The sequence below is a fragment of the Platichthys flesus genome, chromosome 23 (assembly GCF_949316205.1).
Source record: "Platichthys flesus chromosome 23, fPlaFle2.1, whole genome shotgun sequence".
Lineage (NCBI taxonomy): Eukaryota > Metazoa > Chordata > Actinopteri > Pleuronectiformes > Pleuronectidae > Platichthys > Platichthys flesus.
In genome coordinates this window covers 6,036,501-6,153,061 of record NC_084967.1, presented here as the reverse complement: position 1 = coordinate 6,153,061, position 116,561 = coordinate 6,036,501, and the positions used below count along the sequence as shown (strand labels likewise).

At 43.7% G+C, this 116,561-nt stretch overlaps 10 protein-coding genes and 1 non-coding gene across 19 annotated transcripts; 5 read left to right on the top strand and 6 right to left on the bottom strand.

The window, feature by feature from the left end:
* Positions 1-5,329: 5,329 nt before the first annotated feature.
* bcat1 (branched chain amino-acid transaminase 1, cytosolic) lies at positions 5,330-14,635 on the bottom strand. Its single transcript, XM_062383015.1, has 11 exons — positions 14,499-14,635; positions 13,640-13,692; positions 11,530-11,730; positions 11,103-11,213; positions 10,875-10,994; positions 10,607-10,767; positions 10,201-10,343; positions 9,811-9,896; positions 9,583-9,723; positions 9,071-9,145; positions 5,330-6,185 (listed from the first exon to the last, which is right to left on the bottom strand). Exons 2-11 carry the CDS (start codon positions 13,667-13,669, stop codon positions 6,147-6,149), a joined length of 1,107 nt encoding a protein of 368 aa, XP_062238999.1. The 5' UTR covers positions 13,670-13,692; positions 14,499-14,635; the 3' UTR covers positions 5,330-6,146.
* lrmp (lymphoid-restricted membrane protein) lies at positions 13,440-45,241 on the top strand. Of its 7 annotated transcripts, none has more exons than XM_062383008.1 (39): positions 13,440-13,535; positions 16,687-17,438; positions 18,220-18,324; positions 18,996-19,176; positions 19,674-19,732; positions 19,830-19,905; positions 20,005-20,163; positions 20,242-20,359; positions 21,750-21,800; positions 21,907-21,984; positions 22,200-22,256; positions 22,347-22,406; positions 22,801-22,865; positions 23,088-23,181; positions 23,841-23,987; positions 24,377-24,478; positions 25,081-25,232; positions 27,090-27,201; positions 27,982-28,261; positions 30,141-30,193; positions 32,310-32,406; positions 32,609-32,771; positions 34,284-34,362; positions 36,417-36,463; positions 36,628-36,716; positions 36,854-37,026; positions 37,879-37,963; positions 38,097-38,142; positions 38,254-38,281; positions 38,459-38,599; positions 39,022-39,156; positions 39,278-39,425; positions 39,606-39,649; positions 39,741-39,809; positions 40,131-40,189; positions 40,945-41,043; positions 42,481-42,618; positions 43,847-44,001; positions 44,159-45,241. In XM_062383008.1, the coding sequence occupies exons 2-39, from the start codon at positions 16,742-16,744 to the stop codon at positions 44,299-44,301; spliced, it is 4,584 nt and encodes a 1,527-aa protein (XP_062238992.1). In that variant the 5' UTR covers positions 13,440-13,535; positions 16,687-16,741; the 3' UTR covers positions 44,302-45,241. The 7 variants fall into 7 exon arrangements, with proteins under 7 accessions (XP_062238992.1, XP_062238994.1, XP_062238996.1 ...); XM_062383010.1 differs by lacking the exon at positions 13,440-13,535 and adding an exon at positions 15,253-15,356 and having other exon boundaries at positions 34,287-34,362; XM_062383012.1 differs by lacking the exons at positions 13,440-13,535; positions 42,481-42,618 and adding exons at positions 15,253-15,356; positions 43,283-43,309.
* Positions 45,242-45,463: 222 nt separating this feature from the next.
* Positions 45,464-50,820, bottom strand: dnai7 (dynein axonemal intermediate chain 7). The gene is made up of 15 exons (XM_062382403.1): positions 50,282-50,820; positions 49,900-49,988; positions 49,579-49,683; positions 49,284-49,421; positions 48,600-48,734; positions 48,357-48,460; positions 48,092-48,250; positions 47,846-48,005; positions 47,672-47,762; positions 47,397-47,566; positions 47,155-47,314; positions 46,859-47,073; positions 46,623-46,778; positions 46,210-46,323; positions 45,464-45,785 (listed from the first exon to the last, which is right to left on the bottom strand). Exons 1-15 carry the CDS (start codon positions 50,382-50,384, stop codon positions 45,510-45,512), a joined length of 2,175 nt encoding a protein of 724 aa, XP_062238387.1. The 5' UTR covers positions 50,385-50,820; the 3' UTR covers positions 45,464-45,509.
* Positions 50,821-50,914: 94 nt separating this feature from the next.
* Positions 50,915-52,669, top strand: lyrm5a (LYR motif containing 5a). Its single transcript, XM_062382408.1, has 3 exons — positions 50,915-51,015; positions 51,185-51,260; positions 51,885-52,669. The coding sequence occupies exons 2-3, from the start codon at positions 51,216-51,218 to the stop codon at positions 52,095-52,097; spliced, it is 258 nt and encodes an 85-aa protein (XP_062238392.1). The 5' UTR covers positions 50,915-51,015; positions 51,185-51,215; the 3' UTR covers positions 52,098-52,669.
* Positions 52,670-53,110: 441 nt separating this feature from the next.
* On the bottom strand, positions 53,111-59,276 carry LOC133948575 (sodium-coupled monocarboxylate transporter 1-like). 3 transcript variants are annotated; one of them, XM_062382404.1, is made up of 18 exons: positions 59,205-59,274; positions 58,881-59,118; positions 58,493-58,612; positions 58,168-58,233; positions 57,991-58,042; positions 57,806-57,873; positions 57,445-57,483; positions 57,106-57,221; positions 56,781-56,921; positions 56,404-56,533; positions 55,922-56,010; positions 55,702-55,811; positions 55,499-55,566; positions 55,296-55,382; positions 54,734-54,951; positions 53,756-53,856; positions 53,582-53,670; positions 53,111-53,494 (listed from the first exon to the last, which is right to left on the bottom strand). In XM_062382404.1, exons 2-18 carry the CDS (start codon positions 59,112-59,114, stop codon positions 53,375-53,377), a joined length of 1,848 nt encoding a protein of 615 aa, XP_062238388.1. In that variant the 5' UTR covers positions 59,115-59,118; positions 59,205-59,274; the 3' UTR covers positions 53,111-53,374. The 3 variants fall into 3 exon arrangements, with proteins under 3 accessions (XP_062238388.1, XP_062238390.1, XP_062238389.1); XM_062382406.1 differs by lacking the exon at positions 55,296-55,382 and having other exon boundaries at positions 58,881-59,276; XM_062382405.1 differs by lacking the exon at positions 55,922-56,010 and having other exon boundaries at positions 55,702-55,822; positions 58,881-59,275.
* Positions 59,277-59,858: 582 nt separating this feature from the next.
* Positions 59,859-67,695, bottom strand: slc5a8 (solute carrier family 5 member 8). The gene is made up of 17 exons (XM_062382407.1): positions 67,315-67,695; positions 66,550-66,669; positions 66,126-66,191; positions 65,957-66,008; positions 65,492-65,559; positions 65,280-65,318; positions 64,935-65,050; positions 63,779-63,919; positions 63,447-63,576; positions 62,631-62,719; positions 62,327-62,436; positions 62,183-62,250; positions 61,965-62,051; positions 61,581-61,795; positions 61,180-61,283; positions 60,158-60,246; positions 59,859-60,067 (listed from the first exon to the last, which is right to left on the bottom strand). The coding sequence occupies exons 1-17, from the start codon at positions 67,546-67,548 to the stop codon at positions 59,948-59,950; spliced, it is 1,848 nt and encodes a 615-aa protein (XP_062238391.1). The 5' UTR covers positions 67,549-67,695; the 3' UTR covers positions 59,859-59,947.
* Positions 67,696-69,201: 1,506 nt separating this feature from the next.
* utp20 (UTP20 small subunit processome component) lies at positions 69,202-90,743 on the top strand. Its single transcript, XM_062382335.1, has 61 exons — positions 69,202-69,374; positions 70,089-70,169; positions 70,273-70,339; positions 70,451-70,583; positions 70,674-70,862; positions 70,982-71,063; positions 71,211-71,348; positions 71,557-71,712; positions 71,829-71,981; positions 72,083-72,217; positions 72,585-72,662; positions 72,762-72,940; positions 73,064-73,219; positions 73,631-73,719; positions 73,830-73,935; positions 74,024-74,174; positions 74,361-74,423; positions 74,511-74,678; positions 74,852-74,928; positions 75,134-75,213; positions 75,359-75,638; positions 75,764-75,940; positions 76,423-76,513; positions 76,861-76,946; positions 77,591-77,716; positions 78,345-78,511; positions 78,740-78,948; positions 79,433-79,576; positions 79,859-79,938; positions 80,043-80,296; positions 80,389-80,533; positions 80,625-80,712; positions 80,999-81,142; positions 81,507-81,560; positions 81,684-81,836; positions 81,993-82,148; positions 82,268-82,408; positions 82,491-82,628; positions 82,816-82,955; positions 83,116-83,198; positions 83,335-83,660; positions 83,743-83,882; positions 84,115-84,271; positions 84,375-84,473; positions 84,610-84,777; positions 84,884-85,050; positions 85,146-85,293; positions 85,643-85,759; positions 85,855-86,025; positions 86,166-86,297; positions 86,412-86,522; positions 86,651-86,800; positions 87,078-87,260; positions 87,415-87,546; positions 87,642-87,774; positions 87,884-88,068; positions 88,160-88,231; positions 88,325-88,675; positions 89,179-89,305; positions 89,397-89,542; positions 89,687-90,743. Exons 1-61 carry the CDS (start codon positions 69,318-69,320, stop codon positions 89,840-89,842), a joined length of 8,565 nt encoding a protein of 2,854 aa, XP_062238319.1. The 5' UTR covers positions 69,202-69,317; the 3' UTR covers positions 89,843-90,743.
* On the bottom strand, positions 90,309-94,309 carry arl1 (ADP-ribosylation factor-like 1). The gene is made up of 6 exons (XM_062382338.1): positions 94,194-94,309; positions 93,497-93,634; positions 92,463-92,544; positions 92,036-92,147; positions 91,620-91,798; positions 90,309-91,389 (listed from the first exon to the last, which is right to left on the bottom strand). The coding sequence occupies exons 1-6, from the start codon at positions 94,195-94,197 to the stop codon at positions 91,359-91,361; spliced, it is 546 nt and encodes a 181-aa protein (XP_062238322.1). The 5' UTR covers positions 94,198-94,309; the 3' UTR covers positions 90,309-91,358.
* A 139-nt stretch (positions 94,310-94,448) lies between these two features.
* On the top strand, positions 94,449-104,367 carry LOC133948528 (DENN domain-containing protein 11-like). The gene is made up of 9 exons (XM_062382337.1): positions 94,449-95,287; positions 97,419-97,518; positions 97,712-97,870; positions 100,016-100,172; positions 100,292-100,430; positions 100,781-100,912; positions 101,037-101,187; positions 101,362-101,430; positions 101,927-104,367. Exons 1-9 carry the CDS (start codon positions 94,906-94,908, stop codon positions 102,120-102,122), a joined length of 1,485 nt encoding a protein of 494 aa, XP_062238321.1. The 5' UTR covers positions 94,449-94,905; the 3' UTR covers positions 102,123-104,367.
* LOC133948527 (FYVE, RhoGEF and PH domain-containing protein 4-like) lies at positions 104,283-113,451 on the bottom strand. Its single transcript, XM_062382336.1, has 16 exons — positions 113,211-113,451; positions 109,936-110,055; positions 109,215-109,794; positions 108,618-109,089; positions 108,348-108,493; positions 108,097-108,253; positions 107,879-108,017; positions 107,689-107,747; positions 107,333-107,476; positions 106,967-107,139; positions 106,854-106,884; positions 106,664-106,747; positions 106,458-106,583; positions 106,254-106,376; positions 105,600-105,737; positions 104,283-104,775 (listed from the first exon to the last, which is right to left on the bottom strand). The coding sequence occupies exons 1-16, from the start codon at positions 113,335-113,337 to the stop codon at positions 104,476-104,478; spliced, it is 2,919 nt and encodes a 972-aa protein (XP_062238320.1). The 5' UTR covers positions 113,338-113,451; the 3' UTR covers positions 104,283-104,475.
* Positions 113,452-114,699: 1,248 nt separating this feature from the next.
* Positions 114,700-114,771, top strand: trnaq-cug (transfer RNA glutamine (anticodon CUG)). Its single transcript has one exon. It is a non-coding gene; the product is annotated as a tRNA-Gln (tRNA).
* Positions 114,772-116,561: the final 1,790 nt, after the last annotated feature.

Here is a 116,561-nt window from a genome sequence, read left to right as displayed (position 1 = left end):
ATCTCAAATCAGTGCCTGAACGCTTCCCTCCTGCCAGCACACACAACTCTACCCCTTTTCTTGACCTCTTAACCTTTCAAATAATTTAGCACTTCTTGCTTCCAGAGGTTGGATGGGTTGAAAGTTTATATAGTAAATGATTAACGTGAAATTTTCCTTTAATTATGTAATAATAAAGCCTCTTATTAAAGAAGGTAACAATCCTCTTTTCAACGGGGAGATGGTTGGTTGGTTTACAGCAGGGGAATAATTTGGATTCTATGTTTGTGTTCAATACAAGCGATACATGTTAAAGTCTCAAACCAAGGTCTTAAATGGAATTTCTAAATAACTAATTTGACTCAGCTTCCAGCGGCTGACCAGCAGTGAAAGGAGCCACAATAACATCGGATGCAGTTAATTGAGAACGAAGAAGAGAAAAACCAGAGCGGCAAAATGGCTGATTTCTCAAAATGAGACTTCAAATGCCGTGTGACAGCGGAGCATCTCCATTACAACACGGATGAGAAATAAAACAGCTTTTACCACAAAGCAAATCAGGCTTTGGTGCTGAAGCAGTGTGAGTGACACTGATCTCTCTGTGGCTCTTGTGTGTTTGTGTGTGTGTGTGTGTGTGTGTATGTGTGTGTGTGTGTGTGTGTGTGTGTGTGCCTGCTTTCCAACCATCCATCTATCCATCCATCCATTTACTCTAAGCTCTTAAGCGGTGCTGCTGTTAAAAAGTCCCCCTAAAACTCTGAGCCAAGAGCGATAACATGAGCGGCGGGAGGATAACGTTGATGTTAATGTCAGACGCACACAACTGACACCCAGTGTTGCTCCCGTGTTAACAAAACCCATCACGGTCTGTCTGTCCGTCTGAAGGCGCGCACTAATCTGCTCTTAATCACAGGCTCTTATTTACCCCCCCAAAAAAAATTACAGTTCATATTAATGCAGCGGAGGAGGGGGGGGGTGAGGCAGAGGGGGATGATGGCGATCGCGGTGATGGTGATGATGATTTTGTGATTAAATGATGCCATCGTCGTGTTGGTGGATTAGGACGGGCATGGAAATAGATTAGTTATGCAGTGGTTTTTCATCATGATTGGCAGGCCTCCAAAAGCTCACTCCACACACACACACACAGACACAGACACACACACTCCCTGCCCCCCCCCCCCCCCCCCCCCCCCCCCCCCCCCCCCCCCCCCCCCCCCTCTGTCTCTCTTTATCTGTCTTTTTGTCCCACTCTGAAACAGGCCTGTCTTGAGGCCTGTTGTTTGTAGGCTGCTTGCTCCACCTGCTGGTGAAAACAGACGTGGCATCGTTTTATTTATTTATTTTAATCCCTGCCCTTCACACCTTCACTCACTTTATTTTTACATGTGCAATGCTACTTCTTTGTCATGTGCAATAGATATCACTAGAAAGAGACTGTTCTGAAACTGTTTGGGAGGCCGAGTCAGACACTTTGGTTTTATTCGAGTTTAGGTACATATAGTGTGAGGAGGAGACTTTTTAAGGCCACTTTTAAGATTCAACGATCTGAGTTGACTAACACACATACTGACGACAGACGCACATGTGTCCATACTGTGGTTACATAGCCTAGTCATCGGCCTCTTCAGTACTTCAGTATTTATTCTTTTACACAATAGATGGACATGTATTTTCATCTAAATAGAATAGAGAGTGTTCGATGACTGCCTTGTCCAGTCCGTTTTTCGAAGAGTCCATAGGCAAGAAACTGAATCCCAAGTTGCTGTGAGAATGTGAGTGTGACTTGTTCTGCTAAGCAAGGCTTCTTAAAATGGGATCCAGGGACCTCCAAGGGTCCTCAAGGGGTGCCAAGGGTTCCCTGGCAAAAAAAGGGAATCCTTCATTTTCACTATCAATTTTCTTTTATGGATATTAATATTAATATTAATATTTGGTCCTGAATTTCTTACACGTCCTGATATATAACCAAAGACCAATTCTGTACGTAAAGGAATCCTGGCTTGAAGTGCAAAGGTTTAAAAAAAATGACGATAAAAGTGCCATATATACAGTACATGCAGACATTTACCAGTGAGTCCATTCAGTTGGACCACAGTCATACTCCGAGGATGATAATGACGTGTGAACTCACATTGTGTTTATTTGGTCCCAGATATGTAAAGTGTTAAGGAAACATATTTTCTGAGTGTGGAGCAAACGTGTGAAGTTGTGGAAGGAAGGAGAGACTGACCACTCGTCTGGCCTTCAGCATCACTGATCAGCAGCATCCTCTTTCTGTTTCCTCATTACCATTCGGGGAGAAAAGCAGCACTGAGACACACACACACATAGCACACGTAACACTCACAGAACACACACACACACACACACACACAGTTTGACTCTAATTGGGTGACCTAAAGCCACAGATATCATCTGCTATGGTGTGAGACCACAATCTCACCCAGAGCGACCGGCGGCCTCTGCAGTCACACCGCCTCCGAAAGAAGACTTGGAGGAGCGAAGGAGGAAGGGGAAAGGGAGGAAGGGTAAAGAAAAGACAAATAGAAGACAAACTGGCCCGAGAAGGGGGGAAGGAGGAGAAGAGGAAGAGCACAACAACAACAACAGCAACGGCACAAAAACACAGCAACGGCGCTGAGTTCATTAATTAGAATTTCAAATTGGACAAACTCAAGATGACAGCGTTGCACTTGTCAAATCAGATCATGCCCCGGCAGGATGAGAGAGAAAGAGAGAGGAAGAGAGAGAGAGGAAGAGAGAGAGAGAGAGAGAGAGAGAGAGAGAGAGAGAGAGAGAGAGAGAGAGAGGCACACAGCTCAGAGCCAAATACCACTCTTAGTCACTGAATGGGTGCCATCTCTCTCCCTCTCCCTCCATCTCTCCCCCCTCTCTCTCCACTTCCCCTGATTATGCCCACCGCCTCCCCTCTGTACCCGCGTGAATGTCACGGCCGCCTTAACAAGAAGTGACAATTAAAACATCATCGGCGTCTCGAGGCTGAGTGGGGAGGGGGAGAGCGGCCTGCCGGGGTCCCCGGTCCCTGTGACGGAGAGATGGAGGGAGGGAATATGATTGAGGGGCTGCAGGGAGATAGAGTCTGAGCTGTTTCAGTGGAGAGAGAGAATACACTTTGGCTGCACACCAGAACTCTTAATAGAGCCAATAAAGGTCAATGATCTGAACTGTGAAGATGGATGGATGGATGTATAAGAGGATGCATATGTCGGCTATAAGGGATGGAACAATTAATAAGAGCATTAACACCATGGACACTTTAAATCGTTGGGTAATGTAATCACCATGCACCAGAACGAAAACCGTTGATGTAAAATTAGAGCACGTTCACGAACAAGACAACAATAGTTTCCACGAACCAAACATAATTGTGTAATGGTTTTTCTTGACACTGTTCCAGTGGTTTCTGTACATTAATATTCATGTCCCTCTCATGTATGTAAACAGAGGGTGAACAATACTAGAGCTCCAATGTAACGTCTTGAAAAACTAGTCTGGCAGCAGATCAGGGTCTAAATTCTAAGTGTGTTAAATCAGGGTGTTGTTGGTGTTTTCACCGGTTCACACCATCCCAGTGACCCCCCCGACACCTCCACACAAGTTAGACACCATTACCTCCAATGATCATCCGTTCTCTGAGTGGACGAGCGGCTGTCCAAGTGACACTGGGAAATATCTGTGCAGCCATAATGATTTGCTATTTATTCATTGATCCCTGTGGGTGAATGATGCCGTAAAGTGTGGTGGCTCTAACAACCAAAAAACATAAATGAACGGAAACACAAATACAACTCACAAAACACGACAACAAATAAGACAACACAACATTACCTAAAAGGCAGGTACCTTCAATTACCAAGGCTCGTCGCCGATTGGAGGGACAAAATGTTGGTCTTTTCAAGAAGAAGGATATGACAAACCATGTTTTCTTATTTTTAGTTGTGTTTTCTTATATGCAGATTGATTGTTGTGTATTTGCATTTCAAAACAACTGTAGAAAAAAGCTTTACAGATGATTATTGTTGAACTGAGCCTTTTAGTGAAAAGAAAAGTAAGAAGCAGTGTAAAAGACATTGAGATGCATGCTGCGGTAATTTCATCAGTGGCCTAGATCGAGCAGGCTGCATGGATTTTGGCATTTTGAAGTATGTGGTGTGTGTGTGTGTGTGTGTGTGTTTGTGTGTGTGTCTGTGACTGTGCACCAGCTGTGCCAGTGCAACGCAAGGATGGAGCTGCGGCCAAAATGAGCTGTCTCCACAAAGAGCCAGAAATTATCCAACCCGCCACTAGGTACCCCCTTGCACAGACAGACACACACACACACACACACACACACACACACACACACACACACACGCACACGTACACACACACACACACACACACAAACACTGTCGCAGTTAATGAGGCATGAATTTGGAAGTGAACAAAACTTACCTCCTGAGTTTTCATTTTTAAACTGGTGCAGTGTATCCGGAATTAAGTTGTGTGTTTGTGCGTGTGTGTGTAGGTGCGGGTGTGTGTGAGTGTGCGGGTGTGTGTCTGCACGCAGATGTGTGTGCAGAGCCAAATAGCCGAGTGCTCTGTGGTTTGATGCCTCCAGGTTGTCTGCGTGTGGCCTTTCCCGCAGCATCATTAAGGTTTGTGGCAGCGTCTCTGCAAAGCCTGGCTCTGACTCCTGAGACGATCTCACACTCTCTCATCCTTCGTCCACAGGTCCACCGTCCTCCCACTCATCACATCACATCTCAGAACTGAGTGGACAGCATCAGGCTATTGTCTGACAAGAACAACGGCCCGGGAGGCACATCATGATATGCTGTAAGAACATTTGGGAAAGTCCGCCAAGATGTTCAAAATGAGAAGTTGCATTTCGTCGATTTGTTTCAAGCACATCTGGTTTAGAAATGGGCTTTAAGATGATTGGGCTAAACTCGGTCAATGTAGATAGATGCACTGGACTATAGATGACATCATCCAAATTAATATTAAACTGTATTTGATTCTATCAGAGAACAGTTTCACTCCAGGACTCAAGATGTTAATCACAACATAATCTCTCAGTATCATAAAGACCACTACTTTGGCCTTTTATTAATTAATAGTGAACTGTTTTGGAATATACACTTTTTTCGCCTGCTTGCTGAGAGTTAAATGAGTAGATTTGCTTCACTCTCACATCTGTGTTATACATAAAGATGAAGCTGGTAAATAGCTTAGCATGAAGACTGGAAACCGGTGGAAAGGAAACACACACTTGGATGCATCCAAAGGTACAGAAAGAAATCCATGTTTGGACAATTTATACAAACGAAAATACAAAGTAAAGTCTAAATGACAGGTTGCTGTTTTATGGGGGTTATGAGCCGGACTCGTTCTCGCTGGCCGTGACATTCCTGGAAGTCTTGTCATCGAACAAAAATTCGATGACAAGAAAAATGTCAGTTTCTTTACACATTTATTTACAGATTAAACAAAATGTAACTGTATAAATCACCATCACGAAAAACGTTATAAGAAAGGACCATGAATGGATACAAATAAAGAAAACTGCCGAGTGATATGAAGCAAAATGACTAAGGTGCAGCACAAAGTAACCAAATATAAATGTACCTCCTAACACTCTTTAAAAAAATGTAAGGATCCGTTAGAAACTTTGAGAAACTTGAGAACACTTTATTGAAGTCCGCTCTATAGTTGTTTTGTAACTCTGACACAAGTCAAATGAAATCCTCTGTAACTCCTAATATCTCTGCATGTTCTGATATCTTTCTCTTTCATGTTGTTTCAAAGCTAAGTTCCTGGATGTTGGTTGGGAAATGAGGCGAAAAGCAGCAGAACAAGTCTCTGTAAGTTGTTGTGCACTGTTGCATGAGAAACGTCCCTGCTTTTGTTGATTATTGTTGTGACAGTTGTGTTGTTTTTGTGGTTAATTTAAGTTTAAAGGAGATAAAGTTGTGTGACAAACTGCTGGGACATTTGGGCTACAACTGGGGCTCCTCAGCATGTTGCAGCGATACCACAAATGTTGCACCAACATTGTTTGCTTGTTACTGTCTTTCTTTGGTTGTTTTGTAACCATATGTGTTTCTGTACACATGTTGGTCCTTGTGCACCGGTGTGTGTGCCAGGCTCCTTTGTCCGTGCTACACCAGGAGAGTCCAGTCACTGGCTGTCCGGCCATACTGTAAGAGAGCAAAGGTCAAGAAAAAGTTATTTAACGGAGAGAAAATCTCCTGTCACGAAGCGCCAAACTTCTCTCGCCTGCTGCAACTTAATTGCGAGCAGAAAAAAAACACCAATCACAAAATGAAATCAAATATCCGTGAGCAAATGTGCGAACCCGGCCTCCGACGGAACACGATTCAGGGGAGAAGAGGGGCCATAATAAAAATCAAAACAAAATGCTCCCCAATCCACGACAGCTGCGGAGACAAATCCAATTATTTGTGTCTCATGTCGCAAATTTGTTCTAATGGTCGAAGTGAGAAAGTAAATAAACGCCTGCGAAGGGGAAACAAAAGAACGTGATTTCTAATTAACTTGAAAGAGGAACAGCAGGGCGACTTAGTAAACCCATCTTTCATCTGCCGCCTCAGACCACTCGTTTGTTTGTTGCACAATGTTGTCTTCAAGAGGGGCGGGGGGGGTACGAGCGTGAGCGGGGGGGATAACACTGCGCCGCTTCCCTCCAAATGAAATGTCAACAGATTTAACGGCGGCGCGGAAGGAGCGCGGCGCTTTCCAGCGTTTTGTCGATTTTATTGTTCATTAAGCTTCGCCCCCCCCCCCCACCCCTCCGCCCCACAAATCGTCCTCCTCCTCCTCTCCCACTTGTTCGAGGCTTCGTTCGCAAGCATCTTGGCTTTGAAGATCACAAAAGGCTGAGGCAATAATTGGGTTTGTGCAATTACGGCGAGCTTAATGAGAGAATCCCGGAGTTTGTCTTGCCCCTATCTGCAACTCTCCACGCTCCGCCATTACGCCGGCGACTGGCTCTCCTCCACCCTGTCTCTCTCTCTGCGAAGCCCTGTCGACGAAAGGAGGATGTTATCGGGGTTAAAGCTGTGGTCAACGCTTTCGTAACGCTTTTGCGCACCATGCATGCACACATGGCCTGGATGATGGACAGAGCAGATAGGTTAATAGTCTGCGGCACCTGAACGAGAGAAAACCACATGAACTAATCAAAGTGCTCGAAAGAACTATAAGATATACAGGTTGGTGGATTGCACACACACAAACACACCGACACACACACACCGACAGACACACACACACACACACACACACACACACACACATACATACCAACACACCCCAATCCAAGAGAGAGGAAATGAAGATCAGAAAAGATGCTTAAACCCACAGTCTACAATTCAACTAACTTCACGTAGTGGACCTAGTGGCCTATGCAGACCCAGTGAACGTTTCTGATTCTACTCAGTAGGTCCTTTACTTCTCATCCAGTCCACAATATTTGAAGGAACAGATGGAAAAACCAAAGCACAGTCACATCGGGCGACAGGGGAGGTACACCTTGGACAGGTCAGTCAACGATTCAGTCTCACATTCACACCTACAAGTCAATGTAGTCTCCAGCTAACCGAACCCCCACTCTGCATGTTGACGGACTGTGGGAGGAAGCTGGTCCACCCAGAGGAAAGCCACTGAGACGCAATGAGAACACAGGAAGGCTGCAGCTGAATCGGGATTCGAACCAAGAAGGATCAACAGAGCGAAACCACCGCAACACAGTGCCACCCTGTTTTAAATGAGTTCTTCATTGAAGCTGAACAAGTCCTTTTACTTTTGAGAAGGCTGCAGGATAACACAGTTGGAGCTTTAGGGTTTTCTTTAAGGCCTTCAAGGTTTTTCCCTGAGCTTTAAAGAAGACATGCTCAGTAATGCTAATCCAGTCTTTCAAGGGCCGTTCTTGCTTGCAAAGTTTGTCCCTTTTGTATGACAGGACAAGACTAGAGGGTCAAAACCAAACCAAAACCCAACAGGCCTTCAGTTCACTGTGTCCAAACCCAACCCAAACCTCAGACAAATGCACTGTAATAAATCAAGAAGCTAGAACCCGAACCAAAATATAATTTCAAAATTTCGGTCCGAACCCGGCCCAACTCTTCGGGACCTGCTAGGTCCCAACAGCTAATTGGCTCGAGTATCAAGGACTGGCAGGCTTTCTGTCAAACATGCCCTACTCATCCTGATGTTCATGAATTGATCTCAAGAGAAAACCAAACCTTCGACAAGGCACTTCAACTTTGCAAGAACCATCTCAGCCTGATCGCACGAGGGCCTCGCAGGGGAGAAAATACGCCTCACACCCCGGCTCATACCCCTCCCTGATGAACGTCTCATTACGCAGCACAATAACAGAAAGTCAGCCAGACACAAAACACTCATTAACACCAATCAAGCCTTCCGCAAATGACATTATGTGTGTGTTGCAACCTGCAGTGCTGCGGAGACTGCAGAGGTGCTGGCTTGTAGGCCACATTAGCAAATCATCACTCGTTGCCTAATGAGATATCTCACTTATTACACACCTGCAGGCAAAACAATACACGTACAATGAATAAGGACCAGTGGGGTTTGTTAATAAAACAACAACTTCTAATTGTGTTACATAATAAACACTTTGCACTATGCAGACTCAAACAGATGATAATATTTGTTTCCTTTAGGTTTTACAGTTCATCATCCAAATGTTCGATTCAGTGAGTCGGTAGGAACATTCCTGGTTATTTATTTCTGTTCAGAGAAAAACACTTCAGGTATTTTTTCCGATTGGCCTCTGACTGCTCTCACTTGCACTCACACCAAGAATGCTGTTCTCCTACAGTCACATCACTGAGGGTTTGTTTAAAGTCATCTGTTAGGATGTGGAAACAGAGTCCTGAGGGTGACAAGGGCAGTAAAGACCACAGATGTTCAAGCAGCTGTTACTGAGCAGAGGGAAACATCTGCGGATTGGGGTGTGTTGGTATGTGTGTTTGTGTGTGTGTGTGTGTGTGTCGGTGTGTGTGTGTGTTGGTGTGTGTGTGTGCAATCCACCAACCTGTATATCTTGTAGTTCTTTCGTTAAGCGTGTAGTCAACAGTGAGCTTTTCTCCTGATTGGGAATGTGCAGGTTCTGAAACACACAAAAGCACAAAGTCAGTTTCCTCTGAGAGTCTCACTGTAATAAAAGAGAACATAGAGAATATTATGTTATTATTAATGTCCAGGTTCGTTTTTTTTACGTAGTCTTTGTCAAATATCTGAGACCACAAAGGTGCATTGTGATCAACGAAGACTGGTTTAAAAATGCAAAGTCAGAGAGGGCAATTCAGGTCCTCATCACTTTAATGCTTTTCCAAAATAAAATGAAGGGTTGAACAGATAATCATTGTAAAATTAGCAATTTAAGAACTCAGGAACTCAAAGCAGTTTTTGCTATTGTTCTACTGCAGGTAACTTCCAGTTTGACTGCTTCTAGTATATTATATAAATGATTATGCTTTAAGATGAAATCATTGGGTTTGGGTGAGCGGAGAGATGCTGCACACACACAGAATTCCGTTGTCTTACCTCTCCCTGGTAAAGAATGTGTCCTACAGGGCAGATCATGCAGGCAGTGCCGGAGCCAAACAGTTCTTTGACCCGCTGCTGCTTCAGGGCAGAGCAGAACTGGGCCATGGTCAGGTAGCGCTCCGTCACCTTGAACTCATCCTGGGAGGAAGGGTCAGAGATGGAAAGGAGATGCCATCACTTCATTATTCCACCAAAAGTGAGATGTGTATTGCGTCCCTTTCTCACCCATTTCCTGCTTATGTCCAGGATGCTCTGCCGGGTTACGCCTGGGAGGATGAGGCCATCAAGAGGCGGAGTTGAAAGCTCCTCCTCTAAAAAAAACCCACAATATATGTAGTATAAATACATCCATAAAATAGTAACAAATGAATGAATGAATAAATGAATGAGTAGTTAAATGGAAGACAGATCTTTTCAAGGCAAAATGAGATGTATCATGTAGTTGTAATGAGGCTGTTCTGCCAGCAGAGGTCACTTTTGTAAAACATGTACTTTATTCTACACCGATATGCTTCTCTGGAAGAGTTTTTATATTTAACAGTTAATAATGCCCACGATGTACGTCCACATCTTCCACCTCCAATGACTGGGGATATGGTTTTGCTGGTGACTGACCCCCGTCCTCGTTGATCCAGAGCAGAAAGATGTTCATGGTTCCCGCCTCAGTGATCTTGTGGTCCTCTCCGTACAGCCACAGCACCTGCTCACACCCATAATGCACTGCTTCGTACTGGGCAAACAGGCTGCCCCCGTAGTTCCTGCAGACATCGACAGCAACAGTTGCATTAGTTACCGTAGTGTCTATGGCGCTGCACACAACTGTAACACTGCAGTTAGATTCGATCTGTTTAAGAATATGTGTTGCTTTTTTCAGGGCAGGTCTGTCAACAGCTTGACTGCTATTGCTAAAACGATTTCCTGCATAAAACTTCAAAACATGACTCAGTTCATATCAGAAAAAGCTCAAATAAGCGTGATATTTTTAACAACAAACTATATTGACTACATGCCGACGACCCACCCTCCCATCTTGCAGTCTCCAGTTCCTCCAATCCAGGCCCTTGTGTACTTTGGGTCAGCCCACAAGGAGACGGTCTTTCCCCCATTGGCGAAGTAGGGGCGACCAGGAGACAAGATCACATACAGCAGGGCACGGGTCGGACTCTTTATTCCAAGAGTCGGCTATCATGGACGCAATAAAATGCATTTTAAATTAGATCCACTGCAGTTAAAAAGAAATCAACCTTCTGCCTCTGCACATGCTGGCACCACATCCGGTTCCTCCTCACCTCAGTGCTGATAAACGTTGGTCTAATGTACAGACTGGCCTGGCTGGAGTGAGGGACCCAGTCCTGCTCGATCTCTACCAGTCGCCTGATGCACTCCAGCAACTCTGACTGGTCAAAAGCCTGAGAGAAGAGGGACAAATATTTCAGGAATTTGTTCTTCACTGCCACCTATCCTTCCATCTCTCCATCTCTCCATCCATTCCATCTCATCCATTCCCCTCATCTTACGGGCAGACAGGCTCTTTTGGCGGAGTGGGCCATGCGTTGCATGTTGAGCATCGGCCTGAAGATGCGCAGCCGGTTGTCATCGCCACGGTACGCCTTCAACCCCTCAAACAGCTGGAGAGGAGACGAGAGGAGAGTCAGATCTTAGTTTAACACAGTAACGTTGAACGGCTCCTGTAGTCCATGTAATGTGTCACTTCCTGACAATGTGGTTGTGCTCAAGGCCAGAGCCGGGATAGTGGACATGTTATTTCTAAAGATTTCTAAAATCCTCTCGAAACAGTGACACAGGAAATAGCCTGCAAAGTACCAACTGTTTGAATTATCTGTAGACTACAGCTCCTCCAAATCGAATGAATGATGAATCATACTTTGCCCATGTTTACATTGATGTAAATAGATTTCAGGCACAAGTATAAAGACGGTGCACCTGGATGCCGTAGTGCAGTGACGAACAGGCCGGGTGGAGCGACAGGTTCTCGAAGGGCTTGATGAGCGGAGGCTGCCAGCCCTCAGTCACACTCCACTCTATGGTCAGCATGTGGTCAGTGAAGCAGGTTCCAAAGGTCGACGCATCGGCTGTGGTCTCTCGGTTGGAGCTGGATAACAGCTGGAACACCAGGTCAGCTGCCTGGTTAAAAGAAAACATCACAACAATCTATAATCAATGATCTGTTTCATTTAGTTGTGATAGTTGAGGTTGGGGTAGGGGGCTGGGGAGGGCTTGTGTCCTTACTAAGAAAAAACTGGAAACCACACGAACAGATTTTAACGGAACTTAAATATGTAAAATACATAATGTAGAATATATACCCCTGTCAATGTCTCTGTGGTCAGAGAAACACATTTTCAAATTTATCTCTGCAAAAGAACAATCAACATATTGATCCACCTAAACCCAAGTAACGCGTTGATTAAAAATGCATTTTCTGAGGAATTAACGCGGTATCAAAAACATGACCTTAACTTATTTATTTAAGAATAACATCATTACATCACTATGAGGTCAGGAAATAACAGTGAAAGTGATGGATTAACATTTGCAAACAGTAACATTAGAGAAACAATTGACTTATTCTTATTCAGATTAACCTATCATTTGTCATAATACGGTATAAATGACATCACTATGAAAGTTGGGGTACATACAGTACATGCATCATCTTTCACTATTTCTGTTTCTTCCTGTTCAAATATCTGCACGCCATTAGGAAGTGCCTAAACCTGCTCTGAGACCGTCTGTCTCAACAGCCCCAATCAGAGGTCAAAGGTCATGGCTCGATGCCGAGTAGTGTAGCGTCTGATTGGCACCGTGGTCTCTGACTCTGCCGTGTCTCCATACAGTCGCCGTAGTGCCACGGTCAGAGCAGGCCCAGAGCGAAGAGAGAGCCGTATCAAGAGCAGAGAGAGTCTTAACTGCTGCTCCGTAACACCTCTGCTCATGTGATCCTTCTCCTGAAGAGACGCCTCTCGCCATTCAGTGAGCGATCCAGTTGGCTGGGATTAGACTGGCCCCTTATCCCCTATACCTTCCGGTGCAGAGGGTTGCTTGCACCATAATCCCAGATTACAGTACTAGGAAGTGGCGAGCAACCACAGCACAGCCGTGTGTGAAAGTGCTCAGAGAACAGCATATTTCTTCCATCATGTTTCCATGTGGCTTTCTTATGATAATCTCTTCAAAAAGTAAATTATATGAAGATTTATAATTGCATTTCTCCAAATGAGGCGAGAACATCTGCTCCGACACCATCTGCAAACAACCAACTGTCGTTTTGATTTCACAACTGGCACATTAACACAGCAGGCGTAGATGAACAGTGGCCCTCTGTGCTCAGAGTGAGCGATAATCCGTCTTCAGTGTTTCACCTGCTTCCCTCAGTTCACACACGGTCCAGCCAGTGTCGGGATTAAGTGGCTATAAATATGGAGTTGGCTGAAAACCCAGCATCCAAATGACATGCGTCTCCAAACCCAAGCCAACACTCGTCCTGATGAGTGTGTGTGATTGTCTGCACTTGTCTGTCCTAATCTCTACCTCAGCCTGCTGTCTACTGCTCAAACGTGCAGGGTCAGAAAACAAGCAAAGCTCCAGCTACTTATCCTGAGCTGGGAAAGTGGATTCTGCTGAGCAGGCTGCACCGGGAGGAAGAGGAGGACGAGTGCCTGAGTGGACGTCGTGTCCTTCACCCCCCCTAAAAAAATGGCGACAGCATGGGATGTTACTGTGTCTGAGGGGTGTTGAGCCTCAGAAAAGGCTCGCTCGGATTGACTCTGACTTTTTTGTTGTTTTTTCTATGTTCGTTGTTCAGGATAAGAACACAGCTGAATAAAGAATTATCTCTGGACTATCTCCTCTGTGGATCAGCAGGGCGGGGTTTCAAGTGTCAGGGAAGTCAAGGAATCATCAAGATGCTGCAGCTGGGGGAGACGAGGGTAGGTGCTCTTAACTCAACAAAATGTACACATTGCTATTTACAACCGGAGACTACCATGCATACCATGCATACAAACCTATTAAAGGAAACTTGTCGTCTTACCTGAAAGCTTGGAATGCTTTTGCCAGCCATGTTGTGGGCGAGCAGCTGCTTCACTGAAAACAAGTTTCAACATTACAGTGATGATGATGATATTCCTGCGTTTTAAGCCACTGGGCTGGCAGTGCAATGTAAGACCTGCTGACCAGAGGGAGCAGTGAAACCACTCACAGTCATTAAGGTACCTGATGTCACAAAATGTTTTGTCACAAATACTACACACCTATTCCAATTGTAAACAAATAGTTACAAACATATTCCTGTTAAATCAAAAAGTACAGACAAACTTTTTTGTGCTGCAAAAAAAAACATACATTTAAATGCGTGATCCTTTTTATCGAAAAACATATTCCGTGATCCTTTTTATCGAAAAACATATTCCTGTCCAGAACTTTAGAACAACGTATTGACGTTAAAAGATGATATAGACAAACTTATTCCTGTTTTGAACACATATAGAAAAACTTATTCATGTTAGAAAAAATAGAAAAATGTATTTCTGTTGTAAAAATATATAGACAAACCTGTATCTGTTAGGAAAAAAACAAATAAAGGCAAACTTATTCATGTTGGATTACAAAAAATCTATAACTATTTGATTGTGTATTCTCTATGCGTATTCTGAGTATATGTATTTATCTCAAACAAGACATCTCATAATATCATTCACAGCTCAGATTTTGGCCACATCATATCAACAATCACGTTGTACTATGAAAGCCATACACGTCTTTACATACAGGCTATATGATGACACCACAAAATGAATGAGTCCACACAACAGATTTCGGTACGTGTACAAAAACATCAGCACAATATCACCTGACTGATTTAGCGTAGGTAATTCATATTGTGTACTTACACTCACTGCCAGATTACAGCACAGCCTGAGTGCGTCACCAATATTTATCCCCGGCCTGCACGTCAACAGCAGAGTCCAGTGTGGTAGAGTCAGAGCCTGTGGTCACATCCAGAGCAGGCAGAGCAGAGATGTCTCACCCTCAGGGGAGTCGAGGTGAAAATGAAACAGTCGCGCAACTTCAAATTGTCCCTGCTCAGCGGCTTACAGGTTGAACCAGTCGCATTGTGCTGCTGTGACACCAAACATCCTGATTAGTGGTAGGCCTGCATACGTGGCACAGCTATTCCTGTCTCAGAGAGAATTTGTAGGACTTTCATGTTTTATTTCTCTATTTATTTTCCTACACATCATCATTTATTTTAGGCATTATATGGAGTATATAACTCTCACTGATGGGGAGTGGGCTTGATCTAGATTGCTTTATTCTATTCAAGTTTTGAATATTTACAACACAACATAATATGAAGACTTTACTGTATTAATCTCTATTTATTTCCCTATACATCATTATTTATTTTATGGATTAACACTTCTATATAACTCTCTCTGGTGGGGAGTGGCCTTGCTCTTGTTTATTTATTGGACTGAATATTTACAGCACCATCACTGTGCGTGGCAGTGTTTGGTGCAGTACTCACTTCCAGCCGCAGGGAGGCAGTGCAGGCTCGTTTTGTAGCCTCGTGAACCCCCCTCTGAGGTTTTAACTCTTTCTTTTCTGTCTCGTGCGCTTGAGATCCGAATTTATCTGCGTGTGCGCGTGGGTCCAAACATTTGGTCGCGGACATTTGTTCGTACAAGACACAACTACACATACATGCTGTTTGCAGACAGAGGAGGTTTGAGACAGTGACACAGGAGGTGAGTTTTTAAAGCCTGGTGGTCATTGTGATTTTGTTTGTATGGACTCACATTGACGTGAAACGTGATCATGCAGAGTGGTACCAATTTTGTTAAAATGTAAAACATTCATTTTAATGTTGGCTGTTCTTTTTAAGAAATTGTATATTATTCTGTAGATTTATTGCGGTGTATATTGTGAATGAATCAGCTCTTTTGCACACCTGAGCCTAAGCAGGTAATGTTTTCAATTTAAATATGCTTTTAAAAATCTTTATTCATCACAAAATGTATTTATATCCCCCAAAAACTAGATCTTGATAACTATCGCGATAATTGTCACATTGTTATTTATTTTAAGTTAAAATGCTTATTTTCCCTCTGGAGTGAAGGATGTGGTTTTAAACTCTTCTTTATGACTCACTAAACAGCATAGCTTGTGTTCTCCCTACACAATGCATAAGCAATATATCGATATGCATTGAACTTTGGTTGTGTTTCTAACAATGGAAATCATATTGAAATAGTTGATCTTTTTTATTTCCCAGCTCTACTGAGAGGCCAAGTTTGAAAACCAGAAACCCTGGTTTCTATCTACAGTCACTTATATAGACTCAATTTCTATGGATTTCTATGCACTCGTAATTTTGGTCACAGCAGTTTGTGTGGACAGAGTATTAGAAGTGTGATGCCTCTTCTACCCTGTTTTCTTACTCCTCCATCCTTTCTTTCCTTCTGCTTGCGTTACAGACCTTCTCAAAAGAACTTCAATATTAAACTCTCGTTCAGGGCTGGAGACCCTTGTTTACTTTTCAAGGGGCAACAGAAAACAACTGCTCACAGGAGTAGGCCATCGCAAACAGATGCAAACTCAAGAGCATCTCATCTTATCTCCAGTTCACAACTTCATGTTGTAGGTTGTCAAGCACGTTCCCGAATTTATTACTTAGCCAATGTACTCATTAATTCATTGTTTAATGGGTGCCTGACACAGTTTAGCAAAATATTAAATATTCAGGCGAACAACACAAAGATGTCCTGCAGAGGAGAAAGATGCTCAGTGTCAACCCTTTCCAGTTATAAAATATCAAAACGGCAATTTGCTTTAATATATGCAGTGATCCCACACCTACAAATGTCTTGTTGGGCAATATTTTATTTATATTATTATATAATTGTTGTTTCATTGCAGACCAGAGAGAGAAATAATGCTGCTTTGGTCACATGAGAAAGTTATGACAACTGAAATTTCATGTGTTTCGATACTAATTTAGAGAGATATATTTTGTATTCTTTTATTTCTCTGCTTTTTTGTCTCCATTATACTCACTTTTGTCCTGTTTCTCTACAGACTTCAGTCTCTCCTCCCGTCAGGAAGCCAGCCTTGCAGCCCTGCCCTCAGCAGCATGGACTATTACACGCCGCAGCCAAGTCGACGACACAACCCAGTGGACAGCATCTGCCGCAAGCTGCAGACCATTCAGTGGCGTGGTGACCGAGAGCCCAATACACCCTTCCAGATTCCCAAGCTCTCCTCGAGCAGCTACGACAGCCCCCAGTCTGGCCTCAGGCACAACCTGGAAGCCATCCTGAAGAAGAGCGCCCTCTACAGAGACGAGGGGGAGAGGGGGAAGGAGAAGGTAAAGGAGAAAGTAAAGGAGCAGGGGAGTGGGATGCCGATCTCTGCATCTTCCCAGAATAGCAGCATGGGTCCCGCTGTCCCTCTGTCAACACCTTCCACCCCTGCAGTCAACCCACCAGCACCGGCTAACATCACGTACACTATCACCAGCACTCTGGGAGAGAGGCGAGGAGCCGATGGGAGCAGTTTAAGACAAGTTAAGACGTGGGAGAAGCATTGTTCAACGCCCACAGGCCAACCCAAGGAATCCCCTTACTTCACTTTCACACGAGGACCTCGGCCCGTGCAGCCGGAGAGCGAGAGGCCGAGCAGCAGCAGCAGCCCGCCTCTGTCTCGCACCTTCAGGCCGAGTCTCGACACCCTCTCCTACAACCTCAACTTCTGCTCTGCGGAGACGACGGACTCCCCAGAGCTGTCCTACCCGGCTCTGGTGGTGAAACGACTGTCCATGGGAGATGGAGGTAGGGAGGAGCAGCGCGCAAAACACAAAATTGATTAAATGACTAACAAAAGGTCCATTCACTCTCTTCTCCTGGTGTTTTAGTCACGTCCCATTGTCTTTTCCTGTTAATAGCTTCTTTTTTTTTTGCCGAGCAGACGGGAGAGGAATGAACTGCGGGGAATAAACTTGTAACTGGACCTGGGATTTAAATTTTATTTCATGAGATAAATTGATTACTTGGTGTATTTTAGTTTGCTGGGTAGCAAGACATACTTCACAGCTGATTCCCATACTTAGAGAACCACTTTGTTCTTGTTCTTGGGGTAAGTTTCATTTCTTTTTTCAAGGTAACACTTATTTAATGACCACAAGTTTGATCCTCTCTTGCTTAATAATCGGACAGAACTCTGAGAGGAAGGAATATGGAGAGTGCACCCAGGACTGGATTACTAACCAGGCAAAGCAAACATTTAGGCCTTTAAACCAAATCTAACTGCAAAGAGAGTGAGAGCAACAGGGGTTAATATAAATATCTCAGACGTTGCCTTTCCTTTATTTACATTCATTATAAATTGAATAGTTCTTTTTGTTTTTACATTTTACAATAATTTAAAAAGAAGTTGTCGATTGTAGCTTTAAACTGCGTCTGTCTGCTGCCTAAGGTGTGACGCCGCTGCTGAGCCCGACGTTGTATCATGTGCTCGATTTGTTTCACAACTCAGTGCTATGTGTGTGTGTGTGTGTGTTTGTCTCTCTTTCTCTCTGTGTGTGTGGCATATTCATGTTTGGGGATATCTCAGTGGCCTCTGAGAACTACAGGAAGGAGAATATGGCAGAAATCAGCCTCATCTGCGAGGAGAATCTGCTTGATACCATCTTCCATGCTTGTGACACGCAGCGTCGAGGTACACACACACACACACACACACTCTCACTCATATTCACACTCTCACACACACACACACACATGCGTTAAAGCTCGGGACCCACGGACTCCTCCGGCAGCCAGACGATGATCTATAACATGTCATTGGATGTTCTCTGACCGTTTGTCTGTGTCGAGGTCGCAGATAATTCCCTCAGCTTCCAGCAGACTCCCAGGAGAAGCATAGTATCAATATTGTCCTTGTCTTCTCCTCGTGCCTGACGCCTTTGGCACAAGACTGTTCAAGTTTTCTCATCTGCTGAACAGGAATTTAAAGTCTGTGTAATGCTTCTCCGGAGTGAACCAGCTTGTGCAGCAGAGGTAGAGAGGATTTTTCTATTCACCATTACTAAAGAAGACGTCAATAACTATTTCCCCTTCACCTCTGGATCTGTTTACACCCCAGGTTGTGGTCCCTTCTGCTTTTTACTATTCAGGTGGTAGGTGTAGGTTTTTCTCTTTGAGTCTGTTGATGTAAAAACAATTTCAGACATGGTCTCTTTTCGACAGATTTGACTGGAATTAGATTTGAATAAACATCTGTTTAATTCAGCTTGGTAGTAGGTCAAATTCTGACACTGAACAGTTTTGGACATCATTGTATGTAAACGTCTTTCCTGAAACGTCTTTCACGATGTGCTCATGGTGAAGGTAAAGTGTTCGTGTCCCACATTGTGGACTACCTGCGGCACACCACCAGCCGAAGCTCACAAGACAGCGGCCTGGAGGAGCTCTGCAACATGCTGGATCCGGAACAGAAAGACGTCTCCATTGACCTGGACACCTACCATGCGGTCATGAAGGAGTGGATCGACGACTGCAGGAACAACGGGTAAACGACACACGTGCAAAAAAATACATTACGGGCTCAGTACAAGTTCCTGTTTGTAGAAATGAGAATTGTCTCGGTTTGTGAGGTTAAGTTGTTGAAATGTTTGTAAATTTGGTTTCATAAAATATTTAGAAAGGCGCTGAATCCAGGTTCAGCAGTTGCACGTTGGAGAAAATGGAAATCTAAATATCTTAAATCTATAGTGGCTGTGTTGTTGGATGAAAAGTCTGTCACTTCTGTTTTTTCCCTTCTCAAATACCTGTTAAATATGGAGGTTTTGAACATAGAATTTGAGAGGTGGCCCAGGAGACACACGTTGGCATCTATTGGGATGATTATTACAGGAAATGGCCTCACAGAAAAGTTGCATTGACTGAAACTGTCTTTTGAACAGACAAACCAGTCGGTTCTTCTTTTGTTCAAAGAAAGAGAAAGTCCGAGTGTAACCCTTAATCATGAAAGTACCTGATATTGCACATTTTGATGGTTTGACTCAGGGAAGAACCGATAAACAACCTCACTCAAGACTCGGTCAAAGTCATCGACAGCCTGTCTGGTGAGTGTGCACGTGAAACACTCGTGTCTGCTTTACATTTCCCTCCATACACACACGTACTTATGCTTGTGTGTTGCTGTGTCTGTCTGTGTTGTAGCCAAGAGGTCAGTGCTGCTCAATATGACCTCAGGAAGCTTGGAGGCCTTCGGAGGGGATGCATCCAGAGTAGACTTGTAAGTGATGTCTTATCAGGCTTAGATATACAGCTAGGTTGCATAGCTCTTGCACTGTGTATAAGAGCGTGTGTGTTTGTGTGTTTTTTCTCCTCTCAGTGAAACGTCAGACCTGGTGTATTGCGTCGCTGACCTCCAGATGTGCAACCAAAAGCTCCAGGAGGAGGTGAGGAAGCTGAAGCTGGTGGCGGAGAGCATGGAGGAAACCAACCAGAAGCTGGCGGAGGAGAACGAGCAGCTACGCAACCAGGCCAGGGTGTAAGACGCACTCGAACGCCCGCACGCACACGTTTACTGAAGCGCACAACGTGTTTGTTGACTCCCGTCCTCCCACAGTAGCCAGCTGCTCGCCCAGAAGGAGAAACTGTTGAATGAGGAGGTGGAGGAGATGAAGGCGACTCTGAGCTGTACAGAGGAGGGCAGAGCTCGCGCCTCCGCACACAGCAAACATGTGGTCAGTCAAACTCAGGCAGCACTGGGAGGTTGTCGGTTTAGCTTCAGTTCAGACTCATGGGTACTGAATGAATATGTAGAAATGCGATCATCACACTTTTTATATCCCCGGAGATTAAATAACAAAGACCTTTTGTTCGAATGTTTCTAAAGACAGTGTCGTCGCAGTTTTTGGAGTCAGTAAATCGACACAAAAATGTGTATATATAGAATTCCTCAGCAGAGCATGAAACGTGGGGACATTTCTAGCTACTAACATGTGGCTTTCGCGTCTTGAAACTTGACCGAAATACTGAATGCAACCTCATCTGCCACCTGAAGCGTTTTAGGTTTTACATTACTGTAGCTGCACCACAGATGTGCTGTGTAAGTGCAGAAGCGTTTAAAAATGCTTCACGCATCGTCAAAACATAAATCAATTTTAAAGCTCGGGTGGGTAATCCTGGAAAAGCAAACGAAACCCAATCATCCCTCCCCCTCCTATCAGGGCTCTTGACAAAGGGCAAGAGACATCGGCTTTTTTTTACCCGACAACTTTATTGATGCCTATCGCATTTCAACAAATACGATATAAAGTGTTTCAGAAAAAAGTTACCTACCCTACCTTTATTGATGTGACCCAAATATCTCACCGTGTTCACTACATTTAGGAGCTAAAGTGTTATATGAGAAAACATTTAACTTGTTTGGCAACTTCAGAAAAACGGTGCAAACTTTCTTCGCAAATGCTAAGTCCATGTCCTAGAGTAGATTTTGTAATGTCATGGGAATTTCTCAATAGTCAAGCACAAGTCATTACAATGTCTTTCTGGAAGTTTATTCTACATCTGCAGATGGGCATCAATGTACAAGACCATGGGATAGATTTCATACAATGAGCAATGACATACAAGAAAAACAGCACTTTATACATCTCGAAGCCCCTCGTAGAGAGGAAACAAATGTCATCCATCAACCTCTTTGACGGAAGTAATAGGTGACCAATATCCTGTCACCTACTCTTTCCCAGACCCTTGGAATGTAACATCTGTTTTTCAAGATCCCTTTCCCAATCTTTACAACCACAAATCTCCCGTGCTGCTAAGTCTTTGTTAGGTGACCCTGTCAGTGAGGAAGTCATATAACATCAGTTTGAGTGCAACCCTGACTTCTCAGGGAAACATTTATCTTTCTAAACATCAAAGTAGTTCCTCATATCAATCATTGCCATAATAGTACAATTTCTATCACAGTATTTAAATGAAAATGACGTACAACGTATTCTATTCTACAAATTTCACAATGTCTTCTGGTCGTGTTGTAGGTATTTTTTAATTTTACAAAGTCTGTGTACAAAGGACTGAGCTTGTGTTTCCACAGATGCTATTGATTGATTGATTATATTTTTTTAGGAGAGAGAAAACCAGAGTCTGATTGTCAAGATTGCTTCTCTTCAGGAGGAGGTACTTCACTGTCTTTTGGTGACTTTAGACAATATCAATGACTTGACTTCTGCCATTCAGAGACGGCTTACAGAAAGGTTGTGATTGGCTGTCCTGCTCCTCTCAGAACTTCAAGGTCACCATGGAGACAGACGAGCTCCAGAGGAGGATAGCCGAGCTGTGTAACATCAACGCTGACCTTCAGGTACTTTTTTCTCCTGTCCCTGCTAAAAATAATGAATAAATCTCTGCTCTGCCTCTTCAGACTCCCCTCGCCCTTTGTCCTTCTCCCATTCATTCTCCTTCCTCACAAAACGACCTTCGCATAGGAAATCTTTCTTGTGCGCATCACAAATCCTGCATCCGCTGTTGCTGTGTTTCCTTTATGTTGTCATGTGCCCTCCCCCACCCTGTTGTCAGGTGCAAATCCACTCTTTTGATACCGTCGTTGGCGAGAAGGAGGCTCTGATACATGAGGTCAGTGCTTCATTGGTTCACAGATACAACCTGTTGAGTGTGTTCTCTCTTCCTCCAACTGGTCCTGTTTCCTCTGCCTCCTTATCACAGAGAAGCAAACAGATAGAAGAGCTGAGGGCCGCAGTGGAGGAATACTCCTCCATCACACAGGTCAGTGAGTTTCACTCTACGTTAAAGGATTATTTCAACTTCTATGCAGCAAAAACCTATTTCCTCAGAGATGCTCTTTTACTCTTTTACCACTCATTCTTCATCTGAAATCAGACTGTGACTCTCAGACTCTCTGTGCTCCCCACTGGAAACTCCTTGTGTTGTTACAGAAGAGCATATCAGACGTTTTAATCAATCAATCAATCAATCAATCTTAAGGAGGAGAGTGTTGTTTCCACGATTCTATTTAAATTCAATAAAAAAACCTAATGGTTAGAATGTTCATTCTTTTTATAGGGCTGGATGTGTTGTTGACCTCTAAATATCTAAAGAGATAGACTGTCATTGTTGCGTCCTCTGTTTGTTTGTTTGTTTGTTTGTTTGTTGATTCCAGCTGCTGAGGGCCAACAAGAACAAGCTGGAGAGCCAGGTTCAGATGATGCATCCCGACCTCGCTGGGTATGTGAACCAGGAGTGACGAGGGAGTGGAACTGACCATTGGGAAACTACTAATGACTACTTCACACTACTTGATTTTTTAACTCTGACTCGTCAACACATTCTGTAACTCTGACAAAAACAAAGAAAAGAACTTGCCTTCATTCATTTTTTGTTTCCTTTACCACCTTTTCAAATGAATTACTTTCTTTTGGTAACCTCTTGTCCTCCCGTCTCTCCCAGGGCCAGCCTGTCCCTGTCCGTGGCCTACAGGTTGAACCAGAGCAGCTCAGGATCCCTACAGACGGAACTGGCTCTGGCTCAGTCGCCACTGGAGGTCAGCACTCCCCTGCTCCGGCTGTCTTCCTTCATTTGATCAACTTTACTTTTGGGCATTCACCCTCTCCTCCTTGCCCTTATTCTCATTCCTCTCACTTGTTGGTTCCATCTTCTTCATTTTAGTCTTGCATCCTGACATTTATCCTCACTTCTCTGCACACAGTTTTCAGACTTTGGTCCTTTGTTTTTATGTTATTAACAGAGAATTCATGACTGTGGCAACTTAAAAATGAACCACAAAACACTAATGAAAAAATATTCTAACGTGACTGGTATGCTGGGTCATCATGTTTATATAATTTAACATTTTAATTTTCAAGTTAATGTTTTCCCTTTGTGGCAGCTGCTGCGCACAAACATCATATATTCACTGAACAGTAACTTCACAGTAGTGGCAGCGTTAGGTAATATCAGTTTATAGAGTCCCTGACCCCAGCGGCTGTTCTGAGGAGTTTTCTGCCCACAAGCAAGTGATTCATCTCTGAGGAGTTGTTTCCACAAACTGTTGAGCCTCCCACACATTCTGCACACAATGCAAAACACTGTCTGTGCATTAGATGCTACATGGACGCATGTCCAGCTTCTTTGCAATTAGCACACTGAGGAGAAGATTGCTTTAAGGGCTCATTCACATTAATGAATTGCCATCTCCCTCAGGCTCCTCATGGCGCTGACTATTTGTCCACGACTATGACCGTGGCGTCTTCTCTGGATGAGACGCTGGACAGAGAGGTGTTTCTGATGCTGCAGGGGCCCAGTCCCGAACAAATGGCGCTCGAGTTCAAGACACTACTGGACAAACTGGTAAGCAAGTGCGATTTATCAGTCTTGACTGAACCTCAGACCCTAGTTGGTTGAAGAGCAGACATGAGCATGAATACCATGGTCTCGTTGTTTTCTTGCATGCATGTGTTACGTTTTAGTGGGAATCAGTTGCTGCATTTGTTAAAATTCCACTGTCACAAAGACTAACATTTAAAAAGTTGGCTTAGTTTGATTTATTCTCATTATTCGTATTCTTTACTGCAGTGGGTTTACTTGATAAACACTGATTGATCTTTGTCTCATATTAGAAACTTGAGATGTAAAGTCTGGATAGTTAGTATAATGTTGTCTTGCCTGTCTGATTCGGTTATGACCTGCACTTCTCCATTTATCTCTCTTTCCCAATCTGCTTTTTCTTTGACCTTCAGAAAAGGGATTTCAGGGAAGAATTGGACTCGGTCTTATCTACGGTTAGAGGCTTGTTGGACGACCACACGCAGCCAAAGGGCAACACGGAGACTGGTCTGCAGGTCTGACAAACACACACACACACACATTTAAGATGAATGTCAGAAATCCTGTTTTATTCATACAGGCTGATATAAGGCTGAAAAACTCATATTTCTCATGAGTCACCAAAAGATATATTGTGGTCTCTCTCTTCCTCCACCTGTTGCCCTCTTTCTCCATCCATCTCCGCTCTTCCTCTCCTTCACGCCCACCACCTCTCCACTCTCGAGATCTCTTACTTATATAACTCTCCAACAGGCCCCATCCGATCAGCGCTGTTTAGTCATTGTGTTGCACCATGAACACAACCCACTCCCCTCCTCCCTCGCTCTGTATCTCTCTGTCTCTCGCTCACTCTTTGCCCCCCCCCCCTTTCCTCCTGCTTTGTTGCCACTCTGCATTCATTAGCCACGTACGTCCATACAGCAGTAAACATACCAAATGAGACAGAAATCATTAGCAGAGGGGAGCTGGCAGGCTTTCGCTTGGTTTTTCAGCGAGGAAAGATTTTGTCAAATCCGTGTCAGAACTTTTCGGAGTCCAACTGTTTGAGCGGTGAGTCATCGCGCTGCGTTCCTCCATCCGAGCGAGCGGCTGACCCCTTGGCCTCCTCTTCCCACAGACGGTGCAGGCCGAGCTGGATGCGAGGAGGGCGGACTGGGCCCTCAGCCTGGACCAGCTGGCCCAGTACACAGACTCCCTGGAGAAGGAGCTGATCAAAATGGCCAGTAACATGAGGAGGTCCCGCACTGAGCTCCTCCACCTCTCAGTCAGGTGAGGAGATTTGTATCTGCCTGTGTATCTGTGGTTGTGTAAAGTATGTGGGCAGTCAGAGTTGAGGGTTGTTGTAACGACAGCAGAGGAAGATGGAGGAGAATAGAAATGCTCTGACTCTAGGACCGGGGAATAAAAGGGGCACTGACTTTAAGGTAAGACAATATTTTTCGAGGCAGAGTTGCTCTTGGAAACAGCGATCTCATTGGCTGAATTAATCCCCAGTGGGCAGTGCCAAGGCTTCTCTGGCTAAGTAAGGTAATGCTGAAACAAGTGAGCCAGAGGTAGATTTAAATCCAGCAATGTAATTACCCAGTGAAAAAATGCAGTCTTGGTTTAATGAGCTATGAAGGTAAGCTAACTAGCCAAGCTGACCTTCCAAGTCCATACAAGCCTATAGCTGCCGTCATAACCTTGTTAGTGTCTGCAGAGCTTTTTAAGGTTCTAAATGCTACATGTTGCTGAATTAATTGAGAACTCACTGGGCAGGGTTAATGGGGATTTTATGCAAGTGTTATACTATAAAAAATATAATAATTAAAATCAATTTATGCAATTATTTCTGCCTCGTAGTTGTAGTATATTGATGAAATTATCAATCTATATTAGTTACCGCACATATGGGTTTGTTTTACTATATTTATTCAAGAATATGCTCTTTTGATTTAATGCTTCCGAATTTTTCTTCTACTCTAAGACTGCAGAACTGCAGAACAAAAAGTAATCATAACAAGGGCAGGACAATTTTATTCCTCAGTGCTCCTTGGTTGGGAAGTTTGGACAGATTTGTTGCACAAAAAGGTCAGAGCGCAGATTAGAAATCCGAGCGCAGACGTTTCACATGCACACAGAAGCAGCATGAGCGCTAGGAGAAGAGCTTGTGCTCACAGTCTGAGCACAAGCTGAGCAAGAGTAAGCAAAAGTGGGGGCTATTTGAGTGCAAGCTTAGGGTTTTGAGTGTTAGCGTCTGATCGTAAAATCAAAAAGTCCTGCTCTCAAACTGAAAGACCACCTCTTGAAGTAAATCAGTTAAAAAAAAACATACACACACTTAATGTCAGGCCTCAGGATATCCCTCTGAGTGAAGTGTGTGTGTGTGTGTGCATCCCTGCTCTCTGCTGCTCTGTCTCAGTTGGCTGCTCAGTTGTACTGAGTGGGGGAATGAGCCGTCAATCATCCTGACCTCAATGACCTTTTTAAAGGGACCATTTCAGGAGGCCATTTCTGGACTCCAGTCTGTGTGTGTGTGGATAGTTCTCCCTGTCCTGTGTGTGTGTGTGTTTTTACGTGTGTGCATGGAGACGGACATCCCCTTCAGATATATAATGGAGCTTATGTGGTGCGGTATCAGACCAGAGTGGGAGACCTGGTCAGGCTTTCCAGCAGGGATTTACTGGTGCTCAGTTGCCAGGGTGAACTCATATTGTTTTGGTGGGGAAAAAAGTGAAGAGGGCTCATTGTAAGTGTGTTTCTACCTCGGGCTCATGAGTCTGGGATAATACAGACTGTTCAGAGTAAGACTGGACTGCAGGACAGGGAACGGATTAGAACGTCGTCAGGTCACATTGGTGTAGTCTGAGATTGGACGTGCAGGTAGTGAGTGGATCTGAGAAACTGAAGTAGGAAGGAATCAATACTGGGCCAGTCGGAGAACTGGCGCTGGTCACCCTGGGCAACAGAATGGGACACTGCATGGGCCTGCGGATTGGGTACAGTATGTCCACTGTGCTATCTTGCAGGATCTGTGTGCATGCCATTTTTTAAGTTTGCGGACAGTTAAGACTGGTTGTCCGTGACCCTAACTAAATAATCCTCCAGCAGTTTTTATTGACCATGATATGTGTCATTGTCACGCAGGGTGCAGGAGCAGGAGAACCAGAAGCGGCAGCTGTGTGAGGAGCTGGATCAGCTGAAGACGCCTCAGGACAGCAGAGAGGCCTCATGCCAGACGCCTGTACCAGAGGAAGAGGTCAGAGAAAAATGAAGGAACCATTTTCTGACACACACAACTCAAATTCTATCTTAAAGTCTCAATCTGTAGTCCGTTTATATTGATAGTGGGATACTATGTGCACATGTGCACCTTCTAGGAGGTCAACTTGTTTGCTATCAGCAATCTTTCCTTGGATTTTACTTTAAAAACATATTAGGTTTTGGATATATCTTTTTTTTTTTATTCATATGAATGATTTGTATGTTTATAATTCAGTTACCAAAATAGAATAATTTGACGGTTTGCTTGGAAAGCAGTGCCAAAGGTCATTCTGTATTCACACACACACACACACAGACAGAATCATATGCGAACTCACGCCTACCAGTTGCACAAATGCACTTGAACATTTCCATTACATTGGTATTGTTTTTGCAGCAAAGCATAATGAGCTTAGTGCGGAGGTGGATAAATCTGCATTCTGTAACCAGGCTGTCCTTTACAAATATCGGAGTTCTGATTTTAAAGTGATTTATTCATTTAATTTCTGATACAGGAAAAAGCTACTGCAGTAAAATTATCTTGGTTTTATTCGTGCACACAAAAGCCTTTCACTGCCTCTGGAATCATTTTTAGAACTGCAAATTCCCTTTTGATTTTGTATATTTTCATGACAGCTTTGTTAATTAGTGTTTATTAATCTGATGTTTTTGCAAGGCCAGCTCAGGTAAAATTTCTAACTTTAACCATGGATTTTACAAGATTTATTCCTTCGCCAGTCTTTTTCCATCTCACTTTCCATCTGTCTCTCTTAAGCCTGGAGATGGAGACCTGGACTGGGACGAGGAGTTCGCCCTTCAAGACTTTTTAAAGAACGAGCTGGCGGAGAAGAACTGCCGGACACAGGATGGGCAAGCAGATGGCAGGCCTGAGGATACAGGGGATAGAGTGACGGACAGGGGTGAAGAGGAGGAAGGGGACGAGAGGTGGATGGTGGTGGACACAGTGGTGGAGGGAGAGGTCAGGGACTCGTCGACTCCTCTGTCCTTCCTCTCTGGGGAGACCCGGCCAGGGCACAGCATGAAGGAGAGCCAAGGTGAGTGCGAAAGCCAAAATGGATGTTAGAGCCACCAGACAACCCACAACTCTGGTGTTAAATAAGTTGGTGGCACAAATGACAAAAAAAATACTCTGCGCTTCTAACTGAATTGAGTCAGTGTGTTGCAGTAGCTTGGGGGCACATGCATGAACTTCATTCTAACATGCAACAGATGCCGAGAGAGCGACAGTGTAGAGAGTGAAAGAGAAATTATCTCGTGTGCGAGACAGACACAGCTGCAGCTGACACTGTGAGGTCTGGCCGTCTGCGTGGATGGTAAAAACTTTACGGATGATAGAGCAAGTGACCGAGAGGTAGAGGAAGAGAGAGCATGAGGCGATTATAGGGAATCTATGAAGTGAGATATTATGGAAGGTGTCGGTGTTTGGTTTGTTATGAAACAGTCTTCATAATTAATATGGTTTCACTCAGTTTACTGGAATTCTTCAGTGGAGCTGAGCTAATAACCATTTAACAGATTTAATGCTCCGAATGATGACATATTTGATATTGGAAACTCTTCCTTTTTTATTAAGGAAACTTAAATATGCATAATTTACCAGAATAGCTTTTAGCTGATTGGAACATCCTAAGCAGGAAGCCTGGGCTAATATAGTTTAATAATTTCCTGGCTCTGTCGTGAGAGCGGTTGCTCACCAGGCTCAGAGCTCTGGATCAAACTCAACAGGATTAACTGTAAAAATAAGCCTCGAACCAACCTCATGCAACAGGATGTGAGCTAATACCGCGTCCTGCGTCTTTCAGCCAGGACATTATCACATAATTAATGCATTTGAATATAAAAACTCAAGAAAAATACCTTTACTGATCACAGAAACTACAGTTTTATACATTAACACAACTTCTTTGTGCACTGAGCATCTCAAACAAGATTTATTGCTTTATATAATTTTTTTTAACTTCACTTTAACATTTCAAATAGGATGTTGTCAACATTTTCTTTGATTTCTCAGAGAATGCTTCTTGAATATTGATGAAACACATCAGGCATGTGCAGGGGACTGTGTGCAACTCGCTCCAGATCCATGTAAAGAGTGAATTCATAAGGGGACTATTGGGTTTTACGAGTCTTCTCTTCCTTACTCCTCTTACTGAATGTCTTTGCTTTCCAATCGAAATGTATCATTTTAATGTTAAACCAACTCGTCAAACATGTCATTATTTCACTTGTCCAGCATCAAGCTGTAGTTGTTATAATTTCTTACAAACTTCTTCACAAGAGTGAGAGTGGATTACCCCCCCCTGCCCCCCCCCCCCCCCCCCCCCCCCGTAATCCACAGCAGTCACAGGGCACTCAGCCACCCTTGAAGCACCAGAACAGTACACACACACACTCGCTCTCTGTGAGGACACACACACACACTCTGAGGCCCTCGGAAGGAGACCCCTGCCTTCTATGGTTCGTGTGGCCCCGGGCGTCTAGAGGTTGTGTGTGAGAGCAAGCGTGAGTGTGCGCAGGTCTCCACACAATACGTGAAATCCTCTCTTCCTCGAGGTCCTTCTATGGCCAGGTGTAAGAGCGGCCTGAGTCCATGAAGTGAGCTCAGTAATCCCCCATTCCTCTGTCTGCATGAGTGGCTGGCAGGCAGAGAGACAGATCGACGAGAGGATGTGGTCACTAATGCCACCTTAGCCATGCATGATATTTCAGCCCCTCCCTCCCAACGATGCCTTGCATTATATACAGCCTGGCCTTTTATGGTATAAAGGTGGGGTTGCCTTTTGGCTCTATATTAACCTTTATAGATTAATTTGACAAGAAACAGGTTTTATGATCAGATTTTTTTCCCCCTGGGCCTTATCTCTCCTCCGTTCATTTCATTCCTGATCCTTATCTTGTTCTTCATCTTCGCAGACACTGCAGCCTGCGCCGAGTCAGAGCCGGAGGTGAACTCTCAATCTTTGCAGGTAAATTCAAGTGTAACGTGATCCCCTATGTAAAGTGTAAGACAGGGGCGCGTCTAGGATTTTTCCAAATCAGGGCTCCAGAAAGGGGAGGCCAACATACACAACTCCGGATTTAAAGAAGGTGCCCATTTAAGTCATTCCTCGTTTACTATAAGCTCATTAGCTTTGAGCGAAGTTGTTCCTTGTATGAGCACATTGTGTTCTCCAAAAGCTTAGAAAATTAAGATTTCCTAACAAATTGTCCTATTTGTTGTTGGTAAGTGATTAAAGTAAAAAGAATAGATGGATAGATATGGTACAAACACACATTGGGATATTGCATGTAATTGAGTGAAATTACACATATCGACATGATTATTGCACATTTTTGGAGGAAATTGCACATAATGATCATAGATAAATATAACTGAAATGACATGTTTATTGTTTGTCATATTGCAGAAGTTGACTGTAAACTATAGAGAAGCCAGGATTTTGACAGAAAGTTACAGAATGACACTTTTTGACACCACGAAGGATGAGTTTAGTCTGAGCTGCACAGAGGAAATGAGACTCCCACTGAACCACAGCTCTGTGGAGGTTACAGATGAAACAAGTGACAATCTGCTCTTTAAAATTCTCTCTGAAAACTGGCTAATGTGGCTTATAGACGGAAATAAGTCCGCCCCCTCTGAACCTGAACAACCACTGCCGATGTTCTGTCATGTTAGACGCTGAGTCATGAGCCGCTCACAGACCGAGAGTCTACGCGGCGAGTAATGGTCCGATGCTCATCTTACCTTCCTTGTTTTCGTGAAGTTTAGAAAAATGTTTGGCAGGCAGATCTTTGTCAATTCAAGAAAATGACGTAACACATACTGTGTAGTTGTGGTAAGGAAGCAGGAAGTCGAGGGGGAATTAAAACGACACGTTTCACGTTAGTATAAATGTTTGAGACTTTCAGTGGAAGTGTGTTTAACCCATGTGGAATAATTTCATCTGATCTATCCATGCATCCAAACACATACAACTGACAGACCACAGTTGAAAATGAGCTGGAAACGTTCCTGATATTGTGTAACATCACACTTGTTTCACTCTTGTGTTGATGCTGTGACCCTTTTGCCAACTCTTCCTGGTAGTGCAGTCGAGGACTCTCTTGCATATTTGATGTCAGAGTGTGGGAATCACATGATCAACAGGGAGGGCTTTAAAAAAAAAATGTTCCGCCACTCTACCATCTCAACTGTCATCTGCAAATGTATTCTCATTCAACGCTCAAATTAGTGTGGAGCAATGACAGCCTGGAAGGTAGGAGAACTCTAATACCATCTCCAGCTATCTACTGTATCTGATATTTTTTCTTTTCTTAAAATAACTTAAATGCACAATGTTCGACATTACAGGCATGATGTGCTCGTTGCCTCTCTGTCACTCTCCTCCCTCAGCTGTTGCTCTCTGCCTTTTTCTCCTTTTGTCATTTGCCTACCAAATAGCTCTTCACAGATTATTATTCACAGGCTGCTCACAGGCAGCCGAATGCGTTCTAGTGCAGAGGACATCTGCTTCCTTATTTACTATTCTAATGGTTATAAACCTCAAAGATCCCACTGAGGTCAAATTGGAAAAGGACTTGGTGGGAAAATAGTGTGCTACTGCATTTCCCCAAAATTGTTTTCAAATGAATTCTGCTGCAAATACTAATTCAGTATAAGCACTGAACTGCACATACTACAGCTGTAGTCTTGTCCTGTCAATTTCCGATCCTGGATGTTTTAGAATCTGCTCACCTGTATTGAGTTCTGGGCTTTATCTCTTGCCTAACAGTTTTTTTAAGATACATTTAAACATTTCTACAGTCACTGAAAGTTTGGTTTTACATTCCTATGAAGATACCAGTAACTGCAGGGGTCTTTGCAACAATCCCTCACACACAGGCGCATGCTTCGTGCTGCCTGTCAGCTGTTTAAAATTTGACTTCTTTTGCGATCCTTCTCAAAGGTTTGTTTATAATGACTGGTTGTCGGCCTACTGTTTGGTGCATGGCTGATAATGTGTGTTGCTTATTTGACCTGTTGACCCCTTCCCTTGTTTGAACATTCCCTTGTTTGAACACACTTTATTTCTGTGTTTTCAGGAAGAGGCAGCAGTGCTATTAGGCGCCCACTCACAAGCTGTCAGCATCAGACACCCGGAGGCGGATGCTCTCCCTGCTCCGTCCCACACGGAGAACAGTAAGTCCTCCGCCTCCCTCTATCTCTCTAACACGCTCTCTTCGTAGATTGATCACTCACTTTCTATCTTTCCATTTGTTCTCCCACTACTGTCAGCAAATCTAAGGCTTCACATTTTGCATCAAAAATGCGGAGTGAGTCGTGTGCTGAGTAGGAGGCGAGAAAAATTCCCTCAGGAAAATCTTTTACTGTCTCTCACCAGATGCAGACGTCTCTGAATCTGCCGAGTGTCCCTCCGAAAACGTGAGCAGCTCCCCTGAACAGGATCAAACTGTCACACCTGGTCAGACCCCTCCCAGAGCAGCGGAGATGGTTTCCCCCTACAACACGTCGCCTGGACCAGAGACCGTAACCGCTAATGAGAGGTAAACAACAGAACAGATATTGTATTTGATGGACTGGGCATATTATCAGTACTTTGCAAACTTTCATTTTGAGAAAACCTCTTGCGCAGTCCTTTTATTTCACACCAGACATTTTGAAACGTCACAGTAGAATAAGCACAGGTGAAAGTTCAGATGTCCCACTAGGACATGATAGTGACGGTGACCCACCGTGCACAACACCAGGAATTTAGCCATCATTAATTGTATTATTTATACCTGTGCCTGGTCCACTATAGCGGAGGAACCTCTGCAGGAAATCTGTGTTTTTCCAACTCCGGGACCAGGGTCTAAATTCATCTTTTTACCCCCCAAAAAGTACTATTTGATGAAAGTATAGGATCCTGAACTTGCCTGATTGGTCGAGACCTCCAGCATTTCATTTTAGCTTTAGGTCAATCCCCACCTAGCATTTAGGGTGTTTAGGGTGTCTCAATTTCAAATAAGAGTAGCACGATTCAAATCTCTAAGTTACCGTTTGTAGTGCTGCTCCATTTATATTGCCTCCTTCCCCACCGTGTAGTGGACTGGACTAGAAAACTTGTTGTAGCCATTGATTGTTCGTATTTCAGCATGGGGCTAATTCGCCTGCTCTGCCCAGGTCTTAAAACGGCCTTGGAAATGCAGGGGAGAAGTAGTCGGCAGATATCTTTATATTTCATTTTTTAAAAAAAAAGGCTTTTTGGACTAGGTTTCAGGTATATTTGGTCAAAACACTGATCATGAGATGTCAACATTTTAGCAAAACCCTGTTGCTGTCATTTTAGCACTGCCTATAAGAGCTGCTTAGGTTTGGAATGTAAACTTTTTCAAGAGAACTAGAGATGCTATTTTTCCACATCACACATTTAACATAATTATATATGACTGACGCTATATATGACTCCCAGGTCTTGAGGTGACTGTTTGATAATAAAGATAATTATTACCACATCTAAATGGTACTGAGAGGTTGATTCAAATGAGCAGCACACAACCTCTATGACCTGTTTGTGCATGTGTGTTAAGTCTCTTCTTTCCAGTGAAAACTTTGTCAACAGACACACCTGTTGGTTTTTGGATTAGCAACTTGGTCCCAACTAAGAGACAGGAAACAGAAGTTTCCATTGACTTTAACACACAACCATACCCAGCTTCCTGGGTTAACCCTCAGAGCAGTTTACACAATATCTGCTAGACTTTTGGTTGCAATCCCTCATCCACATCATGTTGAAGCATTTCACTGAGTTTTGTCATTTCCCTTGGCTCGGTCCACATTTGTTAGTCAAATGGGTATTTTTCGCGCTGTGGGAGGAGTGTGCCAGATCATTGGCGCCTCTGCCTCTTTGCATAGGCACAGTGTACCGACAAATTGACTAGAGCTGTTCCTCATCTCACTCTGTGTCCTATTGTGATATAGCTTTGAGTTATCACCTAGCAAGTAAGCATGTAAATGAAGGATGAGAAAAAGGATAGTCCTTGACAGTTGACCTTTGACCTTTCACTTGGGGTCAGCAGCCAGCCGACCCGTGAGGACCAGGAGAAGAAAGGCGAGGCGGACTCGAGCACCGGAGGCGACATGAGCTTCGTTCGGGTTAGTACCAGAGGAGAAGTACAGCTTCCTCAATTCTCTGCAGCACCAGCTCTTCACTGCTTCCTCTTTTCTCATCCCTCTCTCTTGCTGTTTCTCTGTGCCGCTTCATGTACGTTATAAATAGTGACGTGTCCGTATTAATATAGAACACTTCTACTCTTGAAAGCTGCTTAAGAGAGAGAGAGAGAGAGGGGTGTACAAAAAGTATGGTAAAGATGAGAGAATTGACTACTGTAACATGAGATCAAATTCAAAACAGTATCAAACAGACATCTTCATATTTAAGCAGGTTAAACTAGCAAAGGTTCTATATTTTTCCCTTAAGTGACTTAAAAATGATTTTTCAATAAGTCACGTTAACTGAGCATTTGTGATTATTAGCAGGAAAGGCTGGAGAAATGATCAAAAAGATGATGAGCATGTTCCACAGCCCGTTAGCGAAGGACTGGACTCACTGGAGCTGTCTTTTCTATCCGAGTGGACCAATTAGTGTTTACAATGAGTTGCTGTGATGCATGCTCTGTACAATAAGCTTGTGGTGATGATGCCCAGCCTCAGATTGGCTCACTGTGTTTTCATGTCAGAACTGAGAGAGGTTTGTGTTGGCTCACTTGTGCGGTGGTGCTGTTGCACCACAGTCAGCTTTGTGTCCCACTGAGACATTGATCGGCTTGTTTTTATTTAGTCTCCTTCCTGCTGGTGTCATTCAGGCCTCCCAACCAACCCCCACTGAGAGATGGTCTGAATGGAGCCAAAACAGACAGAATCCGATCCTGTGTCAACGAAATGTGCTCTGACACTCTTGGAAATCTTTTTTAAAAATGGATTTCAGCAAAATCAGGGTGTTTTTGATGATTTAGAAGAAGCTCTTGTGTCTGTTAGGCAAGAGAAGGAGTTGAGTTTTATGTTTATTTTTTAATTATTCACCTCCAACATCTATAGAATGTGGTGGGATCACCTTGCAGAGGACCCTGAGGCTGTAGGTATGGCCTATGAATTATTGATGTTGGTCCATTTGTACATTTTGGAGCCTATAGTAAGGATTTCCCTTTAGATTAATGAAATTGAATGAAATGAAACTGCTGCTGGGCTGTTATGCTGTGAAGATAACTTCATCGAAATGGGCTGCAGGAGAAAAACAGCAGAGTATCATCAGTATAGCAATGAAAGGGAATTTTGTGCTTTTTAATAAATTTGCCCAAGGGTTGAAATAAAAAGAGAAATAAAATGGGTCCTAGAACAGAACCTTGAGGTGTCTCGTACAGAAACATTGCTTAAGGAGGCACAGACGTCTTATGTCAGAAAAGCATGAGCAATTCACTGGAGAACAGTCCCTAAATATCAACCCATGGAGTAAATGGATTGGCGTTGAAAGTCACTAGACTCTGAGGTCCTACATGATCCCCTGGAGGAATATTTAGTCGTATGACTAAATTAAATGTTGGGTGTCAGTGTTGCTGCTTTTCAAAGTAAAGGTAGCTGAGCAGCAGCCAGTTTTATTTGGCCTCATTTTTTGAAGTCTGACATTTTGTATTTAGTGAAAAGATAAGGTCGCTCTCTCCTGTTGTTGTGCAGTGACAGAACGGATATTTTGTACAGTTCTTACACAATATCCCGTTGCAATATGCGGCGCACTCATCTTCTTCCAATGTGTGCTTGTGTTTTCACACGACTGTGTATGCAGGCAGTCCACCTCCACTACTTAGCACTGTGCCAGTGTTAACGTGTTCTCTGAGCACCCTTCTCATCAACACACACATAAACATGCACACACACATTTACTCAAAGAGCTGCAGGGCTCTCCATGAAGCTTCATATTATATAAGGAATCAGTCCAGTCTTTCCTCCGCACTCTGTGCAGCTTAGAGAGCTTCTCACTACCATGGGACAGGTAGGGCTACATGCATATGACCGTATGTGTACACGTAATTTCTTTTTATTGTGATCATTGATCATTTATTGTAATTTGCCACAGAAAACATGTGCTGCAAAGCCACCTGTCTTTTTCTCTACCCCTCCCTCCGTCTCATCCCTTTTACTTTTGTCCATGTCAGAGCCTGAGCCAGGATCAGCTGACAGACAGATCGACAGCCGAGGACAGGTGAGTGATTGAATATCAATTGTTTGCGCGAGGGACATTTTTAACTCTCAGGGCTCGCTTCCAACCGAGTCAGTAATTCCTGAAGGATTTGAGGGATTTCTGCGAAGAATAGCAACCGTTTCTTTTTAAACGTTAAGATTTGGATTAAATGTGTTGTTTTCCAGCACAAGCCTACTACCTGTGTTGGTGGAGGAGGAGGAGAGTGTGCCAGAGAGTACAGCCGAGGCTTCACCAGTAGCGGTCAGCATGGAAGGTAGGAAGAAAGAACCAAATCTGTGCGTGTGAAGGAGATGAAGAGAGAATCTTGATATGTCCAAGCCGTTTGTTTGTTTATGCATTCTTCTATCTGCGTGTAACTCTGACCACCCACACGCCCACTCTTCCCTCCAGGGACGGACCGGCTCGACTGCACCAACTCATCCAACAGCAGCTCTCCTCAGTCAGGAGCGGCCCTAACACACGCCACCCAATCGGGGAGCGGCACGGGCAGCGTGACCTCTGACCTAAGCCAATCGGAGGACAACGCAGCCATAAAGGAATCTGGCAAAAAAAAGAGGGAACTGGTAAGACCTGATCTACTCCCACTTCAATCTCTGCAGAGTTCTTAATCAGGTTTTGCTTTTCTGTAGAATACATTTTGATATTCAATCAGTTTTAATATATAGTTGGAAACAGTGTTTTTAATAAATGTAGTCATAGATCTCTTCATCTAATAGTTAGTTTATCATTTTGTGTTTTTTTCCTCTTTTATTTTTTGTTTTCAATATTTTGACAAACACCAGGATATATGTAATACAAGCAACAAATTATAGTGTTGCTTGTATTACATAGTTAGAGTGTTTTAGAAATTAATTATTTTCAATTCAATTGTATGTAGAGAAAGTTCCACTTAGGAACACACATGGACATGAACAAAAATAAATACGTGTTTTTCTGCTTTAGGCTTTAACTTGAAAATGTTAAACTTTATTAAAACCCAAAATGTATTGTTTATTCATTTTTATTCTTAGTTTAAGCAAAGTTTAGGTTCAAACTCAAATAAAATGAAATGCCATGCTCATGATGTCATCGAGACAAAGGTTCTCTGTCAATATTGATTTTGCCTCCTCATTCATCATGACACTGTGACCTGACCAGAAATGCTGTCTTTCCAGCTTTGTGAGTGTTTCCGTGTGCACGTGTGTGTATATGAGAGCGAGCTGGAGGAAGGGACAACTTCATTTTACCTCCAGTAAAGAATGTGGAATGAGAAGACAGGGAGCCAGTTTAGGGAGCTATATGGCTTTTTAATACATTATTTATAATAATGGATTATTATTTAGATGAATGTTAAAATGGAGGGATTAGAGTTGAGAGGAGAGCGGGAGGTGGAGAAGCAGCAGGGAGAGGCAGTAACGTTTGTCCGGACCCTGCAGGAGGTGTCGCGCAGCATGGAGGCCATCGAGGAGCAGAAGGTTCTGGAGGACCACAGTGACACCGGCATGACCGATGGGAAGAAAAGTATGTGTGATACATTCATGATGTACTACATCAACAATTCAATATTATTTATGTTCTTTCCTTTGATGCAAACTTGAATTTGGTTTGATATTTGTCGTTCTATTATTCACATCCTTGTCATTTCCCTCGTAAGATGAAATATCGCTGACCTCTGACGCCTTGAAAGACGGCAGGATCAGGTGAGGCTCCAAAAGATCATATTAACACATCTTCATATTTAAATCCATAATTATCAATGTGTGCATATAGGTTGTGTCACAGAGTCCTAACTGTTTTGTCTTTATCTGCAGCCTGTCACCCAATGACAAAGAGATTGAGGTATGGCTTCCATTCGATCTTGTTAATATAAATATGTAATAACAGATAACAAAGCAGTTGGCAAAACTTTTTGATAAATTTGAAAGTGGGGTATCTTAATCCATTTGTTTAGCAATTTGTTCCAATCCAAAATGTATAAAAGTGGAGCATGCTCACCCAAAACTGTTGTGTTCTCAGGCGGAGTTCCAGCGTCTGGCGTTGGGCTTCAAGTGCGACATGTTCACGATGGAGAAGAGACTCCGGCTGGAGGAGCGCTCACGTGACCTGGCTGAGGAGAACGTCCGCAGAGAGGTGTCCAGCTGCCAGGGGTTACTGCAGGTCATTTAACATTTTATCTTGCTCCCTTAGCAGTGTGGACTATGCACTTAATGTGGTTGGTGCTTATGTGCAACTTTATAATTTGACCTGCACACATTTATTTGTCTAAATGCTGGTAACATGCAGAACAGGAACACAACATGTTTTTTGTCTTTATTCATTGTGGTAATTGTGGATTCATGTGGTGAAACTCACAATCGAACACGAGATCATTAGACTGCTGTTCTTACGTAACAAAGGTGCCACAGATCGGTGACTATCATAGGAGAGTTGTCCCACATAAATAATAGTAATAATAATTAAAGAAAATACGTTTTAGTTGTTGATTATCAGTGGAAACAAAAAAAAAGACTTCATTTCTGCATCAGGTGCAATCGTTCATTTTGTCTCTCTCTCTTTCCATACCTCACGGTTCCTCCCAGGCTTTGACTCCTCTGTGCGAGGATGACACCCAGTCCATGGAGATCATCCAGAGACTCAAGAAGAACCTGGACATCCTCATCCAGTCCATGACCAGGGTGTCCAGTCGCTCGGAGATGCTCGGAGCTATTCACCAGGTGGGCGTGGGGGACAACTGCCACAAATCAACGTAACTGCCAGGTCTTCTGACTAGGATGGTTTTGAGTCTGCTCATTCACTGGCGTCTTGTGTGTGTGTGTGTGTGTGTGTGGGTGTCAGGAGAGTCGTATTGGAAAGGCCGTGGAGGTGATGATCCAGCACGTGGAGAACCTGAGGAGGATGTACACGAAGGAGCACGCCGAGCTATTGGAGCTGAGAGAGGCGCTCATGCAGAACGAGAGGTCGTTCGGATCACAAACGGAAAGAGGTTGGAAGTGTTGTACACACACACACACACACACACACACACACACATAAATACACATACAGTATACCACAATACCATTTTTTAACTTGTGTTACAATCAACTTCTAGTAGTTTCAGTTGATATTCAATATCTTAAATTTGATGATTCTTACTGAGCAGCCAGTGTGTTGCTCTCTCCAGACGATTTCCGTGGCAAGGGTAAGGCGACATCACAGTACTACAAGGTGAGTGCTGGGTGATCTCATTTTTACTTTCATCACTTATTATTAATGTTGACCCCATGTGTAAATTGTGTGTGTGGAAAAACCCTCACAGCCATCAACACGCCGGGTCAGCATAGCAGCGATGCCTCGCACCGGTGGAAGCAACATGCACTTTGACATGGTGAGGATTAAACTCTACTTTAATATCATATATTTATCAACTGACGGGCTTTTCTCATCTTCACTTGACTGAAGGTTTCATAATTCTGATGTTTTACCTGCATTTACATAATGTCATGCTTGGACACATGAAAGATTGTTAGATTGTAGTGAGACCACATATGAAAGCATGTGAACTGTAGTACTGGGCTAGTTGCTGTAGTAGAGAATTATGAATCCAGTGTAGAGTATGATGAAATATCCATATAGGTCAGAAATGTTGCTCATCGTGTTTTACCGGTTTTTGTTTTCACTACTCAAACCGTCTGATTTCTGAACACAGTCCAAAACACAAGACGGTTCAGAGGCTGAGACGGAGAGGCTGACCAGGAGATCCATGTGGTAGGTGTTTGTTCTTGTCTTCATGTACCAGTGTTACATTTGCTGCAACATTGTTATATTTCATGTCTGTGTTTATGGAGAACCACAAGGGGGCTCACAAATAGTAATGAGGCATTTAATCCATTTATACATTGTTTGTTTAAAGATATTAAACATATTTAATTGTTTTTAATGAGGAATAATCAAAATTTCGAAATAGTTTAAATAAAAACAAAAAAAGTTAATAAGTACATCATTTAAAAATACATCAATGAATTCATAAACTAATGTCATCTAATGGATTCACACATTGAATTAAGAAGAGATTTTTTTAAGCTGCGATCTAAAATGGAAATGTTTTTGTTTCCACGCTGCTTTTTCTATTAGCTTTTTGATTAGCGTAGTCATTTAACTCATTTCAGACTGACCTTTTACTGTAGACTTTCTAGATTAGGGTTTATCCATGTCTCATTTATGATTAATAACTTGTATTTATCTATTGTTTATTTATTGGCGTATACATTCGCAAACTATTTTATTGTTTGCATTTTTGCTGTACAACTGTTTGATAATTAAATGCTTTATTACCATTTCTGTGATACGTGACACCCCTGTGACACTCCATGTGTGAAGGGGAATGAGGTTACAGGCAGAGGACTGTTTAAAGTGTGGCCAGCTGTTGGATGTGGTGGTTTGAGTTAAGCCACAGAGGTTTGCTGCACTGTGACCTGAGGGTGGTTGTTGTTGTGCACCTATTTGATAATGGTGGTTTCCAGGAATGTGGCAGGGAAGAGCACGGCGCGCCCCCCACTAAAGCGCTTTGTTAGCTCTGCGGCCTGGGTTGACACTGAAGAGCCCGCTCTCATGATGAAGGGGTAAGAAATGCTGCGAAGGAGGAGGCGGACGCCACGCTGGCTGCGTCGCACAGTCACGTTCACGGCGGACACAGATGCATAAAGATGGCAGCGTTAAGGAGTCACGTCAGGGCTGTACTTATGATGGTGGAGTATACTGGGGCCATTGCTGTAGATGTTAGGGAATCATTTTTTTTATCAAAGTTCAAATGCAAACTTTTCAAATCGACCTTGAAACCAACTTCAGTCTTTCCTAAAGAAAGATGGCCCCACACACAAAATTCTATGTGACTGTGTGGATATCGGCAGTAGATAATGTGGGGGCAAACAAAGAAACCTGCAGTGTTGTCCTTTGAATCAAAGACAAATCAGTGGTGACATCAAACCCTCATCTTTATTGCATCTGGTCCGTCTCTGCGTGGTGAAGTGCTTGTCAAAAGCTTAAGTCCGTTTTTACATTCCCATATGTCATGGCTCCATATGCTTGAAACGCTTGGACTGTGAAGCAGATTTTGTCCTGTTTGATGAGCTGAGCTACGTGTGAAGCTTAGATTATATGAATGAAACACTTTTAAAGTTTTCCAAATATCTGAAAGGTCGTGAACTTGCTTCGTGGGTTCATGATGGCTTTAAAACACGTTGTGTGCAGTAGGTGCATTTAAAGCAACACTAGATTTCAAGATTAAACCACTATGCAACTTACATTAGTTTGATGGTACACTGACTTGGATGTGTCCAAGATGGACAAAATGACAGCTCCCTTAAAGTTAAGCCAGAGCATCTTGATCGCCCCCTGGTGGCTGGCTGCAGTAAAGGTCGTAAACCATGTCTCTTCTATCTTGTCCGATGGGATGTGGACTAAACTAAGAGGTACACATCAAGCCCCGATACAGAAGCTCCATTCCCAATCACTACTGTGTAAACTGGATGATATTCAAAGCTTAACCGGTCAGAAGCATGCCCAGCCAGTTCAAGAGTAATGCTGAATTCCAAATCGTTAGAAAAGACTTGAAAGTTGTTAAAATAAACAACGTTTATCTCCAATAATCAACGAGGAAACTTAAAATATGAAGAATTCTAAACAAAGTTTGGTGTATTTGTTACAGCTGCAGCTTTTCTGATTCAGGAGGCCGGGTATCACGGGGGATAGCCTTCATCCAGTTGTGTCTCAGACCAGTGAATGGGACAACACAGTCAGAGCCCTGCTCAACAGTTATAGGCCTTGTTGTTAGTCACCTCATGAGGCTACAGAGGGCGCTGTTTCTCAGTAAAAGTCACACAGTGTTGCTTTAAATCGGCTGAAATGTCAGTGTCTGCATCTTGTCTTGTTTGTGTTCGCTGCATATTTATGGCTTGCGCACATACAGAGTTGGGTTTGGTTGTGTATCCATGCTTGTACTTGAATGTGCAACTGTAACAGTGTGTTTGTGTGAACACCTGACCCACGCGTGCCCACAGGACGGCCTGCGACAACACCGACTGGCAGTCGGAGGACGAGCAGCAGCAGCAGAAGGAGGAGCCTGTGGCAGAGAGGAGGAGGTCCAGCCTCAGTGAGCTGGGCAACATAATCACCTCCTTCATTCTGCCCAACAAGACGTTAGTCCAACCAAAATAGCCACAACTAGCCTAATGCAGCACCACTTCCTGCCAGCAAAGACAAGAGGCCTGGTGCATAGTGGAAGAGTTCATCATTTAGCTGAGGTTCCAGGAGCTGCACACTGCCATTGTCACTTTTGGCATTAGATGAGCCATTGTAGCTGTCACCGCTCATGCCAACTACTCAATCAAACCTTACACTGATGTGTTTGTATCATATCCTGTAGTTATAGTTGTGCTGAGCATGTGGAACCTCCTAAGAGATGAAAGGATTTCATTACACAGGTCTGCGCTGGACCAGCTTCTTCTTTGCTCCAGGGCCTCGGCAGCTTTCAATCATGTTTACAGAGCATTTTCACTGTGAGGTTCAGAAATGAATCCTCTCCTTCAGCTGCTAACTGACTCTGGATCAGCAAAAATGATATCAGAAGCTTTGTGATTTCATGCATGGGTCTCATTTTCTGACTTGCACGGTGCAAAGCATCGCATTTTACTGGGCTTTGTCTTCTGTCATTCACTAACATGTTTGTGCACTTTAATTTGAAACGCTGCACTCGGATCATTGTTTTTTATTTTATTTGGGGCAACTGAGCATCTTGTGCAAGCCGATCCTGTCTCAATCTGAGCTCTCCTTTCCTTCTCTTTCTCCCTCAACGTTGCTCAGGAGTCAGGATGAGCTGTTTGTCATGCTGTAAGTGTGTGGGACAGAGAACCCAAAGTGGGAAGTGCTTGTGAATTCTGTCTTTTAGAAAGAGAAACCAACAAATGCATGCAAGAGGCCTGTTCTCAGGTAGGAGTGCCAGTGGCAGCCTCGCACTGCCTCATCAGGACTGTGAAGTGTTTTGAAGCAGCACTCCTACTACTGACTTATTCCTGGCCAAAATCATCTGCTGCCTTTTGCCTAACCAGTCATCGCTCATCTCCACCTAACCTTCCTTCACCTGCTCTCCTGACGGCTTTTTCTTTACGCTGATGAAGATAATATGAATGGTTTGGGATATTTAACGCTGCTTGAGACGGTTAAAAAGATTCAGTGTGCATCCAAAGGCAGCTAATTCACTCACTGACATTCCTTGCTTCAATTACCATGACTGACTCCTGAGTCATTCTTGGTAACTCATTCACTCCCTTGCTTCATCTGATACCATTCCTTTCCATCAATCTCCCGTGGCTCATTGTCTGTCCATCCTGCGGCGACCTCTAACTCTCTTCCCCTGCGCTCTTCCAGTCCGAGCCCTCCCTCCAGCCCAACGTCCACAGACCCAGGAGTGACCCAGTCCCTGTCCCACAGCCTGACCTCTTCCCGGGAAGCCGCGGCAGCAGCTGTAGCCAGAGGTGGCAGGGGGCTCTGGCTCTGGTTGGCCTTATTGTTGGTTCTGGCAGGTATGTACTCAATTTGTTGGTGGTAGCTGTTTTTAATCTTATCTTTGATATGGGTAACTCCAAACTTTCCAACACAGCTATTGTTTAAAACAAACCGAGATCAATGCATAGCTGTTTTCTTAAGTCAACATCGCCTCTGCTTCGTCCTTCCCTGCAGGTCTCCTGGCACTGCTGGCCAGTCTGGTGATGCAGCCGGTGGTAGACGCTGCCCCCGTGGGGACCGGAGACTCCTGGATGACCATCCAGCAGCTGCTGTGGCCCTACGCAGGGCTCCGGCACAACGGGCAGCCCCCCGTCTAGCCCCCGAGACCCGAGCTGGATGGTGCTATATCGCCCATTAGCCTTCAGCAGAGATTTGCCTGGGCACTGGTGGGCGGTGAAGAAGAAAGGACAGTGCACCACTCCTGAGCCGAGGCCTCCTGGATGTTTATCGGTGCCTGGCATTTTCTAAAACCAAGACTCTTTTTATTTTGACTGCACTGGCTAGCCCTCAGGGGAAAGTTAACCCTGTGGAGGATTTTATACGTCACATCACGTTTGCTAAACTAGTTAGTCTGTGTGTGTGAATGTGTGTGTCCGTGTTTTGAGAGAGGGAGCAGATACACGTGGTGTCTTGAACCGCGAGCTCCTTAATATCTCAAACACATCATGATGCAGTTTAACTATGAGTGCTGCTGGCAACAGTGGACCCAACACTTAAATCCAATCAGGCTTGATCCGTCATCAGAGCCGACGCAACACTGACCAATCACGTCACAGCTTAATCAGAACCTTAGCACTGATGCATTAAGTCACAGAAAGGGCAGCAGTGCAGTTTTCCATTGACAAACATCATGGACGATGGCTTACATTGTGCCAGTTGGCTTTTTTAAAACACATTTCATGCACTTGACAGCACATAAGTCTGCCAGCCTTTTTAAATTAAACATATTTCATTCCTTTCATTTGTATTCTTTTAAGTCTACAGACACTGGTAATAAAACTTGTAAGTGTTTTTTTTATGTGTTTTTGAAATCTATATTTATGAGTTTGTTAGTTCTGAGTGGGGAAATGTGAATATGTTTTATTTTTTGTTAAGTTATGATTCTGCTTTGTCCTTAACACCAAAGGTTTTGTTTTTTTTATTTCCTCTTACGTTCTTGCTGTGGTGGTCACCGTTTTCAACTTCGTACACTTTTGTATGGTCCAAAGAAGATGCGTGAAACTTTGCACAAATAAAGTAGCCAATTCTACAATTGCTTTTCTTTGTGGAGTTTGCATGTTTGTCCCTGTTTGTGTGTGTGTGTGATGGGGGGGGGGGGGTCTCTCGCTGTCCAAACACATGCAGATTGGGATAAGGTTAATTGGAAACTCTGACTTTAGGTGGGAAAGTGAATGTTCATCTCTGCATGCCCTCAGAGGATATGCAGTATAAATGACGGATGGATGGAGATCTACAATAGGAGGCATGAATTCAGGCGTGCAATAATTTATTGAATCATTTAAACACAAGTTAATCTCACACATGTTTAAGAAAACATCAAGGGTCTGGTGGCACACAGCAGGCTCCGCACCGTATCCACGAACAGATAACTGGACTCTCTGGTCCTGGCGATGCCGTCGGTGCTCATGTCGTCCTGGAGCATGTGGAGGAAGGTGGAGTGAAAGTCCCGGCTGGGGTCGTGGTTTGAAGAGAACTCCTCGCTCCCCTCTGTGATTGCCAGCTTCCGAGTCCTCTGAGCGCCCAGCAGGTAGAGACACTGTGGGTCCGTGGGCTGAGTGGCGGGGCAGGGGTGCTCGCGTGCCTGCCAGAGAAGAAGGAAAGGGAAGAAACTTGAGAAAAGAGCAGGAATTGAAAGAATGGCTGTTTGGTGTTATCATTTCAGGTCTAGCCACTTCACCATGGATAAGAGCCTCAGTGTATTTTAGTGAGAAATGTGCCATTTTTCCCCTCTGTGTGGTACTTCCTCATTCTGAAGAGATTATATATCTTTTCCCTACTTAACTTTGATGGTTGTAAATGTCAAATCGGTATGTGTTGAGGGCACCCTGGTGGCGTCGCAGTCTGTGTCTCTGAATTAACAACACCTTATTATCGTCTCAGTGTTTGGAACGGACCTGAGCATGTGACCCCATGCGTACAGGGGGAATCAGGCGTTTCACAGGGAGAGGGAAACTGGGCTTAAATGTGAAACTAAATGAGCTGTGTCCATGTGTGCGCAGGAATACCTGCATGACCAGATGCTCGGCATCACACTTGGCGTTCCACTTGCTCCATGAGAAGGTGCAGGCAGAGGCAAAGAGGGCCATCTGTTCGTAGGCAGCATGTTCTGTGAGTGGGTTCTGAAGAGGGGAGAGAATTGTATCAGTTGGTCAGAACATGACTTTGGTTGACACGGCTTCTTTGATATTGACATTCCTGGTCCCCAGAGGATGGATTCTAATGACTTCAGTGATCCCCTCACTGTGCATCTAGCGCAACCACCAGATACTTTTAAGGAATCCGCTCAACAGTCGGATGGACTGCCATGACGTTTTGTACAGATTTTCAAATCCCACTCAGATTGAATTATATGTGCTTTGTCAATTCATAGGCTCTCGCTCAGGTTCTTTTATTCTGCCAACTGGAAGAAGATGCTAACCTTTCCACAGCTGCTGACGTATTTGTCAGTGTGTTCATTCACGAAGATGTTGATCCCCGCGTTGATCATCGCTCTCTGCAGGTCGGGGCTGCTCATCCACTTTCCTTGGAGGTGAGGGAGGCCTTTGACCTCTGACTGCAAACTACACTGGTCCCCCTGTCATGTAAAGGAACGGAAATTGTTGAAATACAGTAGTAGAAACGTTTAAGTGCGTCCAGAGCTCCCCTGCCTGCTACCTGGATCCAGATGTTTATTTCGATGAGCGCTCCGTTGACCGTGAAAGTAGCGGCATCTTTTCCCAGTGGACTGAGGTCCCAGCTCAGGAAGGGGAAGTTGGCGTAGGTTTCCTGCATCAGCACAAAAGCCTGGAAGGAGTCCATCTTGAAGGAGATCTTCGCCTCTTCCTCCTCGTAAGACACATCAGAGATACCGTCCATCCTCCACTGCTTATCTGGGTGAGAGACATTCAAATGGTTTTCAAACACCTGAAGGGTTATGAGGATTGCACAGTGTGTGCTCCTGTCTGTCTCACCTGCAGCATCCCAGCGAGCCACTTGCGGAGTTTCCAAGAACACAACGCGATCGGGCAACTTCACAGACATTCCGACAGGGGGGCAGGTCAGGGCCTGGTTTTCATCCGAGTTGAACGTCTCCGGTGGGTACGGAAACACCTGCAGCCCTGTGTGCAGCTTCTGTGGAGGATGTGGAATGAGAGAAATGGAAACCTGGGGGTCCACAGAGCGGGGTCTGGTGAAAGCAAACACTTCTATTCACCTGTCTAATTTCCCAGCCATTGACACGATGGGCTTGTGGTGGGATGCGGAACACGTCATAGTAGAAGACCCCGCCCAGAGGTGTGTACTCCATCAAGTCCACCACCAGGACAGGTTCGCTGCTGTCCACCATCGGGAGCAGCTCTGAGGGAGAGTCAAATTCTCCCTCAACTGAGAGAACAAAAACAGAATCATACCAAAAAAATTGAATTTCAGCGTAAACAACCATCATCGGCATTAAAATACATTTGGGGAGTGTTATACTGGGCTTCTTACCACTGAGCGCCTCCATCTGTGTCTGTATCTGACTCCCACTGCCTTCTGCTGACTCGCGACTGCTCTTGCTCGTCTCTGGACTGTCTTCACTCTGAGAGACACATGCACAGTACGAATGAAAACATCCCATTGAATGTAGAAAAACATCCCTGTCCTTTCTTCTTTTGTTTTTACCTTCCTCCCTTCCAGCCCTTGGATGGACTGCACCTCCTCGTCTGCTGTCAGCTGTTGTGTGTCATCGTCATCCTTCACCTCCTCCTCGTCCTTTGTCTCCTCCTGCTCAGGTAGATCAGTGTCTGCTGGGGCCTCGTCAACCACTTCTAGAGATTCGGGACTAAACGGAGAAAGAAAAGAAATTAATTATTTTTATTACAGTAATATAAACCCTTTGTGATGATAGAATTGGCAGTTATATCAGACCTGTTGCTTGGTGCGTGTATTTTCCGATGAGCCATCCTGGGAAGAAAGGACAGGTGGTCGTAGTGTGTGTGGAGAATCCGTACAGCGATGTCGCTCATAGTCAACTGTTTGGGAAGCTCGAAGCGGAGGCCGACCTCTTCAAAGTTTAATCCTTTAAACCTGCGTGAACCAGTTTGGCATGGAGTGAAAGATACTGGATATTTCAGCTGCAAACCTTAATCGTACGTTATCAATATATTTGACGTCTTTTCTTCCACGCACAAACCTTGGATTTCTCTTGAGGTTGGCCCACAGGCACAGCGTGGTGTGGTCGCCTCTCACCACAGTCTGCATGTTGCCCGTTTCAGTGTCCGTGTTCTCATTGGCCGTCTGTAACCAAGGAGACACACCGGGTTTGTAATATTGCTTCATATCAGGCAAACCCTACACGTAAACCACTGATGTTTATGAACCTCTTCCTTACACTGTAGTCAGTGTGGGAGCACCTGTGCGTTTATAGTTGTCCTACCTTGAGGATCTCCTCAGTGCTGAGGTGAAGTTTGGAGTGGATTAACTCCTGCAGACTGATGACGGCCTCCTCGTATACCTGGCACTCTTTTGGATCTGTAGCTTCTCTGAGCAGAGCTTCCAGCTCCTCGAGCAGCTGTGAGGAACAAAATGTATTTGCTCTCAGATTTTGTAACCATAGAATTAGAAATATTTATTTTGGCATCGGTCCATATTCATATTCTCAACCATACCTGCCCATATACTTATTTGTATATGCTTGTGTAAATATACTTCAATTTCAATATAGCCTAAATACAATGTACAAAACAGTTTACATCTTTGTGCAATCATCCTTTCACTGCACTTATGGAAGCCAATTTCCATAATATTAAACACTTTAGTTAAGTTCTATATTATGTACATATTTTCAGTAGTTTTACTCAAATTGATCTTATTGCCTATTTTATACTCATTTATATTTTTAAATATTCTTCTGTTCTTCTGACTATTTACCGCTGTAAAAGGTGAATTCCGTGGCATGTGATAAATAATGTTTGTCTTATGTTATTGGCATTGCTGCCTGACATCTGCTTGTTTTCACTACAAGGTACAATGTGTCCATAAATGTCGACCCTTCTATTTCTGAGAATTGTCTAATAAAGTAATCGCACAACAAATACACATTTAAATATAAAATACAAACCTGTAGAGCGTTGTTACATTGCTCGAGCACGGGCTTGATGTTGACCTCCGGGTCCTCTCTCCATAAGCTTATATAGGTGTTGACATCCTGCTGCACTTCTGGGTCAGGGGTGCCATCACAACACATGTACCGCTCCCACTGGTCACAAAGAAATACATGAGAGTATTTATCAAAATAAGAATTGTATTATATTGTATTGTAATCATTGCTGCTTCGTTTACAATATACAACAAATACATGCGTCAGATATCTCCCTCCCATTAAATAACACACACACACAGACACAAACACACACCTTGGCTTTCTCTGCAACATCAGCTCTCCATTTAGTTACTGCAGAATGATTCTGCTCCAGTAGATGGCGCAATTCATTCAGCTCCAACTCTCTGTGCTCTCTGTCCTGTAAACAGACAGACGTCCTTAAACACCAGAACCGAAAGTTTGTCCACTCCTGACAAAAGTGAACCTCTCCTGTGTGTTTCCTTGAGGATTTGTCTACTGTCCACATTATTTACAGGGGTTGTTTTTGTCTTTCAAACATAATTTGCCCTCAGAAGAGAAAATAATCAGATAATCGGCAGTTCAGTGTAAATCACAGTAAGTGAACATGACTGACTCTTAATTCTAGCCTCTCCAGCTCCTGCTCCTCTTTCTCTATGACCAGCCTTTTCTGTTCCTCTTCCTCTGCCTCTATCCGGGCTTCCTCTGTAAAAGCAAAAGCACATCAGGTGGTGACTCAACACATATCCTAAACTTGATTAATCATTATAATAATCATAAAATAATAATAACTGCAAGAAAGTGCTTCGTTTAGCAGAAGCAAGAATAAAACTATGGAACAAGAGCAGAAAATAGACACAATTATTTTATTATTATTATTGATGATGATAATAATATAAAGTACAAACTGCTTAACAACAGAAATCTACAACAGAGATGGTTAAAATAGCTTTGCCCCAGTTAGGATTCATGGGGACAGATCTCTGACAGATGTTTACCTTCTTCTTGCAGCCTCCTCTCCTCCTCCTTCTGCTTCTTCGTCTTCTTTCCCTTGGACTGTTTGGAGGCCTTTTTGGAAGACTTCGGATTTTTAGGTGCCATTTTGAATGAGTGTTAAACAGGGACAGCTCACTGGTATGTATTTAGTTAATAACTACTTAACCCTTCAAATTAAAAGCACTTCTTGCCAACTGACCTGGTGGCTAACTGTTAATAAAAATAATAATTTATCTTTAGCCTTATATTCTATTCTTGTAACTATTATCTCTAATCAACATTCAACCCTGGAGTTTAAACAAACCTAAATTGTAAAACGGTCATAAACAATCTGGTTTCTCTTCAGATCGAATAAACCATTCACTGTTGCAACATTCTGAGACATCAAAGGAATCTATAACCATTACGGTGACATTCGAGCAAGCTAACGAGGAATTATTGTCTTAATGAATCCTTTGAATTGTTCCTTTATATTTATATTGTTGTTAATAAACGCTGAAACAACTCACCATCCTGAAGCCCAAACTGTCCCGGGTAACCATAGAAACATGCACTCACGCGCATGCGCCGTGTGGTGTTTTTATTTGCGACACAACGAAACGACTTACGACGGAGCTGTCCACCCGCCTGAGCAGAAAGGAAGGACACAGAGGAGGAGGAGGAGACGTGTCTCCGTTCAAGTCGCAGTGAGACTTGACCCCCCCCCCAGTGAGACCAGCCCGCAAACACAACACGTGTAAATATGATCACACTCTTTTATACGGTCGTGTGCAGAGTCGTTTGGGAATGTGGTGAACGCTGACCGGCAAGCTAACTGGCTAGCTGAGCTAATTGTGTTGACTGGCTTTGTCCACTCACGTCCGCTGCTGTTCTGATCTGATATCTGTATCTCCCTCTTGTTTCAGGAGGGTGAGACCCCCCCCCCCCAGCTCTGTCATGGCCAACCCTCTGAAGGGTGAGGTGTTCAAGCTGTACAAAAATGTGAGTCAGCCCGTGACGCAAACACTCGTGGGTTGTCTGTACAGTAAGTGATCCCTGGCATTGGGGTCATGTTCAAGTCTCTAGCAGATAAGAATAGGAATACAACAACTAGTAATGGTCTTGCTCTACAGTAGGGGTGCCTGATCTCTCTCCTGGACATATAAGATGTGTCAGTCTCGACACTCACAAAGGACGTACACACAAAAAATACACTCTTCACATTTTTACTTTCACTTCCCTCTGTTGCTGCTGTAACAAAGATTATCTCATCTTATCTTTAAATGACATTACAGGTATTTCTTCAGTTCAAGTTCACAAAAAAAGGACAGGAGTACGTAAAATAGATTGTAAAAAAAAGTACAGTATGTGTAAAGCAGCAAAAATAAGACAGTTATAACACAATATGTACAACAAATATATGTAAGTATATATACAACAGAAGATCAGTTATTACAAATTAAGATGTAATGTGCTGACAAGGTGAAATACGACTTAACAGCCCTAACACCCGAGGGAGGAATCCCTTACTGTGCCGCTCTGTGCTGCATTTTGGATGAATACTGTATATTCTGTGTATGTCGTTGATGATGTGTAACCATGAGTTTGTCGTCCCCCCTTTTAAAGCTGCTGTACCTTGGCAGAGAGTACCCCAAGGGAGCTGCGTATTTCAGGGAGCGCCTGAAGTCCGCCTTCATGAAGAACAAAGACGTGACAGATCCCGAGCAGATCAAAAAACTGGTGGCCAGGGGCGATTTTGTCATCAAGGAACTGGAGGCAATGTATTTCCTCAGGAAGTACCGAGCCATAAAGAAGAGGTATTATTACCCGGAAAAATAATTACACACATCTACAGCTTCGTATTTTCTCTCTGAAATGAAATGCAGGCTCCGGGAACAGACAACAAACTTGTTAGAGTTACCCTCATACTTTCCTCATAAGGGAAAAGTAGGAAATAAGGGAAAAGTGCCAGCTGGTTATGATAATGAAGCTGTTACAGAACAGGCTTTGTGTCTTTGTACACAAATTGCACCTTAATGCCGATATTTAAAACTCAATTATTGTGTTTTATAATGATGTCACCGTTTGTTGATTGTCCACTGTCCGAGTCTATGTTAACTCAACATTTCAACGGGTCAAAAATGTCATTATCTATCTAAACGTCCCTTTGTATTATAATTATTCTTATTAAGTTCTACACAGACATCCACCTGGTCTGTAAGAAACCGTTAAAGCCAAGGTATTAATTGTATATTGTACTTGAGTGTATATATATGTAAATACATGGTCAAATTTCTTGAAGAATGTATCTAGGTACTATTTTTCAGAAATGTACAGATTTTTGAAAAATAGTGACGGCCTCTGTCTTGTTGAATGTTAATAAATTGCCGCAGTTTTCTTCAATAATTCAACTCAGTTTTGTTCCTTGTATGAATTTATAGCAGAGGGACAGGGAGGTGGGCAGAGCTGTCACAGTGTGGCCTTTAGAAAGAGACTCCCTGGAGCTTCTCTCGCCTGTGTTCACCTGGGCATTGTGGTGTCCATCAGTAAGAGAGCAAACACCACATACTCCACTGGAGCCAGCCTCAGGGGGGCCCCTGAACATTTGGGTGAAAGTCAAACCAAAACTTAAGATGAACCTTTTTACAAAATTGACTGTATATCCATCAGCACTGACAATGTACTTGGAAACTGAACTCTCCCACCAATCAGAATGTGTGTGTTTGTACATTCCTGAAGTGAACAAGACAAGAGTAGACACTGTTCTGCTGCTCACGTGACTTTTAACACGCACATTCATGATCTAGAATGTGACACGGTGTTAAGACACTTCAGGGAAAAAGAAAACACACTTCTGGAGTGCAAAATCAGAGCTGTAATTTCTGTTCCATTTGTTATTGTATATTTGTACATACATGCTTCAATGCCATGAATATGACAATATTGAAAACAGAAACACTGTACACATGTACAATTTGGGTTGTTATAAATAACGGAGAAAATATTGCTGTAGTTTACATGGCGTTGATGGCATTTGTTGTATTAGGCTAGAACATGACTATAATTCATTTGAAGTTTTAAGAATATGTGCAGATGCAAAGATAGTTTGATGTCTTTCATGAGATAATGGTCCTTTTCTTTGAGTCCATCTCAGTGTGATTGAAAGCAGGATTTGTGTTGCCAGTTTTCTCCTCTCTGTTCTTCGTCAGGTCCAGATTTCCTGTTTTTCTCATGACCTAAAAAGGAAAGAGCGCATACAAGCAGTCAGTAGATGTTGTGACTCTAACGGTCTTTTGATATTGTTTTCCTGATGCAGAACTTACTCTGCCTCTGAAAAACCTGAACATGTGATAGAGAGTCGTGTCTTCTTTCATTATCATCAGCCTGGATTCCACCCTCTGCTTCCGGCCTCCTGAAATGCGCATTGTGAACACCAGAGGGTGATCACAGCAAAACCCATTTAACTTAAACAGGGCCAACGGGATAAATTTGCTTACCAGTTACGAGGCTGATGAACAGTCCCACAGTGAACGCTGTTACAGTTCCCATGAGAGAGAAGTAAAGGTAGGAAGGAGGGAGCCAGTTATCTGCCGACAGTCTAGTGATGGGAGAAAACAGCAGTGAATTATTGCTCATACATTTCCATTCATAAGTATTTTTGAACAGTTTCAGCCCCCAGGAGAGATTCACTAGATAATAACAGGGATTCATTCAGGGTTAGGTTAGTAATGGAATACTTTCAACAGTTAAATACGAGTTTCTCAACCTCTTATGGTGCATCTAGGTCTTCTGAATGCTTTTACATTCTGCTAATGGATCCCTGAATAGATTACACAAAAATTTTGCTGTTCTATTTCTTTTCATTGTTTATTGTTGCTATGATGAACCTGATGTGTCCTCTTATTAACATTTAAGTGGTAAGCATCACTAAACTGTAAGCTGAGGTTGATGGGATTTTTTAAGAAAAGTCTGTCAAAGTGATTATTGTGTATCCTTGTGGGAATGTGAGCTTAACCACATTTCACGGCAATCATCCAATAGCTGTTGAGATATTTCACTTTGCGTATCAGCCTCATGGGGGCACTGGAGGGTAAGTTAAGAGCTCCAGGAAGCCATTAAGATTTATCCTCAAGGGACCTTGAATGTCTGTTCAAAATGTTTTTCTTGAAATGTTTCGTAGATGTTCAGATATCTCTAAGTATAAGTGAAAATATTACATTTCTCTGGCATTACAGGCAAAATTAGTGTAATATTCTGGGGAGCATGAATATCTGTGCCAGAGAGTCAGGCTTATATATGTTTTGACCTGTGACATCATTATCAATTACATACAAACTGTTTGACCTCAAATGAGTATTCCTCTATTAACATTGTCCGTATTTGTTGTGGGGAAACCAGCCAACCAACTCATTACATCTGGTTTCACACAGTGCTGTATATTTTCACCATTCAGTCAGCGCTGGTTACATTCTTACATATCATCAGTGATGTGCCCTGGGGCAGAAGTGATGGTGCTTGGCCCTGCTGGCAGAATAGCGGAGGTCCAGTTGGAGTTGCCTTGAGTGGTGAAGTTACAACCCTCCGTGGTCAGTGGCAGAGGTCGGGTCATGTAAGGAGGAGAGGGGAATATCAGGGCACCGATGCACACACCCACGGCCACGAGCAACCCAATCATCAGACCTGACAGACCTCCCTACAGGACAAAACAGGATATACAATTAGGAAGCCCCCCCTCGGGTGATCAAATGAAAACAAGACATTAATTGTCACGCATCCATGCAGGATTTATAAAGATGTTGGCGAGTGAGCAACAGCTTAACATGCACTTTAAATTACCAAATCTTTTCTCCTTATAGCTTCCTAGGTGCTAAGATGTGACTCTTACATATCATTGTTCTACTCAATCCCCAAATGAGCAGCAGACGACAGTAGAAGTAAAGTAAGAGAAAATAACATTATTCATGTGATTTATTAATTAATTTAATAATAACAGAATCATGCTGAAAAATGCAGATGTTACAATTAAAAAGTACTTACTTTGGAATTGGCGAATGGGCAGAAGATACCCAACATGAACAGGCCAAGTAAGGGACCGCCGAGGACACCAGTGATGGTGACGGTTGTCTGTTTCAAGATACACACTTCTACAGTTCAGCTATCCTGTTGTTTATTGTAATAATTCATGACATTATTTGTGATGTCCAGCAAGTGTCAGGTGTGCGTTAACAGATACACTTTACCTGCATAATCCCGCCCATGAGTGAAGCCAGTCCAGCCATGGCCATGCACAGAACTCCATAGAATACACCTGCGGACAACTTTGTGTCAGTCGATCCTCCACAATTAAATTACAAGAGTTAAAGAATAAGACGGCCACCGGGGCTCAACGGAAAAATAGCTCAGCAGACGTTCAGCATATTGTCAACCAGGACAATCCACTTACTCATTCCTTTGGACAGCCAGGTCAGATGTTTCTCAGACATGTTCGTGTACGGCTTGACCAGGTCCTCTATTGTCACTGTAGCCAGCGCGTTGATGCTGGAAGACACTGTGCTGGGGTAGACATGAGAACAGAATCTGAATAAGGCAGGAACCCTTATGTGATAATTAATGCTTAAGTGGGATTTAAGAGTCAGACTATATATATAATGATGCTTATAAACCTTAAAGAGCCACTATATACTGCTGCGAAAAATAGTCCTGGAAGACCAGGAAAAGCTGTGAAGATGTCCATCACCAAATAAGCCATCAGCTGTAGAGATGGGATGACAAGAGGAATTGGTGGAAGCCTCTAGTTGCCACTCCACTGCTTTCAGAGCTGCAAGCAGACATGCACTGAAAATGTCCCTGATTTTTCCTGGCAGCCTCCATGTGAACTCTCCAGAAAATAAGCGTCCATGTGAGAATACAACTAAGAATTAAAGTGTGCCATACATTTACAATATAGCTCACAGAGGTGAAAAGACAAACTCAGGACTCGTGTTTGGAACCAACTCTGGGGAGGTCAGGTCTGAAAACAGTTTAGGTTCTACTTTATTTTCTGTCGTGTAAATATGTGTGTGTGTGTGTGTGTGTGTGTGTGTGTGTGTGTGTGTGTGTGTGTGTGTGTGTGTGTGTGTGTGTGTGTGTGTGTGTGTGTGTGTACCTGATCAGGATTAGAGACCAGTCCAGCGCTCCATGGGTCACAGTTCTTATAGAATGAGTAGAGGCACATTCCTGCCAGCACTGAGCACGCCAGGAAGAAACACAAACCTATCAGGTTGATGTACAGAGCTCTGGGATAGGAAAGAATCACATGGGGTGGAATTCATGAAGAAAGCATATAAAGGACAGCAAGCGACATAAACATCAACTATGTGGTGCACTTTATGCTGATGATGGTTGTATTCATCAAAAAAGTTATCTTTTTTATGTTACCTGAGATAAAGACGGACCTTGAAAATTGAGTTTTGTTTCACCTTTAATGGGGAGTAACAGTATTATTTTATATGAATCCAGTGTCCTCTGTAAAGTGTGACTCACACTCTGGCGTGGGTGATGCTCTTGCAGGAGATGTATCTCTGAACCTGGGCTTGGTTTATCCCATTGACTGCGGTCCAGGCAGCCCCCCCTCCAAACGTGAGGGTCCAAAAAGTGTGTCTCCTCAGTGGGTTTAAGTCAAAGCTGGTGAGACACAGTGAGAGGGTGATTTCCAATTTACTAGAAACCTGAAGATAACTGAAGTGAAGTGTCACAAAATGTGGGACTTGCTAGTCCCCAAAAAGCGTTGATTTCTCAAAGTTCTAATGAAAGCTTTGAGTCAAATTGCTGTCCTTCCATTGAAAATCCAATAGCTGTTCATACTCACTCCCAAATGTTGATTCTCCCTCCTTGTTGTGAATCTGAGATGACCGCGGCGACTCCTCCTTTTAAGATCATACACTTGATAATAACAGAAAGATATCCTGCTATCATTATTCCAACCTAGAAGAGAAGAAAAATATATATTTATTTAAATCTAATTCTGGACATAATTTGTGATCTAATTATACCAATTTGATTGTCGATTTGTTTGTTATTTGGCTGACTTGTAATGATGTTTTCAGTACTGCGTTTCTTTTTTCTCTTTCTCTGGAAAAAACATCCGTGTGAAGTGCATTAGCGTCACTGTGGAGCGTCCAGGAATCTACTCTTTCTGGAAGCTTACCTGAAATACATCAGTCCACACCACCGCCTTCAGTCCACCCTGTTACAATGTAGACCACAGAAAGATGTTGTCTGAGTAAATCCACTGAAATCCAGATATCCATAATAATTGTTAAGCACATCAACCAATCAGGTATTAATATGTATGTGTGTGTGATTGGCAATTGTAACGTTTAGATTTGTTTTCAGTATGTTATTTTTCCAATTTGCGTTTAATGTCTAATACATAAATAGGCCAATATTGGTCAAACCCTGAAAGAAAGATGAGACTTTTCCTTCTTCATCGCTAAAAAGCTGTAAATGAGCAATGGGTTGATTTGATTTAACAAGAACTCATTGAAGTGGTTTATCTATGTATTTACCAATGTGCAGTAAAAAGTACACACAACTCCTGTTGAAATAATTCCACCCCACAGATCCAAATGAGTGACTGGAGAGAGACAGAGATGGCAGTTGAAGGACACAACAGTCAGTCACACTAAACAAAGCGACTTCAAGTTACGTGTACATGTTTTTTTTTTTTGGGGGGGGGGGGGGGGGGGAATACCTTGGCTCAAAGCTAATGCTGGGCCATAAATGATTATGCCTGTGTAGAGGATCTGTGACAGAGAGAGAAAGAGGGGGATAATACCGACATTATTAAGAAGCTTCGGATGTAAACATGAGGTGTCCCCCTCAGAGGTTCCACCCCAGGGATGATGTGTTGACTTGTTGTGTTACTCACGGTCTGAACCATGAATAACGCGGTTCCCAGCAGCCGGGTTGCTCTGTTGAAACGCAGCTCCAGATACTTGGCAGGGGCGGACATACACTGCTGTTAATAATCGTCTATTTATGTACCAGTTAATTTCAGACGGGCATGTTGTGTGAAATCCGGAGTCTCGCATAGACCTTGTTGAGGTTTATGACATTTCATTGTCTAGAAACAGTTGGACTAATTTCTAACTGGTAAATACTTTATTTCTGCTTGTGTTGGACTGTAAAATAGCCAACGCACAGGAACAACTCATGACGGTAAGTACACAAAACACATGACAAAGCGTACTCACCTCATAAGTACTGGTGATAGACAGTCTGTAGAAGACTGGGAGAAAGACTTCCGATGTGATCACAATGGAGAGTATATAGGAGAGAGAGAATAACGCAAAAATGGCTCCAAAGGTGTAAACCTTCAAGCCAGAGATCTTCTGCGTTAGTCAAGTTTACCATCAAAGTTGTAAAACACAAAGTCAACGAAACAAAGAGGAATAAAGAACGATGACAGGCAAATGCAATAAAAATGTTAGCAAAATTGAAAATATCCAGGATTTTGGTGTAATATAATTTTTTCCAGAGTCAGAAACTTATCCTTGAGTTTCCTGTAGTTTTCTGGTGGGTTACCTACCTCAGTGTCTTTTCATTTTTGCAAGTACAAAAATGTATCTACTGCCAACTTACCTCAACTGGGTTGGCCAGCAGTGTGGTGGATGACATGAAGCTGGCCGTCAGAGACATGGAGACGGGCAGGGCTGTCAGTCGCCGGCCCCCGGTTAAGAAGTCCCTGGAGTTCTGTTGGCCCCTGCTGACCCAGGCGTAGAAGATCCCGATGGCAGCCGACACCACCAGCAGAAGAGCAAACACCAAATAGTCGGCTGCCACCAGGGAGCCGGCGGCCACAGAGTGCCCGGACATTTTGCTGGAGGTCAGAGCAAAAACTAAAAATGTTACTGCTAAGAAGATTATTCAGACTGTTCAGTTCAACAGCTTTGAACTCAGACAGACCAAGGTGATTAAATGGAAATCCTCCCATGTCACAGGTTAGCCCGGGTTGTACCACACACATGCACATACACACAGACACACACACACACACACACACAAACACACACACACACACATACACACACGCACACTCCCACACTTAAGGTAATAATTAACTCCAGATATAACATTGCATAGACGTGAGAAAAAAATCTGTACTGGCAATATTCTAGTTCAGTATTTTACAAAGTGTCAATGTCATTATCAGTATCATGGCATCAGTGCAGTTGTCATAATTCATATTTTACCAGGGGAGTCAATGTCAGTTGATGCTGCTTACTTTCAAATAATGGTTCGGATCCGGCCTCACATCTGTAAACACAGCTTCAGATATATTATAAAAAAGACCTTAAATCTATTTGTTATTTAAAATTATTTTAAGTGAGGTCATCAGCTAATCACAGGGCTAACGATAAACTGTGTAAATAAACAGACATTCGAATATACTGCCAACGTCAGACCTTTGGACTGTGTAAAAGCTCACACAAACAGGACTTCAGGACTTCATTTATTTAATTATGTTTGAGCCCTTTACACAGCAAAGTGCCCAGAGATAAATGTTGTATTGTACAATGTATTATAATTGTATTGTAACCAATCACAGAGTCACACACCTTTTTGAAATTGATTGATTGAAATTTGTTTAATTAAAAAAATCAAGAATTGATGGAATCAAGAATAATATCGCAAATAAAATGTTCATCTCATGAGGGAGTGCTGCTTTTTGTCCGGTCCAGCTCAACGTCACAGAAAGCAGGATTTGTGTTGCCAATTTTTTTGTCGCAATCCGTTGTGAGGTCAAGTCGTCCTGTTCGTCTCATAAGCTGAAAGAGGGAAGAGCACAAAAGCAGAAGTCAACCTGCAGCTCCTAGAGTCCGGAGCCTTCGATGATGGTTCACTGCTGCAGTACTTACTCTGTCTTTGAAACACCTGATCAGGTGATAAAGAGTTGTGTCCTCTTTCATTAATGTAAGTCTTGACTCCACCTTCAGGCCCCAGCCTCCTGAAATGCACATTAACAACTCATCAACACATTGTCAAAGGTAAATACGCTGTTACTTGTTTTGCATATACCTGATCTAAAACTTTTCATGCAGTACATAATCAGCCATACTTTCTATAGGTGTTTTAGTTCCAGGCGACATTTGTGAAGATGATGAAAGTCATTCTGAAACTATTTGCCTGAATCTGAATATTTCTAGATGAGATTAATTTGACTATCCAGTTAAATCAGACAAACTAGTGTGATGGATATTTCTGCATTTGGGTAATGTTTAATTGAAGAACAGACATGTATGTATAGGATGGGACAAACAAATGTGTTTATCTAGAAGGTCAGCTGTGAGTTAATGTTAGGTTTAAGATTATCCCTCCAGGGACTTTGCTTTTATGACCTGAAGAGCCTTAAACGTGATGGTGTCTGAGACCTCTGGTGTTGGGATTTCACCCCAGAGGTCACTCCAGGGGTCTGGGCCAGTGATGAAGCAAGGAAGTCCCCCACTGAATGAATCATCAGAGAAGCTGATGAGTAACTTCTCTTTAGCTATACTGGGAGGGGGCTATGAGCTATAAGAACACAGCGCTGAGGGTTTTCTTTGCTCTTTGTATAATGTCCTTCTGATGTTTGTACTTTGAGTCCATCTGCAGATGTAGAATTAAACTTACCAAAAGACAGCTGTATGACTTTGTCCTTGATTTTACTAAAAAAAATCCCATGACACTAGTTTCCCTTAATCTAAAAGAACAAGTTCATTTCACTTGCCATTTTTAAGTTGGAATAAATTAAGTTAATACAAGTTTTAGGTGAAATTAACAATTGTAAATAAAGTAAACATAACTCAAGACTAACTCACAGTTTTCCTACATTTTTTTAAGTAACGTTAACTTTTTATAGAGGGTCAGTAAAAGAGATATGATTTAACAAAATGTTATTTACCTGTGAACAAGCTGACTATCAGCCCCACACTAATTGCAACTATGGTTCCAATAGGGCTGAAGTACATGTAGGACAGAGAGTACCAGTTATCTGCCAGTGCAGGCCTGGGGGTGGTGGGAGAAAAAAGTACATGTTGAGATAAACTGTGCAAGGAGCATAATCTTGGCGATGAAGAAAAAAATGTGATGGAAACATTATTTTAATTTCTCCCTATGAATTTACTGTCTAAGATGGATTTAAATAAACAATACAAGCTGATTCAGGAATAATTGTAATAAAGTCAAATAATGTAAATATCAGTTCCAAGAAAAAGGCTAAAGCTGATTTCTAATGTCTTTCACCTTGGACACATTTGTTTATATGTTCTTCTAACTACAACTACAGCTTGTTAGACACTTCACCTGCTGTAGAGGGTGTGTGCCGGGGCTGTGGTGGAGTTTGGCTGTGTTAGCAGAGCCGTGGAGTTCCAGTTCAGGCTGCCTGTGGTGGTGAGGTTACAGCCCTCAGTGGTCAGTGGCAGCGGTCGGGTCAGGTCAGGAGTGGGAGGGTATATCTGAGCTCCGATGCCCACCCACAGGGAGATGACCAGCCCAGCCACAACACCTGACAAAGCTCCCTGGAACAGATTTTAATCACTGTAATTATTTTTTTTTTTTTATATGCATTTCATTTGAATTTGATTTATGATACAGAGAGGTTTCAGCAAGTGATTTGTGAAGTAATTAAATGCTACAAGGGTAAATTATTAATAACATAATCTATCCCAGTATGAAATGATAGCTTACTTTGGAATTGGCAAATGGACAGAGGATACCCAGTGTGAACAGGCCAAGTAAAGGACCTCCGATGATCCCAAATATACTGACGGCTGCCTGTATGAAAAGGCACATATCATTTAAATTGAAGGGCTGATTCCTAAACCAAAGGGAGAACTGTTTGTATTGAATATTTAATGTACATGCATCCGTCCATATGTGTGTGTATGAGAATAGTTAGACTCTACCTGTAAGACCTCTCCCATCAGTGAAGCCAGTCCAGCCATTCCAATGCACAAAGCCCCGTATACAAGACCTGCAAACATGAGAGGTTTCAACACTGAATGACCACTCAACTCATTCAGGTGAAATGTTTTGGCCAATCCACTCACTTAGTCCTTTAGAGGTGCGGGCCAATTGTTTCTCAGACATGTTAGTGTACGGTTTGATCAGGTCCTCCACTGTCACTGCGGCCAGTGCATTGATGCTGGAAGACACTGTGCTGGGAGTGATGTCAAAAATCACATGCCATTTAATTGATATATACACACGTACAAAAATACAACTTTCTGTCTCTGTATTCCCATTTCATAGCACTAAACATCAGCTGACTATTAATATAATAGTAGTTGACACACTTTGGTTTGTGAGTTGTCTGTTGAGTAAATTCACTTTAATGTGAAGTGCTGTGTTAACCTTAACGATCCACTATACGCTGCTGCAACAAATAGTCCAGGAAGGCCAGGATAGTCTCCCAAGATGTCCATCACCAAATATGGCATCAGCTGCAGAGGAGACAGCGGATCACACACCATCAGGAGGAAACTCACAATACCTCTATGTCTACAATAGATATCATATTACTCTATTAATCCATTACTATCTATTAATCATAAACCTGATGTTGAATGGTTAAGGCGTACTGTATAGGCCACATGGGCATTTCCCTTAGAGCAGTGAGTCCTTGGATCAACTCCTGGCTGGACCTTGTACAGAATGTCCTTTACCTACTCTTTCTTTATTATCTCAGTCGTATTAAATGCCCATCAAAATAATAATAATAAACTCTGATGTAGGTTATCTGTAGGATCCAGGTTACCAAGATGTGATGCTGTAAACAAACTACATTGTATTGATGGGTTCACAGCGTGTAAACGACAGCTTGGAACCTCTTTATTGTCTGCATAAAAACGAGGGGATCAGGTTGGATCGCCATATAAATGATGTGTGCACGTTAATCATAAAAACGTCTGTAATGGTTGAGCAGTTTGGGGTTTGGGCGCTTGTGAGAGGTGGAAATGCAAGTTGCAAATGAAAAAATAGTACCATTTGACAGGTTCACATTAAACGCTACTAATAAGAATGGATTGTAAAATTATGTTATTTGGATAATAAGGAATGATGTCAGCAATAAGGCAACGCTTGTACAAACATTTTTGCCTTCTTCCTGAGTTGTCGTTTTGATTTGATCGTAGCTGAGTCTCTGCTTTACCTCTCTCCATCATACTGTACCTGATCAGTAGCAGAAACCAGACCAGCTGACCATGGGTCGCAGCTCTTATAGACGGAGTAGAGGCACATCCCTGCAAACACTGAGCAGAGCAAGATGGACAAGAGGCCTAACAGGTTGAGGTACAGAGATCTAGATATGAGAGGAAATGCATATAGTGAAACACTTGAACAAAAAAAAAGGAAAATGGTTTTCTGTTGTATGATAAAGGGACTAATACCCCAGCTAATTCAAGTGGGTTGCAGCAGCACTTAACGTTACAGGGCTACTTTCATTTGAAAGCACAGATAAGACATGTTCCATATCATCATATAACCAGAACTACAATACTCACACTCTGGCATGAGTGATGCTCTTACAGGAGATGTATCTCTGAACCTGGGCCTGGTTGATCCCATAGATACTGACCCACACAAACGTCCCGCCAATCGTTATGGTCCAAAAAGTGTGTCTTCTCAGAGGGTTTGTGTCAAAGCTGGCGGGATCGAGACAGAGGCTTTATTTTTATGTACCAACCTGAGTTATACATTTTTTAGTTGTTGACACCACCCAAAGAAATATATGCCTTCAAAGAACCTAGTGAAACAGCCAGGCCTTACATGACCAGGGTATATTGTCCTTGGATGAAGTGGTAGGTTCAAGGAACAAAGAGTTGTGCTGTGTCATTTCATTTCAAAGCTCAACTGACAAATACTGTACCAGAACAACTTAGAAGCATATTCTCAAACTTGATGTTTTCGTGTTTATAGCATTATTGGTTAAAACATTGTTAAACCTCTAAATTTTCAGACACTCTCTTTTCTCATGAATAATGATGAATGATTTTTAAATTTTGTTGACATGCTACGGGGACCAGGCCATTAGGTTTTTGTCTTTAGTAAATTATCTTTGAGTTTCTTGAAAGCACTAAACAAATAAAACGTGATTTGATTTTCCATTTAGTATGACCTTTTAATCAGTGTAGTTCGAGTAACCAGGGATCAATAACCACCTGGACAGACAATTAACAGGGTGACATTATATTTTCAGACTGTACCAACCTGAAGACGATCACATGATTACTGCAATGAACAACTAATCTTACAGTCTATTGTTTATTGCTTGGATGCATCTGGAGAACATTTAATGATAAAATGGAACAGTCCTGAGTATAATATAAGTATAAGATATATATATATATATCAAATAAAATCAAGCCTCTGACAGTTTAGGATTACAATGTTCAGTCGAGAGAGACAGACAACACAAAGGGTTTAAATGTTTTATTTTGTAGACTACATGTTTGTTGTGGGGTTTAGAGAAATAACCCTGGATTAGAGTTCACGTTTATTCTCATGAGGACCCTAGTATAACATAACATCATATATATAGTATAATACACCCATTTAAAGTATATTCTGATGACAGTATTGCTCCTGCACATGCTCTGTTGAGTTCACCGTCTCTCCATTGTGTAACAGAAAGCTAATAATTGGATTGATCGTACTCACTCCCAAAGATCGAGTCTCCCTCCGCGTTCTGAATCTGAAATGATGTTGAAGACTCCCCCTTGCAAAACAACACACCTGATGATAACAGCCAGGAAGCCTGCGACCATGACGCCAAGCTGATGGGGAACATTTACATACTGTCAGAGTTGCTTTTTGTACCAGTACTGATTCTAATGCCATTAAACATGGATAGTATATTAGGTGTGATGCATGGAAAATGGCTAATATGTACTGGGGTGTCCCTTGTGTACAGTATTGTCTTTATATGAAACTTATCTGAACGTGTAGAACCAGTCTTACCACACCAACCACTAGTAATCTTATTATTTTCATCCAGGAGCCTACCTGAAAGACATCAGTCCACACCACCGCCTTCAGACCACCCTGTAACAACATGAAACACAAACAGGTCGAATAAACAATTCAGAAACTCAAAGAATCAAATATCTAGAGAAAACAAACAAACGTCAATACTTGCCAAACAAATAAATGCACTTTTACTCCATTTAGGTTATTGGCACAACTAAAAACTCAGGTGAGCAGGTTGTGTTACATACCATTGTGCAGTAAAAGGTACACACAACCCCTGTGGAGATGACAGCACCCCACAGATGCATCCCAGTTACTGCAGAGAGATAGGATAAGATAAGAATAGACAAGATAAGATAAGATAATCCTTTAATAGTCCATCTACAGGGACATTTGGTGAGGAAGGTAAATATGAAAATTAAGGAAAAGCAATAAATAAGTTAACAGGCAATATAAAAGTGGAAAATATAAATAATGCATAGAACGTACACACATATATACAGTGTAACAGAAATGCTTTCAGTCTAGACATTGAATTGCACAGATAGAAATAAGTACTGCGCTTTTACATGAAGTTAAAGCTGACAGGGTCTATAGCGCAGAAGGAGCATGTCAGACAGTGACCACTGGAGCGAACAAAGCCAGGCAGCTCTAAGTGCCCTCATGTGGGTACGTGACGTTGGCCTGACCAGCGTGGACTGGAACACACATACCGTGATTCAAGGCAAGGGCTGGGGCATAAATGACGATTCCAGTGTAGAGAATCTGTGACACAGTAAGAAACATGATTCCAACACAGATGACCCTCAGGTAGCAGATTTGTGGTTTGACTCACTGAAGGTCAGAGGCCTGTGATTATGTGCTGACTGGTTTCTCACTCACCGTCTGCACAATGAAGAGCCCAGTTCCCAGCAGACGGGTGGCTCTGTTGAAACGCAGCTCCAGATACTTGGCAGGGACATGACGCAGACAGAGAAGAACCGACAGTATAAATGGATTAGTATCGGAGCTGTGGTCCGTGTGAGTCAGGACAGTTATTAAGTTCCACTCTTTGGTTGCAAACTGTAAAACTTACTTCATTAAAAAGACACACACAAGCACACAAACACACACACGCTCAGTCTCAGCATACTTCAAGCATGGCGATATCTACTTCAGATTACATTCCGACATGCTTTTAGGTATTTCGATGTCTCTTAAAAACTTGTATAGGCAGAGTGACACTATAGTTAAATACCTGCTTCTCTGGTATTTACAACATTCTTTATGCCACTGACCTGAATATGATAAACCAAAGATCACTCACCTCATATGTACTGGTGACAGCGAGCCGGTAGAAGACGGGAAGAAAGACCTCAGATGTGACTGCCATAGTCATAATATAGGAGAGACCATAAAATCCAATGCTGGCTCCATAGCGGTACACCTAAGGACATGGGGTAATATAAATGAACAATGTTTTCTATGGTCTTAGGCAGATATCAAAGGAGGACTGCAGGATATATTTATTGGTGTAAAACAATTGTAAGAGCATGTCAATTTCAATTGTGGAGACGCACGCAAACACCATAGAGCCACATTAAGTTCAGATGTATCCACCCACCTTCTGTAACCACTGGGGCAATGAAATACCCATTGTTTGTGTTCAGTGAGCATGTCCTGCACGATTTTATAAGAAGAATTCTATTCTCTGACATCAGGCTGATACAGCTCATTGTTGTCAGTCAGTTAAAAACGACTGAAGAAAGAATATAATAATATTTTTGGGGATTTTGTTATATTTCCACGATTTGCAATATGTTTTCCAAAAATGTTTTCAATTATTTAGACATGTACATATGAGCCCTTCTACAAACCCACAGTGAATAACCTTGCATATAGCTCAAGTTTCTCATTGACCCTACCGTCATGTCTTTAATTCATTTGGACATGACAGTGGGACAGACAGTGATGTATCTCAACAAAGTTTTTCTCACATCAAATTAATGTGTCCTCCTCAAGCAGACACAAGATGACTTCTCGGGAGAGACAGAGTTTGCACTTGTCTCTTGGGAATCTGCTGTAACCTTACCTCGGCTGGATTTGACAGCACCGTGATGGCTGACATGAAGCTGGCAGTCAGGGACAGGGACACAGGCACGGCCGTCAGTCTGCGGCCCCCCATTAGGAAGTCCCCGGAGGTTCCCTGGTCCCTGTCCGTCCAGGCATAGTAGACCCCGACAGCAGCGGACAGCAGCAGCATGAGGGCAAAGACCACATAGTCTGCTACCACAAACGAGCCAGTTACCAAAGAGTCCCTGGACATTTTGGGAGAAGTCAGACACAACTGGAAATAAAACTGCTCAGAAAGTTATTCAAACTGTGGTCTGCCCTCAGGAACAGAAGGTCCTCTGTGGATTCCTGACACATCCCCTTCAAACTCAATGCTGAACCAAAGCGTTTTGAGTGTGTGTGTGTGAGAGAGAGAGAGAGAGGGAAAGAGAGAGAGACAGAGAGAGAGCCGGAGCGAGAGCAATCCAGGTACATGTGATGTCAACAAGCCAAGAGATTGAATTTTTCACCAAACCACAGGACAAAAGCTATCATCAGGTCTTCACATACACACACACACAGACACACACACACACACACACATACACATACACACATGCCCACATTTCATAAAAATACAATACTTTACAAGGAATAAGACTTTGTTAATACGCAACATGTCTAGAGAACAGAAGGTTTTTCCGCATGGCCAGTGAGCTTCTATCTAAAGGCCTTCAGTGATATCAGCTCTCACTAAGTAAACTCTTAAACCATTTCTATTCAGCTGTTTTATGCATGTTTAAGTCCCCATCTTTCATGTGTACAGTGAAGCTCCTTTGAACCACACTTTAAATTCACTTTCACACTAACCCAACATGTATTCAAATGAAGAAATTCTAGGTAATATGAGGTCTGGGAAGCTGTGAAACTGGATTAGTTCAGGATTTAGAATTAATAGATTGGAACCGCTGCGGTCCAAGACCCTATTACCAGACCTGGGCTGGGTTTTAGTCCTTCCTTGGTATTCACTTTTGAACTGATAAATGGTATTCGTGATGTCACATTGACCTGGGACATATATGGCATTTTTCTGGAAAGAAGTAAAAACTAAGTGGACTTTTATAAGTGGTAAACAGAGTGTTCATATATAACATGTGATGCTTTGAATTTTTTGGTCCAGAAACTGTCTACTCATGTCTTGTCACTGAGGGTTTTTTGTGTTTCGACCTGTTTTCAGGTGTTCTGGATATTTTGGCTTCATTACCGTGTTCCAGTTAAGCTGGTTTACCAAAGACACATCTGACTGGAATGCAGCCCTGAATGTTAGCACATGTTCACCTCTACACTGACACAAGATGTCTGCAAAGAAACTGAGGAGGTATGTATACATTAGCCCCAATTAAACAGTTAATAATTGTCGTTTTAATAAGCAATTATTCAGATTTTAAGCTAAGATAGAAGCAGCTAATGCTAAGCTTGCTGAAGCTGGGACAACCCTTCCTTCTAACATGGTTTTATCTTGTCTATATTACAATGTGTGGTAAGTAGAATACTGAAAACTTTTTTAAGGTTGTGTTTGTTTAATTCTACCTTATTTAAACGGGTTGTACATTCTTCTTGACCCCAGGTCCTCTTGAGCAGTTAAAGTGTTTATCTCCCCTTACATATAGATTTAATTTCCGTCATATATACCAGTTTTAAATATACTGAGCTGATTTATTTGTGTTATTGTTTCCGAATGGCCGTAAACAACTCCGTAATTGGATGTCGCAGAGCCTCTGACGAAGGCGGAAGTGACGGGGGGGGATTACTCTCTCGCTCCGTCGCTTCGTTTCTTTCCTCCCACCACCACCACGCTGGGAGAGAGACAAAAAATCTCCCACAATGCATTGTTCAACATGGCCGCCTCCTGGTGTCGGCGTGTGTGTAAACAGTTGTAGCATCGGCTCGTGGAAGAAACACGTGTAGTTTTCATGAAACGCTTCGATCGCACGTCAGTCTACGGAACATAACTTTGTACTTTGATCAGGCAACGACGCAAAGATGAAGATGAAGATCAAGTCCAAGTCTTCGTATCACAAGTCAGAGAACACGTTCAGGGTGAGGGTCCACACACACACACACACACACACACACCCTGCAGCGTGATGCTCATACAGCTGCAGACACTCTGATTTGTTTACCTGGTTTAAAAGATTATTTAAAGGAGATCTGGTTTAGTTAATGGTTTTCACTAAGATCCGGTTGTTAGATAAGTTGGTGAAAGTTCAGGAGTCCTACATGTGTCATTAGGGAACTCCTCCAAGTTGGAGTTCTTCATAGGTTTCAGGTATTTAACCTCTGATGGTCTTTCTCTATGTTGAGACTCATCATGTCAAACACAGGTCGTTGGAGTCTCCTGAGTCCCAATGTTTTGTCAACTGAACTAAGTTCAAGAGCCACCCGTCTGCTGGGAGAAGCACCAGAGTTGTGTTGTGGCTATTGAGCCTGAGACCACCTCCACCTTTGAGTGATGTTTATTCACGTTGACAAAGATGGTTTCATTCAAATCATCTGTCTTCTCTGGACAAAATCAACTTTACAAACAACATTACGGTCATTAAAGGAATGTACATTTTCCGATGTGTACATGTGAGATACCATGACCCGTATGACGGTGACCAGTCATGTGAAATAATAATATTTCATCTAAAATCCCTTGTCATGTCATATTATACCACTTTGTAAAATGAATTGAGAATACATAAATTGTATTTAGGGTGTGGTAGAACTTTTTTGGTCCAAATATAAATCTTCTGACTTTGTCACTTTCAGTTTCTCACCTTTGCTGAACGACTTGCCAACGTCAACATCAATGTCGTCCATCGCATCGACAGAACTGGAGCTTATGCTGAGGTTTGTACAGTCGGTGCTCGTGACACCTTAACCAACACTCCCCTCTATTCAGTGAATCATAACCATGTTCATCTTTTTTATGGTTCATTTTCTCTCGACGCAGGAAGTAGAAACATACTTTTCGGAGGGACTGACAAAATGGAGAGACCTCGACTTGACCGAGCACTTCAGTACGTATACACTGGAAAGAAGTGTCACATCATTTGCTGTAGTCATCTCAACCGATCCTTTGCTAAATCTGAGAATTCCACTGATGTGACTCTGATCCATCTGCTCCACAGCTACATTCTCCAAAGAGGTGTCCAACAACAGCCAGTCGTTCAACATGCTGGTTTTCCACCAGAAGACGATCGTGGAGAGTCTGAAAACACACCTGGCTGTGAAGAACAGCCTGGCCTACCAGCCCCTGCTGGAGTAAGTGTTCAGCCGGAAGAAAGAGATATATTTCAAAACTCAAACATTACCCGGCTGTAACTCAACTTCTGTCTCTGCTTCTCCCTCTAGCCTGGTGGTTCAGCTGGCCAGAGACCTGCAGACTGACTTCTATCCTCACTTCCCCGACTTCTTCGTTCTCATCACGTCCCTGCTGGAGACCAAGGACACGGAGGTCCTGGAGTGGGCTTTCACCTGCCTCTCCTACCTCTACAAGTACCTGTGGAGGGTCATGGTGAAGGACATGACCAACATCTACAGGTGAGGAGTCCGCTGGAGTCTGACTGTTCTGATTCACTGGGGAACATGTTTGCCGCCAGTTAAATATCAGAACTTGCTGTGAAAAGGGAAAGATGCTAACTCCTCTTTCCATCTCACAGTCTGTACAGCACACTGCTGTCACACAAGAAGGAACATATCCGCAAGTTTGCCGCAGAGAGCTTCGCTTTTTTGATGAGAAAAGTGAGTGACTTCAAACATGAAATTCAATTGTCCTTTTTACTGTCTGAAACATATTGTCCTGTAGGTGTTTTTGTAGTGATTCCATCTGTGTTCCTGTATCCAGTTGTCATCAGTAATAAATTCGTAAATCGTTTTTTCCTCCCGCAGGTTCCAGATCTGGACGCCCTGCTCACCCATGTGTTCTCAGACCTGCAGGAGCACCCTGACAAGGCCGAGGGAGCAGGTCAGCTGCTGTTTGAGATGTGCAAAGGAGTCAGACACATGTTCCACTCTGCCGCTGCTAATGTGAGTTTGATTTTTTTACCGCTGTGAACAAAATTTTTGGTGATGTGCAAGAAACCTGCTGCGTGTTGGTTTTCATTTAATGTTGTCTTTGCCTGGTTGGTCCCAGCCTAAGGAATCAAATGTTGGTGAAGTCATAAAAGAGGTGATAATGTCATAGAAGAGAAGATTGAGGTTTTAATTTCTGGTTCTCTGCAACATTCCCCTCCAGGCTTTCCCTGTGGCCCTGCGGAAGCTCGGCCCCACAACAAGCCCAGGAGTCTCTCTGCCCTGGGACACCATCAGGGACGCTCTGGATTACATGGCCCAGGTTGCAGCCGAGCACGTCGAAAGAGAACACTTCCTGGTTTTATGGGAGTCCTTACAGGTAAACATCAGAGACAAATACCACTGATGGTTATGCAGGTCATTCCATCCCTTCACTTCTGTTTCCTGTGTGAAGTTACTCCTCTTGTATCTGATTAGCGCTGTGTGCACACCCAGGTCAGTGTGGTGGAAGTCCTTGGTTTTGTGGAGGCGGGGGGAGAAGAGGCAGACCAGGCGTCCGATCAGCTGGAGAGGCTGCTGTTCATTCTCCACACCCTGGTGTCCCACAGAGACGGAGCCAAGGTCACCAAGCCAGAAGCCGTGTGCCAGGTAAGAGGAGGAGATTGTTTGTGCACCTTTTATCTAAATGTTCCATCGTGGAGCTTGTCCCCTTCGACTGTTTTCACCATCTCATTCCCCCGCGCCTGCAGACGGTGCTGCGGTTGATTCAGAGCTCGGCCCTGTCGGTTCCCTGTTCCCGCCTCCTCCTCCAGATCATCTCGTCCCTGCTCCTCGGGGAGAACATCAGTCTGCCCAAGTCTCTCATCCAGGAGACCATTCAAAAGGTTAGAATAAAGTTCTTGCCTTCATTTGAATACAGTGGTTCTGTCATGACCCACCAGTATAATCAGGTTCGTTCACACAACGCAACCTTGACTGAGTGTTTTCTCACTTTAAGTCTTTTTTCCTCTTTACCAACTTGTGTACACTCAGTAATGTTAATTCATAAACACACTCAGTAATGTTAATTCAAAAGCAGATCTTATCACTGGTACAGAAAATGTAAAGTTAAAACAATTCGCGGTTTGAATATATAATTTATTTAGTTATATATTCTCTGCAACCATCTGGTGACCAACAGAAATTATTTTATCTTGATAAATGTTAATGTGTGTGCACATGTTTTTCTGACTTTTTACTTTTCTTTCAAAGGTGTTTGGCAGCACACTGGGAGAAGACCTGATCCTGGAGTTCAGCAAGGAGATGTTCACCATGAAACAGTTTGAGCAGGTGAGTCGTCATAAGAGAGATATACTCCATGTTCAGTTTGTGGGTCTGCCTGTGTCTCTCTGGTGTAACATCTTCCTCCTCCTCCTCCTCCTCCTTCAGCTCTTCCTCCCTTGCCTGCTGCGCTTCACTGCTGGGTTGTTCAGTAGTGGCGACGCTCTGTCTCGCCACTGTGGCCTGGAGGTGCTGGTCAGCCTGATCCTGGCTAAAGCCCCGCCCCCGACAGACGGCTCCATGGCCTTTGAAACGTACCCACTGCTCTTCACCGGACAGAGCACAAGGTGAGACGCTTCAAATTTTTTACGTTGCTGTTAAAATCAAGCTGAAGGCCTGAAAAGCCTCTCACTGGCATGCATTTGTCATTGTGCGGTTTTCCAAGAAATCAATGTGTATCTCTCCTCCAGCAGTAAGGAGGAGGGTCAGGAGAGCAGTACAGCCCCGGAGCAGCCGACTGTGCCGGAGCTGGTGCTGTCCCTCATTAATATCCCTGAGGAGCAGAACCAGACCATCGCGGACCTGTCTCTGCCTTGGTCCGCCCTGATGCTGCTGCCACACATCAGGTAACACACACGTGGATGTACTGTCACATTCCTCAGGTCTCCTGGTCCTAGAGTTTCTTATTCTCAGAGATACATTTCAGACAGGTGGATTCAGGGAAATATTTGGGATCACGAAAATTAACTAGAATATTGGTATTATGTTTTAATCGTGTTTTGAGAGGATATCACAATTGAATAAGATGATCATTTAGAGGGTTTTTCTCCACATTGACTGTAAACTAAAGAATATTTGCTCTTATATGAATAAAAAAAATTTATTTTGTAAAAGTCAGAGAAATAAATAATCAAGTGTCAGGATTAAACAGTGAACTTTGATCCCTAACTTCCTTTCTCTCGCTCACTTGTCTATGGATGTTGAAAGATTTGTCTGATGTCTTTTATATTTAATTTTTCCTGATCCATGTTTTTCAGACCACTGTCTCCAGCTACCGTTGTTCCTGCTGTGAGCGCTCTCTTAAACCACCTCCTGTGTCAGATAGACACAGAGAAAATGGGAAAAGGTTTGTTATATTGTGTTTTATTCATTAAATCCCCACAAACTTTTTTGTTTGTTGATTTTGTGGGTCATTAAACTGACTGGATCCCGTCTCCCTGCTCCTCCTCCCTCCAGCCGGTCTTTTCGTAGCCAGACAGGCCCTGAGCTGCCTCCTCAGTCTGGACGGCTCTGCCCAGCTCCTCTCTCTGGTTACTGTGGACAAGGTCACCTCAATCTTCAGGTCCGCAATGCACCATCATCACAATAAACAATGAAACCCATTGTGTACTCCTGTTCCACGTTCAGTTACATTTATCATTGTTATACAGGAGGTTTCCCTCTGACCTGTCCGCCCTGCTGCTCGGAGACCTCTACTATACCCGCCTGTCACTCAGCGGCGTGTCAGAGCATCTATCCCACAATGCACTGCTGGAGGTCTTCCATATTCTGCACGCCAACCTCTCCTCCAACATCTCTAAGGTTAGTCTCAAGTCACACTATTGGCAAAGAGAAACAGCTTTTTCAACTCTTATTCTGAAGATTAATTGTTTGCGTTAACTCAAATTATAGAGAAATATAAATAAAGTATGAAAGTAAGTAGGTAATTAAAATGATGATCTTCATGTACTTCCTTCAGTTTTTTCAGATAATTGTTTTCTCTTTCAGATCCGTCTTCTGACTCTGAGGATCCTCTCTCAGTTTGAGGCGGAGCTCCCTCCACCACCTGAGGTACAGCTGCCTGTTCACATTCTCACCAATTACATCAAACACAGTAGTTCCATGAATATTAAGCAATGAGCTCATGTGCTTGTCCAGGGTGAGGAGACCGTGGACGTGCAGCCGGTGTTTGCAGTTTGCCTGCAGGCAGAACTGGTGCCGGCGTCAGTGCAGGACTACAGAGACAAGCTGCTTCACCTCCGGAAGCTGAGACACGACCTGGTGCAGCGCAGCCTGCCACAGGGGCCGCCAGGATCCTTCCAGCAGGTACAGGGACACTGCTACTCCTGGCTCGATTTTTGAATTTTTGAATATCAACATAGTCTCAGAATAAATGTTCTGTTCTTGCCCGATTCATTAATCAACTGATTGTTGCTGCTGAATGCATAAAAGTAATGAAATAAACTTTATAATCCTGCAACATTCTTTTTTTTTTTCAGGTGCCTCTGCGTTATCTCATCGCAATGCTGTTCGTCAACTTCAGGCCCCTGTGGGAAGCGGTCATTGAACTTCTTGTGTGAGTAATCATGACAGAATACATTTTGAGTCGTTTTGATTAACGTTCTTCTGTTGTCGTCAGTTGTGAACTGAAGCATGCCACGCAAAGTCAACATTGATTATTTCTAACATGAGTGGTTTCATTGGAAAGTTTAATCAACAAAGCTTTGTCTCAATAAATATTCCAAATTTTCAAGATGTTGTATTTTCTTTCCTTTCCACAGGACCCATGCCAGAGGGATGGACAACAAGGAGTTCTGGGTGGTCTATCATGAACATCTGGAGATGGTGGCAGGGATGGCCGGTGAGGCTCCCTGCTGGGCTGCAAAATATTGTCATGAGTTGATCTTAGATGCTAACTTTCACAGATTGGTGCTCGCTGTTTGGTATTTTTGTAAAAAAGATGCATTGACCAAACTGAGAAAAATAAAAATCTCCTCTTGTTATAGAAAAGGAACTGCGCGATGAAGATGATGATGATGATGATGAGGATGACATCAGTGATGAAGAGGAAGAGTCCAGTTCTCAGAGTGAGCCGGGCTGCGACGTGATTGAAAGTGGGGACGTAGGGGTGCTGTTCCTTGAGCAGCTGAAGTTTACCAGTAACTCCAACGACCGGACGGACTTCCCAAACTTCCGCAGCCTGCTGTGGCGCGCCATGACCCAGTTTCCTGAGAGAGTGCAGTCTCGCAGCCGAGAGCTGAGTCCTCTGCTGCTCAGGTTCATCAGGTCGGTGAAAACGGCGTCGATTTAGGAAGAATTTCCCCTAGTCGATCATTTTCAAAGACAGAATATAGATCAGTGGCATAGGAGTCCAGGTACGAGGTCCTGATGTTTTTCATTTTGCTTGCCAGGAATGAGTTTTATCCCGCCGACCTGATGGTAGCCCCCACTCAGGACGTGAGGAAAAGGAATGATGCTGCCCAAGAGGATGCTGAGATGGCGGTGGATGAAGAGGAGGACGAAGACGAGGGTGTGGAGGGAAAAGGCCCAAAGCAGAAGAAGGGACGTCCACGGAGAGCTGCTTCCAAGTAAGACACCAACCACCCGCTTTGTACGAACTGCTCGGCGCCACATGGCAGAAAGACAACTTAGCAGCTAACATAAGCTGGTTAGAATAATGGAGCATTTAACAGACTAGTGTTTCCCTCCGGTGGTGGAGGAGACCAAAAATGAGAGCAAAAAGGAGAATGCATATAAGATTGACATTCATCAGGTGGAGAGAAAAATGACGATTCATGACTGCTAATGTTGCTCAATGTTTAAACAGGTCACTACTAATTACAGCCTCCAAAATATTTATATATTATACTTACTGTACTGTATGCATGAATAAATGGGCTACAAAGCATCTTAAAAACAGAACCTGATAAACAAGTTATCTTACTCCCTCAGAATAGCCTGATGATGTCTCCTGGTAAACACTCACAAAGGAGCCGGACCAGGAAGCCTGAATGGTACACTTTGCTAATTGTGTAATTTTTTTAAACCATGTTTCAATTTTCTCCCACAGACAGCTGATTGTCCATTTGAGAGTTTTTGCCAAATTCACCAACCCTCGCTCTCTCTACCTGGAGGCCAGTCTCAGTGAACTCTATAACCAGGTAATCCAAACACTGCCCATCGGTTTACATACACACACACATACATTTATTTTTATATCAAGGCATTTGGCCCATCTGCTTTTGGATAACTAGAAATGACAAAATAAAAAAATCATATTCTACATCTTCCTCCTGTGTTACATAAACAAAACATGTGGGAATAAAGAAGACACACAGAGAAAAGAAATAAAAACCTTTACTGGAACATTAATGTGTCTCCCATTAAATGTTGTGAAGGTTTTTTTAATTAACAGGACATGTGAACATATCCAGGGCAGCAATTCAAACAGTTAGAATGAACAGAATGTAAGGTTGAGTGTGATGCATTTCTCTCTGTCTGTTTTCAGTTGCTCTGCCATCAGGACCAGCAGATTCAGGGAGTGGCCCTGGAATGTGTTCTCACATACAAAGACCCGAACATTGTACCATACAAGTAAGAAAAGTACCTAAAGCACCCTAAAAGACGGGGAGGAAAACTCATGTACAGTAATCGGAGTTCTGTTCCTGAAACCCAGCGTATCCCTTCTTCCTCAATGGGATCATTGTGAGCTTCTTTGATAAGTCCTGACTCTCGTCATTAAACGTCTATGGTTACACACAGAGGAATGTGAACTTCCTCTTCATTCCTGACTCTCCCTGTCATTATGGCCTCGACTATCTGTTATCAAGCTATCCACTTACTGCACATCCAGCCGACCTGCAGACAGATGTGTGGTTCCGGGAAAACAGTATGAGGTTTCACTTCATTTTTGTTGCACGCCCATAACACAAGAGATCTCTGGTGTTTCGCCCAGGTGCTGCATTGTGTAGCTGTTTGTCTATCGTCCGTTACGTTTTTACCGTACTCGCAGACGTCATAGTTTCAACTGCAGTTGTGAGATTAGCTGTAAGTGGCCACGAAAGCAGTTCTCTCTCCCATCAAGAAGGTCTCTGTCAGGCTCCCTGTGTGCCTGTCACTCCCAATCTGTTGCTTATGAAAGCGACCTTCCTGCACTAACACCTCAACCATCGCCATATGTTGAATGGAATTCTGACCTTTGTTTATTTGTGTATTTTTGTGTGTGTGTGTGTGTTCAGAGAGAATCTTGAGAGGCTTCTGCAGGACAAACACTTCAAGGAGGAGATTGTCCATTTCAACATTTCTGAGGAGACCGGAGTGGTTGAGGCTTCACACCGAGTCAAACTGATCCCTCTGCTCATGAGGTACTGTACATGTGTGTGTGTGCGATGCAATGATGACGTTTTATACCACTCTCACATCTATCCGACCCAGTATCTTTTATTATATTATATTTAATACCATATTTTCACTTTTTGTGTTTTTATTGCATGGCAAGCCTTTTCTTAAATTTGACTTCAAGGGGTATTAAAAAGGCCCAAAATCTCAGATTTAAGTTGTTTATGCAACTTGTATTCAGCATGTAAATAACCGACATGAGAGCGGAACATATCCCCTCAACTATTTAACCCAAACAAGAAACTGGATAATAGTGTTCATTTTGTCAGTAGTTTTTTTTTTTTTACTTAGGTGACTTATTAACCAAGGAACACACAAATACACTTCACTGTTAAATTTATTTTATTTTCATCCGCTTGAAAGCCTGAAGAGGGGGGTGCTCTTACGCTCACACTGTCTCCAGCCGATCTGTCTCCCATTCTTTCAGTGTTGTTTCATTCATTCAGTCATTGACATGGAGTCAGTCTTTTCCTGCTGCTCTCAACATTGGTCACACTCTTTAATAAGCAATTATTCTCCCTGTAGGACAGTAGACGTATCTTAATGTTAACATTCTCTCACTTACATGCCTTGTTTTTGCTGGTCATGATACAGGATCCTCTATGGGCGTCTGCGCAGCAAAGCGGGCAGCAAGTTCCAGGGGAAATCCTCCACCGCCTCCCGCTCCTCCATCATCCTGCGCTTCCTGGCCGGCTGCCAGGCCGAGGAGCTGGGAATCTTCGTCGACCTGCTGCTGGAGCCCGTCTGCCATTACAGCCAAGGTTAGAAAATAAATCATTTCCTGTGACAAAAACCACAAAACAGGACATACAAAAACATGTTATTATAAGAAGTGACAGGAAAGAAATCAGCATGTGTAAAGAACAGACGATTTTCTACAGGAGTTATACCTGGAAATCAAATCTCTCTATTTCTTGAGACTCAGTCATGAAAAATCTGTGTTAGAACAGTAGAGGTTCCCTTAATGATTTATCCCCTTGTGACCTCAGGTTCCTGCTTGGAAGCGGTGGAGAGGGCCATTGCTCAGACAGACATGAGCGCCATCCTGCCGCTGGGCCGTCAGCACAGCCTGCTGAACATCATCAACGTGGTGATCCAGAAGCTGGGCCACCTCATCAACATCTACCTGCCCAAGGTGCTGCAGATCCTGCTGTGCGTCACCGCCTCCGTGTCCGACGTCCTGGACAAAAGGGAGCAGGTAACCAGGAAGGAGATTTAATAGAGTTGTTTGTTTGTTTGCTAAATATGTCTCTAATTCTGCCAAAGTGCCTTTGATCGCCACCTAGTGTCTGGCAGCATTATAGTTTACAGATTGGACATTGATCATAGAATTAGCAAGACGATTTAAGAGCTTCCCAAAAAAGCTAAATTTAATTGGTTGAAGCCGTTTTGATGCAGCTGCAGTATTACTTTGTTATTTAAAGTTGTCTTATCTTCAAATGTATCCTCAAATATACAAGTATGATTTACTTTTATGTTGAAAAGTCAGAAGTGTGTGAGGGTAAACAGCAGTTTGTTCATAACTGTAGTTTATACCTGGTCGGGTTTTCTCTTGTCTTGTTCTTCTAGCTTTAGTTTCTATCTTATGTTTGACTCTTGAGTTACTGTGTCAGAAGAAAGGTTTTCTAACCTCAGTGAATTTAAAAAACCTCTGGCTGAATTCTGCCTCCTGTTGTTTGCAGCTGAGAGCAGGTTGCATCAGTCCTCTGAAGAACCTGAGGCGCCTCGGCGTCCTGAGGGTCCTGGACTTTTTTGACGTCTTTGACTCCTACAGCTACAGCCCAGAAGAGCTGGATGCTGTCTTCACGGCTGTGGTCTGGCCTCAGGTACATGTTGCATAACTACTTAGTGTGTTTTTGTGTTCTTTGCCTCATGAACTTTATATCTCACGAAAACAGCAAGATATATATCTTTACAAATAATTCAAAGGTCACAGGGACCTTATATGAATCTGGAAAAATTGTACGTAGATTGAAACTGCACTGATTGGCCAAGGCAAACAACCCCAGGGCGGTAATTCTAGTTTTCCTTAGGATTTGCATGTGTTTGTATTCTTTGTCCACAGAGTTGTGGCTCATCTAGATGTTTGAATGTGTTGCTTTGTGCAGGTGTGTCGTCTGCCCACAGAGAGCATCCACGCTCCGACCCCTCTGCTGAAACTCATCCACGTGTGGTGCAAAAATGCCAGGTCAGGGTCCAACCCTTCTCTTTCTGTCCCATCACGTCTCTCATCCATCTGTCCCTCCACTCATCCTCCGTCCGTGTTAACCAGCAGTTTCCTCTCTGTCTCAGGTACTTCCCCCTTCTGGCCAAGCACAGACCAGAGCATCCGGAGTGTGACGTCCTCATGAACGTCTTTGCCCTCCTCTCAGCCAAGAACGCCTCCCAACCGATCATCAACATCGTCTTGGACATAGTTGAGTCTCTAGCAACAACAAAGGACTTTGTTGCCTCAGAGATGGAGACGGAGACTGAGATGGAGAAGGTGCTCAGCGTGAACAACAGTGTGTTCTCGCAGCCTGCAGAGGGCGCTCTCGTCACTGCGGGTTAGCAGATGGTGCCTTTTTAATAAAAAGATAGAAATAGGTTTGCTCTTGCTGTCCAAATATAAACAAGTGTGTTGTTGTATCTTCTCCAGATTCATTAACTCAGGGCTCCAGACTGCTGCTGCCTCACATCTCCACCCTGCTGCGGTACCTCACCTCCGTCGTACGCAACAGCGACCGGCTCAAGAAGAAGAAGTTCAGAGTGCAGGTGGCCAAGGAGCTCAACATCCTCTCCAAGTGAGTGCACGCCCAACTCAGATTCCTCTATTTGGATGTAAGCAGATACAGTAGAGCTCATTCCCTCGATGTGTCACTTTCTCTCCCCCAGGGTCAGTCGGTTTGTGAGCGAGAAGGAGCAGAGCTCAGTGCTCATCAGCCTGCTGCTGATGTACCTGCAGAAAGGACACAACCCTCAAGTAAGACCTATAATTCATCATATCTCTGTTCAATTAGAGACCTCACGTGACTGATGTTATATAAAAGCAATATTTATATGTAATTTTACGTGTTTAAAAACACAAATGTGAGGGTCAGGGCCACGGTCAGGGCTTTCGGTCTATTTCAAATGAAAGAGGAAGTATTTGCAGATATTGAGAAAAGCATGTGTCCCATTGAGACTCAAATCAGGGAAAAATTGTTACTCCAGCCAATCTGAGGTGCTTATCATGGATGTATCTTCACCTCACTTTGTGTTTGTTTCAGGAGACAGAAATCGACGTCCTGGCCACGGTACAGAACCTGCTGAGACAGTGTGTGCAGCCCGCTGTCTTCCTGAGCCCGCTCAGCAAACTCTTCTCTGTCATTCACAACAAGCTGCCCCGGCAAGCCCTCACCAGCGTCTTCCAGGTACGCCCGAAACACAAACAGCATACAGTGATAACAGCAACACAGTCAATTAATAGATTGTACGCCATTAGATACTCAGTTTCTTACAAGAGTTTTTCACCCTCTAAAATCCTGTGAACGGCATTCATCCCTGCTAAAAGCCCATTATTCACCACTCCTCTCTTTTCTCGTCCAGTCTAAATTTTTCCTGACGTGAAATTATGTAAAAAATGGAAAACAAAAACATAAAGAATCTTGAATATGAGTCAGTTGTTGCAGATGCAGGTCTTTACTGTTTATATGAATGATTTTAAGTTATATTTCCACTGAATAAAGTCTTAACACAACATCTAATGAATCTGTTTTTGTGCTGCTCTATTTTCAGACTCTGTCAGATCTGGAACCTTCCCTCAAATATATCACTGATTTAGCAGCAAAGGTGAGTTGATTTATTACCGTTACATCATGTATTATTATTATTATTCACACAGTCATCAGCAGCTTCACAATGTTACAATGCCTAACCGACATAAAACTCCTGTTTCCTGCTCTCCGCCTGCAGCTCAATGCGTTTGACAGTCGACACTTGGACGAGATCCACTTTGACTTGCGTCTCACGGCGTTCCAAGACGCCACCGGTCGCGTCAAAGACATGGAGACTCTGGACCTGGACTACATCAACACCATCATTTACAACTGTTTCCACACCTACGAGGTCAGTGCGTGTATGATACAGATTCTCCGTTGCAGTGCAGGTTGTTCCGTATGGAGGAAACTCCCTGAACCGACATTCCCTCAGTAGGGAGTAGGGATATTCCGTATTCCCTTCTCTCTGTGAATCTGATTGTGACTTGTCCGTCCTTCGTTGCAGATCGGTGACATGTCGTTGGCAGACAACGCCACCATGTGTCTGTCCACGATCATCACCCAGCTGGCAGCAGTCGGACCTGGAGAGCAGATCTACAGGGACGTCGTACAACACACCATCCTGGACGCGGTGCACAAGGGGCTCCGCAGCAAGACAGAGGTACACACTCACACACACACACACACACACACCCACACACACACACTTCCTATAAGAGACTGCAACACACCTTCAGTCTGATGTACGTGTGTGAAATCTTGTCTCCTTCTCTCTACCAGAGTGTGCAGCATGACTACACCAACGTGCTCGCCTGCCTGGTGAAGACCTTCCCCTCCAAGAAGGAGTTCAGAGACCTGGTGCAGCTCACGGACTACAACGACCTGGAGTCCGACTTCTTTGAGCACATGAAGCACATCCAGGTGAGAGCAGACCTCTGACTCCTGTCGCTGCCTTTTCAATCCGCTGCTGAGCACCAACACGGACGCGTCTCTCTGTGTTCAGATCCACCGTCGGGGCCGAGCGCTGAGGAAGTTGGCCAAGCAGCTGACCGAGGGCACGGTGGTGATGACCTCTCGCTCCCTGCAGAACTACATCATGCCGTACGCCATGACCGCCCTGCTCGATGAGAAGCTGGCCAAGGTAGTTTATCTACACACAAATCTTTTTAAAGGAAGCAATTTCCATGCTCAAATGTCACAGGGACCTCATATGACTTTGGAAAAACGTGTACTTACACTGAAACTGCACCTGTCAGCGGAGGCATCCAAGCCCAAGACGATTAACTCCAGTTTGTTTGTGTGTCTGATCCTCTTCTCCCGTGCTGCAGCTTGACAACATGACGTCAGCATCGGTGGAGGTGGTGGGCGCAGTGTGTCGCCGACTGACCTGGTCCAAGTACCTGTACTACCTGAAACACTTCGTGCACATCCTGCAGACCTCGCAGGTTGAGCAGAAACTGGCTGTGAAGTAGGGACTTCCTCTTCTTTGTATCTTTTTTCATGCTTATAGTGCTTGTGCTTATAATCGATTTGAAATTCACGATATAGTTAAAAGCGTATTGTAAAGGTACACCTCTCCCTTGTCTCTTCTTTTCTCCCTTTCTCCACCCCTCCCTCCCTAACTACAGTTTGCTGGTCACAGTTCTGGAGGCTTTTCATTTCGACCACCAGACCTTCATCAGAGAAATGGAGGCAGCGAAGGCCAGAGAAGGTCAGTGACCAATCAGATCTTTTCTTTATGTTGTCATGTTGAACGTGTGCAGTCTAAATCAAATGTCAGACCTTGTTTTTTAATCTCTTGACCTTGTGAAAAAACTCACTAAATCAACCAATTCATTTCTGAAAAGCTGTGAGCGTCTCAGCCGAGGCAGAAGACGCGGATGAAGCCGCAGCGGAAGAGTCCGACGCGAGTGATGACGAGAAGGAAATGGAGACGGACAGTAAGACGGCTCCGGGTGACGTTCCCATGGAGGTGGACCACGTTGAAGAAAGCAACGTCGTCTCAAAGGAAGCTGCCCCCGCTAAGGCCAAGGCACCAGCGGCTGCTCCACCCGTGGCAGTGACCAGCGGGCTGCCACAGAGCAGAGACGAGCTGGAGACTCTGATCAGCGCCATCCACAAGACTGTGAACGACAGCGTGCTGCCTCGTCTGCACAGGTGTCTCACCGCCAAGGTACACACCGCGCACACAGCTGACTCGTGGCACGTTCTGAAGACTATACGGCCGTGTCATAATCCAAACGTGTGTCCTGCAGGTGAAGCGGGACGACGAGCACAAGGCGGTGAGGTCCAAGGACGTGAAGGAGGAGGAGGTGTCCAGGATCCCGATAGCCTTCGCCATGGTCAAACTGATGCAGACGCTGCCTCCGCACATCATGGAGGCCAATCTGCCCGGGTACGCCGCTGTGTGTGCGTGCACGTGTGTTATCTGTGGAGGCTTTTAGTCCTCTGATCCAGGATTGCCACATATACACTTGAATCTGTTCTACGTGTGTGACATATTCAGATTAGCGGACAGACGTTTAATAGTTTGGATAAAAATATGACAATTCACTGACAATTTGTATACGTTGTGTGTGTGTGTGTGTGTGTGTGTGTGTGTGTGTGTGTGTGTGTGTGGTATCCAGTATCCTGATCAAGGTGTGTGTGCACCTGAGGAACCGCTTCCAGGAGGTCCGTGACGTGGCAAGATCAACGCTGGTGAAGATTGTGGAGACGCTCGGGTTCAGATACCTGCACTACCTGCTCAAAGAGATGCAGAGCGTCCTGGTGAAGGGTTACCAGGCAAGCGAATCCAATTGATCTGAACACGAACCCTTCTAGAGACCTTGGTTTGGAATCTGGTGGCTCACATCGCGTCTGAACCGTATACCCTCCCTCCCTCCAGGTCCATGTTCTGACGTTCACCGTGCACCGGCTGCTGTCCTCCCTCAGTCCAACCCTAAAGAGCGGCGACCTGGACCCGTGCATGAACATGCTCATCGATGTAAGATCTTCTCTTTCACTCCACATCCCTGTGTAGACTCTCATTTGTCAGATTGTAGGAATGGGTTCGCTGTAGTAAACATGTCTCATTTATCGTGATCGCCTCCTTCACCTCTCCTCTGTTCACCCTCTGTCAGATCTTCAACAACGAGCTGTTCGGGGCCGTGGCCGAGGAGAAGGAGGTGAAGGGGATCGTGTCCAAGCTGATGGAGGCTCGACACAGCAAGAGCATGGACTCGTACGAGTTTCTGGCCAAGTTCTCCAGCAAGGACAGCATCACCAAGCTCGTGCTGCCACTGAAGGAGGTGAGTGGCTTCAGGAAATGGAAATAAGACCTGCAGAAGTGCTCGAGCAGTTGAGAGCTCTCCTGATTCTCTCCTCCTCCTCTCGCTTGTATCGTCCTCCCATCAGATTCTGGAGAATTCCACCAGTCTGAAGGTGTGTAACCGGGTGGGTGCGGTGCTGCGGCGTCTCATCCTGGGTCTGCTCGTCAACGGGGGCATGACCCCTCGGGACATCTTACTGCTGAGCCACGGCCTGATCAGCCAGAGTCTGCCGCTGCTCACCATGAGAGACCGGTACACACACACACACACACACAAGCTCAGATCCAACTGCTGTCAATGACTTCAGATCTTATTTCCAACACTGTGTATCCGGTTTGTAATTCTAGAGCGAAAGCCTCGGCTAAGCCTCCCCCCGACCCCAGACTGCCCCCTCCCAGCTGCCTGCTCCTGCCTCCGACCCCAAAGAGAGGAGGTCAGAAAGCTTCCATCAGCAGTCGAACCAACATGCACATCCTGGTGGACGCCGGCCTCAAGGTACACGTCACTCAAATTAGTCGTCACTAATGTTGAGTGTATGTAGCAGAGTAATATTTCGTCTGCCCATCTCTGAAATGTATTTTTCCTAATGCAGTAAAAGAAGCATAATGTTCCATATGGTTCACATGTCCAGATCATTCACATTACGGGTGACGTCCAGAGCAACTGACTAAGACATTTGCGTTTTCAAATACAGCTGCTCTGGAAATGTTAAGAAAAAGCCCGGACTTCAAGTTTTTTCTGCCGTCCAGTCAAATAAATATTACACATTTAAAAGGAAAATACTTCCGTCTTGTAACAGATTGGTGTTTATGAAAAATTGTGTATGAATCCATCTCTCCCTCAGCTGCTCCACCTGAGTCTGAGGAAATCCATCGTGACGTCGGCCGAGGCCTCGACTCTAGAGATGCTCGACCCCTTCGTGCTGCTGCTGCTCGAATGCATCGACTCCATGCACATCAAGGTACAAGCCTCTGATGTTCAAACAAGTTCCTGTCGTTGATCGAACCCATTCTGATCCATCAAGTAACACTTCCTGCATCTTCTCCTCCCTGTCAGGTGATCACCGAGGCTCTGACGGGCCTCAGCTGGCTGCTGAAGTTCCCTCTGCCGGCGGTGGGGCAGAACGCCGAGCAGCTCACCAAGCAGCTCTTTGTCCTGCTGAAGGATTACTCCAAGGCCGGAGCGGGCCGCGGGGAAAACTACCTCCTGGTCCAGAGCTGCTTCAAGGTAAAACAAAGAAATAAAGAAATATGAATGAATTATTGTTGTTTTGTTGGGTTTTCTCAGATTCCTTTTTCAAACTCCAGAATTATACGATTTTTCCCTAATAACAACAAATCCCTTCTTTCTTCGCGTTTGTCTCTCAGGCTATCACCATACTCGTGAAAAGTGTCAAAAGCAACAACATTTCTGAGACGCAACTGCAAGTGCTGCTGGGATACGCTGAGGAGGACATCTACGATCAGTCGCGCCAGGCCACCGCCTTTGGTCTCCTGAAGGTGATTCTTAACATGCAAGACAAAGCAGATGTTGGAATTAGTAAAATCTGTTTTTAAGACGAATTGATGAAGAAATATAAAACCGCTCTGTGTTTTTTTTCTTGTCTCATTCAGGCGATTCTATCCAGGAAGCTCGTGGTTCCAGAGATGGAGGAGGTGCTGGCGAAGGTGGCCAAGTTATCAGTTAACGGCAGCAACGCTATGATCAGAATCCACTGTCGACAGGTGAGGGCACGCCAAGAGTGACACTTTGAATTTGACATTGACCAATCAGTGAAATAAACCAGTGACATTTGTAAAGAGATGGTGTTGTTCAGCTCTGGCAGTGAGTAAACAGTGTTTGTGTTGTGCAGATCTATCTCAAGTACCTGCTGGACTACCCACTGGGCAGGAAGCTGAGGCATCACATGTCCTTCGTGGTGGCTCAGCTGCAATACGAGCATGATGTGGGCAGGGAGTCGGTGCTGGAGATGCTGGCATACATCTTCCAGACTTTCCCTGAGGTGAGTAAACTTCACCTGGACTGCAGTATGTTGTAAATATTAAGAAACACCCATATTATCCATAGTGTCCATAATCTATTCTCTGACAGGGCCTAATATATTAATTCAACCATGTCTCTACTTTTCTATATACATAAAGTTTACTATTATGAATTCATGTCAATGGCTTTAACATGAAAAACAACATATTTTACTAATGCTGACTTTGACTTTGATGCATATAAGGGCTACTGCAATATGGACAGATGACCTGATTATCTTTTCTCTCCTTTTGCAGAAATTGCTGACCAAGTACAGCGGCCTGTTCTTCGCCCCCCTCGCCCTGGTCATGGTCAACGACGACTCGGCGCGCTGTAAAAAAATGGCGGCCATGGCCATCAAGACTTTGCTAACCAAGCTGGAACTGAACAACAAGGACACCTTGTACACTCTCGTCACCACATGGATGAAAGCAGAAAAGGTACAAAAACGGAAATGTCCAGCAGAATATTTTTTTAAACAAGCAACTTATCTTTATTTTTGTAATATTTTGTGTGTTTTATAGTAGCTGTGGTGTCAGTCCTATTACATTTGAACAATGAAGTTTAAACTGGCGTTCCCCCCCCCCCTCTTAGGCGAGCCTGCGGCGGCTCGGGGCTCAGATTTGCGGCCTGTTTGTGGAGGTGGAGGGGGAGAAGTTTGCCCGTCGTCTGGACGAACTGCTGCTGCTGCTGGAGAAAGAGATCAACCCTGACAACTACGAAGATGTAAGTGTCAACACGGTCACACCCACGCCCTCTCTGGCTTTTTAAATTCAAATCTGAAGAAGGGAAAAGCATCTCTGTGGCCGCGTGTCTTTCAGATCGAAGAGGAGCAGGATGAGAAAGGAGCCGACCGGCTGCTGTTCAGTTATCTCACTCTCCTCACCAAACTCTGCAAACACTGCGGCCTGCTGGAGCTCCGCAAACCTCACGACACACTCCTTCAAATCTGGGGTAACACACACACACACACACACAAACACACACTCCTGTTGTTTCACCTACATTCGCAGCCACGTTGCATACTGAATCAAACCTACTCTTCCCCCTAAAATGTCTGCAGGTCACATCGAAGCCCACCTGCGGTACCCTCACTGCTGGGTGTGGCTGACGGCCTCGCAGCTGTACGGCCAGATGTTCGCATCCCAGCAGGCAGAACAGCTGGTCGCCGTTTGGAGGGGAGAGGGCAATGACGCTGCCTCCATGTCGTCAACCACAGCCTTCATCACCAGCAACCTGGACAAGAAGGTGAGGCCGAGGACCACTCGTTTTCCATTTCTGCATCTTAATCTTAATTAGCTTGACCTAATTCCTCTTTCTTTCCCTCCCTTGCCTCTAGATGAGAGAGTTGGCGTTGTCGTTCAGCCTCCAGCTACAGTCCAAGTTCCTGGACACAGCGTCAGGAGAGCAGGTGCACAAACACAACCTCAACAACCTCTCTGACCTATTTCAGCTTAATCACGCGGAGCAGAATTAACTGAGACACATTCTGCTCCGCCCACAGGTGGTCAAGAACCTGCTGTTCGTCGGCAAGGTGATCTACCTCATTTCCCCCGAATCTGACATCGCGTCCGCTGAGGTAGAAGTGAAAGAGATGGAGGAGGAGCAGCAGAGGGAGAATGGAGATGGAGTGGAGGGAGAAGGAAAGGAGGAGGAGAACGAAAAGGAAGAAGAGCAGAAAGAAGAGGAGGAGGAGAAAGAAAAGGAGGAGGAGAAAGAAAAGGAAGAGGAGGAGGACGAAGACGACGAAGATGACGACAAGGACGATCGACCTCCTTCTCTGCTGTGGTTGATGAAGAAGCTGTGTCTGATGGCCAAGAGAGAGGCAGCTCACACTCCCAAAGTCCACGTGAAGGTAATCACAATAGCTCCTGTTCTCTTGCTGATAAAGATTAACATCCTGGTATTTAGACACTTTCTCCAGTTTCCATAGGCTGTATATACAAGTGGAGGTAGACTACATATGCAAATGGCTTAAACCTGTAGTCTCTCAAATGACCAGCAGAGGGCCCTTCTTATGGTTGCAAAAATAAGTGAGTCTCTATAGAAGTCTATGAATGACTGCCTGATGTCATTAAACATGTTCATACAGAGTTGTATCATCTTAAACTCTAGTTTCATGTCTTGTAAGTTAGGATCTTACTTACAGTCAAATAGACGTTAGAGCACGTTGTTCCATTGGTGGATACCATGTGATTGACAGCTAGCACCGTCCAATGGTCGCAGTCAGGCTCCACCCCCAGAAATTCTGATATCTTAATTTTAAATATCTATCAAATCTTAAGAGTAACATTTCAATAAATAGCATTCTAACATTCAGTGGCGGAGTTGTAATTTTCTTTTCTTTCTCTCCCTCAGAGAACGAGTGTGTTTAAGTTCCTGGGAGCTATGGCCATGGACCTGGGGGAGGACCGCCTGGGCCCGTACCTGACCACCATCATCAGTCCTCTGTACAGAGAGCTGGACAGCACCTACGCAGAACAAGGTAACGGCTCCCACTCGACTAAATTGAAATATGTTGGAACCCACACACACTCATTGTCTGAACTCTGACCCCGGCCTCTGTCTCTGTCCAGACCCCACGCTGAAGAACCTGGCACAGGAGCTGATCGAGCTGATGAAGAGGAAAGTGGGGCTGGTGAAGTTCTCGCTGGCTTTCTCCGCCGTGCAGAAGGAGTTCACACAGAGGAGAGTGGCCCGGAAACGACACAGAGCCATGCAGGTACGAATCAACAAAGACTGACACGATGAAATTACACACACACACAGATCCCATTCAGACCTGGTATGAACATGGTCCTCCACTCCAGCTTTAACTTGATCCTTGGCAGCCGCCTGACATTTGTCCTCTTCTCTCTTCTCTCAGGCCGTTGCCAACCCAGACGTCGCCGCCAAGAAGAAAATCAAGAAGCACAAGAACAAAATCGAAGCCAAGAAGAGGAAGATCGAGTTTCTACGACCCGGATACAAGGCCAAGAAGAGCCGGAGCCACGCGCTCCGGGACCTGGCCATTTTGCAGTGAGTCCCAGGACTCCTCTTCCTGGAGCAGGCAGGCGTTAGCCGCACATCTCCATCATGATGTCCTGACTTTTACTATTGTCAAAGAGAACAATGCATTGAGACAAGAACGTCCGAGCAGACGTCTCCGTCTGGTGATTTGCTGAAGAACAAGGAGGCGGTAAAAGGCTGTTGTGACTCGACCCATCTTTTTTCTGTTTGACATGCGGCATCCTTGTGTGTGATGAGGCATCCTGTCAGTGCTGTTACTCAACAGGACGTCCATCCCTGATGACAGCAGTTCATATGAATTGCAGATCAGAGCTGGAATGTTCCTGCTGCGAACAGGATCGTGCTCAGATTCACATCCTCCACAGCGAAATGTACGTTTTTGTAATTTAAAAAAAGATTTGACATTTTTACTGATTGTCTGTTGTGGCGTTAGAACTGTTTGATTCTTCAAATATAAAAGAGGTTTAACACAGCACTGGTACAATCACTGATAGCATTTACTGAGAATCATTGTCACTGTACAAGCAGATATAAATATGCCACCATAAAACTTTGAGCATACAATTAGTGTTCATTCAGTAACTAAATTACTAAGATGCCAAAGCCGCACTCAAGGATTTCAATGGGAAAGAAGGCTTTAACCATTTAACTACATCATTTCTTTAAAAAATTGGGAACAACACGGAGGGGGGGGGGAAGAAATCCATATCAGTGCATCTGCCTGACATACAAAACCAGCCCAGGCTGCAGTAACACGTGGCTCGAGGATATGTAGCTGAGAAATATAGTTTCCTATTTTCTTGACAAAGAATGAAGCCAGATTCTTTTTATTGTCATTTTAACCAAATCGGCAGAAGGTTTATAGGCTTTTATGTATTTGCCACAATAAACACAGATATGGAGTTTCTCGATGATACCGTCTCTGATTGACCGGGAGTGAGAAACTAACGTTTGCACTATTCTGCCTCATTGAGGAAAACGCTGCCTCCTTCTGGATCTTCACGGCATTATTTTCACTGATATTAGTGCTGAAGTAAACTGATGCAGTGTCTAGTGCTTTCAGAGACGTTAGGAGTGGACGGGCCTTTCATAAAGCCTCATTTATTGATTCCTATTCATTCACAATAACTTAATTCAACGTCTACACTATAACAAATGGATTCATAAATGTAGTAACGTTTGTCCACAGGTGATATTCAACCATCAATTGACATTTGGCGGAAGTTTCCAAACCATACAAAAATGGGAAAACTGCACTTTAACCATCACTGCAGTTTTAGGATTATCTGAAACATTCACTCGTGGGTTCTCAGTCCAGAGGTTACTGCAGCCCTCGCTTCTTAGTTCAAGGCTCAAGGCATTGGGAGGGCTTGGCCAAGGCTTCAGGTGGGTGAAGGAGGGGGGGGCAGGAGTGCAATCACTGGTCCAAAGGTAAGTGGAACATGGGAAGGAGGGGCGGGTCAGTCACAAGGCGTCATGTAGAAGGGGCAAGGGTCAGGAGTATGTACAAAGAGGGTGGGGGGAGATTTTTACTGCCGGCTCTTCAGGGAATCCACCAACCTACAGGGACAGACGGAGAGTAAACACAATTCAGCCTAGACAAACTTAGGAGAGATAACACGTTGTGCAATATGTGCTACATATCAGATGTACTACATCAGTTCACAGTGAGTAATGTAGTGCAGACAGCTTTTTATAGACCTTCCACAATCCTGTGTTGTAGTCAAAACATGGCTGCTTTGCTCACTGATAAACCGGCATCCCTGATATAGTGTAATAGTAAAGCCTACCATTCCATTGCCTCATCCAGGCCTACGCCCTTTGTGGCTGAGGTCTTGAAGATCTGCCACTTCCTGTCTTTGAGGGCGGGGAGGCCCAGAGAGTTGGCCACCTCGGTGGGTGTCATAGACCCATCCATGTCCTGCTTGTTGGCAAACACCACCAGGATCGCTTTCTTCAGCTCCTCCTCCTGGACAAGAAATGCAAAAGGCGCAAAATTACATTAACAAAAGTATTTACAGATCTTAAAAAAAAGAAATTCAAGTCCTAGATTTGCAGATATCTATGATTAAGTAGTCAATAACTTCATGGGATTGTTAACTCTGAACCCAAGTGCATATCTGGCACATTGATTCTCTGATGAAATAAATTCACATCTAACTTGGTGCAGTGCCTTTTGCTTGTTGTGGGTAGATGGTGCTCTTACCTCTAACATGGCCACCAGCTCAGACTTGGATATGCCCATCCTGTCGCGGTCGTTGCTGTCCACCACGTAGATGACCGCGTCTGTGTTTGAGTAATAACATCGCCAGTAGGGCCTGTGGATTGGAGGGAGGAGAAGAATGTGAGAAAGGAGGAGTGGTCCATCAAATATAGTGGTGAGTGTTCAAATGTGTAAAAATGTGATGTGAAAATAGGTTAAATTAACAAAATTGTGTACCGTTGATTAAATGATTGTGTATAATATCGAAAATCTCAAATGTGCTGTAGGAAAACTTTTGCTGTTTATACCCAGACTCCTTGGTGCTGACAGAGCAAACAGCTGTTTAGAGCTACTGTCTTGCTCCACATTAATTAATTTCCTCTCATTCACACACTCCTGGGAGCTGCAATCTGTTTCTTCCTTCACCTACCTGATACTAGTCTGTCCTCCCAGATCCCACACCTGGAACCTCAGGTTCTTGTATGTGACTGTCTCGACGTTGAAGCCGATTGCTGTGAGGAGAGAAAGTTTCCAAATGCAGTGAGGACACAGAACACAAGCCTGAAGTTAAAATATTTTCCATACACTATATCGACCCATATAAGTATTTTGAAGAGGACGTTATCAAACCCTTACGACATAGAAATGAAGCTTGAGATTTATCTGTTTAACCATATAAATACATAAAAAAATAAAAATAAAAACACAAATAGAACATTTCTTTAAATAAAAGTTTTAAATAGACAAACAGAAACACAGGTACCACTGTAACTGCTCAGGGCTCATAAATAAATATAATTAAGATCCCCCACTGTAATGCATGCAGACTTTTTTTTGTTGTATTTTAAACAAATAATGTGTCGTGGTAAATGTAATTAATAATTTAAAATCTATAGTGTTCCGCCCCATAATTGTATGCAAATGAGACCTGACCAAAAGTGACACCACAACATAAAAATGTTAGTGATGTGACAGCCGAGCCCACTGTGGCTGCCTGAGGCCTGCAATCAAATGAAATGCTGTCAAACCTGCCCACGCACATCTTTTAGGTTTTTGTGATTTTCAGTACTCTTATTCAACATAGGACCTATATTTATACACTTCTATTTCAATGTTTACAGTGTTACGGTTCAATTATGTTTGTTCTTCTCGCAGATTCCCTTATGTGAAGTGGTTGATGTTATCACTGCAGTCTCTGAGCTGTATTTCATTTGTTGAATTAGATCCGGTTCAACTTGTTTTTTGCCTCCAGCTCAAAATTGTATTGTGTTCAAACAGGAATGTTGACCTGACGAGTTATTAGTGTTTGACAAGCCTGGGAGGAGATTTAACATCCACTTGGCTGATCAATGCAATTCATTATTTAATTACTGTACATGCAGAGTTTGTGCAATTAAGAAAATCAAACAATGCACAATACAAGGACAGAAAACAAAAACCAGACTAAGGCAAAGTGCTACTTACTGGGGATAGTGGTCACCACCTCACCAACCTGTAGCCGATACAGGATGGTGGTTTTTCCTGCACCGTCCAGACCAAGGATCAGAATCCTCATCTCCCTGGTGCCGAAAAGGCCTGAGAAGAGATTAGAGAAGAAACCACCTGGAGAGGAAACACACACACACACACACACACACACACAGAAGTTCAATGCAGAGAAAAGTAGATCTTGATTTGTGGATGGATAGAAAATGCACATTAGATAATTTATAAACTAACTTATTAGGAATTACATGTGCATGCTTCATTATTAACTAAACCGTCTGAATGACAAGTACGATCGAAGAGTGAAGGCTACCAGTTCTCAGCGAGTGTCGTTAGCCGAGGTTAGCTTAGCTACAGTAGCCATGTCAGGATGGAACTGACTGAGAACTGTCAAGTTATTCTCTTGACAATAACGTGTTACTTTTTAAAACCAGCTGAGACAAACAGATTATATAGAAATGTGAAGGAAACGGTTCACACCTAAACACCAGGGATGAAAGAAAACATACGGCATTCACTGTAAGTTGCTAATGTTAGCTAGCTAGCTAGCAGGATGCAGTCGAACGGCGAAGTGAAGCCACCTGAAGAAAACCGGTAGCTAATGATTCATACACGTGTGATAAAGAAGAAGAGCGACAACTACACGTTTGTATCAACTACTCATTCAAACACTGACCCATTTCGATGAGGCTGAGCTCCTTAGATCAGAAACGCAGGTGCAGGACAAACACCTTCTTCTTCTTCCGTGTGGTTGACGTGTCGCTGGGCGACGTCACCGACTCTGCCTTTTATTTTTGTTCCGCAACATTCGTCACATTCAAAGTGTCCTGGTATACTACGAGAGTGAGCAGCGGCTGCGGATAAAATTGATTTAATATAATATGATAATGCAGAACTGAGTGGTGATCGTCTGAGTTTTTTTTATTTAGATTTCTGGGTGCAACGCTTTTATTCCTTTTTTTTATCTTTTCATCGAAAGTGCGGCTCGTGAAAAATGCGATCAGCATGACGCTGTAGTTCGGGGTGCATTCAAGAAGCTAAAACGGATCCGTGTTCCGTGATGTTCCACAGCTGCTCTTCAGTGGCAGCGGGGCCGTGACAGTGGCTGGGGAGGTGTTTTGAATGCAGCCTCCTTTAGACGAAGCCTTCTCTGAGCAGCATCACATTAATGATCGATGCACACTGGACAGGATTAGAAGCTGGAGGAGACAAGCTGCTCCGCTAAACGCCCCAATTGATGCTTAACTCCGCCGTTCTGAACAGTTTATAGTTGAAATGCGGGACCTGTTCTGAGCGGTGATCATCCACGGGTGGATCTGGCGCCCGTCAGCGGCTGAGACATAATTTACGATCCGCGGTGAGCCTGACGAGGCGGGACCGCCGACAGGATGATGGAGCGGTCGGACCGAGCCCCGCTGCTGGACTGGGAGGAGGTTCCGTCCCTGGAAAAGCCCGGCGGCGCGTCGCCTTCTCCCGCCAAGGACCGACTGTCGAGCCCCTCCAACAGCCGCGCCAGCCCGGGATGCTCCGCGCCGGTGTTTGGGTGGAGCAGCGGTCCGGGGGGTCCCGCTCCCTGCAGGTCTGGCTCCGGCTCAGACGGGTGCAGCACCCCGCCCACGACCTGCAGGGATGAGGGGCTGCAACCCGACGAGGAGGGGTATCTGTCGGACTCGGGACCCGGGGAGCTGTCGCTGGAGGACAGGATGGTGAAATGGGAGGAGAAGGACCAGATTGTGTCGGTTTTTGTGGTCGCGTTCAACACCAGATCAGGTGAGACACAAATGTGCATCATTTCATTACTAATGCATCATATAATTACATAGATAATATAGTGAAATAATGATTTTTACACGTATAAAAGGGATCAAATAGATGGAGCCTGCCTCAGTCAGATCGTCTGTCTGATGATCAGCTGCATGTTTGTATCAAGTCTGCAGAGCCTCTCTCCTACAGGTGTGGCTCTGCCTGACCTGGCCTTAAGTTTACGGACACCAGTAAAGAGCCATGTCATCCTCTGGAGCCTCACTACACATCAGACATGTCCCAATGACAGGGGGAGTTCACTGATGCAAATCCACCAGCTCCTGGATCCTGCAGAGCTGCCCTATACATTTTTAATGAGGGGCACTCTGAGGACAGGATGAAACAGTAGCCAATCAAGATACCTGCAATGTAAGAATCGTAGAGGATGGTGGAGGAGAAGATGGCTGGATGGCACAGGGGATGTCCTGCAGGGTGGAGCTGGGTACTGTGTGCTGCAGAATGTCAGACTGTAGGAGATCCGGAGGATGATCTGCTTTTAATGATGCTTTCTGTAAAATGTTTGTTTGTCTCTGAGAGTGTCATAAATATTCCATCATCACTGGCACTGTGTAGTCTGATCGTGGATTTGAATCGAAGGCCTTGATTCTGAGCAAACACAGACGAGGCTGCAGGTAGATTGGCTGAATCAATTCCTTATCGGTAGACTCAATGCTGTAACCATGGATTGTCAGTCTGCTTACGAGCTGGTGCCACACCAAATGCCGCCCAAATGTTAATTATAAAGGAAGGATGCGTGTCTGCTGCAGCATTGGTACATAGTTTCTAACAATTGGTGCAAATGCATGTGTAAGATTGCACCAAAAAATCATCCTGAATAATCAGGTCATTTTGAGAGGAGTTTTGATTAAATTGATTGGACTGGAAATTGATTAAAATTACAAAAATGTAATTTTGTAATTATAATTAAAAACAAATTGTCCAGGAATTTTTATTTTATTTTAGCCCCATACATAAACTTCAGCTTGTATGTGCAGAATTAAAGGAAGGCCCTCCCATGTCACTCTCCTGGCTACTAGAGGTGCATGAAACAACCCATTATAATATTACCTCTAAAACAACCCTTCGATGGGGAGTGTACTATATTTTTGAAATTGTTATAGAAGCATTTAGATTTTTTGTTTAAACTTTGAAGTTGATATGTGTATAAGTATTCAAGTAAGATGTTCACGACAAACAGAAAGAGGTGAGGAGACCTTATTGCACAGGGAGTAATGATGGATGTTGCTATCACCTGTAATGGAACCTCTCGATCATGAACCCTGCATTATTAACAAAAAGGAGGTTAAATGGAGATACATGTATCAGTACTAAGTTAAATTCCATTTCTGAATATAGAAAGAGTGGAAACCTTGAGTAGTTTTGACAGGAAATGAGAAGAGAAAAGACGCATAGTTCAATCTTGAAGCTGCTAGATGAAACCTAATCATTTAACTTTGTAAAGCTTTGCACCTTTAATAATGCTTTGATAATAAGTCTGACAAAATATTGGTGTCAAGATCCTTTCTTACAGATCTAGGGGAAGAATCCAGATGCATCACAAATCAGAGCAAACCGTCCTGTGCTTTGTTTGACATCAACCCATTCTTTAACAGTGGCAGTTTAATGATGCTCTGTCTGCACAGTGAACACCTGCAGCACTGCACAATACTTTAAGCTCGACACCTCAAGTCGATCTCAGCTGTCAAATGGGCAGTAGAGCGTCCATGGTGTTCAGTGCTCATACAGTCTCGGTGGATGATACAGACCTGCAGCCTTAATTAGAAAAATACTAATATACTCACATCTCTGCAGGAAGTCCACAGACTGATATTTGTAGCTAATGATTAAATGAGAAAAACCGCACAGGCTGAGTCACCCTCTCCGTGTCCCTGCTCCTATCAGACCTTATTTGCTCAGCTGCCGCTCGGGCGTCACTCCTCAACCGACACAATGGATTCTGAAGAAAGAATCCAGCTCCATGAAAAAGGAAATTGAATTATGATACCTTCACTGTCTGTTTGTGTAGCAGCTTTCATGGGTGTTTTATTAGTATCTCTTATTCTCTCTCTCTCTCTCTGTGTGTGTGTGTGTGTGATAGGAAACATGCTGGAGTGGTGTCTGCCCAAAGACATGGACCTGGAGGGAGTGGAGTTCAAGGCCATCGCCAGCGGCTCCCACCGAGTCACCACAGACTTTATGTAAGTATGTGTGTGTATGCAAACAAGCAGGTGGAGGGGGCTAATTGTGAGTATTGGGATGCGGCCCCATGTTTCCCTTCTGGCAGGACAGGGCGTCACATAGTGCTGCCTGCCTGACACAGCCATCTGGCAGGTTCTCTGCCTTTTCTTGACTCATGCTTTCGTGCGTCTCTCTCTCCCCCTGCGTCCACAGTTACTTCCGGAAGGGCCACTACTTCGGCCTGGCCTGCTTTGCCAACATGGCGGTGGAGAGCACGGTGGAGCGGGGGGCGAGGATGAAGTCGGTGGGGATCCTGTCTCCTTCCTACACGCTGCTCTACCGCTACATGAGCTTCCTGGAGCACCAGGTCAGGTAAGAAGATCAACAGAGTCCACTCTGCACTTTTTATTTATCACATCATAGATCACATTTGATATAAATCAGATCAATGTGATCTTTATAGGTTTGTGCCATATACATTGTTTTCACTTGACTTGCACTAGTAAACAGTGTTTTTTAATATATGTATGGCATTAGTTTTATCCATCCATCCATGTCAGTTCATACATTTCAAATTGTATCTGTATATCTATCTATCTATCTGTCTGTCTGTCTGTCTGTCTGTCCTAGATTCATAGATATTTATTTGTTTTGAACATGTTAAAGGTTCAGTGTGTAAGATTTAGGTGAAAGGAATCTATTGACGAAAATTGTATATAAAATAATCCTAGTGATGTTTTCAAGAGTGTGTTTTGTCTTAATATTCAAATTATTGTTTTATTTACCTTAGAATGGTCCTTTTATATTTAAATACTTTATATCTATATCCAGATCCTTTTATGTGACCTTTTATGACAGCACGTGGGAGCACGACTCCCATGGCCAACAACAACTTGAAAACTTGAACGTCGAAACTGGTTGACTTCTTTATTTGATTACACTTGAATGCACCATTCTGTGTGAAAAGATCTAATGGCCCTGCCCTCTGTTTATTTTAACTTGTATGCTGAACCTAGATAAAAAGAGAAAAAAAAAATTCAACCTCGTTCTTGAACAAAGTTGAGATAATAGTTGTTGGGATGTTTTTCTTTTCCTGACAACTTTGATCTCCTCCCACCACGACCCACCTCCATTATCTCCTCCCCACGTTCATCCTCTTGCTGGTCTGTGCACTTCAGGGCTACATCTAAAGTTTTGTCACATTTTCTCTTCAGTGGCCTTTTAAACACAGCCCTCTCTATATCCAGTCCCCCTCCCCTGTCTCGCCCTGATCCTCCTCTTCTCCCCCTTCACACAGTTCCCACTCTCTCTCTCTCACGGTCATGCTCCTCACTCATCATTCTCCGCGTGGTTCGCTCCAGATTCCCCATCTGCTGACTGCCATGCCAACGTCTGTTTCTTATATAAAGGGCTCTCTGTTGCTCTCGGAGGTGATTTAAGATGTTCAGGGATTTACGGACACTTTCACCCTTTTTTCTCTTTCTCGCTCTACCCCTCTTTTTTCTTAGCCTAAATCTGTGTCTTGGTACCTGCAGCTAATGGAACCATTTTTTATAAAGAAAGCCTCATTATGCCAATCAGTGAACATGGAGGTGGCATGGTTCATGACCTATACAGCAGCCAGCCACCAGGGGGCAATCAAGACACTTTGGCTTCACTTTTGAGTGATGTCTCATATCTTTATGTGCAGTCTATGGTGCCTGATAATTGGAATGTAAAGTTTGTACATGCACAACAGTAAACTTGGCATATTTGGCTCATCTTTGGTATTTTTGTCTTCAACTCAGCTCCTTTTGGAAGAGAGAACGTGGTAATCCATGTGTTTGATGAGTTTGAATATAATTATACAGGATGCTCTGTCCGGATGTTTTACAAAAATGACCCCTGTAGGAAATTAAACATTGAATAACTAAAGATGAAGCAAACTAAACCTGTTTCCTAATCTTTTATTTTTACCTCATGGCTGTTTATCCCTTCTCTTTGGTATTACATTTATTTGAGTTGGATGTGGATGTTGGATTGTAGTGTTTTCTTTGTTTAAATTTACATATGTAATATTTATATATTTAAAGTGGCATCAAGTTGTCCTCTTATGCTTTTCATAATTGTGATCGGAAATTCCGCATTCTCATAACTTTATGACATTTATAGACTAAACAACCAATTTGAAAAATATCTCACAAGAGAGTCACTGGTGGAAATAATAGTTAGCTAGTGTTATCAATACAGACTGTATTATTTTGTTTCACCAAACACTGCCTGGATAAATCAGTAACTATTAACCACACGTACACCACATTTGTATAAAGCAAACAATATATGAACAATATCTTTGATCTCAAGTGTAGTGCCTCTTCAGGTGGTTTCCACTGGAGCACAGTTACAGTGCACCTGCAACTTAGGTGATTTTTAATGTTTGTTTAGGGCACCATGCTGTGTGTGTCCATTATATAATAAGTTTATTAAATTAGGATCTATTTGTGTTATCTTTTTTCCACTGTTACTATCTCGCCTCAGGCTCCAACTCCAGACCCCGGGCCACTACTCCCCTCTCGAGGCCTTTTATGAGGACAAGAGAGCACTCCTGCCCCCTAGTGGAGATGCTGTTGTGACTGCGTGTCCAGCCATTGCCTGGGGAGCTGCACTCAACCACAGTATGCACCCTGAGATGAAGGTAGGAGGAGATTGTCCCATCTTGATTCCAAGCAGCTATTGTCTCTGACCTGAGTGTGTTCCTGCATTATACAACTCATTGACCTTGAGTGCCTCTTTGTGTGTTATTGTGTGGACCAGATCACCCACCCCGCGGGCTGCATGTCCCAGTTCATCCGCTTCTTTGGCGAGCAGATCATGGTGCTGTGGAAACTGGCTCTCCTCCGAAGACGCATCCTCATCTTCTCCCCTCCTCCCGTGGGAGTGGTCTGCTACAGGGGTGAGAAACATACATCTGTGTTTGAATAGAAGTCAAATGACAGTTTTGAAACTAGAAGGGTGATTGGAGAGTGCACATATCAGCCAACGGGGGATCCTGTATCTGCTCCAAATTGTAATGGGTTCTTTCTTGATCCATATATCACATCCTTCCACCAAGTTACCTGATCATCCGCCCAGTAGTTTTTGTTGCAAACTAACAGACAAAGTTCCTCTCCAGCTGTATCAGCGTTGACAGCCCAGGTTTTTTCATACATTTCCATTTTGTTGTCCTCTTTTTTGTCTCTCCCACACTCGTGCATCATTTGCTTGATTTCTTTCGCCCCCCCCCCCCCCCCCCCCTCCCCTCAGTGTACGGCTGCTGCTGCCTGGCGAACATCTCCATCCCTGGGGTCAGCACGGCCGTGCCCGAGTTCCGCCCCTTCTTCTACGTTAACGTGGCCGACATCAGCGCGCTGGAGAACGAGCTCTCCTATGTAGCATGTGAGTGGATGCGAGAAACAGGCTCACTAGTTTTGTAGATAAAGGACTTTTATTATATCAACTAGCATCTTCAGAATTTGGAATCTGACAGATCCTGTGTGTGTGTGTCTGTTTATACGTGTAGGTACGACTGAGAAGATCTTTGAGGAGAAGAAGGATCTCTACGACGTGTATGTAGACAATCAGAATGTAAAGACCTACAGAGACGGCCTGAAGCCGCTGCTCCGCCTCAGCACCGCAGACCGGGAGAAATATCGCAAGCTCACAGAGCAGAGGTGTGTAAGACAACATTTATATGAATTACCGACAAGATCTCTTTTTTTACATCTCGACTTTTACAAAGAATGTATAAACAAACAAATGAAGGTAGATCCTCACCTGTGCACCACAACTCTTAAGGGAGCTAGAATAAAGTGTGTATCTGTGTGTGTGTGTGTGTGTGTGTGTAGGCAGATGTTGCTGTACTCCCAGGAGGAGAATGGAGACTGTGTGTCCAGTGAAGAGGATCTCTTTATTCTGTAAGTACAACACGATTCATTAAACCAGCTGGCGAAGCAGCAACTACTGAAACAACTTGTTCCTTTTATGGAACTGAAAATTGCATCTGAGAAGTAATGAGTCGGAGCGACTCCACATAACACTTTCATCCTCCGACAGTGTTCTCGGTTATTACGTCTGATCCCCTGTGCTTTTCTCAGGAAACTGAGTGGAGCGCATACCTCCGCCAACAATCTGCTTAAATGTATCAAAGCTGCACCAAATTACAAACACTCTCAGATATTAGTCTCCTAAATGTGCCAGAAGACAAAAAAGCAAATTTTATCTTGAAATAAACAACTAACAAAAAAATCCAACAATGTGGAAATCTGTCCGTTTTTGTGTAATCCAGCTAACACACCATCAACCCAACAAATCAATGGACATGGGCAAAACATTACCTCATATATTATATACAGAAAAATTATAAAAAAAAAAAACCTGACCCACCTGCTTTCTCATTCTCATCTTTCCCAGTTTCTTCCTGGAGCAGAATAACCGAATTTTCCAGACCCTGAGCGAAGTGGCAGGAAGCCCCGACCCCACCCTGACCCAGGAGAGCGTCAGGGCCATGGGTCTGGATCCTCACGGAGACAGGCTCTTCCTGCTCCACCTGCTGGAGATCTACGGCTACGACACCCTGCTGGTATCGGACCAGCTCTGCTGCAGCTGAGTCTGAGCGGACGGCCCGACTGTTTTTTCTGCTTTTCATCACTGCTCGATTCAAAAAGGGGAGTTGATCTGCCTCCAGTCGACTCCACGTGCTGCACTACTGGCCTCCTGGAGTCTTCAGGACCCTTTGAAGCTCCAGAAACGGTTTAACTGATTCTGTTCCTCGCCTCCTTGTTCTCCTTCTCATCTCCCAGCTATGGAGATAAACACACAGCGGAGATGGACTCCTCACTTCACAGCAGGAATAAATCTTTGAGGAACGAGCGTTTCATTTGAAGGTTAGGAGAGAAGAGGTGTAAGATGAGATTCTTGGCCAAAACGTGTGCTGATGCTTAATGTTTGAAAGTGAAAGAGAGGCGGTCGTTGTGTAAATAATCTTTTTTTTTCCTCCTTTGTGTTTCATGCTGTTTTGCTCTCCTGGTATCAAGTGCTGGATTTCGACATCCCATTTTAAGCCTCAATATCCAAATCAGGTCAAACAGCATTCGTTTTCAAGATCCATGTCTGTAACCACTGCTGTTCAAAGTGGGAAAACGACCAGTTGATGGATTTGGCGCCTCCGGTCTTTTCATGTAAACGTCAGAGTGACTGAAGAGTTTTTCTTTAACCTGTGCTGAAACCAAATCCGATTCTCTAACGATGTCCAGCAGCTAAAGGCAGGTGGAGATGGCTCTGTACACTCTGTCAGCTGGGATCTCAGAATGAGCTGTTACACAGAGTCAGAACAACGTTTAGTGTTTTTCTCAGAGGTCCAGCTTTTTCAGCTCATAAACACAAACTTGATTTTGAACAGCAATCATGCGGCCAAGTGCAGAAGCGATCTTGTGTTTAGCACAAGGTGTTTTTAACTCCTTCAACAGTAACAGTAAAACTAGAGGGTATCTCAATGTGTGGTTTCTTCGCTGTCGGGAATTTCAACAAGAAACCTAAATCCACTATAACCCAAATCTTAAGTAACCATCAAATGACAATATGAAAACAGGACGCGATGTGAAAGTAATCAGCTGGTGTACTTTATCTACATAGTATTATCACCTCAATCAAGTTGTCTGAGCTTTATAGCGAGTGTCAATGAAATGTTTCGCTTGCCCTCCATCTTTAATGTGGTTTTCGGCCCTCGCTGCTCTCACGCTCCTGTTTTCATCTGCAGCAGTTTTCAGCAAAACCTTGAGAAACCCAGACAGACGGAATAAACACTGAAGGCCTAAAAATAGACTGAATAAAGAGCCAGACAAGGCTGTGACCAAACATAACTGGGTTTGTGTTATTGCATTTTTAAAAGGTCTATGAATAATGTATAGACCAATAAGGGGCCAACAGTGTGAGATTGTCAGCTACACCAGCCGCTACTAATGTTAATGGTGGAAACGCATGAGCAAACAACTGTATAATAACCACCAGCGCTCACAGGAAATATCTTCAGTGTCACATCCAGCAATGTATTTTCTTTTAGCTCTTCACCAGCTCTTGACAAAAGTAGCCTCATCTTTTTACCAGCTGGCCACTAACTCAGTAGGTCTGGATAGGTTAGTTAATGAGAGCGGCAAGCGACAGTAGATATCCCATATACATTTAACTAGCTTGGAGGCTAAAAGCACCAAATAAACCAATTAGTGATAATTCTCTCAAACTTTTGAGTCTCCTTTTTGTGAGACATCTTAAATCTCAGCCTGCTTTCATTCATTGATCAGGTTTATTTGACCAAATTAGCAGGTCAATGTTCAGGGGGAAATTCCTCAAGAGTATTCATCATTTTGTCATTTGCACATGAAGGTTTAGTACAAGTGTTTAAATTATGTTTTCTTCTGAAAAGGTTTCCCCTGCTTTCTGAAACAAGACGGTTTCTGATGGAGAACATCCCAAGTCATCTGTTTGACAGTGATTCTTATCCATGTCAGGTTTCCAATCTTTTTATTTAGTTTGTTTATGTTGTTAAGCTGTAAATGTTTTTGAGTGTAAATACTCCACTTGCTGTAATTATCTGTGAACAACCGGGATCAGTTGAATGTGTTTTGTAAAACGATGACGATCCCACTGAGCCTCTGTGTGTCACCGAATCCCTCACGTGTTCCACTGGAAGAGAAGAACCCAGCGTATTCTCATTCCACGTCACATGGCGCCTTACACATCCTGTACAGAGTCAACGAGGGGGTAGTCCGACTCATGTTAAAATACTTTCACTTTATTTATTTTACTGCAAATCATTTCAGAAATAAAGTGCACGGCCACTTGTGAAGGAAACAGTTCTCAGGTCTGAATTTCACTTCTAGATTTTCATTCATTTAAAAACATTGGTCACAAATATAGTCTTTAACGTCAATGAGCTTTTTCATCTGTTGTGTGTTTGTGGGCATTCAGGAGTAGTTGTCCCTGCTGCCATTGATGGTTACTTCCTCAGCACTGGAGACACTGAGGTCACTGAGGTCACCATTGGTGGTGGCGTCATGGTCGGTCGGGGGGCGCGCTGGCATCCTGCCCGTCGCGGCGTCTTTCAGAGCAGCCAGCCAGCGCCGCTTCAGGTCCAAGCCGTCGCAGGAGAACGTGTGGGTGGTTCTACTCTGAGTCAACCTGAACCACGTCTGACCCTGCAGCTCCTGAGGGGAATCCTCCACGCTGCAGCCCAGCAGAGGGAGACTGAACAGCTGCTTCACGTCCTGGAGACACAAGGGGGACGAAAGGGAGGGGACATGGATGCAAAGTCTGAATCTGTGCAGGGAAACATTTATATGGAAAAACTAAACTTGTCTTTTGGGTCTCCCAGTTCAGACCTGGTGTGAACATCTGGCCTGAGTGGTCTGAGCACAGGTGGACAGCGTTAAGGTCGTCTGTTCACACCTGGTTCTAGAACCCCCCTGAATGTGTCTCACTGCTTTTGACCAGTTCACAGACGTGTGTCTTGTGTGTCTGCGAGCGGAGGCCGGAGGGACAGAATGAGTGAACGTGTGCAGCTATGAAAATAGATAAGTAAGTATCAGTCATTATGTGGTGATCAGTGTTGATATGTGGTGGTGGCAACAACCGACCTGAACCTAGTGCTGACCACATCACTCAGGACGGATGTAAATACCAGGTAAGAAATGAGGAACTTCAATGATTACAAGAGGTTTTTCAGGAGATTAGATTTGTTTTATATGTCCTCAGCCATTTGTTTCAGAATCTGTCTGCAGTTGATTTCACAACTGCAATGTTTAAACCATTATTTAGGCAATTTCCCTTTTTTGTGAGCGACTGAGTCAGGATGACAGACGCTGACTCGTTCTTCATGTTTTCCACTCCGAAGGAGTAACTGTGGCAACATCTGTGTGGGACGTCAGTCATACTCTAGAGACCCACTTTCACCCAAATAACAGAAATACAAACACGTCTGTGGCATCATTACTGAAAGCTTGAAAATACTATTCAATCATGTTTAAAAATGTAATTTAAAAATTCTAAAATCAAAGAACATTAGATATTTTCTCGTGTCAGAGATCCCTACCTGTGGGGCAGCGTACAGGCAGAGAACTGGAGGTTCAGTCCTGGTGATCACAGACCACACTCGTTGCCAGGTTTTGGTGTCGTCACCAAACTGCAGGAAACCACTGATTACGTCACTGGACATGGGAGACGCTTCAGACTGGGAGACGATGCAAGAGAAAAGAGAACACTTCAAATTCTGATTGCGGTTGTGTGCCTCCACCAACCAGTGCATTCCCTGTCCACTTGGACTCAATTCATTCATGGTTGAGTCCAAGTGAATGTTTGTCCCTAATTTGAAGACATTCCCTCAAGCTGATCTTAAGATATCACGCTCAAGACAAACAAACACTGTGAGGCCAACGTGACCTTTGATACTTTCCCCAACAAAATCTAATCAGTTAATCCCCGTGTCCAAGTGAACGTTTGTGCTCGACGGGTTTGGACAACCCGGCCGCTAGCGCCGGCTCAGAGGCATAAACTGATTTTAGTTGTTATCCTCCTTTGTTGCATCTGGCACAGTCTGTTCTCGTCTCTACATTTAGTGTCATTTAAAACTATGTTTGTAAGACAGGAAAAGTATAGAAGCTTATTACCAGTTCACATAAAATAACAATTTTAAGAGAATGAATTGTCATTGATTAGAAAATTAAGCCCTTCAATCCCTCAGACTCACCTCCAGTATCCTGTCCCCCCTTCGACCGGTCAGGATGGAGTAACAGGCTTTACACACTTTGTTCAGCTTGTTCCCATCATACTCTAGAGGCGCTTTGTTGTCTGAACACTTCCAACACACCACCTGAGGACCAGAGAAACCACCACTGCTGAACTGTCCTCTGGTAGAATGAGTTTGTGTTCACAGTGTTTGTTGGTCACTCACACAGCCACAGGCACGGCAGTGATGTCGTCTTCTCGTGAGTGCGTTGAAAGGCTCCTGGCATTTCATGCACACGGTCACCTCGTTGTCTCGGATCCAGCGGGGGGCTCGTCGGCCAAGTTCCTCCACCTGTAGAATGCACAGACGTCAGAGCTGGGGCAAGGAATGCACACAACCTCTCTCTGATCACGTTTTCCCAACAGACTTACTGGTTCTTCTGGATTCGGCTCCTTTGACGCCAATTTGAAGCTTTCGTTTTTCTTCAGAAACACATCAATGGCTTCACGAATCACCTGGAAATAAGACAGATAAGACTTAAGAAAAAAAGAAGGTGCTGCCAGAAACTCTGATTAATGTGTTATTTATTGTGTAGCACCAGACAAAAAAATACTTTGGTACCTTAATCCACTCTTCTTGATCTTGTTCGGAGCTTTAAAAAAAGGAAAAAAATGTTTTTAAAGCGTAAACTTGAGGTAAAAGTTGTATTACAAGAAGAGCACACGCTCACACACCTGGCTTGCAGCTCAAGGCTCTTCTCCTTTCCAGACACCTGAAAAGTGTACGGGTGGTCCTCATTGGTGGTCTGCTGCACCTGCATCCCATCCACACCAATCCTGCATCGCACAGTGAAACGCTGCCCGACGAGGCTGAACTTCGGAGTGCAGCACAGCAGAAAGTTGTTGAACTGTGGAGAAAGTGGGTATGAGCTCAAATTCCCAGGGTTCTTTTTACGAATGTCCATATTGTCGCTACGACTTAGAAAACATGGAGTTCAATATAATCCTGTGACTGAGGTAAAGAAATGGGACGGGTAGATATGCACATCCACAGGCTCTTTGATGGATTTTGGATAATTGTCAGTTTGTCAGTGCTCTCACCAGGAACAGGTGTCTCTCCATGGCGGATGTGTTCCTGGCGGCGAGTTTGAGCAGGCGGCCTTCTCTGAGAAGCTCATTGGTCGGATTGACCACCTCCTCCTCTCCAACCATCTCGTAGATTTCCAGCAGCCGCTTCCTGCTCTCCTGCAGAGAAAGATGGTGAGAAAACACAGATTACTCTATGTATTTACAGGCACAAGCAACCGCTGTGGGACAATTATCAATCTCACAATTGGCAAAGTTTCTGAATAGCCTAAAACCAGGTTATTTTGGTGACTTGACGGCATAACACAACCAATGCGTTGTGATCTTACTTAGAACAATGGTAAATGGTGTGGTATGTAATGGTAACGTACAGCTTTGTGGATGGCGCTGTTTGAGTGGGTGGCTGCCATGGAGATGGTCTGCAAGGATTCTGGAGAGGGAGACAAAGGGAGAGTTTCATGACGCTCACTACAGACATGATGAGCTCCCGGAGACAGACGCACACATTGTGAGGGACACTGGAAGTTAAACTACACCGACAAACTGGCGCAGTGTACCTACTGTGAGCAAGCTCGTAGTCTGGATTATCCTCGGGCAGCTTCTTTAGATAATCCCTCAGCAGCATTTCAAAACGCGGAACCCTCTGGACCGGTTCCAGCATGTGGTGTTGCAGGGTCAGGTTGCCACACGCCTCCTGACTCTAGTACGGTACAGGGAATACATTACATCCTGTTCACACCTGGGTTGATCGTATTCATAACCTGCCAAGTGACTTTTACCTGTATGTCCTGGATGATGCTTCTGAAAGCAGTGGAGCGCTCGGTCCAGGTCCTCACCAGCTCCATGGCCTGGTCAAAGTTCCTCACGTAGTCGGCATACATCCTCAGGAAGGGGGCGTGTTGCAGCATAACATGACCCAGGCCAGGCCTCCTACCCCTGCACGTGGAGGAAGTGGGAAGGGAAAACATGTGATGTCTGCTCTACATGCATGTCCTGAAGGTTTTCCCCAGTTCGTGACGAGACGACCCACCAGTGCGTGATGCAGGTTTCCAGGTCAGGGAGCAGGAACTGGCTGTGGAAGGAGTAGATGGAGGAAATGTTGGAGAAGATGTTTCTGATCACCTCGGGAGGAAATGAGCCTCGGCCTGCTTCTTCTGTCAGGCGTGAGCAGAACACCTGTGTTGGGAGTCAGAGCACATTCATTAGATTCACAGTTAAAGAAATGTAGCTCCATTTGATTTCAGACTTTTTCAGCGTTGTTTGTGTTCATGGCAGGAGCGTCACGGATCACCACACTGACCTGGTCGAGCAGGTGGAGGCGAGCCACGTAGGCCCTCTCTGTCTGCAGGAGCTCATTGGCGATCTTGTATAATTTCTGCTCTGTGCTCTCATCTTTGGGTTTGTCTCCTCCCGTCTCCCTCCACTTGTCCTCCTCACTTTGCTCACGTGCACACACATGATTAACCCTCCCTTCGTGTGTAGTAGCTTCATTCCACTGGCAGGAGAACTTGGAACCACACCCTGTGGGTATTTGGAGTTGTTCCACTTTGTCATTTATTTGCTTCCCATTTACCATCAGCCGCTCTTTACCCTGCACTAATCCATTCATTTTTTCGAGGGACGGCTCTTTGCCGTTGCACGATAGATGGCCTTCACTTATGGTGTGATTGAGTTTGTGGTTAGCCGGTGCTTTGATGGTGATGGCAGGTCCATTGCAGTTGGCTGATTGCAGCCGTTTCAGTGGAGAACGGTCCACTTTGTCACTGGGAATCCTGCAGAAATAAAGTTTATTCATGATTGAAGAATCTAACTATATGAAGAAATAGTCAGACTACATGCTACATGACGATGTTTAGGTTATTGAGGTACAGAAATAGAATAATTTAAAAAGTCCCACCTGCTCTCATCCAAGTAAACAATCAAGTCGGGCACACTCAGAGATTTCCCGGATTTCCTCTCTGCTCCCTCCATCTTCCAGCTTGGGATTCTGTGCAGTCCTAGCCAGGATATAGAGTTCTTGGCGGGGCTGTAGTTCCCCGTTCTCCCCTGAACAGGACTGGGGGTCCGTAGTTTTCCTGCGAGAGGGCTAAGATGTCTTGGGGATAACTTGGCAGGGCTGTTCCGCCCTTGCCTCAACAGGCTACAGTTCTGGATGATCCTTTTGCCTGGACTTGGAGATCCTAAAACTGGACTGCTTGCAAGACTTGGAATCCCCTGAGGGTGCCGGGCAGGGCTGATATATGTTCCTGATGCTCCATTTAATAAAGGGCTCCCTCCACCTCTCACAGGACTCGGGGAGCCGAGGCAGTTCTGTGCTGCGCTGACACAGGGAACAGAAAGTCCATAACTTCTGTTAAGACTCTGCTCATCCTCTGTGTTGTGAACCTGTTGTGGTGGGAATTTTCCCGGAGTGGGACTGGAGGACTGATCTTGTCCTGCCCTCAGAGGGCTCTGGAGGTGAGCTGGTTTAGGAGGCACTGCAAAGAGATAAACAGGGTGGTTGGCTAATTTGTGATCAGTGTAATGTTGTGAATGAACATGTTACTCGAAAACGGGCTTTGATCTCCAAGGATAATGAGGTATTTTGACGAATCAAACTTCAGGTTATGCACTCTTACCTTGGGGTTTGAGAGGAGATCTCTTAGCTGAGGTTGTTTTGTTGTCTTCTTTGGACGTTGGTTCACAGACCTGGTCACCAGCATGGCCACAGCTGTACAAGCCACACACTCCACTACTCACTAGTAAAAGAAATACAATGTCATTATACCATAAATACATATTTTTCCCAAACCGCATGGCTATTTGGTTGCATCACAATTAGGGAAGAATGTAACTTCAGACTTTGCATTTGTAAAACCACAGATGAGGGCTTAGGAGGTAGAGCGGTTAACCAGAGGGACGGTGGTCCGATCCCCAATTCCAGGTGCCAAAGTGTCCTGGAGCGAGAAACTGAACCCCCTGTGCCAACAGTGTATAGTGATGTGTGATTGAGAAAGTGCTGCACATCTAGACATAGGTCTTGATCCTCCTCAGCCATGTAGTAGTAGTAGTAGTAGCTTTATTGTCAATTTCTCCACATGTTCAAGACATACAAGGAATCGATAGGACGTTTCCCACGCTCCCACATGTAATGTGCACATTAAAAAACTCGAACATTGTCAGAGTAACACAATATTTGAAGTTATTTCTCCCTCATCATTCAAACACACATGCTGAAGCCATAGAAAATGAATTGGGTCTGATTCTTATCCAGAAGCCCCGCAGCTCATTCTGGTTCTATTCTTGGTTTGCAAACATTTTGTATTTGACCTAAAAAAGGGATGAGACACTAAATAACAGTCACCCTCCTACACACGACACAGTATTGACTCCTGTTTCATCACCCTGATTGCATGACCCACATCCTCACCTCACAGCGTAACCCTTTTAAAATTGTGTAACAGCTTGGGTTCTTACCTGCAGTTAATTTCCATATTGTGACGGATTACTCGTACAAGAAAGTGCAAGCGTCCAGCTCAGTTCACTACAGGCTTTGCTGAAGCTCGACAGAACTCGGTCATGTGGAGAGGGGCCAATGTCAGCTTTCTCAACAGAATCATACTTCTGCTTTCTCACTTCTGTTTTCTCTTCATGAAAGTCTAACTCTTACCAACTTAGGTTCATTTAACACTTATCTAACCAGATAATATTACTCTCAGGTTCATTTTTAGAGATCACTGATGTGTATGCACACATGAAAGCAGTATTGATGTTTTCATGTGACTTTTAGCAGGAGTAGTTCTAAAAATGTGAAAATATTCCTTCAAATCATCTTTTTACCTCCACTGACGGGATGCTTTCATCTGCGTTTGTTGGTTTATTTGGTAGCAGGAATTTGCTACATCTACATGACAGATTACCACCACATTGTGTGGAAGGATACAGTATGTGTCAGAGAAGAAGCCATACAATTTTGGGGCAGATCAAGTAATTCTTCCCCCACTTTCTTTAAAATTGCATGATAGGGTGTTTGACATTTCCACTAATTTCCCTGGGAATCATTCAGGGATCTTGATATAAATTACAAAAGGCACTATGAACAGATAAAGTTTCCAAAAGTTAACACCTATTGTAACTATTTCTTTTCAGCTTAGAAAAAGACACATTGTCTTTGAAATTTGAAAGAGTCAGTTTGCCTCCCGTGACAAAAAGCCTCACATCAACCTCAAAGAATGTTTGGTATCATGTAGCTCATAGTGATGGACGGTACTATTGAATCTTGCATCTAACAGTACCAATGGAGAAAGCCCTTCTTACATCTAGTTCTGCCTCAGTGGGAGAACAGAAAGGCTTTGTGTTTGTATTTGCGCGTGTGTGTGTATTTGCATGTGTGTGTTTACATGTGTATGTGTGTGTGTTGGGGGGGGGGTGGATTGACAAATGCTGGTCTCAAGACACACAAGCAAAGTCCAGGCTGAATCAGGGGAAAGAGATTTCTCTGCTGTAATCCAACAAGAGACTAACAGGCGCCAACTGTGACTAGTAAAAATCAAATATGTGCACACATACCAAACAAAGTGCATGTAAGCTAGGCACAACATGGAGGGTTAAGACCCTGGTCACCCTCTTATAGTTCTTATTCTCACAGAAAGCTGAATGTTAAGTCTTCCAACAATGATACAAATGGGCAGAAAATTACCAATTCCTAAGCACATTCAACAAACTGGAACCGTACTGGGAAACTGTTTCGTAGACATTGACAACAATACAATACCAACTTGAACACCTCACAAAACACACAAAACATTGATGTATTTATTATGAATGTAGGTTATAACCTGAAAACCTAAAATGCATGAAATATGCATTTTAAGTATAATAGTTAACTTTATCGAAAATAAAATATGTAGCACCATGGGCCTACTAAACTTTCTTTTATAATTACTATTTTTGTTAAATTACTTTAATAAGATTGAATGTCTTTGCACTCATTGGGTTGTAGCTGATTTTATACTAACTCATAAAAAGCTGCAGGCTAGCTTAAAGGGATAGTTCACCCAAAAATGAAAATTCCCTATTGTACTCACCACTGTGCCGGTGGAAGGGTGGTTGCGTTTGAGTCCACAAAACACTTTTGGAGTTTCAGGGGTAATCAGTGTTGCAACAAAATTCAATAAAATTTAAGTAAATGGTGACCGATTCCTCAAACGAAAAAAAATGTCTCCATATTGTTCCACTAGGTGTCATCCAAGTGTCCGTGAGCCGTGAATCCACTACCCTCCTGAGCACATTCAACAAACTGGACCTGTACTGGGACACTGTTTCGTGAGGTAACTAGGAGGAAGATACATGGAGTCTAAACACATGGTGTAAACGATGCCATTTAGAGTCAAACTTGACTTTCGATGGCTTCTTCTATTTGGTTTCTGTACATCCAAAGATGTGCTCACCATTAACTTCCATTGCATTGGATTTGGCTGTAACGCTGTTTACCCCTGAAACTGCAGAGGTGTTTTGTGGACTCAAACCTTCCATCAGGCATAGTGATGAGTAGATAATCAGTGAGGTTCCATTTTTGGGTGAACTATCCCTTTAAGAGCTATAACATTAAAAACAGAAAAAGGTTCCGAAAACTTAACCACACATTTTAAGTTTAAATCATTATTTCTTCAAAAGCTTTAAATGTTCAATACTACGAATTTAATTTGTGTAGTATTAAATCACAGCATCCATGAAATCTAATGTTAGATCATATAGAATCAACTAAGAAAAAAGTACTGTGGATAATGTGCAAAGATATGAAGCTCTACACAGAACCAGTCCCAGTCCCAGTGAGTTTAACACAACCAGTCCCAGTGGGTCTAACACAACCATACTTAGTCACAATGAGTTTTTGATGTAAAAGCTCCTCCACCTGTTCCTGAGGCTCCTCCGTCCACCTCAGCTCCTCTGACCCTCCGTCTCACGGCCACTCGCCTGAACTCCTCCGTGTCTCGCTCGCAGTTGATCCGGAGACTGTTCCTCTTCTTCAGGTCGAACATGGCGGACCCGAGCTCCAGCTCCAGCCGCAGACTCAGAGAGGAGAGGAGAGGCCGACTCTCCGCGCTGCTCCGCCGCTTCACCTGCTTCAATCACCGGCTGTGAACTGACCGCAGCTGCCGCAGCTCCGGCTCTGATTGACAGACTCGTGCACCCGCCCACTGCATCTCACCGACCAATCACAACCCTTCCTCACACCGCGAAGCTAAGAGTAGAAAATCAAGGAATCAAAGACACTTTGACAAAATCCAAGGCTGAATTCAAAATACAAATATAATCAGCTTTGAATAACTATGAGGTCAGTTTCCCCTCAGCAGAACAATTTGAATTTAAATAAATAAATTAACAAATATAAAAGTAGGCTAATAAATACGTACATATGAATTATTAAGGAACATTTAATAACTTAGACAGAGTAAAATCAAAATAATTTAAATTAATAAAGTTACATATATATACAAGTAGCCTAATGAATACAATAAACCAGTCAAATATAATAAATTAATCTATGTTTCTGTTAATATTGTCACAATAATAACTATATTTTCACTAGTAATGGTAAGAGCTCACTTAATATAAGTTTCTTCTGAATAAATTGTCTATTAGTAAGAGTTGAAGTGAACTAATGCAAGAATAACACAACTACTGCTGCACAACTAATGATTAAAGCATTATCATATGTTTTTTAAAACTAATTATTTAGTTATTGTCAAAGAATATTAAATCAATCGTCAATGTTGGATTTGAAAAATTTCTTTAAAAATCAGGTTTCACTGAGATTCATACTGAGGTGAGTCCTTGTTGCGGATTATTGCTCCATGAACAACACGATGTAAAATAACTTCCCTCAGCTTCACACGTATGTTATGCTGCATTCAAGTATAAAGTAAGAGAGGGACTGGTCTTTAAAGTCTTCAGAAAAAAACCTACTGCACTTAATGTCCAAAGACCAGTGAAGGGCTGAGAGTTTATTGTTGATTTGATAATATACTGTATTTACCAAAGTGTTCAGGAAACCGTAAGTAAGTTTTCGATAGAATACTTTCAGTCATGGGGAATAGGTGTAATGGTCGGTTCTCTGAACTCTGAATCCAGTCATCTGAATTCAAGTGTCAGTGGAAACTGAAAGAAAAAGAGTTCCAAATATCCAGACACTTGTTCACTGTGACCTGAACGCAACGCATTCAAACACTTCTCCATCCTGACTGTATAATTTTGTTTTTTTAAAGGCTCTTCACAGTCTTTTGAAGTGCGGGATGTGACAAGTTAGATGAGGCCAGACAGCAACAACTTTCTCAGCAGCAGCAGAGTCACTGGGGGATTCCCCACCATGAAACAGAAATAGATAGTTCTCTGATTACAGTGGTTCCATGGTGTAATGGTTAGCACTCTGGACTCTGAATCCAGTAATCCGAGTTCAAGTCTCGGTGGGACCTGATTTTGAGATAAATCAAATGTTTAACTGTCTATCAACACATTATGAAACTGTCCTGAAAGAACAGGCTTGTTGACTCTACTCTATTTGTGTGTACTTTTAAACACAGTTAAATAACTTCAAGAAACTCATGTGCACTAAAAAGGGACCTGCTCAATTTCGCAGATTTTATAATAGTTTTATATTGCCAGAAAACCACCATGTCATTCAGAGCAGCAGTGGTGCATGTTTTGGATTAAATACTGATTTGCAGCATTTGCTTGAGTTTCCCTCCCTCTCAGTCTGCAGAGCTTCACCTGGCTGCAGTCAGGGAGGGTTGTTAAGGTGATCTGGTAACACCTGTGTCGGCCTCAACCAGGCTACAAATACAAGTCGAACTTCAGAGGCTCTGTTGCTCCCTCCTCGGCTCCACATCGCTCCAGGTTTGGCGTTTGTTTTTAGCATATTTCCAGGAGCATGCACAAAAGATCTTCACCTTTTCCATTGTCTGGGGTTTAAAGTCTCCACCACTCTTTATGCCAAAGTGGTGGAACTACTGCTACACTGGATTAATGATTTAACACTGCAGTTTCAGCAGGGATGACCATAGCATGATGGTTTAATGCCTTTCAGTTGTCTTGTGGTGAAATGTGTAGTTTACCTCTGTAAATTGAATGTGTTTTCAATTTGTGCTTCCAGCAGGTTGGCACACCAACCTCTTAAAGACAAGCTCCAGCCTTGGAGGTTTCCAAGGATGCTTCAAAAGCAGTGATGTTTGAGTCCCACTTTGAGGCGTCCATTAATGCTCCTGTTATGGTACTTAGCCTGTTTTTTGTTATGTTTTTCAATTTTTGGACAATTTGCCTAAATACACTAATTTTTTCTGTAGTATTGCGTCAATAAGACTATACTCTGGTTCAGATATTCAAAAGGGAGGACTAGGGAGTCCTGGAAGAGTCTTTTTCTTGACATTTGACTTCTAATATTGTCCCACTCCCTATGATTATAGTTAGTAAATCATTGTAGTTTTAAATGATCTCAAACTTACCCCTCTCGTCTCTCACTGCCCCTCTCAGGCGCCTCTTCGTTGTGCAGAGGATGTGACCCGCAGGTTAGCGGAGACCCTGCGTTGGGATGGTCGGAGCAGGGAGTGCTGGGTCCTGGATCTGGAGAGGATGAAGGAGGAGCTTCAGTCTGCCGTGCGTTTCATTCTCGAACCCCTCAGAGCCGTTTCCAGCTACCATCACTTCTTCAACAAGGCAAGTAGTCATGTGAAGTAACTGAGTTTAGCAGTTAACTACTGTAAAGCTTTTCCTTAAAAGAATAGTAGAAATGGTGCGCGTGTGACCTCATGCTGTATAACACCATAAACCTGTGAACTGTCCTTCTTACAGGCCAACAGCTGGTACAGTCTGGTCCTCTGTGAGAACATCCTTCAGGAGCTGCTGTCAGGAGTTGATACAGCAGGTGTTCCTACAGAACAGCACAGGAGGCTGACCTTGGAGAAGATCAATCTGAGCAAACTGTCCACTTTCCTAAAAAAGAATCCTCCTCCAGAACCAGAGGAGCTGGTTCACCTGGCTCATCTGTCTAATGTCGTCCCAGGTGATGTAGTCCAGCAGGCTGGGAGGCAGATGTCTGTGCGGTGAGAGAATTGAATAACACCAATTGTAGACATTTTGGCTACTGTTGCGTGACCAATTTGACATTCATATTTTCTTATTCATCAGGTGTATGACCCTGAGGAGCCTTCTAACTTCTTCAGGACCTGTCAATGTGGGTCACCTCAAGCTGGCTCTACATTGGCAATAT

Excerpts from the sequence above, each read along its gene's own strand:
- LOC133948527 (XM_062382336.1), bottom strand. The coding sequence starts at position 113,337 with ATGTTCGACCTGAAGAAGAGGAACAGTCTCCGGATCAACTGCGAGCGA. Across the intron at positions 110,056-113,210 it reads CGGAGGAGCCTCAGGAACAG|TGAGTAGTGGAGTGTGTGGC; the intron begins GTGGAGGAGCTT and ends TTCTTTTACTAG. Across the intron at positions 106,584-106,663 it reads AGCCGAATCCAGAAGAACCA|GTGGAGGAACTTGGCCGACG; the intron begins GTAAGTCTGTTG and ends TGCATTCTACAG.
- lrmp (XM_062383008.1), top strand. The coding sequence starts at position 16,742 with ATGGACTATTACACGCCGCAGCCAAGTCGACGACACAACCCAGTGGAC. Across the intron at positions 21,985-22,199 it reads ACATCAACGCTGACCTTCAG|GTGCAAATCCACTCTTTTGA; the intron begins GTACTTTTTTCT and ends CCCTGTTGTCAG. Across the intron at positions 39,157-39,277 it reads TGCTCGGAGCTATTCACCAG|GAGAGTCGTATTGGAAAGGC; the intron begins GTGGGCGTGGGG and ends TGTGGGTGTCAG.
- LOC133948528 (XM_062382337.1), top strand. The coding sequence starts at position 94,906 with ATGATGGAGCGGTCGGACCGAGCCCCGCTGCTGGACTGGGAGGAGGTT. Across the intron at positions 101,188-101,361 it reads CGCAAGCTCACAGAGCAGAG|GCAGATGTTGCTGTACTCCC; the intron begins GTGTGTAAGACA and ends GTGTGTGTGTAG. Across the intron at positions 101,431-101,926 it reads GAAGAGGATCTCTTTATTCT|TTTCTTCCTGGAGCAGAATA; the intron begins GTAAGTACAACA and ends CATCTTTCCCAG.
- lyrm5a (XM_062382408.1), top strand. The coding sequence starts at position 51,216 with ATGGCCAACCCTCTGAAGGGTGAGGTGTTCAAGCTGTACAAAAAT. Across the intron at positions 51,261-51,884 it reads TGTTCAAGCTGTACAAAAAT|CTGCTGTACCTTGGCAGAGA; the intron begins GTGAGTCAGCCC and ends CCCCTTTTAAAG.
- utp20 (XM_062382335.1), top strand. The coding sequence starts at position 69,318 with ATGAAGATGAAGATCAAGTCCAAGTCTTCGTATCACAAGTCAGAGAAC. Across the intron at positions 73,720-73,829 it reads CACAGAGAAAATGGGAAAAG|CCGGTCTTTTCGTAGCCAGA; the intron begins GTTTGTTATATT and ends TCCTCCCTCCAG. Across the intron at positions 85,294-85,642 it reads TGGTGGACGCCGGCCTCAAG|CTGCTCCACCTGAGTCTGAG; the intron begins GTACACGTCACT and ends TCTCTCCCTCAG.
- arl1 (XM_062382338.1), bottom strand. Across the intron at positions 92,545-93,496 it reads GGTGGTGACCACTATCCCCA|CAATCGGCTTCAACGTCGAG; the intron begins GTAAGTAGCACT and ends CTCTCCTCACAG. Across the intron at positions 91,799-92,035 it reads AGCTGGTGGCCATGTTAGAG|GAGGAGGAGCTGAAGAAAGC; the intron begins GTAAGAGCACCA and ends TTTCTTGTCCAG.
- slc5a8 (XM_062382407.1), bottom strand. The coding sequence starts at position 67,548 with ATGTCCAGGGACTCTTTGGTAACTGGCTCGTTTGTGGTAGCAGACTAT. Across the intron at positions 66,192-66,549 it reads CTGTCACCAGTACATATGAG|TATCTGGAGCTGCGTTTCAA; the intron begins GTGAGTGATCTT and ends GTCCCTGCCAAG. Across the intron at positions 60,247-61,179 it reads GATAGTCAGCTTGTTCACAG|GAGGCTGGGGCCTGAAGGTG; the intron begins GTAAATAACATT and ends TGTGCATTTCAG.
- LOC133948575 (XM_062382404.1), bottom strand. The coding sequence starts at position 59,114 with ATGTCCGGGCACTCTGTGGCCGCCGGCTCCCTGGTGGCAGCCGACTAT. Across the intron at positions 58,043-58,167 it reads CGTTATTCATGGTTCAGACC|ATCCTCTACACAGGCATAAT; the intron begins GTGAGTAACACA and ends TCTCTGTCACAG. Across the intron at positions 57,222-57,444 it reads TGTGGACTGATGTATTTCAG|GTTGGAATAATGATAGCAGG; the intron begins GTAAGCTTCCAG and ends CTTCTCTTCTAG.
- dnai7 (XM_062382403.1), bottom strand. The coding sequence starts at position 50,384 with ATGGCACCTAAAAATCCGAAGTCTTCCAAAAAGGCCTCCAAACAGTCC. Across the intron at positions 47,763-47,845 it reads AAGGGCTGGAAGGGAGGAAG|AGTGAAGACAGTCCAGAGAC; the intron begins GTAAAAACAAAA and ends TGTGTCTCTCAG. Across the intron at positions 46,324-46,622 it reads ACGTCAGCAGCTGTGGAAAG|AACCCACTCACAGAACATGC; the intron begins GTTAGCATCTTC and ends TCCCCTCTTCAG.
- bcat1 (XM_062383015.1), bottom strand. The coding sequence starts at position 13,669 with ATGGCTGGCAAAAGCATTCCAAGCTTTCAG. Across the intron at positions 9,724-9,810 it reads TGGACATAAGCAGGAAATGG|GATGAGTTCAAGGTGACGGA; the intron begins GTGAGAAAGGGA and ends CCTTCCTCCCAG. Across the intron at positions 6,186-9,070 it reads AAGAACTACAAGATATACAG|TATGGCCGGACAGCCAGTGA; the intron begins GTTGGTGGATTG and ends GCTCTCTTACAG.